General features: G+C 39.0%; 1 protein-coding gene across 1 annotated transcript; it reads right to left on the minus strand.

The window, feature by feature from the left end:
* Positions 1 to 17,937: 17,937 nt before the first annotated feature.
* Positions 17,938 to 109,556, minus strand: Blimp-1 (PR domain zinc finger protein 1). The gene is made up of 11 exons (XM_068227046.1): positions 108,966 to 109,556; positions 71,099 to 71,272; positions 41,353 to 41,472; positions 38,840 to 38,875; positions 29,013 to 29,138; positions 28,246 to 28,372; positions 26,911 to 27,154; positions 23,595 to 24,907; positions 22,341 to 22,569; positions 19,431 to 19,549; positions 17,938 to 18,068 (listed from the first exon to the last, which is right to left on the minus strand). Exons 1-11 carry the CDS (start codon positions 109,554 to 109,556, stop codon positions 17,938 to 17,940), a joined length of 3,210 nt encoding a protein of 1,069 aa, XP_068083147.1.
* Positions 109,557 to 144,179: the final 34,623 nt, after the last annotated feature.

Raw genomic sequence — 144,179 nt, forward strand, 5'->3', positions numbered from 1 at the left:
CAGCTGAACTAACCGAAGCTGAACTAGAAGGAGTCTACTATATGGAAATGGGTCTGGAAACACTTTATTTCCAAATTAGAATTCATTTTCTATAGCTCTATATAGTAAATTAATCATGGAAAACACACAGGAAAAGACGATATATGCATACCACATGAAACTCTTTCTTATATGAAATGTTCAAATGTTCTCTGTTAGCACTAAATCCCAGATGCGCTGTTGTATCCCTGGAGTACTGCATATGGTTTTTCAGCCTTCCACAATACAGACACGAAGACTGTCTGTATCCTCTACTGGGGTTCGATACATAGGAGCATTTAAATAAAAGTCTTGTGGGTTTAGGTCCGGAGAGCATGGAGGCCAGGAAATTGGTCCACCTCTACCTATCTGTTATTTAGAAGCCGGTGGACATTAATACTGAGATGAGGAGGAGCTCCATCATGCATGAAGTACATGTTTCGTTGCACTTGTAAAGACACATCTTCCAGCAGAACTGGTAGAGTGTTATAGAGGGAGTTGGCTATGGGGTTAGGGTTGCATAACTGTGAGCTGAGGCGGCATCATGCTGATAGTATAAAGATGGTGGGTTCGAATTACACCGTTGGCAGTTTCCCATTTTCACACCAGACAAATGCTGGGGCTGTACTTTAATTAAAACCACGGCCAGTCCTTCACAATCCTAGCCCTTTCCCATACTTGCATCACCGAAAACCTTTGATGAGTTGCTGCAATGCTAAACCACTAGCAAAAGAAAAAAAATGGGTAGAGTACTCTCTAAGAAAGCATGGTAAATCTGTCCATTGAACCTGAGTGGTAGAGCTTGAGGCCCTAACAGTCAGCAATAATGTCAGCTCAAACATTGACAGAAAATATTTGTTGATAATGTGCTTCAACAGTTGAATGAGGAGTCACATCAGCCCGTGTATGCTGATAGTAAAAATTTACTATATGATCACACTGAACACATTTGCACTAAAATCAGGTTTGATATATTGTTGAATAAACCACTTGCAGAAGTGCACTTCTTCAGAAAAATCGGCCACTGACAGTGCCTGAATGTGCTGTAAATGCAGATTTTCATGTAACATTCACCAGAGAGTCATGTGGTCAACATTACTTGTTGTGGCTAATTATCTGATCCTAACACTAGGATCGTTGTTTGCTACATAAACAATTGCTTTCTCCAGTTGCAGTTTCCTCATCCTTCCAGGTCTTCCCCAGTCATGAATGACAGACTTAAACATCCCACGCTCTCCAAGATGATGATCGATTGCTTCAAACTTCTTCCTGTTGAAGCACCTTCATTCTGGAAATCTCTCCCAATAAAACGCTGAGTGGCATGACCATTACGGCATGCTAATCCATGTATCAAATGGGTATCTGCCATTGTGTATACATTCATTTCATTGTACCAGAAACCAAGTCCATGATGAACACTAGTAAAGAAATACATGGTTGTCAAGTCCGTAATGAACACTAAACAGTTGATGTTACTAATAAGACAATGAAGTGAGCCACATCTCAACATTGGGGTAAATTTTCATTCATTGGGAAGGGTGTGAAGGAGTGGAACAGTTTACCAGGGGTAGTGTTTGATCCTTTTCCAAAATCTGTACAGATATTCAAGAAGAGAATAAACAGCAACAGAGAAAATAAATGAAGTGTTAGAGGGCATTCGACCGGTGCAGGTTATTGTAAATTTTAAAAAAATGTGTGTGAATAAATTAATTCCATCCCCTGGTCTAAGGAGTTTGGACAGCCAAAGTAGGGGACTGCCTGTAGGGGTGAAGTACAGTGGGGACTTCGAGGGCCCTGGGACCGCTACGGTAGCTGTGAAGGCCCTTCAGGAACTCTGAAAAGTGGTGGCAAAAGGGGCTCTGGTTAAGACGCAGCAGGTCGTTATGCTACTTAGGATCCAGAACGGGTAAAAAAAAAAAATAGTAAATAAATAAATGCAATGTAAATATTAATGTTATACCAGTTTTATAGTATCATTTGAAGCAATTCCACATACTGTATATCAGTTGACTATATTTGTAAGTAGTACAGGAGATATTATAATTAGAATTTTGTAAACAATATAAATTTATTAAGGATGAGCTGTGTGTTTAATAGAAAACATTGTTAGCGTAAATTGTATAATATTGTATTATAGGAAAAATTTTCTTCTCTTGTTAATTTAATATTTAGTGCTTGACAATAATGTATTTTAGTGTACCATTTGCCACCGAGGTAGACACCTCATTTGCAAATAAAGAGATTTTGATTTTGATTTTTTGAACATTACTTTCAGTCAAATGGACTACAAAACACTGGTGATGAACCTAAGAATTACTACTTAACCAGACAAATCCTAGAGACCATCGTATGCAATACGCCAGCGATACATCAGCGCATGTGTGATTCAATGTGACGGTGAGTTGATGCATGTACCAAAGCTAATGGAGGGTATTTCTCGAACATTTCACGTAAGAAAGAGTTTTGTGAGAAGTGCTAGTATGTTCTGTTCCTCTGTGTTTCCCATGATTAACCCTTACCACTCATCTGTCGGGGAGGCCCAACATTTCCGAATGGAAAATTCTAAATTCCCATGGAGGGAATTAGATATTTTTCACCAATAGAGCATGTCAAAAATATATCAGATGTAAGGCTTTTCAGGCATTTGCTCTATTAACTAGCATTTCATCCTAGGTCTGACACTAGACTCATCAGAGTAGGATGTGTCAGGCCCCCAGACCTAAGACGAAACGCTGGTTAATAGAGCAAACGCCTGAAAAGCCTTACATCTGATATATTTTTTGAGGCCCGACATTACGATATTCCCTTTCCGGTCCCACGTTGGGCGATGCCCGACATTATATTTTATCGCCCGCCGCTTGTCTCCTGTCTGTTAGCCGACGATATACATGATGCTATACTCTATTGCCATCTTTTCGTTCAGTGTGGAACTTTGTAAAATTTAGATACTATTTGACATTCGGTCAAAAATCTATTATTTAGATGGCAGTGTAGCCGTCAGCTCCAGTGATGAAACTTGCTAGTATCCACTGTTACCACTGGTAACAGTTTGAAAATATAAAAATCGAATATTCTTTAATAATAATATTTAATATTTTTGTTTCTTCACCTGGACATGTCACGAGAACTCTGTTGCATCAGATTGCCACCGTCAAAGCTGAGCGAGAGGCTGTTACCACTCCATGCAGTGGTTATGCTTTGAATCTCTTCTAACAGCTAGGTGAGTATTACTGCGCCTACGCTGAGCAAGGCCCCTTTCCCCTTGACACAGGGATGTATCCTACTACGTTCTCCAGTTGTGTTATCTCTGTGGAAAGTGGAAGCAAAACCTTATAACGTAAAAGCTGAGCTATTCTGTCCGTTCTTTCCACTGCGCTCAATAGTGCATTGTTATTATTGTGTTATTGTTTTCTATTATAATACGATGTGACTTCTCTTGTTAAAGTGTGATTTATTTTTAATTTATGTTAGGTAAGGATAGCCTATAAGGCTGCACAACGTGTTAAACATTATAATGAGTGCTGTCGCTTCCACTTCGAAAATAAGTGAATTGGTGGGCCCAGAATATTCAGGTATAATAGAAAGCTTAATGAACATGCCATTTCCGTTAAGAACTTTTGAAGAAAATTATAATTGAAAAATTTAAAAATGTAGTCGAAGAATCGAAAAGAACAGTACGATATTTTCATGACTCGTGATTCATAAATCCAGACTGGTTATGTGGTTGTGCGAAAATGAATAAATTGTACTGTTGGTCATGTATTCTATTTTCCTCAGGAAATAATGCTTGGAATAAAGACGGTGTGGACAATTTAGATAGTTTCAGAGTTTTAAAGAGACAGTGTCTCAAGCACACATCAACACTGTTGCTGATATGATTCAGTTCGGAAGGTCCAGAATAGAGTCATGTGAGTACAGCTTACAGAAAGAAAATTGGCGAGCATAATGAGCTGGCAAAATATAACAGATATATTGTCAGCACTTTAGTGTTTTCTTTCAAAGCAAGGATTACCTTTCAGGGGATATCGAGAAACTGAAGAATCTGATAACATTGGTAATTACAGGGAGTTACTAGCATTAATTGCTAAGAAAGATGACGTATTTTGGCACCACTTAGAAATATCTACAGTTTTCTCAGGACTTTAATCTGATATACAAAATGATATTATTGAAGCCATAGCTGCTTTTATGACAAGCGAAATTAAAGACGAGGTCAAGAAACCAAACTTTATTTCCATTATCTCTTTGGAGTGTTACAAGAATTTCAGTGTGGTAAAAAGTTAGTAGCAGTAGTGATATTAACAAGCTGGAGTTCTTTCAGTTAATTGATACTGACCAGTTTAATAATTTTGTGAAGAAGTTCCCGAACAGTGCCTATCAATCATTAGTGAAGACCTATGGACAAAATTTCAACTGCATGAAACTTAAAAGTGAACTGTCTGTCCTCTACATGAAGCCAGACCTCTACCAATATTGCACACCAGCGGTCTTAAAAAAGCGTATCCAGAAGCAACAAAATTGATTGACCTTATTCTCGTCATTCCAGCAACAAGCACTTCTGCTGAAAGAAGCTTCTCAGTTTCAAAAAAGGATACACACCTTCCAAAGAAATTCACAAGTACAGGACAGGCTCTCTGCACTTTCTTTGATTGCAATTGAGAAGAAATTTCTGAGTGACTTAATGAAGAGGCCTGATTTCTACGATGCTGTGATAGACATTTTAGATGCTACAACATGCCCCTGTATTGACCTGAAGTACAAATAGGAAATACTGAGGTAAGCCTTAAAGCTCTGTTAGAAATTAATTTTAAACTTTATGTTTATGAGTGCCATACGTTTTGCATGATGTAAACTGTTTTCAATTAGTGCATGATCGAGACTGCTAGTTTCTATGATGTTCAATATATAATGTGCCATTTCATCATTTTCAAATGATTATCAAGTCTTTCATTTTTATAAAATGACAACTGTACTGCTCACAAAAATTCTGAGATGCGAGCGACAATATACTCTCAGAAACACTTTTCAAAGCGTCATGCGTTGCCACTGGTCAGCTCTGTCCAGTCTACTCATGCATGCAAAGGCTCGAGCGACAGGAAACAAACATGGTCGTCATGTGCTCTCCTAGTTAATACTTTATTAACGGCAATACCATTTTACATAACAGTAGAGAAGAATAAACAAAACAAAACACAAAGTTCAATGGAGTATAAGTAGAAAAATATGTACAGATATATACGCAGGTTATATTACAAGTAATCACAGGAAAGTAATAGTCAAATTTGGAGATTATGTAAGTGATTTCTCAATTTTGACAATGAGCAGTTAAATATATCAATATCCAGTTTGTTTAGAGATCTTGACATTTGTTCAATTGGCCCATTGAATGCGTAGTTAGTTCTATGCCAATTTGTAGACAATGTATTCTTGAACCTTGTGCATCTGTCTGGTACATGTACGTTAAATTTTGCAAGGAGTTGTGGACAATTCACCAAGGAATGAAGCAATTTAAAAATGAAGAGTGTATCCAATAATTCACGGCGTTGTGACAGGCTATGCATATTTAAGGACTGTTGTAAGGATGTATAATCAACATTATCATATGAGAATCCTGCTCTAAATGAATATAAACGAAGAAATTTATGTTGTACTGAATCTAATCTATGGATAGAGGTCTGATGAGAAGGGTTCCAAACAGGTGTACAGTATTCTAGTATAGGGCATACCATAGACACATACAGCAATCGATAGGTAGCTAAGTTTGAAAATTCCTTAGAATATCTAGTAATGCAACCCAATCTTTGAAATGCTTTCTTACAAATATTTTCAATATGTTCATTAAACGATAGGTTATAACTGAATAAAACACCAAGGTCATTAACTTGTGAAACAGGAGTAAGAATATTGTTATTAATAAATTTGTACTGAAATTATATTTTCTTCTTGTTTTTAAAAAACGATATTGTTTTACATTCCTCACGATTAAGTTTCAACCCATTTTGAATGCAATACTTTTCCAGATGATGTAAATCTTCTTGAAGTTTTAAACAATCAATTGGACAATTAATTTGCATTAAAATTTTTGCATCGTCAGCAAACAAAAGCAATTCAGAATTTTTAAATATATTTTTAATGTCATTTATGTAGAGAGTAAAAAGTAAGGGTGCAAGGTGAGACCCTTGAGGAACTCCACTGGTAACAATAATAGGCGCAGAAAAATGATTCCTTATTTTAACAATCTGCAGGCGATTTTTAAGATATCATTCAAACCATGAGAGGAGAGGCCCATTAATTCCGTAGCCTGTTAGTTTTTGCAGCAAGATATCGTGGTCGACAGTGTCAAAAGCTTTTGAGAAGTCTGTATAAATGCAGTCCACTTGGGAGTGGTTCTCTATTGCATCCAAGAGGAACTGATAGAATAAAAGAAGATTGCTACAGGTTGACCGTCCTGAAAAGAATCCATGTTGCTCATCAATGATGATGTTTCTAAAGAGAGGTGTGATTTTGTCAAGAATTATTGAGTCAAAAATTTTGGAAATATCAGAAGAAATTATAACTGGTCTATATTGTTTTATGTCAGTTTTATCACCATTTTTGAAAACTGGACTAACAAATCCTTTCTTCCATTCCACTGGAAAAACGCCTTGGTTTAATGATAAGTTGAACAGATAAAAGAGTGCTTCACATAAATAGTCATACACAGTGCACTGTTCAATGTTGTATATGTCAGGTAATAATACAAAAACCCAGTATTTTTGCACCTATACTAATTCCTTGTAGTGTTGGCTACTGAATGCATGATTCAAAGCAGTGTATCGATTCATTCAAGTGTCCGAGTGAATCGATTCACAGGAACAGCAGGCACACGATTCAGCTTACCCCCAGCGGACAGTGCTGAGTGGCACACTTACGGCTCACTAGCAGGACACTGAACGTTGGTGGGGAGCCGAGCTTCCACTGCAGCGAGGCAGTGAATCATGGTACACCGAAAGAATCGTGCGCAAGCACAACTCAGTGAGACACAAGATACACACGGCTCCTTATCGGCACACTGGACACTATAGTTCAAAAACATTGAAGGTATTTATTAAACCACCTGTTCAATACTTTACGAAGTATTGAACAGGTGGTTTAATAAATTTAATAAATACCTTCATTGTTTTTGAACTATAAAAATTTTCAATACGGATCAATAACGAGGTTTATAACATGCAACACTGGACACTGGCGGAGAGCCGAGCTTCCGCTGCTGCGATACATACAGTGAGGCATAGCACACTGAAAGAATCGTACGCAGTCACAGATCAGTGAGACACAACACACTCACGGTTCATTATCAGTACACTGGACATTGGCGGGGAGCCGAACTTCCTCTGAAGCAATACATACAGAGCCATGGTACACTGAAAGAATTGTATGCTATAATAGACTCTCGAGCTCAGCTCATTTGAAAATAATAAAATAATACCCACTTGCATTCACTGTCCTCTGCTTACAGGGAGGTTTAAATAATAGATGGATTTATTTGCAGTGTTAAAAAGGAAGTCAAAACATAATTCTAAAGTAGCTGGTAAGTAGGTAGGCTATTAGGTTATACTATTTATTAGTTTAATGAATCTTAGTATTATAACTTAGTTGACATTTGACAATTAATTAAACTCAACACTAGCCTGCCCTATGACTATGAGTCTGCTCATGACCACTCAAAAGTACCTGTTTTATATTGGGAAGAACGGCTCAGTATTCTCTCAGTTCGTATGTCACATCATTGCACAAGACTTCAATCATATGTGGACAGTAAGTGAGCCAACTCGCGCAATAACTTAACCAACAGTATTTTGAATCAGAAAACCAGTGGGTTACTGTACATCTTGGGTAGCCTATACAAAATATGATGATTTCAAAAAATCCTCTGCTGATAGGAAAATACATATTTTTAAAATTGACTGAGCGAGGTGGACGTGCGGTTAGTATCGCGTAGCTATGCGCTTGCATTCGGGGGATGGTGGGTTCGAATCCCACCGTCAGCAGCCGTTAAGATGGTTTTCCATAGTTTCCCCATTTTCACACCAGGAAATGCTGGGACTGTACCTTAATTAAGGCCATGGCTGCTACCTTCCTAATCCCAGACCTTTCCCATCCTGTGTCGCCGGAAACCTTCGATGTATTAGAGTGTCTAGCATTTTTTTCTAAGAAAGGAGTTCATAGCATGAAGATCAGATGGCAGCAGCGAGCACTGAATGCTGTTGCTGCTGTCTTACCAGTACATACTACACAAATGCAGTAGAAGCGGTGACTCTAATGTAACATGAATCGGACCACTGTATCGATTCAGTAACGTAAACGAAATCAAATGAATCGATTCAGTAAAATGACTAAGGTTAAGTAGGTTCCCACCTTCCAATACTTATCAATTTCTATATAATAGTTTTATTAATTACATAATATAAACCAGTTTAATCTCTAGGACATGTTTCGTTCCGATTATGGAACATCTTCAGCTAAAAATTTTTTGACGAAATGGCAAGACAATTAAAACACATTGATAGTTATGATGATACAATAGCTATAAGATTTGACAAAATGGCACGAAAATTAAAACGCATATGATAGTTATGATGATAAAATAAAATGTTCATTCATGTTGGTTAAAAATTCAACAAGTCAGTGTCCAAGTGACGAAGTAAAATCGGCAATAAGGTTCTTCTTTATGATGGAGACGTGTACATTTTGTTATTCTTGAAGATAAATTAGAGATATACAAGATTTTCTTAACGTATAGTTATCGGGGGAACTCTTGATAAAACAACCGTAGTTGAAGTTGAGTTGCGGTTGGATTATTGGATTATTAAAATGAGTCTGAAACAAGAAAAGAATGAGTAAAATGGAGGATATTTTAAGGAGAAAACCTTGTAAAAATGTATGTTCGTGTGAACATAATGTACACGTACACAAAATGTACACATCTCCAACATAAAGAAGAACCTTATCACCGATTTTACTTCGTCACTTGGACACTGACTTGTTGAATTTTTAACCAATATGAATGAACATTTTATTTTATCATCATAACTATCATATGTGTTTTAATTTTCGTACCATTTTGTCAAATCTTTTAGCTATTGTATCATCATAACTATCAATGTGTTTTAATTGTCTTGCCATTTTGTCAAAAAAATTTTAGCTGAAGATGTTCCATAATCAGAACGAAACATGTCCTAGAGATTAAACTGGTTTATATTATGTAATTAATAAAACTATTATATAGAAATTGATAAGTATTAGAAGGTGGGAACCTACTTATAACTTAACCTTAGTTGTATTGAGCCAATACGGGATAAAATGTGAGATTTATAAGATGTCAGTAAAATGAATCGAATGTCCCATCACTAATTCCTTGTACTCTAATGAATATATCCAATAGCATTTGACAGTGCCAACAAGTGAACTGTCGATTTTCTGCTTGTGTACCGTAACTCAACATGTAGCTGATGCTGACGGCTGGCACAGTTATAAATCAGCAGATCCCGATTTCAAGAAATAGCCGTTTACAGCGGTTTCAGGCTACAAACCCACTACAAGGTATGAAACCAGACACTGAATTAAGAGTTTTTCAATTGTTTTTTAAACCGATAATTTGCTCAGTGAAATTACTAACTAAACCAATCGGTATGCAATAACGATAGTAATAATAATTTATCTTAAATCGCATATATTGCTTTTATTGCTCCAGTACAGCTTGCTGTAAATGTTTATAGCCTAAATACATCATTTAAGAGCAAGTGTTATCTGCAGAATTGTGGAAGAGTAATACAGGTAATGTAAGACAGAAATTCACATTTAAAATACGAGTAGTAGGGATGAAACAGAGAACTCTAATTCGAGGGGTAAGGGTTAATGTACTGTACTATGTAGAGTTGTATAAAATGTGTCCTAACATGGAATGGTAATAAACTGTTCCCGGATCCATGTCCAAATTTCTTCTTCTATGTGTGAGGAATGTCCCCCTGTGGGTGGGGGCGATAGAATAACACCCACGGTATCCCCTGCCTGTCGTAAGAGGCGACTAAAAGAGGTCCCAGGGGTTTTGAACTTTGGAGCATGGGTTGGCGACCACGGGGCCCTTAGCCTATCTGACCTCCCTTGGTCAACACTTGTTCTTTTCCGACCCTGACAGTATTACGTACGGAGACCTAGGGAGTCTTTCATTTTCATGCCCTTCGTGGCCCTTGTCTTCCTTTGGCCGATACCTTGTGTTGGACTCCTTCCGTTCTTTCTCTCTGATTAGTGTTATATAGAGGATGGTTGCCTAGTTGTACTTCCTCTTAGAAAACAATAATCACCACCACCACCACCACCACCTGTGAGGAATGTGTCCTGAAAGTTTGACTGTATCTTTCTGTTACATGCTGTACAGCCATCCAGCTGCATCTTTCTTAATCATGTTAAGCACACATTCTAGTTTCAAAAATTACAGTTTTCTGGCATATTTCTCTCATTCTTGTACAGAATCTCTTGTACGGTATCACTCTACATGTTGCTTCATGATGTTCAACAGGTCAGTTCTGGTTTTGGGAATATCTCTAGGTCTAGAAAGGGATGAAATAAATAAAATTAAGAAAGACACATCTCTTAAATTATTATAAACAATTTTATTTTTCTTCAAATAGTATTATGGCTTTCAGTCATGGAACTCTGTTTAAATGACAGAGAAGGTGGTGCCACCAGTTCATAAAATTAACAAAATAAATAATAACTACCATAGAAATGAAACATTATAAAATGAGTGTAAATAATGATGCCAATCTTGATCTACATTTTAAAAGTCTGACTGTAAAACTGATAAATATATGGTATTTATGTATATATATATATGTACTATTTAATTTCTCAGAAATTTAATACCATTGCTGTGTAAATTTAATTACAAATGAAGCACACTGTTTATATTTAATTATTATTTTTTCATCTTATATGACTAAAATATTCACACTTTATATACATATGTAATATTGAGCAAACTGATCAACATTACCATTTATGAGGATCATCTTTTATTATATTTTGCAAGAAATACTATGGATGGTAAGAATTGGCAACAACATCATAGAAATATTATCAAATAGTAGGACAAAATTCCTCACTCTCTCTTGTTCTATCACTGCCAGACTTCTAAAATGTAACAAAAGTGCAGCAATACTTTACTTCTTGTAATGATGGTTTATGTACAAAATGCCCATTTCAAAATAAACACAACACAAAGGAGTCAACAAATAATGTTCATGATATACGATTATATTTTGAAATGGGCAGAAATATATGAATTACTATAAACTAAAATAAATAACTGGGTGATGTGCGATTTACTCTGGATGATGACATATCTTAATTCATATGAAATTATATACAGTCGTAGATGTATAGAAATGATATTAGGTACAGCGTTTCTTTAACAAAAGGGATAATCCTTTCTTGGTTCTTTTGCTCATCTCTCTCCTCTATCATGAACTTTGAATGTTTTTTTAGCTCATGTATCATTAGTTCAGGAGTTTATCACTGAAATGACAAAACGTAGCACTCAAAGGCACAAGTATATCATGCATATAATCAGCCAGATCATCAAAATGAGTGAATGGGCATGTTTCTAATTATTGTTTTCATGTTTGGACAGGTTCTGCTGTATTGGGAAGAAAATATGTTGTTATAAATGCATTGTTCCATATGCAACATTCATTTACTTTTCACCCCTATAGAGGGAATTTAGTAAATCTAATTTTAGAGCAATTCATCTTTAAGAAAGTATGGTATTAAACTTTATAGAACTACATTCTGTATAACTGTCATGCAGCTATATGTAACAATCATGTCATGCATTAATTCTGTACTATTACTTCTGAAAGAAAAAATAAACAAAATATGTAGTTCTAGTAATAATATCAGATAATAATGATATTTTAATATTACATTTCTATAAAACAGGGCCATAAATTTCTGAACTTCATTTTATAATTTTTGTCCCTTAAAAACATTTACAATTGAGATCATGTTTTCTTACTTGTAGGAACATGTATCCTGAATTTCTTTATATTATACGTTTTAGTTTTGTCATAAAAAATTGTGTACATGGTACATACTAAAATTAGGCTCATCATCTTTACAAACTGCCTTTCCTATCTAGCAATCCATTCTTTAACTTAAATGGATTAAGAATATAATAAATAAATCAAAACCTTTAAACGGTGGGTAGAGTCCTTAAAATATTTATATACCGTACTACAGTATATCAGGTCAATCCATGTAATTTTTACAATTGTTGGGAAGCAATATTTGATCTATTTATGGTCTGCAACTTAGTTATAGTTCAAAACCATGAAAAATTACTGCTTTCTCTTATAAATTCAAAATGATTTTTCTTCACTCATACTCTTGAAAGATATTGGAGGTTTCATTTACAGTATGTTAAATAGTCACTAATTAATTGTACAGGAATTCACAATGTTGAAAGATATTTCATAAGAATTTTGAAGAGTTTGTATATATTTCAGGGAAGGAAAAAGAACCAAGTCGTACATTTCATAACGTTTCCTGTTTTCTTTTAGTTACAAAATTATGACACTCTGATCTAGACTCCCACCATTTAAAGATCAATGTCCATAGCTACATTTAAAAAATAAAATGTACCAGGATGTCAATAAGAAGTTAAATTAAAATAAATAAAACTGATATATAACTGACAATAAATAAATAACATTCACATACACACATGATCAGACAACATACGGTATATTACTTAGGAATAAGATATATTTGTGGAACTTTATGCAATGGCAGACTGACAAACTCTAGGGAATTTTGATTACACAGTGCAAGTTCATATAAAATATTATGAAATGTATAAGGTTACACACATTTTTGTACAAAACAGCAGTTTACCCAAAATGTGCAGAAATCTTTTCCAAACAGCCACTAACTGGAGGGAGAAATCATGATTGGTAAATTATTAAATATAAATGAACAGTAACATTAAAGTTTTACTCTGCACTGGTTTTACCTTATTATGAATGCTGCTCCATTACTGTATCAATAATGTAAATTCTAAAATACTGACCTATGATCAACAAAGAAGAACTACTAATTTCACACAATACAAACCCAAACGACTAACATGTCAAGAACTACTTGTTCTAAACTATTCACAAGAATTCTACACTCTGTTAGTTGATAGTAGATTCTGTATGTTAAATTTTGTAGGTAATGAGCTAAAACTTGGCTTCTATATTACTGAAACTGAAAAAAGACAGTCTTCATGCTCTTAGAATGATATGTCAGTTCTAATTTAAGAACTGGAATTGCAAAGTATTTCCATCCTCAATGACTGCAGATTGACTAATCAGTTTACTTAATTTCTCCTGACCAACTAAATTGTTTTTCTTAAAAAAAGGAAAAATACAATAAAAGTGATATAAAATTCCTGTAACTATCTGAATTTTATGATGTGTAAAATGTATGGATGTTTGATTACAAGCAGTTTCTCCTTATGGTGTTGTTACAAAGAGAGGTGAAGAATATGTGAAGTATTGCAGAGTGAACGGTGTAATTCATCTTCCTTCAGGACCTCTAATAAGCACTTGACATTCTATGAAATGTAAAGAGAACTGATAGTTGAATATTGTCTTCTGATTATGTAAGCATCTGAAAAATTGCTGCTTTCTCAGGTTTAGAATTTCCAGAGTATGGAACATTCTGAAAACAGTTTATAATAATATTTTGGTTTGAGCTGATCTTCAGATGAAACAGAAATAATATGTTAAATGAATAAGAAAAGAAGCTACTTTAAAAAGTACTGTAGGCCCTACTGTACTACAGAAGAGAAGTTCTGCAATTATAAATGAAATGCATTCTTTCTAATTCTGTGCTAAAACAAGGCCCTCATATAATTTATGCATGCTATCATTTCTTACCACTATCAGCCATGTTCTGTTAATTCCTGTAAGTGGGCAAATATATCTCAGAAAGTCACTTTTTATGAAGTTCTGATCTGAGGCAGTTTGGTATTGTTTACGTCATCATTTCAAAAATGTGAGTTGACCAAGTGATATGTTAGTCTGTGGATGATAAATAGAATTCAAAATTGGTACTACGAATCTTGAAAATTTGATTTGTTGTTTGACAATTTTATTCAGTGACAGGATAGGAGAATTTGTTTACACCCTTCAATCTAAAGACTCAATTTAGCTGCTGTCAAATGCAGTCAGACTAAGGGGATGGTATATGGTATATACACATACACAAGTTACAACATCTAAATGAAACATCTAGCCTATAGAGAAGATATTGATCTGAATATGGTGGAATACTTTAACGCTATGCAGCCTGAATCATGACATTAATATCGTGATCAAGAAGGCTGATATGATGATTGATGATTAAAACAGATAACAAGAGATTTTGGCGGTGTATGAATGTAAATCTGCCAGAATAATATTTGTAGGATATTACATACTGTACTCTTAAATGTTTACTATCAGGTTCTGTTTCCTATGTTTCTTGTAATAATTTATTTAAATATTTATATATTTCTCTCCTATACCTCTTGCTTTTCTTCACATCTCAAACCTCTTTAATAATACAGTAATTACTTTTAGGTATGATACTGGTATTAAAAACTATCTAATTTCATACTGTCATGCGTTGGACACATTGAACACTGGTATCAGAAACTATATACCATGTGTAATAATTTTAGATGAGATACAGGTATTGGAATTACATCTGTTAGCCAAAGTGATTTTTAAAACTTTACAAGCAACACAAAGATGTGGAGTAGTAGTAAGATTCCTTTGCTTAACAATCTGAAATTGTAAGAAATTTTTTCAGTAAGCGTATGAAGTAAGCATAGTGTTGCCATGGGAAGAAAACAGGTTTTGTGATGTGGGTACCCAAATAAATAAAAACATTCTTACTACACCCAATGATGATATGTGTAGAAGATTAATAAGACATTCAACCCTGCTGCATATAAAAAATATGCCAGGACTGACACAATTTCTAGCCAAAATTTGACCTCCCATTGTCCTCTACTCAAAAGCACCAACATGCATCAAGAGCAGAAGTCGTTCCTCCACAGGAACTTTAGTTTAATAAAGAATTTAAGCCGAGTTTCCCTACACATTTCGCTACTTGCAATACACCATCCATTTGAGAACCATACCCTCCTACGTATCGTATTTAAGTTATTGTGTAAATGCTATTTTTCTTTTTATAATTTTAGTGATCCTATTATTACCCTTCCAAGAATGAGTAAGTTATATGTGTTTACTATCTGAATGTCACAATTATTTTGTTATTGGCTCTTATGAGATCTTCTAAGTAAGAGTTTTAATTTAAACTTCTCAGGTATCCATTTGAAGGTAAAGAAAATTATCTCCAGGTAACTGGCTACTAATGTATTTCTTTGCAATGCTAAGTAAAAATAGTTACTAAAAAATATGAAAAGGCTTCATAATTCTATTAAGCAACTGCTGTACTGAAAAGGTGACTGATGATAAACAGTACTGTGCCATTACTACCATTACATAAAAGTCCTTCAGATTGGAAACCTTCATTTATTTTTTCCAAGTTACTTATTCTTTGCATTGGTATCATTGTAGAAAACAATGAAGTGGTATAATAAAGAAGTCACCAGAAGAATATTACTTAAATAAATATTCAAATAAATAATAAATATATCTTCTATGCCTTAGAGAAACAAAAGCAATCTTGGCTACCAGAAATTTAATTTACAGTTTCAAAAGCACTCAACACATCCATCTGAATAAAAGAGTACCTTAATGATGTTGGCATGGAAGGAGAAAATAAAATCTTGCTTTACATAAAATCTCCATGACTGCTGTCACGTCTTGTATATTCAATCTGGGGTTTTTTTTTTTACACTGATGAAAATAGCCCACCATCCATGGCTTTTATAAGAATCTACATTGTTTGCTGTACAGCTAATTGTTTATGATCTGTGTTTTATGCTTTGCTATATAGTATCAGTTGAAGGTAAACTTTTATTCAAATAAATATTCATGTTCTTCTTATACCGTAACACTATTTCTCTACTATTTCTGTACAAACCAAACTTATAACTGAATTAATGCTGTTGGTAATCAATCTTGCATTGTATGGACATTTGTATTTCCTCAATCTGAACTGGTGTTCGGTGGGCTCTTGTCCTAATGCTGATTTTAAATGTAAAGAATTTCTTTATAAAAGAAAAAAGAAAAAGAAAACAAAGTTTACATTATGACTCATAAATCCAAATTCCACATACTGATACTAACTGATTACACACACTTGGTCCATTTACACACTTGAAACACTTAATCACAACTAGGTAGTACATAATACTTGATTCTTCAACTTGGCTTCCCCCATTAAGTTAAAAGAAAAGGACACTGATTCACAATAAATATCGACAGTGCAACAGTTAACATTATATTCCACATGGGAAATGAGAATATTAGTATCAATACTATGTTGTGAGCATAATTTCTTATGTGATAAGTGAAACCTCATAGCACAGATAGTTGCTTTCAGAAAGAAGAAATTTCACATCTAGTTGATAATACAGTAAACAAAACCCAGTAATTCTAATGCTTTTCATCAAGTATCTCATTTCAGAAAAGCATCAAGAGATAGATCTCTTTTTGTAGTGTGTTACTAGGGATTGTTTGAAATATTGTAGGACTGTTAAATTATGCTGGCAGTCTCTGCACATGTCTTAAAAATGATGTGTGCTATATCAGGTCACTTTTAGCACACAGGAGTATGTATTTTATTCTAATGACAATCATAGTTATCAAAAAATGAATATTATCAGTCATGAGTATTCATAAAAAAGAACTTTCAATGAAAACATCACAATAGTCAAAAACTTGGCAATATTCAAAGACATTACCAAAAGCTTCTAGCTAGCACTGAAAGTCACAGTCGGTGACCTAAAAACCTGAACTCTACGCTACCATAATTATATAAACATAGCACAAATTCTTTCAAAAATGGAAAGGCATTCCTTACATGATTTATGTACTAGAAGTATTCTGAGGGCATTCTGTAGTAAATAGGAGCCATTTAAAAAAAGAGCTCTTGTTACAGTAAATACAAGATTTTTGCAAGTAGTATATAAAGTTCTGTAAAACTCTGATATACTGTTCAAGAATGAAATTCTTCTTTTTATACAATTATGGTAACAAACATTTGTACAAGCACTAATATAAAATAACTTCTAGGCCCAAATTCGTTTATTCACTTATCGGACACCATCTTGACTTCTTTCTAGAATCTATTTAGAGAGGTTTCACTCTGAATCTTATGTAAACATTTAAATGACAAACGACAACCAGCCAATTAGACATCTTGTGAGAATGTGCGTTCCATATCGTACAAGGAAAGGTAATATATAAATATGTATGTTTACAATCATTATGTACAGTATAGGGATGTGGTGGGGGGATGCAGACTGGAGCAACACTTTAGCACAAAGGTGGTTTTTAAGGGTGGCAAAAGGAGAAAATGGTCACATTAAAATTTACAATATTTGACTTTTCAAAGTTTTTCTGAAAACTTCTCCTTTCCCAAACTTAAAAAGTAGAAGAACCAATCAGATTTTCTAAGTTCAGCTTGATATCCCTTACCAGAGAAACTGTGTTCTTCACTGTTCTTCTCAACATCTAATAGGAGTAAGAACATGTTAACGATACTCTGTTCCAAAAGGTAGCCAATTACAAAATAAATTAAAAGTTCCTCTGCGAAGGCTATCTTAATGAAACACAAAGAAAGGAAAGAAAGACAACATAAGTTCAATGTCTCTATCACTGAAGTTGAATTTCACTTTCCCACCAGTCAATTCGATTTTGATGTTTTCGATCACTGTAATTATGTACACTCAATGATGTGAGGCTGTGAAGACTCTATGACACTCGGACGGGGTGGATCAGGATGCGAGGTCTGTTGGGTGTCGAACGAATCCCTTGAATCCACATCTGGCATCTCTTTCTCCATACATCCTATGTAAAAAAAAAAAAAAGATTGAATTTAGACTTAGTGAAGTGGAATAAGATATATAAAATAAACATGTATTTATTACAAACTACAGTAAAACCTTGAAAAGATTCTGCCCAAGGGACCACAAGAATACCAAATATTAAATAGCACCATGTATTAAATGAGGAGAAGTTAAGCAATATAATTTTGTTATCTGCCTGTTTTTCATTGTAAAGGAGACTACTGTACATACTCACATATCATTTTGATGGAAATATTATAGTTAATAAAATACAGTGCACTATATCTGAGATACAGTATTAAGTAATTTAAAAGACCTTGCAGTTTTTTTATTATCACAAATAATCTTCTATATAAAGAACACAGTTTAAAGGCAATCTTAGGACTGTCCACGTAAACCAGTAAAGGATGTGATGAAAAAGGTTCTTCTCTCTTCTCCACGATTTCTACATTGGTATGTAACAACTTATTTCCAGGAAATCTTAAATTGACCTCTCCTAGCCTCTACAGCACTAGTCCATTAGGGCTAAGATTGGGAAGATAGTGATCATGACTTATATTAAGGAATACTGAGAGGGACTGATAACAATCCTAAATGCAGATCAATGATGACTGATTGACTTAATGAGTGTTTTCTGACTGTCACTCATTTTCAGGAATATTAAAATATAAATCATGTATCAAACAATTTCACTCTTCCTGTTTCAGACTGAACTGAAGTGCTCCAATAAGAATAGGGGCATATACTTTTTTTTCTTTGAATTGAAGTCTGTATGGCCACCAGTGATTGCTGATACTGACTAATTTTATAACAGCGATAACAGCATCTTTCACTACAAGGCTTCTGATAGTCAGCAGTAAGCTTTGCCTCCTAACGTATTGTAATAGTATAATGCAAATAAGGCCTTCAAGGTTGACAGCAAAAGATTTAATAATAAAAAAGAAGTAATGATTGCACTGTCATGCTGTTATATAAAAAAAATATCCTGTTCTCCATTGCCAGACTACTGATTAAATTTGAGGGTACTTGTTGCAACAAAGTATGTTATTCATATCCATTTCACTGTCTGTTTTTATTTGTGTTCTCTTCTGAAGGAGTAATATGTAATTTTTAAAAAATATATACAAATTAATAGTAACTGTCCACTTTAAATCTACTGCCCCAGGCATCTGCCTAGGCCTAAACATGCTGCTGCCTCTCTGTACAGCTAGAGAATATAATATCATCTAAAAAAAATCACACAATGAATAGAACAGGGAAAGAGGATATGAACACCTTCTTGAAATGTAAACCTCTTTTGCTAACCAGGTACTGTAGCAAATTCATAATTTCTCCACTAAAACACATGAAACATGATACATACCCATGCTTACATCTGAGCCATTATAATCATAATAGCCAGGTGGAGAACCAGCTGCTGCAGCAAGAGCCAGCTCTTCTTCAATGTTGTTGGGCCGACAGCTGGTGGTTTTCCAATGGGTTCTAGAAATACAAAAATAACTGATCAAAATTGGCAGGTTACAAGGTATATCAACATTTAACATTAACATTTAAAATCAAAGTATGCTATTGCATCAAATCTACAATACAAGAAGATACATTTAAGTAAAGGAAGAATATCCTCTCATATGAAAACACAGGAGTTGGGCATCGGTTAAGGGTGTGCAACTGTGAGCTTGCATTTCAGAGATAGAAGGTTCAAGTCTCACCGTCGGCAGCTCTGAAGATGGTTTTCTGTGGTTTCCCATTTTCACACCAGGTTGTACCCTTTCTTATCCCATTGTCACTATAAGACCTATCTGCATCGGTGCGACATAAAGCAACTTGTAAAAAAGAAATCTTGTATGAAATATCATACAATATTTCTGATTTCAAGAATAGCTCAAATTCTAAGAACATCAGAGCTGTAATATCTTTGACATTATAGTTTCAAATCCTACTGATTATTGTTAGAATTTTTCCACACTTTCACCAGACAAATATTGGAGCTGTAACTTATTTAAAAACCCAAGACAACGTTCTCAAACCTAGCCTTAAATAAATAAAATTACATCTACAAAAGTTGGACTGTGGAGAGAACAGACAGTGTGAGATTGATTCCTTCACTTCTCCAACAAATTGCTGTAACTGTATTTATTCCTTACAGCCTACATTTGGTGTGCTTAGTGCAGGTAAAGAAGAAATTAGGAATGCAGTTTGTGGAGAAACCATAAATATTCATAGTCTGTTTTTGTCTTGTCCATTCTTTTCATAATCCCAGTTTAGTAAAGACACTACACTAACACATAGTATAAGACGATGACCATTGTGGGAATTGTACTTACATTTAGGTGGTTCTGTTATGTGATACCATAATCAGATCAAGATTGAAATGGTATGGGCATGCAATGAGAATGGATTCTAGCTCAGTATCCAAGTCAAACAAGATATGGAACATAGAGGAGTAGATTGGAACTAAGTACAAGAAGAAAAATGGTACCCTGAATCGACTAAAGTGGCGAGCGCTCATACACCGCACCTGGGAAACTGGAGACGGTTAACTGATGATGATGATGATGATGATGATTTAGGTGGTCAAAAAGTTATCAAATATATCTTGGTAGTTCTTATATTTGAATAACTGCTGTCTCCTAGAGATTATCATGGCTATCTTCTATATAATATCTGACCTTGTCTAAAGAATTTTCATTTTTGTAATGGCTGAAGTAGGATAAATTCATCCCAATGAATACAAATGATAGGTTTTATAATACAAAACTGTCATGGAAACTGACATTATGTCCAACTGATCTATATCAACTGCATGACACTCATTGCTACTGATAGGCCTCCTGATGAATTAATGTACGATAAAGTTAAACATGGAAATTACAATAATATGAATTCCCTGTTTTTTCTGGGGTCATTGGAGCCATTCTGGCTCATTCTGGGTTTTGGCTGTGAGATTAGGGGCAAATGCCTTTCTTGACAACCCATAGTTTTGCAAATAAAAAAATTTTAACTTTGGATCTGCCAGAATTTGAATCTCAGGTGTCCAGGTGAAAAAACCAGCATTTGAGTTGCAGCAGTAATAACACTTTCATGGAAATTAATTAAATACTGAAAAGCTGTGGAAGACCTGAAAATTGCATTCTTTGTATGATCTTTCTTTCGTATTATGAATTCACATTAAGGCTAATTTGATTGATTTAAAACTCATAAGAAGATTGTGCAAGCTTTATCATAAAATACCTGCTGGCAGATCTATAATATGTACAAAAATTAGTCTCCAGTGATGAGAATTGAGGGCTACTGAAAAGAATTAGCAATCCATAAAGGAGGAAGGCAAGGCTGCAGTTTGTCCCCTCTCCTTTTCAATATTTATATAGAACTGGAAGGAAATCAAAGAGGAGTATTGAAAGTCCAAGGAGAGGAAATAAGAATCCTGAGATTTGTCAATGATGTTGTTATTTTACGAGTCTGAAGAAAATCTGGAGAAATTGCTGAATGGTATGGGCACAGTCTTAGAGAAGGAGTATAAGATGAAAATAAACAATCTAAAACAAAATTAACAGAGTGCAGTCGAATGTAGTGGGGTGATGCAGGAAATATTACATAAGGAAGTGAAGTCTTAGAGGAAGTAGATGAATCTTGTTACTTAAGTCGTAGAAAAACTAATGATGGCAGAAGTAAGGATAACAATAAAATGCAGACTAGCACAAGCAAGGGAGGCACTTTAAACACTGATATAGGAATCAGAGAGATGTTTTTGAAGACTTTTTTTCCTGGAGTGTAGTATTGTATGGAAGTGAAATATGAACAATAACACTCACAAAGGAAGAGAACGGAAGCTTTTAGAATGTGGATTTGCAGAAGGCTGAGATGGATAGATTGAATCACAAATGAAGAGATATTGAAATGAACTGGTGTGAGGAGAATGATTTGGCTAAGTTTGTGATAGGCCATTAAGACACCCAGGGCTTGTTCAGTTAGTTTTTGAGGGAAGTGTAGGTGGTAAGAACAGTAGAGGTAGACCAAGGCATGAATATGACAAATAGCTTAGAGTAGAAGTAGGATGTAGCAGTTACATAGAAATGAAACAGCACAAGATAGGGTGGGCTGCATCAAACCAGTTTATGGACTGGTGATCCAAGCAACAAACAACCTGCTTGCAATGACAGCTGAAACTGCTCGGAATCTATGAATTCTGAAATTACCGAGTTTTGGGTTATTATTGCTGGATATTGAATATTATACTCCATGAAAATATTCTACAAATTGTAACGAATCTTACCTGAGTCCACTGGCACTGATATATTTTTTATTACATCCTTGGCAGGTGTAGGGGCGCTCGTTAGTATGTAGTCGTTTGTGAAGCTTGAGATGCACAAACTGAGTGAATTTGGCCGGGCACAGGTCGCAAGCATACGGCTTTTGTCCTGAGTGGAGCCGGAGATGGGTCTTCAAGTTTGAAGTGGAGCTAAACCTCTTTTTACAGATGTCACACTGATGAGGTTTCTCCCCTATAACAGACAAGAGCAATTCATCAAATATTGTTTTTACCTTGTAAATTACTGTTGAGTATGTTGAAACTTATATATAGTAAATAAAATACAGTAAAGTTAATGCATTGTTAGGGACATCATTAAAAGTATTGTATATCCTGTTTTTATCAATATAAACATTAGGATTAATAAACCTGTCAACAAGGCATCAACTCAAGTTCTGGTGAACTATTGGAGTATATGGCATTATTCTGCTGAAATGACTGACATCTGGACTACAGATAATTTCATATCTTGTCAGTTATATTGCACATAACTTTCAAGCCATGCAGTAGTTTAACAGGTTGCAACATCAATAAAGATCATTGAAACAAAGCTTTCTCAAATTTGCAACTGTATATGTCTAAATATGAATTTAAAGTGCCAGTATTATTTAAATTAAATTTAGTTTAATTGCTTCAAATTAAGTCTTCTTACAACTAAGAGAATTTTTTCCAAGTAGCCTATTGGTATGCTTAGTCCATAATTAGTACCAGGTAAAATGACATTAACACACTGAACAATGGCATATTTGTAACGTTAACTGCTGTATGCTGAGCATTTTAACCATATTTTGAGGCTTTATAACAACTTATTTTGAGTTAAATGAATTATTTTTGTATCTGAAACTATAATGAACAGTCTCAGCACTGATTGGTTCTTTTATTTTCAATATTGGAATATGAAAGGATGCCAATATATTGATCAAGTTTTCGTGCTTTTTTTTTTCATTTATTTCAAATTATGTATGTATTTTATTTTTATTTTAAAAACAAGCATTCATATTCTATCTGGCAAGGGCCAGTTGTCTCATCTAGCAGCAGTATAAATAACTACAGTGTTGCCATTCATGTTCACCAGAAGAGACACGAATGTACTTCTAGCATAAGATGATTTATTACTTAAGAAAACCATATATGGGAGTAAATATAAGGGCATGATCAATGCTTGGGCACTATGTTCAATGTGTTAAGAAATGAAAGTAAGATAGGTAAGTTCCATACCTGTATGGACTAGATGGTGTTTCTGAAGATGTGCCAGCTGAGTAAAACTCTTAGTGCAGACATTGCACTTGAAGGGTCGCTCGCCAGAGTGTGTACGAAGATGTACCTTAAGGTTGGACAACTGCCCGAAAGTCTTGCAGCATACGTTACACTCGTAATGCATCTTGCCATCCTTCTTCTTAAGTGGGTATGGCAGAGAGCGGTATCCACGAGATGTTTGACTGTTAGGGCTCACTGGACTGCTGCTACGTGCACAGGAGCCTCCATCAGGGGACATTGAGCCTGGTGGTGAGCAACGACGAGGAGACAACTGCTGCAGCGGAGGCAACGGTGTCAGGAGGTGGTGGCTCGAGTGGAGACCAAGACCTCCATTTTGTAGTCCCAGCATCTGAGACTGATGCATGCCTGGAGGACAGTTTCGATCCAACATGTGGCTCGACGAGAGAGGAGGGGAGTATGAAGATGTTGGAGGAGGAGGAGGTTGATGGTGCAACATTCCGCCATTTTGCGGAGAGTATAAGTTATAAGGGTATGTGGAGTGGTTACTGAAGATGGGTGATGATGGTAAGAGCCCATTAGGAGCACCATTGTTAAGGTAGGTTACTTCTGGGTGAGGAATGGGGGAATGATGCTGGCTCTGATATAACATTGGTTGAGGAGAGGGAGAACGTGGGGAATGTACGGTGCGGGGGGTAAGTGCCGTCGGATGGACTAGGTGAGGATGAACTGGAGATAGTGGAGGAGGTTGAGCATGCATTGGAATAGGTTGTGAAGCAGGTAAATGTGTTGTACTAGAGCTGTCAGGACTACACGGTAGTGCACCATAACGATGAGACTTTTTGTAGGAATAAGCCATTTCAGTAGGAGATGATGGTGGTGGAGTGGCCTGGTTTTGATTCTGTGGTTCTTTGTTATTGTTAGTATCAGTACGGTTGCGAAGAAGGATGTTCTCTAGAATACTGGTGGTAGGTGGACTATGCCTGCTGATGCCATTTCTGACATCTTCTTCATAGAACGGTTTTGGGGGTGTTGGTACGATGGGTGTGAGAGGGGGTGGGGGGGAATCAATCACGATGACAGTGGTACTGTTGGGAGGGGTGGATACTTGGCGCGGGGACATTGGAGGAAGAGCTAGTGGCGTAGACTGAGTGGGAGCTGACTCCTTCTCTTCCTCTGCTGGGGTTTCGGGAGCATCATTCTTATTCTTATAGTGGTATGCTTTAGTGATCTTGATTTTCACCTTGCGATACTCATTTTTCTGTACATCTGGTGGCTCCACAACAACAGCTGCTTCATTTTCAGGAGTCTTTTTACTAAAAAAAAAGAAAACAAAAACAAAATAAGATATGTCAATTTAATACCTTTTAACAATAATTTTGAAACAGAGAATATATACTACATACATTACTGCTATTACAGTATTCCCCCAGTTATTTGGGCTAATGAAGGGGAGAACATGTATGAAAATCATGGATAATCCAATTCAGTGTTGAAGAAGTTTAAGTATTTCCTCACAAGACTGTATTTTTCTTGTACCCAAAATATTATTGTAAGCAGTCTTGATGACTCAAATATTCAAGCAATGTGTTGCAATGTACAGTAGTGTGTGTTGTCACTCACAGCCACAGCACAATCGCCGTTTTCATGTTCTTCTCCTTTCTCATATGACTTTTCTTTTACCTAGATGATTTGTAGTCGCATGTACAATGTCTTAATCAATCATGTGTTGGAAACTGGATTCACAAGAGTCTATGTTCACCCATTCCTAGACATTGCCCCCCTCAATATTTTCAAATCATCCTATATTGGAGATGTTGACCATTATGCCTGTCTTGTTCATACCTTCTTCTGTGCAGCCTAACAGGTCATTCCCCATATCCAGCAATATTTTGTGCCATGACCTCATCAATGTTTGTGTTTTGACATACTCCCAAGCATTAAATAAATGGCGCTCAACCAGTAGCAACTGGCTCTAAAGGGCAGAGGGGCATGTGCCCTTCCAACTAAGTACGTATTATTGTATGGTTCTGAAAGATAATGTACTCAGTTTCAGCACTAGGTGCAGCAATGTTTTCATCTGACATGTGGTTCGCTTGCTGGCCGGTCGAGCTGAGCCTCTGCCCTTCTCTGCAGACTCTTTCTTGGATAAGTTTGGTATGTACCTGCATAGAACCTATTATTTCTTAACATGCACAGAACGGGAGATTTGGGCATTGGCAAAGCCAGCGATACGAATAAAAATACACGAAGTATTATTGAGCCGACTCCAACATTTGTTTCCAATGTAAGTGTTGAAAATCTGTTGCCTGAGAAGCGTGTTATGCTGGCTAATGAAATTAGTCTATATCATATTGCATTATATTTTAGTGTGGTGTAGTTAAAATTAAATCTGTCGTATACAGTGTGCGGATATATAGTATTCCAATGAAAAGATACATACAGAATATTACAGGTGTACTTGTACCTGTTGGTGATGTACATAACATTCGTAGTTCTACTAAAACACTTCACTCGGTGAATAATATTCTAAATGAACCATTTTTGCAACTGTCCCTAACTGAAAAGAGAGAGATAAAGCCACTTGGTCGAGCAGCATCTCATTTAAAACTAGAACAAGTAAAGCAATATAAAGGGCATGGATATCAGTGCAGACCCCAGCAAAGGGTTTTTGCATTTGTTTTCTTGTGTGTGTTTACTAAATTGTGAACTTGTGAAAAAGTAGCTCCCCTCTGCCAGTCCCACTCAGTAACCGCTACTGCACTCAACACAATTAAAGAAAAAAACGCCTCTTCATTATCATTGTTTCCCATTAGCATTCTCAGGAGACCTGTTTGACAATATCATTTAAGGGACTTCATTCCATGGGCTAGATTATGGAAGTCACATTAGGGGGAAAATATTTAGTCATGTTCAATCCCCTTCTCTTGAAGATGGTACTGAACATAAATTTCCTATGAAACCAGCCTGTGATGATTACCTGGACCATCCAAGGTCCTTTTTCATTATAATATGTCTACAATACATTTTTTCTTTATTTTGAAGTTGCACAAATAACCCACACATGAATAACTGGGAGTTTACTATATTATCATCATTCTTTCAAAATAAAATTACCTGTAGGGACTGTCGCACTGAAAACTGAAAAGATCAGAGATACAATGATGTACATGGGTATGACCTATTAGCTGAAAGGAAGTTATAATTCTCAGCTTTCACTCCTATTTGTTAATGGCAATATCCATACATGATTTAATCATTGATAACAACTAGACCTCATGTACATAAAGAATACATTTTATATTAATATGCTGCTCACCTGAAGTCAAGAACATAGTTGTTGTCACTGTCCGAATCACTACTGTCCTCAGGGGGAGTAAAGCCATCATCATGATAGCTATGGTAACCCTCATCTGATCGAACAGAGCCATCCGTAGGAGTCAGTTGTGTTGATCGTTGATCATAGCTGTGATGGTGGTTCGAGTCCTTACTCGGAGACTCGTTAGGTGAGGTTGTTGACACTGCCATCACCTCAGGAACAACAGACTGTTGAACTTGTTGCCCTAAGAAGAAACAATCATTGTTTAGTTGCGTACTTGGATTTCTAAGTGGATATCAGTATTGCAAGGTATTAATGCAGAGCATTTGCTGGAAAATGCAACCCACTTTGCAGCTCTTGCCAGCATAAATGGCCAGCGAGATTTAATAACAGCCATCTATTTTGGAACTTTCTTTACAAGCACACCAAACATGTATGAGTTTAAAAAAATCAAATATTTCTTTATTTTCATCAAAGTTCATCAATTTTCTGGCTAGGAATCTTCTTCTTCTTTTGTCATCAACTTGCAGGTTCATTGGCAGCAGGTCGCCACATCTCTCTGCTTTCAGCCTTCCTTTTGAGAGCATTATAAATCAGGAAGCCAGTGTATTCCATTATCTGCTTGATGTACTGCTGTCTTGGCTTGCCTCTGGTGTTCATACCCTCAACTTATCCCTTAATAACTTTTTTTTTGCTATTTTGCTTTTACGTCGCACCGGCACAGATAGGTCTTACGGCAATGATGGGATAGGAAAGGCCTAGGAATGGGAAGGAAGTGGCCGTGGAAAGGTACAGCCCCAGCATTTTCCTGGTGCAAAAATGGAAAACCACGAAAAACAATCTTCAGAGCTACTGACAGTGGGATTCAAACCCACTATCTCCCAGATGCAAGCTCACAGCTGCGCGCCCCTAACCGCACGGCCAACTCGCCCGGTAATAATTGTTTTAATGAGACCATCCTGCCTTAACAGATGTCCTTTCCAAATGGTTCTTCTGATTTGGATGAGTTTCTAAAGACATGATGATACTTCCTCTATTCTCCACAGTATCTGATCATCCAAAGGCACGGTGATACTTCCCCTATTCTCCACAGTACTTCAACATTCAATACATTGTCCACCCAGGAATTCCATAATATTCAAGTTCTTTACATTTTCTCTTATGCTTACATCATACATGAGACTGGTGCACAATTATTGCTATATATTATCAAGGTTTAGTTGAACTTTATAGGAATCACCTCCCTTGCTTTCCACAAACAGGTAACTTTTGCTGTTATCTACAGTGGGTTACACTTTCCAGGGATTGTCCTAAATAATGTAAAGTGAGACTTACGTATTCTCTGCAGCATGAGTTCGCCTGTCAGAGGATAGTTGAGCCTTTCAGCAAATTCTCGACAGTACCACACCAAGAGTTCTTGGTTGGGTAGGATTGGCTTGATGGTATAGAAGTAGATGTTCATCTAGGATTAAGAAATACATAACGTAAGTAATTTTGCGAAAGAATTATTTGATGATTTCAACAAGAAGTATGAAAATTAGAATATGAAAAGAAAGATCTCAGCTGTTTACTGTTCAACTTTCGAACGGATTAACTGAATAATCTTAAAAGTACACTGGCCACTATTTTGTTTCTGTTAAGAAGCAGTGTATCTCAGTTTTAATACAACCTGGAATTATTTCTGGCTATGTACACTGGCTATTTTGTTTCTGTTAAGAAGCAGTGTATCTCAGTTTTAATAGAACCTGGAATTATTTCTGGCTATGTATCAGAAAGAGATGAAATTGAATGATTTTTAAGGGTAGCTTTACCATATCACTGACCGAAGAATGAATCGTGTTTCTATAATTCATCTTTATATATTACTCAATAGATAATGTCCTCCTTAAGAGTAGACTACGCAATCTTTCTATACTTAATATATACTGTAAGACTTTTGATAAATAAAGAGTCGCAGGTGTAATAATTCAGGTAAAGAAGGTACAGTAACTGTGTAAAACTATTTTCCTGTTAGTTCCTGGAAATCTCTAATTGCATGTCTGTGTCATATTGATCTAACTGTCCCATTCTCATGAATTGTTCATTGAGATTTTGATATTTACCTTGTACTGGCAGGCAATAAGATTCTGTGACTCAGATGAATAGGCAGGATTAACGTAACGCATCCAGTTGGATTTGCTTGTATCGTAGCCGTCCATGTAGTAGAACAGTTCATTGTCTTTGTACACCTGAAGAGAGAGGAAAGTTTGACTTTAAACAACTATACAAGATACAAATAGCTCCTAATAGCAATATCCATGATGAAATATGATTCAAAACAAATCATATGAAGAAAAATTTCACAAATGAAATGAAATGAAATGTCGTATGGCTTTCAGTGCCGGGACATGCCAGGATGGGTTCGGCTCGCCAGGTGCAGGTCTTTCTATTTGACTCCCGTGGGCGACCTGCGCGTCATGATGAGGATGAAATGATGATGAAGACAACACATACACCCAGCCCCCGTGCCATCGGAATTAACCAATTAAGGTTAAAATCCCCGACCAGGCCGGGAATCGAACCCGGTACCCTCTGAACATAAGGCCAGTACGCTGACCGTTCAGCCAATGAGTCAGACAATTTCACAAAGAATATTTGCAATTGATCAATCTGAACTAATACATGGAGGTTTAAAAAGAAGTTACCTAAAATGGTAGAGAGCTTGATGGAGCTTGTTTTGTGTTAAAGAAGTTTTCATATCAGTACTTCTCATAACATATCAGCTTTTATCCTCCTCGACAATCACACGAAATATCACAATGTCTTTTAGCTCTGACTGGCCCAATTTATAACACTGTAGCAATTTCGATAGAAATGTTAATTGTACTGTAGGGTTGTTTTGGAAAATACATTTCTTGATAAAATATCAGCCTTTGGGTGTGGCGAGCCCATCGCAACAATAGCCTATATGGATAAGGCAGATATGGTGCCTCGGAAAACGTTAGGGCATCCCCTACTAAAAGTGATGCGCAGCTCTGCGGGTGCTGGGGGAACTGTGAGAAGTGGGCAACCAGCACCAAACTACATCAAGATTGTGACAGTAAATGTCCTGACACTGACGGGGAAAGACAGAAGAACTGGATGACTTCATGAAAGGAAAAGATATAGCCATACTTGGACTGTGTGAGACCAAGAAGAGGGGTACATGAGAGATTCCTATGAAGGAAGGATACAGGCTGTATTATAGCAGAGGACCTGAAGCAAAAAATGGAGTGGCCATCATACTTAGAAAGGAAATCCAAGAATATGTGGAATATACAAACTGAATCAGTGATAGGTTTGAGAATGATATGAAAGATCTATTTCAGTTGAATGACCCACAAATGGGTTGCACAGATGAATATCTACAGGACTTTTGAGAGGAAGTGGAGAGACAGATAGAATATAAGGAAGTGCTATTGATGGGAGATCTAAATGCACAAGTTGGAATGGAAAGACAAGGAAAGGAAGACGTTGTAGGGCCCTTTGGATATGGAAATGTAAATCCAGAAGGCAAGTCGTTGGTGGATTTTTGCATGAGGAACCAAATGATTGTTGGAAACACCTAGTTTAGGAAGAAGAACAGTCAGAAGATTGCAAGGTATGGTCGGGGAGACAGACGAACAAAGACCATGATTGATTATATAATCATGGAGAAAGAACACTGGAAGAACCTTTTAGATGTTACAGCCATGCCTGAAGAAGCCTTTGGTGGAGAAAGAAAATGGCATGGAAAGCATGGGAAACATCTAAGACTAGAAGAAAATATGTGGAGGCAAATAATTTGACCAAGAAAGTAGTGGATGAAGAAAAGAGGAAAAGCTGGCCCTTATTCACACAGAAATTGAGAGATAATATCCAGGTCAGGAAAAAATTACTGTATGGTATCTTAAGAAACAAAAAGAGAGATCAAGTAAGCACCAGATTTGTGAAGGATGAAGGCGGCATAATATTAACAAAGCCAGAAGAAATAAGAATCAGATGGAGAGAAGTTGCTGAACATGAGAACTAACGACAGCGATTCAATGGACAACTAGGAAAGGCAATTAGTTGATGAAGAAATGGATAAAGAAATTACAATGAATGAAATTGAAAAGGCAAAAAGAAAGATGAAGAATGGAAAAACACCTGGAATAGATGAAATTTTAGTGGAGATGATAAAGGCAGCTGGAGCTGTAGGCCTGCAGTAGACATAACGAGTTCTCAGGATTGTCTGGGAGAATAAGGAGGTCCCTGAGGATTAGCAAAAAGGAATAATCATCCCAATTTTAAAGAAAGGTGATAAGAAAGTATTGAAGAATTACGGGAGAATTACTCTGATATCCCATGTTGCTAAGATAATGGAGAGGATACTGGAAAGTAGTATAATGTTGAGGGTTGAAAACAGATACAGGAACATCAGTTTGGTTTCAGAAGTGGAAGGTCAACAATAGAGCCCATTTTCATTATGAGACAATTAATGGAAAAGCAATGGGAGTATGGGAATGATATGGTGGTGACATTCACTGACATTGAAAAGGCATATGACAGTGTCCCAAGGACTAAATTTTGGGACAGTCTGGTGCAAAAAGGAATTGGACAGGGATTAATAAAAATGATCATGGCAGTGTACAAGGAATGTTGTAGTTGCGTACAAACACAAGTTGGCACGACAAGTTGGTTCAAAATAACTAGTGGGCTGAGAGAGGGAAGTGTTCTATCACCAATCCTGTCTACAATAGTAATGGATGTCATCATGAGAACAGCAAAAGCAACATATGGAGGAAGAGAAATGAACATCATGTTATTTGCAGATGATATTGTGATTTGGGAGAAGAGGACATGAAGGTTCAAAAACAGTTGGATGTAGTAAATGGGATGATTGAAAATAAGTGTAAAAAAGAGTAAAACTCTTGTTATAACCAGAGGGGAGAAAGTAGGGAAAGGTCAGATTAGACTTGCAGACAAGCCCCTGGAAGTAGTGGAAACGTTTAAATACCTGGGGAGTGAATTAATGGAGAATGCTCGACTGGATGCTGAGATTAGTAAGAGGATTCAAGCTGAAAGCTTTTTCTATCGTAGTGTATGAAACATGTTACGGGACAAAGATGTGCCAATGGAAGCAAAGGAAACTATGTGCAAGATGTATTACGTATCCATAACAACTTACGGAGAAGAAACTTGGCCAATGGCAGAGAAGGATGAGAGTCAAATACAGGCAGCCGAAATGAAGTTCTTGGGGAGTATGATACAGAACAGTAGAAGAGACAAAATAAGGAATGAGAAAATCCGGGAAGAAATTGGAGTGGAAAAAATGAATGATAGAATAGAGAAGAGTCGACTAAGATGGTTTGGGCACATAAAACGAATGAGTGATGAAAGAATGCCAAGAAAGGTGATAGAAATGCAAATACAAGGAAGGAGGGGCCGTGGACGACCACGATTGAGATGGAAGGACACAACCCAACGCAGTATTATAGAAAGAAACCTGGACTGGGACACAGTGTTGGAGGAGGAGTGGTGGAAAGATTGAAGAAAGAGGAGAGGAACCATATTTGCCCCTACCCGGCTACAGCTGGATAAAGGGAAATGATGATGATGAGAAAATGAAGTATTTAACAATAATTACAACATATTAATATTCAAAATAAAATAAAGAATTAATTCAATGAATACCTGCATTAACATTACTGTATGTAAATAAAATAAATAAATTAATAATAATAATAATAATAATAATAATAATAATAATAATAATAATAATAATAATAATAATAATAATAATACTAATTCAGTTCATATCCCTTTAACCTTAGAGTTTCTTCTATTTGTCAAGTACAAATAAATAGACTTGAAATATTAACAGTAACTTACTTTAGTAAAAATGATTTTCAAGAGACTGAGATTAAAAAAATACATCAGGTTGTTGAATTGCTATCTTTCTTCCAAAATGGATGAACATTTTGTTACAAATATACCATGTTTGTACAATGAGAAAACTTGACATACACAGCAATGAATGTATATTATTAACTTATAATATCTAAAACATGCTTATTTGTTAGTTAACAAAGTATATTTTCTCAATGTAAGAACAAGAAAGATTTTTAAAAAACACAAGATGTGATGAGGACGTTATTTGTAATGAATAATTTTAGTCATATTTATATCTTTTTATTTTAAAGAAAAACACACTTCTATTCTGGAACATGGCGAAGATTACCTCTTAAAATGATTCTGTCAGCTATTAAGGAAGTTTGACTTGGGTACACTAGGTGTAAACAACCTTTTACAAAGCAAATTTACCAAGATTTTAATTTTATTAATGTATGGAAGAAGTTATAATTTCTTGGTAAATTCTGATTAGTGGGAGACCACAATACTTACAGAATTCCACTCTATTTTCCTGTTCTTAATATACAGATTGTACTAAGTTTATCAAATTTTGGTGACTGTATATGTACTTGAGACGGTGTACAGCTAAAAACTTCCGAACTGGGAAAATCCTATGACACTTTCAGCCCATTAAGGTTCTCGGTCTGCCACGATGACTGTTGCCCATTCAGATGGCCTGCAGATCAAGTGCCTCATGGCAGCATGAGAACATCCTCAGCCATACTGCTTGACTTTCATGACCAGGTATGGTGCCTGTCATATCCAAAAGCTATTCATTTGGTCTCAGAAGGCTGACTGAACAATTCTGGATGAAGCAAGGAATAAACACCGGGTTGTCCGCCTCCGTAGCGTAACGGTTAGTGTTATTAGCTGCCGTCCTCGGGGGCCCGGGTTCGATTCACGGTACTGTCAGAATAGCAGGAGGGCTGGTATGTGGTTGAAATGGCACACGCAGCTCACCCATTTGGGGATGTGCCTGAAAAGAGCTGTACGACCTTGGGATGAGGACACGAATGTACTTAATTTACTTTACTTTACTTTAATACCGGGTCCTCCAAGTATGAGGCAGGTACGCTACCTCTGCATAAAAAGGCTGGTCACTAACTGGGAAACAGACGACTTAAACATTTTACGAAACTACATTATCCTATTTTAAGTACTGGCAATTATTTTGAGACCATGGTTGTAACATTCATTAGGCTGATTAAATATTGTTTCATACTCTCATATCAAAGAATATTTGTTATGCTGAGATAAGCTGGGAATCAAACATAAGGTCATTAAGATATCAGAAGAATGGAAACCTTGATATTACGAAAGTACAGCAGTAGTTACAGTAGTACAAACAGATTGGTTAAAACATAACTTCTAGCATATCCTGGGTATATAGGAATGACACTTATACAGTGCTTAACTGGTATACAGAGTGTCTCAAACCTTTTGGGTCAAATTTGAAACAGGTGCTAGTGGGTCCACGACCGATTATATTGAGATAGGGAACCAATCGTCGGGAATGCATATTTATTGTATTACGGACTTACACAGAGTACATCGCATAACAACAACGTAGTTCATAGTCATTGTTCAAAGTGACGATCGCCAGTCTCAATGCATGAATGGCAACGGCGCATGAAGTTCTGCCGCACTCTCTCAAAGATCCTTGGTGTCTGTTGTATCAGGAGACAGGCAGCTTGGAACCACCGTTTCTACGGGGATTTTATACACCAACGACTTGACGTAACCCCAGAGGAAAACGTCCAGAGGTATGAGATCCGGCGATCGTGCTGGCCATGGGACAGATCCTCCCTTTCCAATCCAACGATGAGGGTACGTGTTGTTCAGGTGCTCGCGGACATTAACATCGAAGTGGGTTGGTGCAAAGTCGTGTTGAAACCACATCCTTTCGCGGACAACAAGGGGTAGAGCATCTCGCAGGAACACCAGGTAACATGGACCAGTCAAACGGGGAGGCAACAAATAAGGTCCTATTAGGTGATCTTGGATAATGCCCGCCCATACGTTGACAGAGAATCGTTGCTGGTGGCCACCGATGTGGGTGGCGTGGGGATTGTCCTCATTCCAGACATGGCTGTTGCGGCTGTTGAAAACACCATCACGGGTGAATGAGGCCTCATCCGTGAACAATACAAACTGTACATAGTTCGACACTACAGCACTGCGGTGGATAATCCATTGACAGAAGTGAACGCAGAGCTCAAAATTTACCGGTCCCGGTGCTCGCACACGTTCTTTATGATAGGGGTATAATACCTGTTCCGCCAGTACTCTCCACACTGCCTCCTTCGAAGAGTGCGTTTCACAGGCAAGTTGACGGGTGCTTATTGCTGGGTGGCCGGCCACACGATCCAATAACATCTCCTCAAAGTCCGGTGTTCGGACATGTCTTTAGCGGGAACCTTGGTTGGCTCTCTGTGGTGTGAACGACCCCGTATCTCGTAAGCTGGTATCCACGGAGATAAACTTCTTCCAATTAGAATGACGCCAGTTGGGAACGCGTTCTCTGTACATTCGTGCTGCTTTACGGACACTACATCCTGCCGCAGCGAACACTAAATGCATGTCTGCCAACTCTCGTGACGAGTAACGTTCCATCTTTGACTACGCGTCATGCACTGTACACTGTAACATGCCTTACCATGGACATATCACAAGCTGCCTGATGCAATGGACAACTGACACCAGAGGTAGTGGTAAGCGTGCGGCACAGGTTAATGCGCCGGTGCGATGCATGCATGTGTTCTGTTCAATGTGAACACAGCGAGATAGTGTTTTGTTCCTGGCCGTATCCGACCACAGATATTACTGCACAATGTCATTCGTATTTCTCGCATGAACTCGGACATGACAGCTAAAGCCGATGTTTGTTTTGAAGAGACGGTGACAAGTATTGCACTGAATATCTGTTCGGTAGACTCATTTGTTCAGTGAAGCTGAGCATCTTTTCGAGTCTGGTCCTTTCAAACACTTATTGACCAGATTGCTTGAGCAGGAGATTCTGAATAAGTCTTGACTTCGAAATACTGAGCGAGACCCATATCTTGAAAATGAGTTTTAACGAGTCTACACCTCGTTTTGCACTGTTCTACTACACAACGAGATGGTCCACAAATGCAAACACAGTTGACTCTGTCATTGGGTGGGACAGACACTGATGAACGAGATTTGTTTTAATGTTCCTTCGATTGTTTAAGTGACAGCCTTGTCGTAGTTCCATTCGGTGTTTCTTGGAAGGGCTGACTAAGCCACGCCGGGGAACTCCCAGCCAGGCAGAAGACATGCCGCGGTCTCTCCTCTATTGCTTTCTTCGTCTGGTTTCCAAGCCGAGTCGCGAAGATTCTAGTACCGGTACTCCATTATCAGGATATAGAGAGAGTCGCAGTATTGTCGTGTACTGAGCAGAATACTGCGTTTGCCGCCTTGGAGTGCTGAGCGGAGTACTAAGTATGTACTGCATTGGAGTACGTTGTGTGTTCTACTGCGGACTGCAGACCGACGTCGAGTCTGAGTGCGGAACAGTTGGTGTGAGTAGAGTAGGAGTTATGTTAATTTTTAAGGACAGAAATTTCATGCTCTAATAATACCTTTAATATGTACGCAATTATGCACTGAGAAGTTCTATAATACACACATTAATATGCCTATATAAAAATACTAAGACATCATATTGACATAAAATAAACATTTAAAGGATTTTTATAACATAATCTCTCTGTGAATAAACATGTTATGGAAACCATATGAATTATTTAACTTATTGTTCTAGAACTGGTTTCTGCAATCAACTTGGAACCCATAATCGGCGACTTTAGTGCATTACTGCATATGATGATGACTGATTATGATGACCTAATAAAATCTAAAAGGTAGAAATGATTTTAGCATAGTAATGAAAGTATTCGCTAACTATAGACTAAATTAGGAGATCCAACTTGTAACTCATGACTCCTGATTATATGTCGTTGTTCACCTAAACAGGGTGAGTACACTGTAAACTTTACTCGTAAACAATCTCACACAACGTGATACCGCTCAAAATAATTTACGATAAGAATCTTGATTATCTGTCTCTCAGTCATCCGATATACAGATTATCTGTAGCCAAAACATTGAGCACAGTTTGTATGGAGACATATAAACGTGTGCTATACAACTCTTTCCTGCTTTCATCAAACACTTCAACACGAAGTTATGATTTAGGTCACTTTGGAATACCATGTACACTTTTTACATCGCATCCTCTTGATCAGTGACACAATTCTCTTACCTCGGTAGCGTCATATCGCAGGATGGCAGTGTAGATGTAGATGGCAGCTACAGACCTCACAAAGCCGCAGAAGTCTTTCAGCGTTTGCAACCCATCTGGTCTACTTCAACGGTCGATATGAAGATGAAACACGATTATGAAATACTCGTCATACCAGCCACGATCTACACCATGGAAACATGGTTAAAATTACGGCGCAGGCAACACGGAAGGTCAACGTGTTCCACCTACGTTACTTACGCAAAATTTTAAGTGTCATTTGGCACGACTGTGTCACCAATGAGGACCTTTTGAGGTGGTCTGGCTCCAGAAAATTGCAAGATATTGTGAAATAATGTCGAATGCGTCTAGCCGGTCATAATTTTCGCTTACCAGAGAGCCGATACTCGAAGAATGCTACGTAATGGGAGCCACCAGGGGGCAGGAGGAAGCCGGATAGACCACACAAAACATGGGGTCAAACGTTCAAAGATAATTAATATCAGAAGGGACGATATATAGAACGCCGCTTCCAATATCACCCATTAGCAAAAGTCTACTGCTCTAAGCGCTTCCTGCGGACAGAACCAATAATGATGATAATCACCCTCTTGAGCAAATTTTCCTTATAGTACTATCGTATCATAGGGGGTGAACGGATGTAAGAAGGAGCTAATGTTTTACAGGTTGAGCCCATAGCTGTTACTATGTGTTCTACCGAAAGGACCCAGAAGCTATGCTCAGCAGTCCATCGTAGTTAACTTCCAGTGTCAGTTTTTTCAATTAATTGTTCATTGTGCTTCGTCTATTCAAATAGATAATCGATATTGGTCTGTCTGTCTGTCTGTCTGTCTGTCTGTCTGTCTGTCTGTCTGTCTGTCTGTCTGTCTGTCTGTCTGTCTGTCTGTCTGTCTGTCTGTCTGTCTGTCTGTTTGGTCATCAGCCCACAGGCTGGTCGGATCCTCAAATAGCGCCACCAAAGGGTATACAGTTATAGGAAAACCACACAAACCAATGGCAGCACCAAGATGAGGCGTACTAGGCAAGATGAGGAGTGAGGAAGTGTGTCATTGCTTTCCTCACTGGACCAGAAGGTGCCATTGCAGCACGACTGACCCAATGAGAAACACCTTTCATAACACTCAGACACACTGGTTGTGCTCTAATGCCATTACTCAGCACAACCCATACCCCAACAGCTTCCGTATTGTCACAGCCATGGATGAGACTGGAACTGGGGTGGAAGCTACCATTTACTCTGGTCTGTGCCAAGAGACGGATCGGTATAATAATTTATTGCAGCCAATGGCCATACACACGATAATACACAATGATTAGGTTACATAGGTAATTAAGTTCCGTAGGTAACAATGTACACATTGTCAGGTACTCACTAGCACTCATAGTGGGGAACGACTTCCGTTCCGTTTGTGGGACCTCTTATAAAACTCCTTTGGAGCTCCTTTAGGTTAAATCCTCTCTTGGGTCACGTACTGTTACACATAGCGGGGGTAGGCCCATTGGTTGTTCTATTTGTGGGAGTGCATTTAAGCGGTCGTTTTTCTTAGGGACACACGGATCGATATGAGACTATGTTTATGAAATTATATTTGACAGAGGGGGATCTTCGCCATTATACATGTTCAAGATAACAACTTACCATTACTGCTAAAGAAAGCTACTGCTAAAGAGATACTATCCTCATCACATCACAAACACATTGCATTAGCGTATTCTATAACTTACTGCTTATATTAGTGAATTTTTATATACCTTTGGCCATTCTTCTGCTTCTTCTTTGATTTGCACCTGAGGATTTGTTAGAAGGTTGACATGAAAAGAAGGCAGAAACAGAACCAATAAGAATAAGTAGCCCAAAACACCAGTTCAGTGACATGTTAAATTCAATAAGAAACCCAGCCAAGAGGTAAATTTATATCAAAGAACCAGAAGCATATGGTTGTACCAAAATCAAGAAACCATTTGTTAATTACTAACTTAGGATTTTTCATATTACCTAGGCAAATTAGAACGTAAATTTCCCAATTGTGTTACTCTGGAACAATGGTTCACGGTTCACTGTAGATATTAAATACATCCACCGGATTATGCATCTTTATGGAGTGAATATGGTATTTGTCTAATGAGTGTGGAAGTGATGCCATACATTTGCAGGTGATCTATCGACTAGGTATTACGCAACGCGAAGTATTCGTCCATCAATAAGAGACCAATTCCTCCAAAATATTGATGAACTAATATAGGAGGAAAACATTTCATACTGATGCAATTGCAGGTACACCTTAATGAAACACTTTCAAACTATAAATGCGGTTAAGTTCTGTTGCAATGGCCGATGTAGCTGAAGTACGAGGAGCGAATTGTCTTCCTTTATTAAAGGGTCATGAAGTACCAAAGATTACTAAACGAGAAATTGTACCACGAATGTGTCAGTATCAGTGGTATTTTAATAAGCCTTACAAAAATGTGTACAATATTCACATACAAGAACAAGTTTTGCGAATACAAGGAGGAAGTTAATATTAAAAAAAGCAAATGAGAACAGAATTGCAGGAAGAGTTAAGCACACAACAGCAAACCTCAAGCAGTTTATGTGGTATATGGTACAGTAGGCTATACTGTAAAAATAATGTTTGTACAGCAGCTGAGAAGAAGGAAGGAAGGAAGAGAAATAACACAAGAAGAACGAAGTACGATAGAAACACCCAGAGAACAAGAACAATTCGTTATTTATCTTAATCATTGAGAATATGGGAATATTAAAATACCGGTACCGTTATTTAACGCATTTTATTTTGCTGTTAGCCGGAATTTTGTCACGTGCCAAAAGCCAACAATCCGGAGTTGTCTCATTTAAACACCATCAAATGCCATGGACCTCAGCAAGAAGCGAACCACTATTTTTGGAACAGAAGGCCAACGACTAACCGATTGCGCCACAGAGTCTATAACAAAGAAGTAAACCTCAATGGTATAGGTATCAGTTGTGAATAAAAATCTCAGCTATTTTCTAATGTGTGTTTCCGAACAGTCACTTATTTTCAGTTTTTCCTATGCTTGGTAATGTTACTATTATGTTATAATTATTTTATAATGTCTACTACAGTGCTATATGAAATAGTTTGATTGAAATACCTGCTATCCGCAAGTAAAATGTATCTATTTATTAATGCCGGAAAATTTTACTTGTGAAATTTTGCAGTAATTGCATATAATTCAAAATTCTTTCATTGCCAATATGTTTCATTATTAACTAACCTAGAAAGCAAATTAAGCATAAAAATATTTGTTGATTGTCTACCTCTTGCCTGGTGTAACATGCAGTTTATTTAAAAGCTTCATTTTCTGAAATGCCTTCTCCTCTTTTGAAATAACAGTGTAGTGATTAGAAATACTGTCCAGATAGCATTTTGTGCTAAAAGATAACAGTATAAAAACATATTCAGTTAGCTAAATGTGATATAAGACTGTTAGTTAGATCTTTTTCCAAAACACAATAACAGAAAAACACATATTTGAGCAATATTCTCAAAGAAAAAAGAAATAGGAGAAAATATTTTTCTTCTCGTAAAATTAGTAAATTGTATGTAAATTCAATAAAGAACTGAAGTATATGACTGATTGCTTCAATATAGTCTAACGAAAGTAACAAGTTAGCTTTGAATGAGTGAATCATTACAAACTGAATCATCTAAGATGAAAGAAGGGATTCCAGTAACTGCAGTTATATGTCATACTATGTACAAGTATCATTTGAGAGTGTACTAAGAGATCTTTGAAATTAGGAACAGAATGATTCAAACTTTATTATTTTCCTGAAAGGACCAGCTTGGAAGCATCTTTTGACATCAATCAGGAATGTAAACAAGTCATGAGATTAAGACAAATAAAAATAAAAATCCATCTAATTATAATACGTGTGTCCCTGATTGTGTTACAGCATGTGCAATAGCAAGCTCGATTGTTGATATCGTGATTTATATATGATTTTGCTTATAATAAGTGAGAAATTCTATTACACTAAACACAGACAGAGAATAAGGACATGAAACAGGAAGTATGTCTCATTTCCAAATCCAAAGCCCCCTTGAATCAGGATAGAAGCTGAATCTCAGGAAAGAGTTTTAAGAGGCCTTGAGAAAGGATATAAACAAGTGTAAAGTAAACTTTACTATTTCAAAAATGTATATATGTACAGTTATGGGCTTGTGTTATTTACAATTAGTTTGCTTTCAATAGATATTTAAACATTCTTTAGTACTCACCCTCCAGAAGTACTTGCGATTCGCTGTTTTAGGAACAGCGTCTTTGGCATAAACTTCTCCAACCAGGGGTCCAAACCGAGTACCGGTGGGGATATAACCAGTACTCCAAACGCCTTGTACCTATAACCAGAATAAGTGTAATTATTCAATTGATAACGTACAAAAATGCAGATCATCAATTTCCCTTTTAAAAAATATTCACCACTGTCAGAAATCATTCATACCTTATCTCAGAACCCGAATGCCTCTTTAGTAAAGAGTAGAATAGTAATGACTTAAGATTTTAACTCTAAAAATTGCTTTAAAAATGTCCTTAAAAGTGCAAACGTGATTTAAAATAGCTTGTCAAAGGCTGACTGTGTATTAGGGTAGGCTAGGAAAAGTTTTACCTTTTCCATCAGTTATTCACTTAAGAATACATGTTGAATAAATTAAAAGCTTTTGAAGTTTATGAAGGATATGACTAACTACAGCGATGTTTAAAAGGTTTACTAAACATATATTTGCAAACCGATTATGGAGCAAATGACCACGAAGAGAAAGGCGCAAATAATCCCTTCTCATGTATAACGCTATTATACTTCTTCCTCCTACCCTCAATCAACATATTAAAATATAATTTTATGTGCTAAAACTGTTCACACGGAGTCCACATCAACCCAATAATTCCCTTCTGAGTTAAATTAAATCAATAGAAATGTACTGATATGGTAAGTAATTTGGCTAATGAAGTTCAGCATGTACGTCACCTCGGATCGTCATTTTAGTGGCCATATCATGGACGTCTACACTCTGAACAGTACGAGTTCTCGTCACTATGTGGATGGTCTTGCGATTTATAAGAATTGACAGGAACTGAATGTGTTCGTAAATTTGTAATAAGTAGGTTTATGACTGAAAGGAAGTGGCCAGGGTCTTCATGATTAGGCACTATTCTGCTATTTGCTATGATTCGAAGTGGGAAGCCACGAAATGAGCACATTAAGAATGGCTAAGGGAAGCCAGACCTGTTACCCTCGGCCTTCAGCCTAGTATTTCAATACTCTGTACCGTAGCAGGGTACCTACTGCACGAATGTACTAGACCGAAAGCCAACCCCTAAACAATGATGGCGAGCAAACCACAAAATCTTCCCCGAAAATAAAACAGGTAAATTATTTGGAACAGTATTGCCAGACACTCGAGAACTACATTTCAATGGGCGTAATTTCTATTTCGAGAGGCATGCATTAACAATTTGGATATTTTATGAAAATTATTGTCTGTTATGTTGAATTTTTTACCAAGAGGCGTTATCAAGTTGCAATAAACGAACTGCAATTTCAAACAAAATTAAGCTGTCGGAATTAGAACGTAACATATTTAGTGAAATCATTCTCTACAACAATAAACGCATGGGAGTCCCTCGATCCGATGTACCTCCAGTAATATCATTTCGTGAGTGACGTGTGAACCACTCGGACGTTCGGTCGCTGTATGCTAACCGGTTATCGAATACACCTTAAAATCTGGAGGTCTAGTTTAAAATTCCTCGGGCATATCTTTATAAATCAAAGCCAAAAAGCAAAGTCATCTCCGTACAGGCCATGAAGGCCCTTGGAGGGGTGGAAGGTAAAGGCTTCCACTATCCGTAATCTCGGCACTTGAGAGGATAGAGTGGTTAGCTCTACGCCCGGCCGCCTTTGCCCCCAGGAGTTAACCTGGTGCTCATTGTTGGTGTAAGCTGAGTGAACCTCAGGGCCATGTGCATCTCCGGAAGTCGGAATCTCGTTTCTTAAATTTTATGATTTCCAGACGGGGATTCGAACCCACGTCCTTCCGGGCGAACCGAACACCCCTTTACCGCCTCAGGCAGGCAGCCTCTGGCATCTCTTTATAGTAAAGTTTAATTTAAAGTATTTCAGCGTGTGGGAAGTTGTTATACGTTTTTCCTTGTTTAGTTCAGTATTTCAAATCAAAAGAAACATCGTGTGGACGTTGTGGAAATGATCGTAGGCAGGTGTGCATGCCAGGCGGAAAATTCATCCTTCTCTTATGATATGGGTTAAGGGACTCTGTTAATCCGGTTACTATATCATTTAAAACATCAATCACTTCCACTGCTACCGCCATTATTGTGTTACTTGAAAATACTTATTCCTGTTGCAGAGTTTGTACCTCCACTGATGTTTAGAACTGATCAATTTGCTGTTGTCATTGCTAGTAATGATGATTTTATGATGATGATGATAATAATAGTAATAAATTAATTGGATGGAACCAGAAAGGCTCGCCAACACGATTCTCACTTCCCAGGATAACAGAAAAACGCAAGTCCCATGGATGAAATAAGTCCATCGGAATCTAGAAAAGTGTGAAATCGGGCAGGAGACGTACGAAACAGAGAAGTCTTCTGAAGAAAGGTTGCGCAGGTGAAGGATCTGTTCGACGAGAAAACGCGAAAGAACAGAGTACTCTCGGCAGAAGAACGAGCGCGAATAAGGCAACAGATGATGGAGTCCTGGTGAAAGAGGAAAGATATAGAGAAAGCTTGAAAAAATGGTGGAAGTTGCGTACTCGCAACCCATAGTTGTGGTGGTGACGGGTCTACTTAACTCGACTGAGGGAGTCTTTCGATTTTTGCTCTTCCGCAATATTATTTATTTTTTATTATACAATCTTCCTGCAACAGCTCCAGGTTCCCCAAGGACAACGAGTACCCTAACAACAATCATGGATACAGATAGATACAGTTAAGAGTAGGAAAAAGAGTGGGGCACATTAAACATTTATCTGAGGGCCGCAAGCGTGGTTCTTGAAGAACGTGATGGACTTTTTGAGAGTAGTAATGGCGATGTTATAGATGAAATCTCTATTCAGCCCAACGGTATTGCAGAAGTTGACAAAAAGTTTAGGTATAGTTCCTCGAGCACCTAACATCAAGCCAATTACAGAGATGGGTGAGAGCTTGTACTTTTGCTTATAGAAGTCTACTACCGTTTCTTCATAAATTCTTCTTTTTTCCAGCATCGATCTCTTCTGGCTGGTTTTCGTTGGTCTCAAATCGAATTGTTGGATCAGTGATGAAACCTTTAGAATAGGATGGCTTAAAAGCAATAATGCCAATGCGTCGGTTGCTTCCTGTGTTGAAGAGACCTCTCAAAGCGTTAGCTATCATTGATATGGCTACATTACGGCGTGAGTTGCGTAGTAAATCACCATGTGGACAGGCTCCCAGGACATGTGAGTTTCGAACTCTGTGTGGCAACTGTTAATTTTTATTCGTAGGGAAGTGATTTATATTGTTTAGCTGACAGAATATAGTCCCATTGCATTTGCTATCATAACATTTTTACAGAGGACATTGGTATAAGCTTTTCAATTACCTTATCTAACCTTTACCTCCAAGTATAAATTTGTAATATTATCTTCTTACAGCGGTCGTTAAAAAATCTAAAGTGTTATATAAATCATTCAGGAGTTGCTTCCGTTTGTAAGGCCTCGAAGATGTTCTCTTTGGAAAAGAGGGAAACATGAGTTGTTAAAGATAAACATTTCTGCCGAAAGCATCTAATGTTCATGGGGCTCGTCCTTTTTCACTAGACCATCCACAAGACCTGTATGATATATGGAAAATAAAATAATCCATACGATTGAAATAACTTCAAAATCGCTTCATTTCTCTACGGCTTGTGCCGAGAATAATAGAATTCGGCCCCCACTTTATGAATGTAAGTTTCGTGGAAGTGTGAACACAGCGAGAAAATGCCTTCTAACGATGTGGAAGTACAACTGGGCAACCATCCTCTGTTAACACTAATCAGAAGAGAAGGAAGATGAGGACTCACATTTCGAAGAATAAAGGTATCGGCAAAAGAAAAGGGAAAGGCCATAGAGAGCGTGAGAATGAAAGACTCCCTAGGCCTCGCAACCTAATACCGTCGGGTCAGCAAAGAACAAGAGTTGACCAAGGGAGGTTAAATAGGAAAGACGAAAGCGAGGAGTCTGGCTGAAGTAAGTGAAAACAGTGTCAGACTCAGCCAGGGGGCCCTTGACTCCCTGAGTGATCTGTCAGTTACCATTTACGACAGGCAGGGCTGTTTTCTATCACCCCTACCCACCCACTCTAACGACAGAGAAATTTGTGATGGGTTCGTGATTTCATGGAGGGTGGCGTTTAATTTGGGGCTTAAATCAACTTCACATACAGCCTTAGCGCGTTAAGGAAGTTAGCTATGGGGATTAGAATATACCTCTAAACAGGCGTTAAAATCAAGACTTTCCAGTCAGCAACTGAGATGAGACACGGACAAGGGGAAGTGTAGCTAGGTTCCCGGGGGCAGACGTGCTCTACCTGCCCCCGTCTTAAGGTAGCCGACGCGTCTTCCTTCAGCTCTATCGATCGTAAGCAGCTGTTGCGATTGCGTCTCACTTCCGCAAAAGGTCACTCAAAAGACATCATTCTTCGCTCCTAACCCTAGGGCTATAGTAATCTCTTCCTTACCCATGTGTTGAAGACAAGGTTTGAATGATCTCCCCAGCGTAAATTTAAAAGTGGATAGTTTTGGTAAGCGCATTTCATGTATGATTTCATTCCATTGGTCAGGCTTGAAATGTATTTGGGCCACACTGGTTTGCATAAGTAAAAGTGTACTGCGAGCTGTTTCGGAACAATCGCAAAACTGGCAACAGTATTTGCGTGTTTTGATTTCATTCATATAATTAACATCAATAGCATTAAAATAACATAAATCTGATACACAGTTGGCTAAAGCTAAAGTAAACAGCAAAGAGGTTCGTTCTCACCCGGCGTTTTTGTTTTCTTTACCACTGTGGTCGGGTTTAATGCCGTTATTATACTACGCGAATGCTTGTGGCATTATTATTATTATTATTATTATTATTATTATTATTATTATTATTATTATTATTATTTCTTTCTTAATCTGTATACCCTCCAGGGTTGGTTTTTCCCTCGGACTCAGCGAGGGATCCCACCTCTACCGCCTCAAGAGCAGTGTCCTGGAGCTTCAGACTCTGGGTCGGGGGATACAACTGGGAGGATGACCAGTATCTCGCCGAGGCGGCCTCACTCGCTATGCTGAACAGGGGGCCTTGGTGGGGGATGGAAAGATTGGAAGGGATAGACAAGGAAGAGGGCAGGAAGCGGCCGTGGCCTTAAGTTAGGTACCATCCCGGTATTTGCCTGGAGGAGAAGTGGGAAACCACGGAAAACCACTTCCAGGATGGCTGAGGTATGAATCGAACCCACCTATACTCAGTTGACCTCCCGAGGCTGAGTGGACTCCGTTCCAGCCCTCATACCACTTTTCAAATTTCGTGGCAGAGCCGGGGGGTGGCACCTACCGAATATACTTTTCGAAGACACAGATAGGCCTGTATTATGGAATAAAAGTACTATAATTGTTATACTGAAAGGTGCAATGTACGAGGGAATTGTATCAGTATTTTGAGCGAAGATTTTCATGGGAACGATTGAGTAAAAATTAAAAATCTTTCTCGTCGACGATTGCCATAACTAGTTGTGGTTCTAACCTAGAAGAACACAAGTCATTCAATAATATGGACAGAGCGATACCAGTGAGTGATATTTCTCAACAGCTCACTGTAACTAAAAAGAACTAGGTAGAGATAGAAGAAAACTGGGATAGATCAAAAGGAAAGAAGCATAATTTCTTCTGGGTGATATCTGACAAAGGATTAGTGTGAGTAAGGTGATGAGCTGTTCGACTGAACAGTATGTTCCTAATTGTCAGTTGAGAGATGACGTGGAATGACATTAGTAGACGAATAAGCTTGATTGGAGTTGTTAAAGGTAGGAAAGATCATAATACGATAAAGTTGGAATTCAAGAGCACAAATAGGCCTGCGGCAATTTTTCATTTATAACAAAATGAATTACAAAATGGAATCATTTTCCAAATGATTAGCCTCACAGTGGGAGAGGGAAAGAAAGGCCATCTGTCTGAGGATGAAGTTGACAGTAATAATAATAATAATAATAATAATAATAATAATAATAATAATAATAATAATAATGTTACTGGTTTAACTCACTAACTACTTTACGGTTTTTGGGGATGTTGGAGTTCAGTCCCGGAGTTCTCTTTTACGTACTGGTAAATCTACAGATATATTTCAACAACAAATAATATAGGCTCAGAAGGCCAGCGTTTTGACCGTCTGAGCCACTCAGCCCAGCAGACAAAGCCGAACTAGAAGGGTAAAGGGATTATTATTATTATTATTAGGCGTATTATTATTATTATTATTATTATTATTATTATTATTAAAAATAAACAATCGTGATGTCTGAAAGTTCCAGTACACCTAGAATTTGAGTCTTGACACCAAGTTATATCATAACGTTTGAAATGTTGTTCTGGTGAGTTTTAAATGGAACTATGTATAAAGAAAATGACCCTTATCGAACCGTCCTGTAGGAATGTATGTTTAATTACTCCTACAGTATAGTGTATTTAAGGTACATTTTACTCTGTACTTTCGTATAGGAAAATGAACACAACGAACATTGTTCTGATGGACTGCATATCCATATGTGGCTTGGAAGCGTGACAAGTCTTGAGGAAAATAATTGATAAGAAGAGTATTGTGACATACGAGTTATTGTTTCCTCACCAACGATACAGTGCGTACAGTGCAGGAAGAACTATGTGCGCCGCAGACCTGACTTTCGCAACGTGGCACCACACATCAATAGTTCCGTCTGGATGTGCGACAGAGAAACGTGAACTATGGTGAAACTGAAGAGGTCATGCTTCAAATAATTTCACACGCCTCGTTATGTAAGGTGGAATTATTGGGAAATATTTATAATGAAAGAACCGATTTACAAATGAATATTGCCTAGAATATTTCAATAATTCCTCCACCTTTAAAAGAAATATTTTGAATTAAACAAAATTCAAGTTTTAAGAACTGAGTTAAAAACCTTCTTCAGCTTATCCCAGTTATTTCTGGGATCGCTGGAGCCACCTAGGCTCATTTTGGTTTTCACCGGGGGTTTAAGACCGGATGCCCTTCCCGGCGTCACGTGATTCTTAAGATTAAGTCTCGACCCAGAGTCGACCGGGATTCGAACATCAGCCTTCCAGGTGGGAAAACAGCAGCTAAGCCACTGAGCTAATCACACCCCCTTTTCAGAACTGAGTTATGATAATAAATCTAGTTCCCTTAACTAATTGATATTTTAAAGGTAAGGGAATAAAAATTGTGCGTCTTATATAATTAAGAAGTCAGCTTATGGAAGTATTCATGAATTTGGGAACAATTCCTGTATAACACGAATATGGATGAGATGTGAATGAGACTTTCTAAACTGGCGCGGTATACGTTAATGCTCGTTAATGTGGCAAATCTGCCTGTGAATATTTCTTGATGGCCACAGTGTTTCTGCATCTGCATCTGTCTCTTAGCATCGACCAGATAAAACTGTAGCTTCCACTGAGTCTCAGTCTCATGTATGACGGTGACAGTATGGAAGCAGAGGTGGTGCTGAGCAAAAACATGCATGTGAGCGTAGTGAAACGTGCTAATCCTAGAGCATGCCATGATGGATATATCACTTTCTGCTTCAATGAGGAAAGAAATGGCAAACTATCTCACTCCTCAACATGCCTTGTACTCGTCATTATGGTGTTAACATCGGTTTTTGCGGATTCTCAATAACAGTATAATCTTTGGTGGTAATATTTAAAGATCCAACCAGCCTTCACACTTCCAAGCGAGTGGCTGTGAGGTTCGAGTCACGTAGCTGTCAGATTAAATTCGGGAGATATTTGGTTCGAAAAACCTGCCCCGCCTCCGCTTTGTCCAACACAAATCTCACATGGAGTGACCGGGATTTGAACAACGGTATCCAGCGGTGAGAGGCCGGCACGCTACCGCCTGAGCCACGAAGGCTTACTTGCTTCTAAACTCGTTTATTTTATTGTTATCACGATAAGTGAATTGGAGGTGCATGTATCCATTGCGTAACGCATAATTTACTCAGTTTTAAGCAAGTACAAATATTAACCCTGCAGAAATCTCCATAGATTTCGTGCAAAGTTCGGTACTGGTACACTTTTGACACCTTAAATATGTAAGTGGCACAAGTTATTTCGTGAAGGTCGAGCAGTAACTTCTAACCTACAAATAAGTGTCAGTGTTTCGTACTACTGTGAACTCTAACGCCAGACCGTACACTGCTTATGCTGCCGCTACTGTTGCTACTACGAAATCCAAATTGGAAGAAATGCGCTCGACAACTTTGGATCACTCTCATTATAGTTCAAATTTGTCGCTATTTATCTAACATGTCAAGCTCCAAACCCCATCTGGGTCGAATAATCTGGGTGTAAGACAATGCGAGCAGCAAGAGAAAGAGACACATTGCGTATTCTATAACGTATTAGAAAAATAGATTAGAAATACACTCTGTCTGCTGGTAAGGAAAAGCAAGAATAGCAGGAATTAATGTTTTCTTCCCGATATGTGACATCTCTTTTCTGTCATCAACTTCTCTATTACGGGCGAAATAGTATTTGCTGCGGCAACTTGTAAACTTCTGAACAGTACGTCTTATTTGAAAGGAACCTCATATGGGTGAAGAAATAATTCCGTGTGTCTGAATCCCAAAGTTTTTATTATGTGTGTGCAGCCAACACGATTGTTTTTGTTTTTTGGATTTTAAAACCTATGCTGTAAAAGATATATAGTGATTAGCCACGGTTGACTTTTTTTTTTGCTAGGGGCTTTACGTCGCACCGACACAGATAGGTCTTATGGCGACGATGGGATAGGAAAGGCCTAGGAGTTGGAAGGAAGCGGCCGTGGCCTTAATTAAGGTACAGCCCCAGCATTTGCCTGGTGTGAAAATGGGAAACCACGGAAAACCATCTTCAGGGCTGCCGATAGTGGGATTCGAACCTACTATCTCCCGGATGCAAGCTAACAGCCGCGCGCCTCTACGCGCACGGCCAACTTGCCCGGTGGTAGACTTTTAAAGCCTGTGTGTATATTATGCATTTCAATACAATGGTAGGACCTCTGTTGTTCTGCAACATCAACTGAGAGAAAATGATAGGTCGGTAGAGGTGAGATGCTCCAAGCATTAAATGAGAGCCTGGCACCAGTAGACATGGGTCGACCCAATTACTGGGTTGATTTTAGAAGCGACCTTTACGCAACGTGTTGCAGTCAAGGATTGTCCTGCTGCAAATATTAAGCTCTGCTCGTCAGTGTAAATTTAGAGCAGTGGTACGTTCACTTCTCCCACTTCAGGAAACATATGAGCTCTCTTGTTTCATCTTGGTCGCACCAGTATTGTTGCCATGTCTACTGATTTTGGAGTAGACCATCCTTTTTAACCATCTACTGATCCAATGCTGAAAACCTTAAAAGGAGATAAATCTGGTTTTTTAAAGTTCTTATGGTATATTTAAAAAAATAACTTACCAGAAAGCAATGGGAACGGAAATCCAATAATACAGTATATTGCATTTATGGCTTTTCCATTTCCCTAAGTGGAAAACAGGGCGAAAACTACTAGTGAGTGATAATTGTTACGTAACAATGACATTGGGTTCGGCAGTAGCAGCACAAACACAGTATTAGATTTTTCGAATAATGCGGGAAGAAAACATATGGAGATTCAAAACAAATGATCCCTTCTCTTATCCAAGTTTATTTGGTGTTTTTTTGAGTTTATCCCAATCCAGTGTTGCAGTGAAGCGATTTTTTCTTTAGTCAACTTAACGAAAATAAAAAACAAGAAACACGCTATCAATAAAGACATTATGTGGGACTGAGGAACTTATGGTGAAATCCCAGCGTTATTCATATAACGTGACGAATTCGATACCGAAGGAGGCTAACAAAGATGACCTACTAGTCCTGCTGTTGGTGTTCAGTGCCATTACACGTTCGCAACCAGCATAATTTCTCTGCAAGGCGGATTGCCTAACGCCAAGGCAAAGTGAAGAAATGAGTTCTGAACGGTAAGATAACCGCGAACTTGATCAATACATTCCATCTAAAGTTATTTCGAGCCAATATATTAGAATTTGGTTCATAAAATTCGAGACTTCCCCTCTGTCCCATCTTTAATTTCTTCCATTCTTTCTGTGTGATTTCGTATTTTTTATTCATTCCATTTTGTTTCCATAAAAGTGATCAATAAGTGCAGAATATTTCTGTTTTATTTTCTGAAAATATGATTTCTAGATAGGACCAAATATTTCTTAAAATGCTTTTTATTATAATTTGCTTATCGTACCACCGATACAGATAGGTATTTTGGTGATGAGGTGATAGGGAAGAGCTAGGAGTGGGAACGAAGCGACCGTAGCCTTAATTAAGGTACAACCCCAACATTTGCCTGGTGTGAAAATGGGAAACCACAGACAGCCATCTTTAAGACTGCCGACAGTGGGGTTCGAATCCACTATCTCCCGAATGCAAGTTGATAGCTATGTGGTCAAAACCTCGCGGCTTCTTGCTCAGTAAAATATAGTGATATCACGGATAAATTTGGAACATGTAAATAAAATATACGCCGACTAAAGAACGAGATTTTTAAATGCATTTAATCATTTTATTAGGGGAAAATGAGGTTTGATATTGTTACGAAATTTTAAGCTAATGCACTTTGGGCTTAATATTAACTTGCATTGTTACCAACCAGTATTCATACAACAGTTTCCAAAAGGATGAATCCTTTCGTTCATCAACAATGAAACTAAATCTTTGAACATGAAAAAGCCAGACTCGGATAAATCTAATTTTAAACCATCATGAACCCTTCATTTGAGATATCAAAATATGCATATAGTTAAACATTCTACTTATGAAATCTACCTGGACAGTCCATAATTTTCTACCAACGGTGCTATACTACTTGGCTAAATATAGGATTCAACATATCGGAATGAATAATGTTCTGGTAGGAGCTCAGAGCATAATTTCTTCCTTATTTTTGAACTATGAAAGGGTTGGAAATTCGTAACTTCTTCATTCAGTGTCTCCAAAATTGCCTTAAAATGATCGGTCTCTATCTTGCGTCATCATTTGTATGATACATTTTTATAGCTTTTTAACGGTTCTCCTGTTTTGTACTCTTCTTAATATGTCAAAACTTGTAAAAATTATTTTTTTGTTCAGACTCTTCTATTATTTATTAGTTTGTCTTTCGGATGTATAATATTTCGTCGTTAAGGGCATAACGCTTTTATCTTCGTAGCTTTGTGGATTTCATTGCCAACACTTTTTAAAATTCAATTAATATTGTATCCTGTTTTATATAATCTTGTAAGTTTTGTCAATCGTGGCAATCTTGTAAATCAAGAAAGCAAGAAAGTAAAAAAAGAATAAATATTAACTTTTCTGGAACCTACATTATAATAATTGATTACATAGAATATTTTAAACAAATTTTATCGCAGTTTCTGAAGTTTCGGTCCGAAAAGGTAAGAAATATTTCCTTGTACATACTTCTTGTTTTCTTGTTCTACCGCGTTTCCCATACCTGTGGGTTCGTGGGTACGAACCATGTCGCACATTTGGATTTGTCCCTGTTTTACGGCATGATACCCTTCCTGACGCCGGTCCAATGTGGAGGGAAGTATTCACTATTGCGTATTTATGTGATGATTGGTAGTGTGATGTGTTGTCTGAATATGAAGGGGAGAGTTTCGAGACAAGCACAAACACCCAGTCAACCGAAATAAGCAAAAGAAAAGTTCGGGTGATCATCGGAGTTTTCCACCTCCGTTTTACCAAACGATTTACACATCTTTTGTCAATGGATAATAAAATTAGTACAGGCCTAGTAAATTGAAAAAATGAACATAATAAACAATCTTTAGGGGTTATTTTTACAATTTCGCCACAAATGCATATGGTCCTTGATTTATTGTAGAATGAGTACAGAAAGGTACATTTCCACACTGGAAGGAAGAGCTGTCAACTAGCAATAAAAAGAATAAACAAATGAATAACGAAGTAAGTAGTCTATTTTACATCACGACTTTACTAATTGTCACATCTCAAAGGAAAAGAAGTAATTCATGACAAGACATGAGTTTCAGTACTTGCTTGGTATGGCTTATATTCACAGTAATAGTATGGGTGATTATCAAGAACCAGTCTCGGTAAAAAGACTCGATCAAAAAGAAGAACGCCGATTATGATGATCAGGATTGTTGTTGAAAGGGGCCTAACATCTAGGTCATCGTCCCAAGAAAGCCGAGTGCAGGAGCTCAAGATGATAAAGCACGTGCCTTCTGAACCCAGGCTGGCGGGTTCAATTTCATCTCAGTTCGGTGGTGGATGAAAGTTCCTAAATATGACAACCTCGTGCACGTAGATTCAGCAGCAGGATAAAGAACTCCTGCGGGATAAAATTTGCGGCATTTTGGCGTCTCCAAAAAACGTAGAAGTAGTGGGAAGTAAAACTAATAACAGTATTATTTCAAAGGAGAAGATATTTTGCGCCATGATGTTGTTTTATGATGCCGACTTAATTAATAGTACAGAGCCACCATGGACGCTGTTATTATAAAAAAATATAAAACAAACCCCATATGAATTTTGTTAGTTTAAAATACATTCCGTTATTATATTCACATCGATTTGTTAAGGTTTCAGTCAGACAATGTCTTCACGGCATCGCATGGCTACCAAATGAAAACGTTGCATGCTATCCTCTTCCCGGTATTCACGTATAAGTGTGACAACTGGACGACGAAAAAGGTAAAAGGAGGGTTAATATTTATATCTATGGTGCTGAAGATGTTTGATACGGAAACCATGGATCGCAAAAATGTACTGTTCTTTTTCTAAGACAGTACTCATAGTCAGCGGTGTTCCTTTACAAAAACTGCACATTTTCTTGAAAGCGATGAATTTTCAACCCGATGTTTACTGGAACATATATGCTGCTCAAATTAATGACTATTTCCGATCCACACTAATAAATAATAATATTTGTATTAGTTTAACGTCCTTCTAATTACTTTTACAGTTTACGCAGACACCGAGATACCAGAATTTTGTCCTACAGTAGTTTAAGTACCAGTAAATCCACTGAAACGAGTCTGGAGTATGTAAGCACCTTCAGTTAACACCGGGCTGAGTTGGGATTGAACCTGCAACTTGGGCTCATAAGGTCAGTGGTTTGCCATCTGAACCACTCAACTCAACATTTCTGGAACATCTTGTATCTGAAATGATTATTAGTGTGTCCAGCATTATAAATATTTGGGTCACTGTGCACAACAGGTCAAGGGGGAAACTTCAGCAATCACCAGAAATATTGGAACTACATTCATACGTAAAGCTTAGGCTATCTGTATACGCCCTCGTTTATGCCTAAAATAATGCAATATTCTTGGAACTGATCAAGTGACTTTTGCACACAAATTAGGAATTAGTGTTAGAAATGCTGCATCAAACTTTAAGCACATTGTTTAACTATTAGTTTATTTCAAAGCAAGAACGGGCTGGAAAAAATCTTAAACACAGGAAATATCGTGCATGGTGTAAATTTATCGGAAATAATTTTGTCATTCACTGCGCGATATTGAGATTTATAACTATAGTGACCAAAGAATTGCCTCAAAGAACTAAGTTATATATTAAGAAATAAGAGAATATGTATTGTTCTGTGCGATAACTGTCAGATCACATATTAAATCAGAACAGTTAAATATACATTTATTTCCTATATTAACATATTTTATTAATGCTATCACGTGCTTTTGATATACTGGTTACACTAAGACATAAGTTCCCATGCTTTCTTATACCAATGAAAAAAAAAAGTGTCTGCTTTTGATGGTTCAGCTCATCTTCATAAAGTCCATCAAAATACAGGAATATCATCATTCATTCTACGGTACTCTACTAGACATGTGCACAGTACACGGAAATGAAAAGGGAAGATCAGGTAACGTCAACTAGAAATTAAAAATATGACTGAATTAAGGAAGAAATGAAATTTGAACCTGATATTAGATGAATAAAGTGTGCTGTATCGAGGACGAAGGTTTCATTTCTTAATATAGGGATGAAAGGAGTGAAAGCTATTTTTATTAGGTTGGTTTAACCGATGAAATAATACACTAAGTTAAAGCGACTATAAATAGGCTACACTTACCTTACTCAAGCGACAAGCCCACGTACAAGGACAAGCTAAAATTGTAGTAGAGAATATCCCTTTCAATCAGCAAGTTAATTGAACCAAGAATAGCCAAACAAAGATCAGTGGACAAATACTAAGTTGTTCTCTTTAGTTGCTTTTGCAGAACTTCGTTGAGAGTAGAAAATATTTAAACAACTAGAACTTTTAGTAGGGCATCTTCATGAACTATCTACAGATAGTTTAAAAACTTACGCACATGGCCACCTATGGCCATCCCTAACCCACATAATATGAAATATTCACTAAAGATTCAGAAGAAAATAATCAAATTAGGCACACCTCATAGTATAATTAATTCATCTAGTTTCTACAAACAACTTTCCAGTACATGACAATGAAAATCTACTTCAGAAATTAGTCCTGCATTTCAGAACGGAGCAATTTAATTCGTGGAATTTTTAGCTGTGGAATGCTTTCTATTGTTATTATAGTATAGCGGTAGTTTCCGGAGGCTATAGGTGCAACGTAAATTGTTGTTGTCATTGTTGACATTTAACTGCAGGTAAGAGAAACAATTAAATTTGTACTTACGTGTTCGGCGTCAAATTAAAATATTTTTCTGTTCTGGTGGGACGTCATTCTTGACCACACCCACCAACAAGTGTGAAACAAGCAGACATGATCACATGCCGGTTGTAATAACTATTATTCCTACAATCATCGACACCGATACACTGTTGTATGTTGCATCTACAAGAATTCCCCTCTGCGTTTTGTCTGCTGTGGTAGGGATAATCACGTGACGGCGGCATGACGTCACGCGGGCGTTGCAAAGTGCAGGCAGGGCAGGGAGCCTATGACGTAGCTACACGGTCAAGTTCAAAGCAACTGCATCTCTCGGGCTATGCAGCTGGCCCGTTTTAGTGGGCTTTGCCAACATGGCGATCCGTCGGCGTCTCGGAGAAGGGATGTAGGGGAAAAGAGGGAGAGAGGGGGGACAAGGCCATTTCGTAGATACGGCATTCCGGGAAAAAGGAGTGAATGATCAAATGGTTATGCAGTTATGTTTGGGAGATTATGTTATTCTTCACGTCCATGCAGATTATTTACTGGGATTAAGGAAAGATTGCAACCGATGGAAAGATCCCGAAGTGTTTCTAATTCTAACGAAGTAATAAAGAATGTGAGATTCAATTCCGGGTCATGAAATGTTTCCGAGATTATCCCGACATATTCACTTCATACGAATTCTGGAATAGTAAGTTATTTCAAACAATGTGATGAAACGTACAAATATATGAACACAGACACTACAATTCTTATTCTTCTTGTTATTCTTCTTTCTCTTATTTCCGGTCTTTTCCCCAATTTATTAGGGTCGTCATTTGTTGAGTTTGGCTCAGTTTTACGGTCAGATACTTTTTCTGGCACTAAGCCTATGTGGATGGTTGCATTCACTTCTGCGACGGTTGGTAGTGTGATGTATTGTATATAAAAGAAGAGAAGTATATTAGGTTCCCGAGTCAGATAAATTAATTATATACAATTAAACTCCCAACTCGTCCGAGAATCGTACCCAGGACCCTATGAACAGAAGACCAGTAAGTTTATTTTTCAGCTAAGGACCCGGAAAATACAGATACTACAATGCCAACCTTTATTAGACGGATTTAAACTCGCACACGAAGTTTATGAAGATGATGATCACAAATTTTGTACTTTCTAAATTAAATTATAGCAATAATATCGAAAATTGAATGGGCGTGATAGACGAGTGGCGTTGACACTGGCTTCTCAATAAGACGGCCTCGGTTGGAATTCTGCAAACAAGTGGCACAAGTCACAAACAAGTTAGTTTGGAAAGTAAGGTGAGTAGCTGGATTTCCTGCACATTTTCATAAAAATGTGGAATTCGGGCCCAGTACTGGAGTTTATAGGGATGAATAAAATTATTTATCAAAATGTATTCAGTACTTATATTTATTAAAGGAGGACATTTCTTAAATAAAATGGGACTGTACATGAAGACGCCAAGGTATAAAACGATCCAGTCAGTAAAGAGAAAGGAAAATGTTCTGAGACGTTATTCTTGAAGAGACCCAAGTGTGAAACAAGTAAAAATGATCACTTGACGAATCAATAATGTCCCGTATTAATAATATGGGAGATTTAGGTATTATGAGCTGGCGATCATGTATTTGCTGGGATGTGGTCATGTGGTCGTGTAGATCGATAATTTTATTTTATTTTTATTATTTCAGCCGAAAAAGGAAACGAACTTGGTTTGCTTGAAATAAGATTAGATTGTTAAGATATAACTTAAGAATTCTGAAGGACTAGCAACCAATAAACAAGTCCTCTGTGGAATGTATGCGTGATTTTAAAATGAAAAGTCACGTCCCCGTGGTTCAGATTCCGCGCAAAACTGGAGGTCTCATGGCTATGATCACGATATCAACAGTCACGTAAAACTAAAGAATGCTTGCTTGTTTGAAGCTGACTTTTCCGTCCTCCCAATAGTTTAAAAAGTAGTTACATGGGACTTTGTAAGAACATTAATGCAGTATTCGGGAGACAGTAAGTTCGAACTCCACTGTCGGCATCCCTGAAAATGGTTTTCCGTGGTTTCCCATTTTCACACCAGGAAAATGCTGGGACTGTACCTTAATTAAGGCCACGGCCGATTCCTTCCCACTCCTAGCCCTTTCCAGTCCTATCGTCGCCATAAGACCTATCTGTGTCGGTGCGACGTAAAGCAACTAGCAAGAAAGAACATTAATGTAGTTTTATTGTACGGAATCGTCTAATGCAGGCTGAAAATAATTAAATCAAGAGAGAATTGTGAGTACTTTCGTTACCTTCCATTATACAGGGTGACAGACAGGATGAAATTAGGTTTGGATATTAGGTTTTCTATACGGCTAAAATTACAATGCATTCTTTGAAACAGAACCTATCCAATAAATGCCACGAACTGGGTAGCATTTAGTTAACGGTATTACCGTATTTAGGGTAAATACAGAGGTCCTTTGTACCTATAAGTTTTAACAGATAAGTTAGCCTGTATTAAGATAGATTTTTTGCCGATATCTGTAAAGCATGCAGACGGCCTTAGTGCAGTTGATAAACACTACATAAAGCAGGCAGTGAAATGCATAAACACCAGCTATGTATTACTGATACTGTATTTGACATCCGCTTTGTTTTATTTCGTTCGTATGATCATTCGTTCTTTTTTCAGTTGAAGGAATAAAATATGACAATTGGTGTTTACTGATTATTAATTTTAATGTATCATTTAAAAAACAAACAAAACCTGTTGTGTTTGTTCGTTAATTATAATGATTATTATTATCATTATCACCGTCATTTATATTTATAACTAGAAATAACAAGCCCTCTGTGGAATACATGTGGAGATGTGTGTCTGATAGTGCACATTGTATAAAAAACGCTGGACATGACAATATAACTGTTTAGGAGACCACAACAGACGTGTGTTAGGGGAAGGGGGATTCGGGTCGTGCCACCCAACTATTTATAGACTTCACATCTGCAATTTCAACTCCGAATACAAACAAGATACCGGCCAACCGACCAGTCTAGTTCAACGCTTTACGGCACCTGCCTGTCCTCATAAAACCGAGAGATGGATAAGTCAAATCCTCTGCAGCCTTCCCTTGTTTATCATGATTTCCCATTTCAAACAAAGCTAAGCCATCTTGATTACAGGCTATGGAAGCTTCTGGAAGAGATGAAGGTCAAAAGTAGCCTTTAGCATCTCTTATTTTAGAGAAATGAGTCTCTGAGTACTCAAAGGATTCACCAGTATTATCTTCCACAAAAAGTTTCAAGAGACCTTATTCTTGTGCCATATAGGAAGAAGTATATCGGAAGATATCGCTAGAGGATTGTATAAAATAATACGTTCCTTCAAAGGAGGACCTTACCATATGTTGTTGTGTCATTGCTCGACTGTCTCAGAAGCATGAAAAAACCTTCTTCTAATTCAAGCAACAAATTGATATAAATCTGACAGAAATGTTCATTTTGATGAAGCAATGGAAAATTTCCATTCTTCTGAGACTAATGGCAAAAAGAGTGCAATTTCACTAGACAAAAGAGTAACTGAATGGGTGGGTATATTTCTAGAAAACAGAACTCAGAGAATTAGAGTAGGTGAATCTTTTTCTGACTCTGTAATAATTAAAGAAGTGGAATCAGAGATAAGACTGTTTTCAGATGATGTTATTCTGTATACAGTAATAAATAATAAATGTTAAAAGATTGTGAGCAACTGCAAAATGACTTCGATAGTGTTGTGAGATGGACAGCAGGCAATGGTATGATGATAAACGGGGTAAAGTAAACTCGTGTCCTCATCCCGAGGTAGTGCAGCTCTTTTCAGGCACACCCCCATTGGAGGTGAGCTGCATGTACCATTTCAACCACATACCAGCCCTCCTGCCATTCGTAAATTGCTGGCAGCACCGGGAATCGAACCCGGGCCCCCAAGGACGGCAGCTAATAACACTAACCGTTACGCTACGGAGGCGGACATAAACGGGGTTAAAAGTCAGGTTGTGAGTTTCACAAATACGAAAAGTCCTCGCAGTTTTAATTACTGCGTTGATGGGGTGAAAGTTCCTTTTGGGGATCATTGTGAGTACCTAGGTGTTAATATAAGGAAAGATCTTCATTCGGGTAATCACATAAATATGATTGTAAATAGAGGGTACAGATCGCTGCACGTGGTTTTAAGGGTATTTCGGTGGTAGTAGTAAGGATGTAAAGGAGAGGAGGGCATATAAGTCTCTGGTAAGACTCCAACTAGAGTATGGTTCTAGTGTATGGAACCCTAACCAGGATTACTTGATTCAAGAACTGGAAAAAATCCAAAGAAAAGCGGCTCGATTTGTTCTGGGTGACTTCCGACAAAGGAGCAGCGTTACAAAAATGTTGCAAAGTTTGGGCTGGGAAGATGTGGGAGAAAGGAAACGAGCTGCTGAACTAGGTGGTATGTTCCGAGCTGTCAGGGGTGAAATGGCGTGGAATGACATCAGAAGACGAATAAGTTTGAGTGGTGTCTTTAAAAGTAGGGAAGATCACAACATGAAGATAAAGCTGGAATTCAAGAGGACAAATTGGGGCAAATATTTGTTTTTAGAAAGGGGAGTTAGGGATTGGAATAATTTATCAAGGGAGATGTTCAATAAATTTCCAATTTCTTTGCACTCATTTAAGAAAAGGCTAGGAAAACAACAGATAGGGAATCTGCCACCTGGGCGACTGCCCTAAACGCAGATCAGTAGTGACTGATTGACTGATTGATTGAGTTACTTCACAACAAAAATATAAGAAAGGAATTATATTCCTCGTTTTACCTTGTTTTCAATTCATCAGCATTGTTAAACTGTAAACACATAACAAAAACTGTTAGGAGAATGCTCGCACAAACAGATTTTCCTGTCGATTATCACCTTCAAATACTACCGGACAGAGACAGGACAGAAACTGCCAAGTTGGGCTCAGAAGCCCAGTGCTATACCGTCCGAGCTACTCAGCCCGGCGAATTTACTATTGACTCGCACTTTAATATAACAACAAGAACAACAAAAACACAATAAAATGAAAAATATAATGTTTCATCATCTTGTGAAAATCTGTGTTTACGGCTGGACAGCAGTCAGACTTATGAATCACAAGACCTGAGTCGTACTTCCTCTTAAAGCAGTAATCACCACCACCACCACCGGACCTGATTCTTCTCAGTCTTGGATTTTTACCACTAGTTGGTAGGTGGATAAAATGAACTTTTACGGCCGTAAGCCTTTCCGGACGCCAACCCTATACAGAGGGATGCATTCACTACTGAGTGTTTCTATGGTGATTGGTACTGTGTAGAGATGAGAAGAATGCAAGAATGAGGAATGTGGCCTGCAAGCACGAACTTCCTGTTCAGCCCAGACAGATCGGCTCTTATCTGCTCGTGTCTGCTACACGAAAACATTGACTCACATATTTCAGTTCGCTGGATTACAACTGACAAGAGCGAAGAGATGCCAGTAGAAGATAATATAAAGTCGCCTGGATAGTAGCGGGGTTGCTATGGTAACCATTGCGTCACTGGCTCTGTTGGTGAAAACCCCTTCGCCCCGTTCTTCACCGGGCAAGTGCATTCTTCTAATCTCCCAACAGTAGTGCGACGTGTTTTTGTATGTAAATGAAGATACATAGTAAGACGAGCACAAACACCCAGCCTCAGAGCTAGAGGAATTAAACCACGATTGCGGTTAAAAACACCCGACCAAGCCGGGAATAGAACATAAGGTGATCTGAAGACAAGGATACTACCCTGACCATTCAGGTAAGGAACAGGTCTAGCACAAGCCTTGAGTGATGGTCCAAATACATGTTAGTATCATAACCCACTGCAATATATTTCATAAACGACATTTATTTTAAGCACAAGTACCAAACAAAAAATAATCCTTTCCTTTAGAACTTACTTCCATTTAATTCAAAACGATGCTTTAAATAAAAGAGGATAACTTGGAGAAGTCCTTCAAGCAATGAAAGTTTTGTGCTCGATAGCTAAATACCAATTGCCATATGCCTTAGGGCCTAATCTTCTCCTTCATTAAAAGATAAAATAAAGTTTCCTTACGCTGCAGTAAATAGGTACTCTGTTTCTTGTTAAGAACAAAACTCCAGACCCTATGGTGGTACAGTCCTGCTGGGCCTTCACTTACAAAGCCTGCAGATTACAATGTGACGCACGGTCAGCGTGACGAATCCTCTCAGCCATTATTCTTGGTTTTCTTGACCGGGACCGTTATTTCACCGTCTGATTGCTTCTCAGTTGCTCCCATATAGGTTGTATGGACCTCGAATCGGTTCTTAGATCCAGGTAAGTCGAACCCAGAGCCTGCGGGTAAGAGGCAGGCTCACTACTCCTAAACCGCGGGATCGCTGTATGTGAAGATCAGACGACCGAAATTAAACATTTTCCCGGAAGAATTTAATTTTAATAGTTTATACTTATTCTTGCTTTCTTGTTTGTAAGCTGCGAAATTCGACGCCTGTGAAAGTGAATAATATTGTAATATTGTTTTTTCAGTCGACCAAAATGTAATGATGATAATGCAATTTTCCGTTGTTTGTATTATGTCCCACTAATTATTTTTGAGAGAGGATGAGCCTAAGTTGGCGGTTTCAGTCTCGTGGTATTTAAGAGCGCTCAAATACTGTACATCAGCCTCGAGTCTGTAGATTTACACCGCCACGAAGCAGAACTGTGTGACAAAATTCGGGCATCTCGGTGTCTACAAAAGCAATAAAAGTAGTCAGTGGGACATGAAACCAGTAACATTATTATTAATATTACTATTATCGTTAGAAAAACTGGGGACATCAGTGTGTGACTAAAACCGGACATTTCAGAGTGCAAAACACAACAGAATAAAACAGAAGTTTCCATTGCAATTATTTTCCTCTTTTAATTCAGCTTGTTGCTTATTCTTTCCTTCTCTTTTAACACAGGGGGATATTTTTGGAATCAAGCAGGAAAAATCCGCAAACCGGAAAATCTGGACGCGGAATATGGGAGCTTGCAGTAAAATATAAGTTATTTACTGAATAAATTCCACGTATCTTCTTAGACATTCATGACCTGGAGGCCCGACTTCCGCTTAGGGAAAGTTGCAGCTACTGACCTGAGATGGGCTATTTTCCAACCTTATCCCATATTTAGAGCTGTAAATATACCAGAACAAGTCATCACCATACAAATTTCTCACAAGAAGTTAGGCCAGTACACCGATCTAAAAACACAACGAAATGACCTTCATCATCATCATCATCGTCGTCTCTTCTTCTTTTGATGCTGTTGATTTTTCACCATATTCTGGTATGGTCGTGGGTGCGATCTGTATGCCACATATGAAACTGTCCCAATTTTACGGCCGGATGCCCTTCCTGACGCCAAGCCTGCGCAAGAGGATGTACTACAGTATATTCATTATTACGTGTTTCTGTGGTGGTTGGTAGTGTGGTATGTTGTTTGTGAGAACGACTGTGTGTATGAAAATTTACACAAAATTCCAGTCCCCGTACAAGAGGAATTAAGTAGATGTTCCTGTCGGAGATTTAAACAGAACGCTATGAACTAATGGCCGTAGTGCTGACCATTCAGCCAAGAAACCTGACATCACAATTCTTTTATATAAATATTATGTTTACTGCTAATATCTGAAGTTAACTGATGTACTAATGTAAAACCTTTCCTTCGTTTTCAGGCAGAACAATTACATAATATATTCCATAGGAAGTGCATGGCATACTGTACCGTATTTAATTTATTCCATAGAAATACAATGCTTTTTATTTCTCATTTACGAATTAATGAATATGATAATTAAAGGTAAATAAATGACAACATAAATGAATAATTATATAGTGCGGACGACTGCACTGTCATGCAACACAGACACAGACAGAGAAAGCAAGGGGCGATGACAATTACTCTGTTTAATATACTTTATCACAAGTTCCACTCTTTAAATACGAAATAAAAGTTAGTTCTTATTCACACACAATACTGTTATCATCATGAACAGCTTTTGATAATTATAAGGGTCTCATTGTGTGTAGTGTCTGAGGACATGATTGTCAGACAGCTGCGGTTTATTTAACTCTCGACAGGTTGTGTTACCTGTCATCCATATACAGTTTATTCTCTTATGTTGCACTGTGTTAGTTGCGAGCCTGTCCACGATAGGAAACAGTCACTTCCCACGTTTCTGGTACTCACTTCATAAACATTTGTAAGAGTATCTAAATTGAGAGGTGTGGTCCGAGGGAGCGAAAGAATATTCTCAAGTTGAAATACATCCCCTTTTATCGTTGGCTTCCACACATCTTCTTTCTCTACCCTTCTGACTTGAGACATTCTTGAACAAAGTTAGTACTGTATGCATTAAAAAATTCTCGGTTGCTACCTCAGACTGTGCGTCATTTAAATTTAAATTTGTATGTTCTATCTTGCACATAACTTGAACTATAGTTGACATGGCCATTGGACTATCAGCTGGCATCAAAGTGAGCGAAAAGTTTTTGAAGCATGGTCCTAACCATCCTCTAACCTTGCAGACGTGCTCCCTCAAAACAAGCGTTGCTGCCAAATATATCTCTTCCTCCACAACCACGTTTTATCCTAGTATCTAAAGCAGTACGTTCGTGTTTTATTTCTCTTTAGCGCTTTTACGGTTTAATGTCGTTGTGTCTAAGTTATTTGTAGAAGCCCACTGTTTCTTAATGCGTCTATAAACGTATGCCTTTCTGCGGAGGTGAGCAGCCAAGGGCTAGCTTGTAGAAAACCTGCTACTATGTAGAAGCACAGGCACACGCCGTTTAATGGCTTTCAGGGGTGTTAAGAGGCAAAATAAAGTGTTCCGCTACAACTCAAAGGCTGCAGGATGGGGATCTGATCGCAAATGCTTATTCGTCTGTCTTGTGTGGTGGTCGCTGTGCCCTCATCTCACGTATGTGTTCTAGGATACGAACTCTCAAGCTAAGGATTAAATAAAGCAAGATACTTACCACTACACGTACTAACGGACACCACAATGACACAGATTACAGACAGAATTCGCAGCCGCCATGAATACAGGAGATCTCTCTACCGCCAAGATTAAGTGAAAAAAAAAAACAGTGGGAGATGTCATTTTAAGCAATACATAAGAAATTATTCCGGTGGTTGGTACAAGGGATCAGAATATATATTTGAGAGGAAAAACTCCCTCATGTTGAAGTGTCTCGAAAGGAATTATTTTCTTATCTCCTTGCTAAGCACGTAAACATGCATGAGATAAAATATGCCTTATGTCCTTCAACATCATCATAATCAGCGGTAGAGTGTCGGCCTCCGGATCCCAAGATAGCGGGTTCAAACCCGGCAGAGGTAGTCGGATTTTTGAAGGGCGGATAAAAGTCCATTCGACACTCCATGTCGTACGATGTCGGCATGTAAAAGATCTCTGGTGACACATTTGGTGTTTACCCGACAAAATTCATTAAATCTCAGCCGTAGACGCCCAAGAGAGTTTCAGTTTACTCGGTCTGCCACCTAGTGGGGGCCTAGAGTAAAACGGAACGTCGAGATTGACGAGCAGACAGCCAGATGGCGTCAAATTGAAATGTCTGCACACGGTAGCTGATGCCATAAGATTATTATTATTATTATTATTATTATTATTATTATTATTATTATTATTATTATTATTATCATAATCTCTAGATATGTCCGGCTCCGTGACTAACTGTGTATTCTACTGGCCTATCGGATTCGATTCCCGCCCGGGTCGTAGATTTTAACCTTCACTGTTTAATTCCTCTGGCTCGATGTGTGGATGAATGTGCCGTCTTCAAGATTAGGTGTCATCCTAAGAAGGGTCCCATCCTCACTGATGCGCAAGTGATCCATAAGTCATCTCGAAGGATCTGCACCAGCACTCCGTATGCTATACACTATTATTATTATTATTATTATTATTATTATTATTATTATTATTTATAGAGATAGCTCTTGCGTAAAATATCATCATCAGCTCGTACTAGCAGTGCTACAATACCATCCAAGTTTGCTTGGATAATAAAATATGGCACAGCCTTAACAGTACCGGTATTAAAAAAAAACATGAGATATACGTCTTGAAACTTAGGACTTTGAGGTATCACTCACAAGCTCTTAAGCACGATTGGCTTGGGAAAAGAGGATATGTATTAATTTAAAAAAATCGTTTTTCCATGAGGCTTAAGTTCATCTCTACTCCTGAAACAAATGCATCACCAAGCCAGCCTATTCAGCAATCCTTGTGTCAATGACCACCTCAGCAAAGCAAAGTAACCGTTGTGGAGGGGAATTCGTAACGCCGACAGAAAAGGGATGCAGGTTAATTTCCGAGGCCAAACGCAACCAGACATATATCTAACCACCCTACCCCAGGAAACTGATGCTCAAGTCACTCTCCCGAAGATACTGAATATAACTTCTTCTTCTTCTTCTTCTTCTTCTTCTTCCCTTTCTTCTTCTTCTTCTTCAAACCGGGGTTGGTGAGTGTGCAAATTCTTTCGCACCGTACAGAAGCCAGTCTATTTACATCCCCGTATCCCTTTCCGGCCTTGATTTCGTCCATAAACTCTTGTCTTGATCTTCCCCTCTAATTACGGCCTTCTATTCTTTCCTCGAGTAACGTGGTCAACCAGCTTGGAAGTCGCAGCAGATGACCAACCATACCATTTCTTCTTTCTGCACATATGTTCAACAATATCCTCCTTTCACGTACTCGCGAGAGTTCCTTTTTATCTGTCTTTCTCTTGTCCAAGATATATTCACCGCCGGGCTGAGTGGCTCAGACGGTTGAGGCGCTGGCCTTCTGACCTCAACACGGCAGGTTCGATCCTGGCTTAGTCCGGTGGTATTTGGAGGTACTCAAATACGTCAGCCTCGTGTCGGTAGATTTACTGGCACGTAAAAGAACTCCTGCGGGACTAAATACCGGCACCTCGGCGTCTCCGAAAACCGTAAAAGAGTAGTTAGTGGGACGTAAAGCAAATAATATTATTAGATATATTCACCATTATCCTCCAGCACTACACCTCAAAAGTCTCAATTTTTTCCTGTAAATATTTTGATATTAGGGTCCAGGTTCTCTGAGACTTAATTTCCTAAGCTCCAGATGAAATATTTTACAAATGTTTTCTTCGTTCTAAGAGATATTTTTGGATGCTAATAAGCTTCTTTTCCTTTTTAATGCCTCCTTGGCTTGAGATGTTCGACATTTAATGTCGAGTCCACTTCTACCACCTGATCTTATCCAGCTCGCCAGTTGCCTGAAAGGTCACTATTTTCAGGACCTTCAAGCCACTCCTCAACGTTCTGTTTCCCATTTCATTACTTTGGTCTTCTTTTCTAAAGGACACATTTTTCTTTAAAAACAAAATTCACATGGTGAAGTGTGTCTTGTAGTTCATTATTACTCCCGATCAGGACAATATCGTCTGCAAAACAAACTGTTTGATAACACTAACAACTTACCCTTACTCCATTTGTGCAGGATTCGATGAACGCCTTCACTGCATACTCAGTGCCCTGGTTAAACAGCAGTGGAGATAGGCCACACCTATGTCTAATGCCTGTGTATAACTTCACCTGTAAATCTTCCTGTCCTATAAGAGTTTTCTGGTTGCTGTAAAGCTGAACGATTATTCTCCTGTGACTAAATTCTATCTCGAAATCTCTGAGTATTTTGAACATTTTGTTCTAGTCCACTTTGTCAAACGCTATTCCAATGTCAGTAAATACTATATTAAATATATTGAACATCAACTGGTCAGGTATACTACGAAATGCGCTTATTAGAGAGGGGACCCGAAACGCACGTACGAAGACAGATTATCTCGTTGTTAAATTAAAATTATTTTTTCAGCTTAGGCTATGCATGTATTCTTGGGATTTATGGGGCCACTCTGCTCATTTTGGATTCTGTCAAGGAGTTTAAGACCGGTTGCTGTTCCTGACGCCAAGTAATTTATCAGGCGAAAATTTCACTCCAGGATTTACAGTGAATCGAACATCAGTCGGATGGGTAGAAATCCAGGGGCTAAGCCAGTGTGCTTCGTAAGTAGAGAATTTAAAAAAATCAATCAATCAATCAATCAATCAATCAATCAATCAATCAATCAATCAATCGATCAATCAATCAATCAATCAATCAATCAATCAATCAGTGTTGCTACTACACCTCCCGCAGTTATACGCCTATGAAGTAATACCATGAAAGAGTTCACTAAACTAACATCAATTGTTCGTTCCGTGCTCCAAGGTTTACGGACAGGGAGCACATGGACTCCTCTCGGACGGATAATATTGTTTTCACAGCAGAAACCCCTGGGATGTCGGCAACTTACCGAACAGGAGCGTGTTGCAGACTACAATATATACAAGAAGGCAGGCGGTCGCTTCACTGCATGCATTATGTAAGACGCAGTGAGAATTTAAGAGTTCCAAGACAATTCCAGGACGATACTAGAGAGATTGGGTTCACTTAAACGAGCTATGGGAAAACTATGAATTTACTTTAACACTTTCTTCGAACGATTACAGCGCTAGAGTTGAATTATTTATTACATGATTTTCAAAACAATAGCATTATTTTGGAAAAAATCTCTGATAACGTTTTTTTACAAGGAATGAATGAAATACTTTTCACCGTGACATATATTACATCGAATGTTAATTATGATTGTCATCTGAATTTCACGTTTAACGTTCTAGGAACAAGCAGATGTCAACGACGCACTCCGGCTCAGATATGTCGCTTGATCATGTTTAAAAATGAGAATTCCGTGTCGCTGGCTTCCTACATCTGGAATATATTAAGACCTTTACCAATTAGAACGGATTTAAAACAAATAACGACGACGATGATGATGATGGTTATTATTATTATTATTATTATTATTATTATTATTATTATTATTATTATTATTATTATTATTATTATTATTATTTTCTTAATGTACCAGAATCAACTGACAGGGAACTGTGATATTTAAACATCCTCAAAGGCCATCTATTTCAGCCAGGATTGAGTCCCTTATCTTGTAAAGAGAAGGAATATGGCTAACGTTTGTACGTAGTCACTAAAACTGATACCTGAGCAGAATTTTCTCTGCAAGATTACTCCTGAATTTTATACCGACACTGTGCATTCATTGAATAACTGAATGCAAATTACCAGATAATCACAGAGAGAGAGGCTAGAGCTATATTATTTCTATCACGTGTGGAAGTTTTTGCCTTTGTATCCCTTAACCTATAAATCTCCCTGTCCTATGAGAGTTTTCTGGTTGCTGTAAAGCTGAACGATTATTATCCTGTGACTAAATTCTATCCCGAAATCTCTGAATATTTTGAACATTTTGTTCTAGTCCACTTTGTCAAACGCTATTCCAATATCAGTAAATACTATACTGAATACATTGAACATCAAATGGAAATTGGAAATTAGTAGTACATAGCCATTGCCATGTAGTCTATAATGCCAATTCTCTACCCTTCTCATCGTCTAAAAGCGTACACCCATTTTCTGATGCATAGGAAATTTCACTGCAGAGCACTGATTCATTGGTGTAAATCTCAACGTAACTGTCGGATGTTACACCACAGAGAATTAATTTATGAAGGTTTCATCGCTCAAAGTTGTATCTACAGTGCAGTACGGAGAATGGTTTACACCCTGTCGCTTTGATTATGTCTGTGAATTATGACGTTCCTCTTGTATAGTGCGGGTCGTTTGTAGCTTTCTTTATTGCGATCGAACCTTCTTTCACGGTGTCGTTTAGATTTTCTGCTAAGTTCTTTTTTTTCCTGTGTATTGATCATCTATCCGTGATCTTACCTGTTGTGTATTGTCGGTCACATTTTTCTATATATTTAGACGATAGCGCTTCTAAACTCAGTGTGTTGGGAGTATTAACTGTTACTGCACACCAGGGTAAAACTTGGTAGGCGGGTCCACGTGACGAGGGGCAGATAATGTTGCATTCGCAGCAGCTGAGTTCTGCCAATTATAAATTGTATAACACCACCTCTCCTAATCTACCTGCCAACATTCAGGTGTTGAGAATTTTTTCATCAACGGGACTCGAACCGGCTAACCATGCTATCAGACCAAGCAGGCTTGACACTCAACGATCATGACCACGGGCCGATATTGTCACGCCCAAAACACTGTGGCCGTGTAAACGACTCAGCCTACCCCATTTCATTTTTATCTAGCATTAATGCCACACATGGAATGGTCAAATGCACTCCATCAATAACGCTTTTAATTGAGGAGTAACTATTCAAAAGATGCTATTTCCACTTCCAAAAAATTATTTCGTCCACATGCATTACAGTAGTTGAATATTATCGATTGTCATCAGCAATTCAGACCAGGAAGATGAAATTCCTTGTGCCAACCCCGATCATGGGTACGATCCATTGGTCTTTTATTTTACGTTTCTTGTGCTTTTTGCACAACTTTATTAACGTAGAAACAGCACCTGAACAAACACTCCTTATTTGTCCAGACAGAAAAATATTGTGAGCTAGCACTGTAATAGCTGCTGCAGGATTTGAAGTATTCCAAAATTTTAGCTCTTCCCTAAAATGAGTCGCAGAAACTCACCAAGAGCGGTGGATTCTGAACCAAGGCTCTTCGAATATTGTGGCCGATTGTTCTTATCGTTTGGACCAGTATAACATTTCCATATATATATATTATGCCAGAATTAATCTCACAGATGCTACTGTGAGTGGGAGTAATATGGCAAGCTTGCTCCAAATTGTATTTATGAATCTTTTACTAGAGATGCTCAGACTTTTAGTTTGGAGAATGTAGAAAAATGACACGAAACATTTTTCATCGTACACTCGCGGGAAAAACTGTGGTTACAGAATACCATACGCTTGTTAATTGTAAATTTTTTCAGAACTAATATTTTTTATTTATAATATTTGTGAGAGAAGGAAAGAATGAGAAGGTTGATACTCACATCACTAAGGGCTTGACTGGGTTTGAGCACTAAATTTCGTGGCAGAGAACTTTCCGCCCGATTAGCACAACCTGGCTCAGTGGGAAGGTCGGGTACGATGTACACCGCATGCTGCTCGAACTCGTCCTCGCGCATGGAACTGAGGTCCCATGCGGGTCCCGATCCCACGCCCTCCTGAAAGCATAAGAAAATATTACGTGTTTAGTTCATATGGTTTTTGTTTGGAATATATTTCTCCAAATACTTTACAAAAGTATTTATATTCTCTTCAAACTCTCGTTCTCAAAATGAGGGAAGAATTTATGAGTAGGAATAGGTTAAAGTTCAATTTTATTTAGCAGGTTCGTAGCCTACACGACGACTGTGGAAATGGTAGAAGTTTTAAATGGTCAACCCCTCTTATTTATGCAAACCTGACAGACATGTGGTGCGGGCTACGAGATTACACACACTTACATCGGCTTACAGTCTAACCAGTACTGCATTTACATTCCTTCTCTATAACCAATCCTAGAGGAGAAAGGAGAATTTTGGTTAAAAGGAAGTCACAGAGAAAGATAGGATTGCAGAAAAATATGAGGTTGAAGAAAACGAGGATGGTTTGCTGCTACTTTCCAAAATACCTGTTTCGTTACTTTAGTTGCCTAAAGGCTTCTCATTTTCAGATTTAGAGAGAGAGAGAATCATAAGAAAAATTGCTTGAGGAACTGATAGAACAAATAAAGTGAAAGCTTATAAAAAAAAGAATGATCTGCACCCTAGACGTATGTATTCTGGCAAATCGGTTCTATTTTAAAGGAAAAGCGGAAGGTTTTTCACGAAGTTTTCTTGACATTAATTTAACAAGTTCTTTTCTCAGCTATTGGTTCATATCATTATAGTTTCAGCATCAAATGTGAGAAATAAGCGGAATAAGAATAATTTGGCAAATACAGACAGAGCGTACGCTAGCTATTTTACCCACCACCAGATGTTTCTTAAAGTATCACAGGTGGCACTATAATACGGTTAAAATAACTAATAATAGTAATGTTATAGATTTCACGTCCCACTAACTACCTTTGATGATTTCGGAGGCGCCTAGGTGCCGGAATGTCGTCATGCGGGAGTGATTTTCCTTAACTGAAGGAAGGACACTTGGTTATCAAAACCAAACCACATGGCGCAATAGCCCCGAAGGGCGATGGCCTACCAAGCGAACGATGCTCAGCCGGAAGGCCTGCAAATTACGAGGTGTCGTGTGGTCAGTACGGCGGATCTTCTCTGCCATTATTATTGGCTTTCTAGACCGGGGCCGCCAGATCACCGTCAGATAGCTCCTCAATTGTAATCACGTAGGCTGAGTGGACCTAGAACCAACCCTCAGATGCAGGTAAAAACCCTGACCTGGCCGGGAATCGAACTCGGGGGCCTCCGGCTAAGAGGCAGGCACGCTACCCCTACACCGCGGGGCCGGCACAGTTGGTTATCATCAGAAATAAAATATGTTCCTCCATTCTATTCAATTCCATCCCAACCATTAATTTATGTTTTTATGATACTTTATATTAACTTTGTACCTCAAAATAACTGAAAAATAATAAAAAAAATATCTGATGTTACTCAATGTGCACTGTATAAACAATGAGTTAAGAATCGGTCAGATAATGAGCGTCAGGCTCTCTGGAAGGGGCGTAGTCACGAATTTCTTTCCACCTGGACGATAAATTTAAAAATAATTTAAAATGAATTTACGGCACTCTAAGTTGAAAGTGTCCGTGAAACATTTTGGCAATCTACTGTATATAAGAATATTTCATAAATGGAATACCTAAAGAAACATCCTATCGAAGTACAGAGAAGTTAAAAATCAATGATTTTCAATCAATTTACATTCTCTTTAATAAAGAATTTCATTATTCTTTTCGCAAGTTCAGAAAAAAATACTGCCATAATCTTGAGATATCAATAACAGAATGACTGAGGAATACTGTGGTGTTTTAAATTTTTACATTTTAACACAAAAAAATTGCCGAGGAACAAAAAATATATTCACACAGCAATATTTATTATCCTAAAACTGTTAGTGGTTCTGAATTAAAGCTAGTATTCCTTTCCAGTCGTCTACGAGGGACGTCATGAGGCCTTTTCAAAACTATACACAACAAGGGAGAAGAAGGTAATAATACGAGATTAATTATAAAAAGTTTTTTTGTTTGTAATATATTACGATGGATTTTAAAAATTGTCCAGAAGTCGTTATTTTGCCCCACTAGAGTTCTTTAACTTGCCATGCAGACAATTCACTCGGATTATTATTATTATTATTATTATTATTATTATTATTATTATATTTTTTGCGATTTGCTTTACGTCGCACCGACATAGATAGGTATTCTGGCGACGAATTATTAATATTCTTCTTCTTATTAATATTATTACTATTATGATTATCAGTGAGAAGAGAAAAGTGCCGTTCAGGTCTGAGCAACAATGAAACACCCTACGCCTTGACTACTGGGGGAGGATATATTGCAAATAAGATATAAAATGAGTCAGTATGGCACAAGTGTTTGGAAGCAGTACTATTCATTTCGGGGCCCGAAGTCGAAATATGCGTCTCACCTAATGTAGTTCTGTGGAAAGACAATGTTATTGAAAGTGCATTTTAATAAGTACGTGGGAAGGTGGAATACGAATAGTCTGCATCATATTATCCAGAGTGCACAACGCCATACCTATTAGTCAAGATTTAATCAGCCGGAAAATGATAAAAAGTTTTGATAATGCACTAACATGATGCAAAGTAAACAGCCAACAGAATGGTAGTAGTGTTTTTGCTGTCTCGTGTAGGCTGACATTTTGCAAGAGCTAGCATTCCCGGCCGGTTGTGCTTAGTACTAGAGTTGAATCCCTGGCTAAACATACCAACCCACTAGCTCAGCAGTCTGGACTATATATAGTGGTGTAATTAGTATCGAAAGAGAATAAAGCGCAGAACAAATATAGTCTATCTATACACACAGGAATATTAACACCCTCTGGTTTCGCTTAGCCTCTAAAAATAACTTGATACTATCGGAGAAATTGGTTAATACAAAGTACACATTTCCAAAAATGAGCTTTCTCCAGTAAATACAAATTAAATTATAACCTATTTGTCATTATCAAATTCTAAGAAGTGATGATGATAATAATAGCGTGTGGCATCTGGAGAAGAAATGTCAAAAGACATGAATATGTTTCTTGTTAAATAGATTTAATACTAAGATTCATAAACTGACAAGTCATGGGATTTCAAAATATAGAATTTGAGAATTAATGATAAAAAGTACATTTATCCTAAACCTTGGAAGAGGAAAGTCCACGTGTAGGATATATATAGAGAAAAAAGGTAAATACCTGTGTTGATAATTATTATTATTATTATTCGCATTTACATTTACATTCTTTCAGATACTACTGAACTCAGCTAAGATCGAACGTGCTATCCTGGAAGCGGAAGATTCGTTAACAGATTACTAGTGATAGCAGGAGGTGAATAATAATAATAATAATAATAATAATAATAATAATAATAATAATAATCGCAAAGCATTAGGCCTTTCAAGGCTTTAAGACAAAGAATATTCGTTAAACCTATCTGATTTGTAGTGAAATGGCGTATGGCTTTTAGTGCCGGGAGTGTCCGAGGACAAGTTCGGCTCGCCAGATGCAGGTCTTTTGATTTGACTCCCGTAGGCGACCTGCGCGTCATGATGGGGATGAAATAATGATGAAGACGACACATACACCCAGCCCCCCATGTCACGGAAATGAACCAATTATCGTTAAAATTCCCGACCCTGCCGGAAATCGAACCCGGGACCCCTGTAACCAAAGGCCAGCACGCTAACCATTTGGCCATGGATCTGTAGTGAGGACACCACTGTCAACTGAAGTATACTGTCACTTAGTGATACTGAAATAAATACATCGATAGGTCTAAATAAGTAAATAAATATATATAACCTGTAGTTTATTACAGAGCTAGACATCTATAAAATGTACTTTTGTTCATCAGCGTACGAATGCATGCGACAAGTTATGCAGTATCTGATAATAATCAGCTTTACAAGTCTTTTCGCGCAAACTGCGCAGATTGCACATGCACATCAGCATAAATAAAGCACCATAACTCAGAGAATAAACAGAGTAGGCTATATGAGAGCAATCGAGTATATTTTGTCAGTGAAAAGAGAAGCCTGAAATATTTTAAATACGTTGTCACAAGATATAACTTTGTAAGAAGTAAACAGAATCGTAAAGTGGATTGATTTCAGCGATTGCTCAGTAAGTTACTGGGTATCATAAATTGGAAAGAAGGAACTTACCACCACATAAAACTAAGACATCTTTCGCTCTATTGACTGAAAATTTTGGTTTCTGTTTCTGTTACCTTATCACTGTAGTAATGTTCGTGTATATTCCTTAAAATTACTAAACACGTTCCTGTTTCCTTAAAGTTTCATGGGGCTGATATACGACATAGAAAGAGATATAAAAGTTGGCTTATGTTCTGTGTATCATTCCAAGACAAATAAAAATGCAAGACCACTCATATTACGTCTCCAAGTGGCATACAGGCTTCACTGAAAATGTATTGTTTAAAAATTACTTGTGCACCGATTGTGAAGGTAAATTAAAATATGAGGGTATCGATCCGCTGTCCGATCCGTAATGTCAGGTGGTAGTAAACGAGTGAGTGTAGCTGTAACCTTGAACTCGGGACATGATGGTTCGAACCTCATTGTCAAACCAAGCAAATGGTGTATGCTGGGACTGCACCTCAATCAAAACCACGGCTGTTTCTTTTTTTCAGTCCTAGCCAAATCCTATCAAAAATCAGTCACGTGACGTTTAACCACTAGAAAAAATCGAGCGAGTTGCTGCGCAGTTTAGTTCACGTATCTGTCAGCTTGCATTAAGGGGATAGTGGGTTCGAACCCCACTGTCGGCAGTCCTGATGATAGTTTTCTGTGGTTTCCCATTTTCACACCAAGCAAGTTAATTCCGACCACGGCCGCTTCCTTCCCACTCCTGGCCCTTTTATATCCCATCGTCGTCATAAGACCTAGATGTGACGGTGCGACGTAAAGCAAATTGAAAAAATTAAAAATATCAAGTTGGGTTGAGAGCAAACTTCTATACGGTAGAACTGAAGAAAGTGGAAGAAACCATTAAGAAGCTTTCAAATCTCTTGAAATAACGTTGATTAAAAGAAGTGGGCACAGAATTGATTGTCCAAGAATCGGGTGGCTAAAATTGTTCCTCATATTAATAATAATGATCATAATAATAATAATAATAATAATAATAATAATAATAATAATAATAATAATAATAATAAATCATCTCAGACCTGTTTTCTATTACAAAAAAATAGTATCGTAAGGCATTCCACATGGGACACTTGAGGACAACGTTTCAGTGGATAACATGAGCGTTTATTGAACATTACTGGAATGAAGGAAGCAAGGAAATTGGAGATCCTGAAGGAACTAATTTTGCATCTATTTTGATGAATAAAAAATTTCCATATTTCGTGAGCAAGAATCGAATACGAGACATACTAGTTATAGCTCTCAGTAGCTGTTACGTTTTTTAATTTGTACGGTAATTTCGGGGCCTCAGATGATTGTGAAAATATTTCTTCTGTTTACCTGAGTCAAGCTCCTCCAAGTAATATTTTCCAACCAAGCTCCCTTGGTCAATTCCCGTTCTATTTTCTTTGTTTGTGTGTTTGTTTGTTTTGAATTATTTGTGTTTGTTTGTTGCCTTCCTTCATTCCTTTTTCCTTATTTATTTATTAATGAATTTATTTAGGTACCAAATATATTGAGTCATTATTCCTACCGCCGACAGAAGAACCAACGTCAATAATTTATTAAAAAATACCACTCAGTAACGAAAAAAGATCACAGCAACACAAACTATCAGCAAAAAGGTTAAAAAGTTTGATTTTAAAAAAGCAAAATGATTACACAGTAATTTTAAACATTTAAAAGCCAGTTAATCTAATCTGAAAAGCCCTGGGAATGTCCATATTCATAGCCTGGCCAGGATAGCGGGATTACACTTTACACAAATTCATTTTTTAAAATGTTACTTACACTATTCTAGAACACCCTCTTCGCACGTAGACTGCGCTAAATTTACAGGCATAGGGAATCAGACCTCCCCTTCTCGTTTATTGTTGTGAGTGGCTTATGACCTCGTTGTTTTATCCTTGAACTAACAATCGTTGTCTAGCCGTCTATGCAATGAAGATACCTTGAGTAATGCCTCGTTAGGAAAGTTTCACAAAAGAAATGGAGAGCCAATTTTTTCCTGAGGCCGGCAACAATTTAAATATATTTGGTGCTGACTGATGTTTATAGTAAGTCGAGAATAAGGATGAGCTCAACCCGTGAACGAGTTAGTGCGCTACTGTACGCGAGTCAAGAACATTAAATCCTCCCGTTACGGGCTCGTTACGATCTCTGCACTTAACCCTCACCTTGACTGTCGAACACAATGTCAAGCGCGACAGGACAGGAACAACCCAGCACTTTCACTGAGTGAACTATGCGACCTTGCAGCACATACTACAAGGCCTCTGCTCGAACTCTTTCATACGAGTCTCAACATCTAGATGGAAATCACTGGGGTAAGTGACATTTAATCGCTGAATATAGAGAAACACTAACTTACTGCCAAATGTGATGACAGATAAAGAAGACGCGTTTGCAAGAAACGAGGAAACTGCTTGTTTTACTCTGTGCCTCGTCCATGTACTGTAGTTTGAACTCAATTTTAAAGTGTTAGATACTTGGACGTGGAGCTAAGTGGCTAGACTAATGCGCTCCAAAGTTCATCATCATCATCATCATGTGCGGCTCCATGGCTAAGTGGTTAGCGTGCTGGTTCTTGATCCAAGGGTCTAGAGTTCGATTCCTGGTCGGATCGGGGAACTGAATCTTCATTGGTTAGTTCCGACTGCTCGGGGACTGGGAGTGTGCGTCGTCTTCAAAATTAGAATTCATCACAAGTAAGGCCCCATTATCACAGACGCGCAGGTCGCCTACAGGAGTCAACTAGAAAGACCAGAAATGGGCCATCATCATCATCGTCATCATCATCACGTCATTAGGTGGCTCGACCCATGAAATCACATGCACTTATGACTAGTATGAGGAAGTTTTAGCGGAGTGATTTCTTCCTCTGCTTCTCACCACGGCGACCATGGTTCGAATCCCGGCCAATGTACAGTAAGTGAGATTTTAAATGAACAGTATCGTTTTAGTAGTTTAGACTCCATGCAGAGATCTGAGACGGTTGGATTCGAAGTAGAGTGGATAGACCGTCGCCCCCAAACTTATTATTATTATTATTATTATTATTATTATTATTATTATTACAGGACGATACACATTTTAAAGGTATTTATACTGAAGTTCATTTGATAAGGCCAATGGAAAATAGTGGTTCGTTTAATTATATTTCAGTTTATGTTCTGAACATGAAAACCTACAACGTGTTTTCTAGTCATTGACCGGGTCAGGGATGAAATATATAGGTTATTAGTACGATGGGGTCGCCACTCCCAAAGTGATTTATTAATGCCTGATAGATGCTATGAAATGGGAATGGAGAGTGTTGATGGAATGAAAGCTGACAGGGAAAACCGCAGTACCCGGAGGAAATCCTGTCCCACTTCCGCTTTGTCCAGCACAAATATCACATGGAGTGACCGGGATTTGAACCACGGTATCCAGCAGTGAGAGGCCGACATGCTGCCGTCTGAGTCAGGGAGGCTCTTCAGTTTATTTTCTACAGAATTAAAGTCATTGGGAAGAGCTCCTATTCAAGTGATGTTTGAAATGGTTTGTTGACCGAAATGTTTGCATAGCCCCAAATAAAGGTCGCTGATTCTCATATACATTGCTTCATTAGCATCACAGAAAAGACCGTGTCTTAATTACACCTCAGTACAATAAATGAGGTGGAATAGTAAGAGTTTCTTGAGAGGACTTATCGGGCAAAATTACTATTTTAACTCTATTCGAGTATTTAATGAAATAATTATTATCTTGTACGAGTTCTAAAAGGTCCATTTCCAGCAAGCAGACTGCAGTTAAACTAGATACAGACCACACGGTTGGTTAACAGTGGGAGACAATTCAATTACAAGGGACTAAGTGCTTAACAAAGCAACTCGTAATGCTGTTTGTAAGCGCGAGAAGGCGTTAGGGAGTAGCCTTCTAACAGAACTGACTAACGATAGGTTATACTAAACGAAGTTACATTTAGCGATGCAGATGAAGGAATGGTCGCTTCACACTGGGTCATCTGTAACTTACTTAATTTTGGTAGATTCTTGGTTATCAGCCTCTACACTGTGCAGTATTTTACTGTTGTAGTAATCATAATACTATTTCTCATTTACATTTAGTGTAATAATAATAATAATAATAATAATAATAATAATACTAATAATAATAATAATAATAATAACAATTTACGGCAGCATCTTATTATTTCTTTGTGGACGCAGCATTTTTTCATCTGTCCCTTGACAGAGGCCAGAGAAAAGTGTAGTTTCCACTGAAGTCACCGTCTCATTTATGGCTGCGACGGGATGGAAGCTGCTGAGGAAAGGGTGGTGCTGAGGAATTATAATCGGAGCATTAATACTTTAAAAAAAGTAGGGCATCTCGATGGTATGAAAGGTGCTACTCATAGGGTCGGTCGTGCTGCAAGGACACTTTATGGTCCAGTGAGGAAAGCAATAGCAAAGTACTTCTAGCGTGCTTTTGTACGCTTCATTATGGCGCTCTTTTTCAGTTTCCTTATAAACTCATTACTCTTCGTGGTGCTTTGGTTTCTTAGGATCGAACCAGCCTCCAGGCTAAAGACTTAACAGGCAGACAAAGGTATATGGCTTCGTCTACCATTTGCAGACATTTGGATTAGACTTCATGTAATTATATTATTTTGCTTTCTTTATTCGTCTCTTTGAAAGTACACAGGCAGTAGGCCCAAAAACAGTACTGTATGCGCACTTTTTAGTGATAGATTTTTGTACTCGTTGGAGAAGTAAGAAGGTTTCCGTCAATACTGCCAACTGAATGGAAATGAAATCTGAATTGAATCGATAATATGATCGATCGATATGAATTTTCTAAACCTTTATTATTTTAAGCAAACAACTGTGTCATACACACAATATATAATACTATATAACATTTCCCGTTGCGAAACGTGTTCCTAGCATGAATTCTATAGTTCGGCTTTGCTGTGTAAACAGCAACAGTACGAGTACCTAAAGTGTACGCCAGATGTCGCGCAGCGATGATAAGCGATTCTTAGTTTGTGTTTCAAAGGTTGCCAATACGAATCTCGACGATAACCGAAGTCGATCGATTCAGCACTAGGGTGTAAATCTATCGCTAAAAAGTGCGCATATAGTACGTAGCGTACATTCGTGACATACCAGTACTCATAACACATATGAAAGTGCAAATAAATAACCGAGCTCGATAGCTGCAGTCGCTGAAGTGCGGCCAGTATCCAGTATTCGGGAGATCGTGGGTTCGAGCCCCACTGTCGGCAGCCCTGAAGATGGTTCTCCGTGGTTTCCCATTTTCACACCAGACAAATGCTGGGGCTGTACCTTAATTAAGGCCACGGCCGCTTCCTTCCCATTCCTAGGCCTCTCCTATCCCATCGTCGCCATAAGACCTATCTGTGTCGGTGCGACGTAAAGCAAAAAAAATAGTAGTAGCAAATAAATACACATTCAAAACAAAAAACTAAGAAGGAGAAGAATTTAACAGAAATATGAATAAAATAACGATCTGAAGTACGTGCCGGATTTTTCTAGAATGTAAATACCCTGCACACGAATCAAAGCACAGATAAAACTAAGATAACAGTTTAATCAAGTTAGTATTAAATGCCTTAACGAAACACAGCCAATGAAAAACAAGGAAATACACAGTTCAATAAAATTACGGGAACATGTCTTTGAACGTATGCTATGCTCCACAAAACTATACCTCATACCCAGGTGTATTACCAACTAAACCTTTAATCTTTACCGTTTAAGTATACAAAAGAACATTGAAGGATTCGCGTTCATTTTCAGAACACAAATGGAAATGTCCAAACAGGGGCGAAAACAAAGTGGTAACACTCCTCCAGAGTGGATTTTTATCACAGTTGGAGATCTTCAGTATGGTGTATGTCCTCCACGAGCATTTATCACAGCTTGTCCCCATGCTCGGTATAAGTCGACTGAGGTCCCATTCTTCAATGAGAGCCTGTTCGAGTTCTTGGCGAGTCCGGGGTGGAACAGAACGCACACGAACACTTATACCAAGCCTATCCCACACATGCGCGATGGGATTAAGGTCGGGACTCACTGCCGGCCATTCCATCTCTTCAATGTCCAGTTCTCGCAAGACAGCTCTGGAGATGCGCGCTACTGTACATGAGCCCTGGCATTGTCGTGCATGAGTACGAATTCAGGGCCAACACCGTATGCACCAACCAACCCATCAATACTGATACCACCCCAGAACATTACAGAACCTTGTCCGAAGCGGTCGCACCCTCCTGGACAGCATTTGGGATGTTCTGCTCACCACGGCGTCTCGATATACGTCGACGTCCAACACGCTGTGTCACAGGAAATCTGGACTCGTCTGTGAACAACTGGCGAAGTTGCCAGTTGACGTGGGTACGGGCAAACAGAAGGCGAGCTGCCTGATGTTACTGCGGTTAACGGGGCACTCGAACGGGACGTCCGGGTCGTAAGAACACTTCTATTAACCTGTTCCTTACTGTCTGGCCAGACACTGTGACTCCAGTGACCGCCCTGAGGTCTTGTTGCAGTTCTCTGGCAGTTGCTGAACGCCGCCGCAACGCACAGATGGTCAGATATCGGTCATCCTGCAGGGTTGTCATGCGTCCACGACCTTGTCCAACCCTCCTTGTGAACTGGGCTGTCTCAATGTAGCGATTCCACAAGCGTCCCATTATTTCCACACGACGAAAAGTCCATCCTTCCCGGATCAAAGTGACGGCCCTTGCGACTTGAATCTCGTTAAGATGTCTCATGGGATGTGCTGGTTTACGTACAACGTGCTCAAATGACCGCAGTAGTCTATGTACCTCACAGCGACACACAGACGCATCGCTATTCACTTCGTTTTGAGGGGTCACCTGTCAGTTTAATGCATGGCTACGCCTACAGATAGAGTATAACTTCGATTTGATATACCCTGAGTAGCTAAGGTCTCAAGGTATGCTGTACGATCATGCGAACCCCATCTATCAAATTAACGTTCGAATACCAGACGTTACAAAACATGTTCTAGTTTTTTTGAACTGTATAGCACTTGAATTTATAAAATAAAAACAGAGACCTTTAGTTGTTTATTAATCACAGTGTGTGATAAACCACTCATCTACCCATTTAGACGCTCCGTTTTACTCAGTAGTTAGGAGAGAAACTGAATCTACTGGGCGGTTTATTGCTGAGTTATAGGTTATTTTCTCCGGTTACCACCGATTGTGCCGCCAGAGATCTTTTACATACGTTGCGTGACTGCAGTGCCCAATGGACTTACCTACGACTTTTAAAAAGTTGACCATATCTGACGGATTTGAAATTGCGATCTTGGTATAGCCTACGGACTTCAACACTCTAACATTCTCTTTCTGTCTGTGTGTGTGTGTGTGTGTGTGTGTGTGAGAGAGAGAGAGAGAGAGAGAGAGAGAGAGATAGAATCAGATATAAGTTCGAATGCTGGTTAGACTCTCAAAACAAACTGTCACGATACAGCCAAAATTGAAGGCAGTTCTAATGAAGGATACTTACTATGTCAGGGTGAACAGTTCTTATCACTTGAATTCCTTCCCTTTTTGTAAACATCACTGTATTACAATGGAATAGACTAAATCAGTGTAAAATGTATACAATAATTAAGATACATAGAAGCCAATAATAGCCGAATCCTTGGCTGAATGGTCAGCGTAGTGGCCTTTACGGTTCATAGGGCCGCGGGTTCGATTGCCAGCCGGGCCAGGGATTTTAGCCGCATGTAGTTAATTCCTCTAGCTCGGAGGCTGAGCCTTTGTGATCTTGTAAATACATTTACATTACCAGCCACCTAACCATTATAGTAACACGCAATGATGAATACATTCCTCTACATAGGTCTGACGCCAGGAAGAGCATCCAGTCATAAAACAGGGCCTAATGCACATTATTGCCCGAATCCCAGGTAATTTGAAAAATTCAGTAACTATAATAATAATAATAATAATAATAATAATAATAATAATAATAATAATAATAATAATAATAATAATAATAATCATAGTAATACCTCCTTGCATGTTACATTTCTTCAACCACTGTCGATCTGATGAGAAGCCAGAGTCATGCAACCCATTCTAAGCTAAGGGAAGATACTCGAATAGTAACGCGAAATACTGCAAGTACATCAGTGTTCTGTTTTATCAGCAAGACTTCAAATCTGAGAAAATGCCAGACAAGATGGTCCAGTAGTTTCTCACTGCAGTGAGGTGGCATTATCATTCATCCCACGCCGAGTCTCCGTCCATCAGGTACACAATCTAACCTCTATTGGTTAGTTTAGGTCGACATGGACGTTTGTCTTTTCCTCTTGACGTGCAAGTGTTGAGTAGTCACGACCGGACTGGGGAACTAAAATCTCTGGTATCTTCGGTCTGAATACTAACAACCCGCTGACAGTTAAATAAAACTATAGGTCAGCGTCGTATGGCTCGTTAGGATCGTATTTGTTATTTCATGTAAGATTTGAACATTGTGGTTAACAGACCCGTGTAATTAATGCTTGATAATGTCATGATGATGATATTAGCTGTTTTGCACGGCGAAACATCGAAGTAATCGGCCCAGGTAAACTAATTAACCTTTTTGGGACACATATTCTTATTGCTTTATATTGTTGAGACATTTCTGCATGGTAGAAAAGTTTTAAAAAAGCAGTTTGTCATAGAATTTAAATTTAGCGTTACACGCCTAATTTACATACTTGTGTAGTTTGATTGGTTGTAAATTAATTCAGAGCGGATTTATTAACCTAATTTTCTTTTTGCTATTTTGCTTCACGTCGCACCGACACATACAGGTCTTATGGCGACGATGGGACAGGAAAAGCTTAGGAATGGGAAGGAAGCGGCCATGGCCTTAATTAAGGTACAGCCCCAGTACTTGCCTGGTGTGAAAATGGGAAACCACGGAAAACCATCTTCAGGATTGCCGACAGTGGGGTTCGAACCCACTATATTCAGGATGCCAGCTCACAGCTGCTCACTATCAACCTAAAAATTCAATATTCATATACATGCCAAGCTTCCAAAATTTGATTGTGAAGCCCGTCTGACAACCGTGTTGCTGCGATGTCTGTGCTGGAATTCATTTTAATTTATTATCCTTCTCCCAGTTACTTGCAGTTGGTACGACAGGTAGATTAAGCCCAGTTTTACGGCCGGATGCCCTATATGACGTGGACTTCAAGTGAGCGATGCATTCACTAATGCGTGTGTCTGTCGTGGTTGGTAGTTAATTTGTTGCATATAAATGAATTGAAGTTGTGTATTAACACAAACACCTACCCAGAGTCAAAGGAATTAACCAGACGTGGTCAACCCGGCCGGGAATCGAATTCGGGACCCTCTGAACCAAAGTCTGCTACGCTGCAGTCTGTGATGGTACGGAATATTCGTACTGGAAATGATCGAAGCCTATATGTTAGGGACCAGCTTTACACTCGTCGAGTGAAAAGTCACAGGAAACCACTTTTAGAATGATTGAGAATGAAATTTTAACCTTCTCCTCTGCTCAGTTGTGTTCCTGTACCCTGTTCCAGACTCTGACATCTGTGTTACACGTGAGGCAGAGCTGCTAATCGAACTCGAAGCAGTCAGACGTGAAGATGCTGTGATAACATCAAAAAAGTTCAATTCAAGGGCTCGATTTTACTGATATTCTGAAAGGCTCTCCTTTTGACGCGGATGAATGTTTATCACTTTAAGGTATTTAAGCGAATGATTCGGTCTTTCATTAATAATCAATTTTGTAGTATATAAAGTGATAGACTGAGAAAGCTATCGTGAAATGCAGATGTTGGTAGTGAAAGGCTGGGCAACATGTTTATGCGAGTGATATTTCGCTGCAACACTGTGGGACAGTTCAAGGTTTGGCGCTATTTATCAGAACTACATTTCGATTGTTTGCAGTTATAAGTTAAAAGGCCATCTTCAGGGCTGCCGACAGTGGGGTTCGAACACACTATCTTCCGGATGACAGCTCACATCTGCTCGCTATTAACCTAAAAAAAAATTCAATGTTCATATATATGCCAAGCTTCCAAAATTTGATTGTGAAGCCTGTCTGACAACCGTGTTGCTGTGAAGCCTGTCTGACAACTATGCTCCACTAACCAACATAATCGTTGCTAAACAGTACTTAAAGATGAGGCCATTTCCATCAAATGTGTCTTTATTTCGGTTTGAGGTATAGGGTCTATATATATTTATGGGATTTTACCTCAGTTTTCATTTTTTTAAATTTTTTTTAAAGGAATCGTATTTCTTCGTAAACAATACTTCAGTACTGTAATTAACGTTTCTTAATTTTCAGAAGTACTGGTATAAGATTATTTTCAAATTCCTTGAATATGTTATCTTACTACATTGGCGAGGCAATATTACTCCTTCATCTTCATTAATACTTAAAGAAGTGCCAATACATTTGTAATGCCGACAGCGTATATGACATATGTAGAACACAGTTTTCTTCCTGGTCTTTTCCCAGCTTCTTTGGGTCGGCAACAATTTTGGTCCAGTTTGACGGACGGTTGCCCTTCCTGACGTCAAACTTAAGTGGAGGGAAGTAGGCCTATTCACTACTGAGTGTTTACCGAGCGAGTTGCCCGCGTGGTTAGCGTCGCATAGCTGTGAGCTTGCAATCGGGGGATGTTATGTTCGAATCCCACTGTCGACAGCCATGAAGATGGTTTCCTGTGGTTTCCCATTTTCACACCAGGCAAATGCTGGGGCTGTATCTTAAGTAAGGCCACGGGCGCTACCTTCCAAATCCTAGCCCTTTCCCATCCTTGCACTGCAGGAAACCTCCGATGTGGTAGAGCGACGTTAAAAACCGTAGCCTGTATATATTGCGTGTTTCTGTGATGTTTGACGCTGTGATATGTTGTGTGTAATTGAAGACGTGTGTTCACCCTTAACCGAAGGCCATTGCAGAACGCTATCTGTTTATAATACCCACTGCCTTATTCCAGTCATTCGACCGGGTCTGGGATGGAATGAATGAAGCCCCCAACTAGTGGCGAGGGTAGGAATTGTGCCGGCTGCCGAAACCTGTCACACTCCTCTTGGGCGGTGATTAATGAAATGAAATGATATTGGAGAGTTTTGCTGGAATGAAAGATTACAAGGAAAACTGGAGTACTCGGAGAAAAGCGTGTCTCGTCTCCACTTTGTCCAGCACAAATCTTACATGGAATGACCGGGATTTGAACCACGGAATCCAGCGGTGAAAGGCCGATATAAGATCAATTTAGAACAAAACTTACTATGTGATAAGGGCAAAATTATAGTTAAATTTCCTTCTTACGAAATATACGAAATTAATATGAAAAAAAGAATGCCTTTGAAACCATAGTTCATACTAGGCCTGAGGGTATCCCTGATCAAACAAGCGCTCTCTTGTCTAGCCTCGTCTCATTATTTTCTGAAATGTTAATGTAAGTATATGTTGGCTGAGGAATTAGAAGTCTGGAGATAATGTTCCAGGCGAACGAAGGCGAGGACGGCAGGGATATGGAAGCAGCTATATGACTGCGGGGGTGAAGGATGGAGGGGTAAGTTTTATCACCGCAGCTTTCAACCGCCACCCCCAGTGTTCCCGGCTGAAACTCATTGCACGCTCTTACAGTAGCTCGCTTAACCTACACTTTCCTAGTGCAATTCGCTTCGAGAGGGAATGCGAGAAGTCACAAAACAGCAGCTTAAAGGCCAACTTAGTAACAATGGAAATGTAGGCCACACGTGTGACCTTCCAGCAACCTCTGTTGTGAGTTAGGGTAGAGGGTGAGATGGTCATTCTGTTAGCACAGAATGAGGTCAATAGTGACATCCAACTATAAAATATATTCGATGCTTAATGGTATTTTTATAGCTGAAAGTTCAACTTTGTTGACAAGAAGCCAATTTAGAAGTGGTGTATAGACCCCTTTTAATAATATCATTGTTGTTTTTTTCTCTCTCAAGAGTTAGTTCTTATGGACTAAATATATGACGGCGATGTTTGAGAGAAAAGCCCAAATTTCCGGTTGGAGGAAAGACATGTTCAGTGTTCAAATAAATGTTCCTATTGTAGGTTAGTGTTGTTTATTTACCACAAATCTGAGCAGAAATATGAAAGGTCTAGAGCACGGCCTCTCAGGGTGCATGCGCCTGGTGCATGCACTGTGCACGGTGCATAAGACGACTTCACTTGGTTGACCAGAGTGCAGATCCCTCACTCCTCGATTTGGAGCAATAGCGCTGTCTCTCTCTTTCCCCACGCCTGTCTCGCTCGCTACCCCCCGTCTCCCTCTTCCTCACTTGCTCCGTAACGCTCCAAATGCGAGCCGAGTTGAGCCGAGCTTAGCCGAATAGCCCAGAGACGAAGCGTTGGTCCGAGTCGAGCCGAGTGGAACCGATGCACAGTGAACGGAGCTCTTGCACCTCGATTTGCACGCGTGGGATTTTGAGCGTTTGAGAGGCCCTGGTCTAGAGGTAGAAATGACGATCCCCATATAGGCTACACTTAAAATTAAATTAACATCTACCAAGCTCGATAGCTGCAGTCGCTTAAGTGCGGCCAGTATCCAGTATTCGGGAGATATTGCGTTCGAACCCCACTGTCGGCAGCCCTGAAAATGGTTCTGGCGTGGTTTACCATTTTCATACCAGACAAATGCTGGGGCTGTACCTTAATTAAGGCCACGGCCGCTTCCTTCCCAGTCCTAGCACTTTCCTGTCCCACTGTCGCCATAAGACCTATCTGTGTCGGCGCGATGTAAAGCCAATAGCAAAAAAAATAAAAAATAAAAAAAATAACATCTTATATTCAAATCTGCGGTGGAATTTCTTATTTACCTAAATTACTTCCAATATTATGACCTAAAATGTTTAGGAAGTCTCCCATAGATCGGCGTGCTTTATTTCTAAAAGTGATCGCTCCCAGGAATTTAAAAAAGTGAAATGTATCTCTGCATGCAAGTGAATTTCATAAAGAAGACAAAATTCAACCAGAACTGTGTCCTATTTTGTAGTTTCTCTTTAGAACGTGATTCTGGTAGGAAATATTGGGGGCAAATTCCCTACTTGAAATAAGTCTGAAAGGAAAATATATTTTAAAAATGTACAATCAAATAACACATTTTGTACATTTCAATTACTCTCAATCATTGTTTCGTTACAACACTTACAAATGTATCAAAAGGAAATCATTGAAAGTACTGATATTATTATTATTATTATTATTATTTGCAAATGATCAAGAAAATAGAAAATTAGTGTAAACTACCCATAACCACCATTTGGAAACTGAATGTTTGTGATGACGTAGGTTAGAAAGATGTGAGGAAAAAGTTCTGTATTTGTCGTGCCAAACTATGTATCAGAAGTACATTCTGATGCTAAGGAAAAATGTTTGAGGTAACTGTGCAATGCACCTTGTACTTAAGTGGATGCCAACGGCCGTAGCCGTGTTGAAACACCGGATCCCGTGAGATCTCCGAAGTTAAGCAACATTGGGCGTGGTCATGAGTTGGATGAGTTGCCACGCGCTGTTGGTGGGGGGTAAGGGAATGGAGGAGCGGAAAGGAACTGGCCACCCTACCGCACGTAAACTCCGGCTCAGGAACACCTCTGCGGAGGTTCGGACCTGCCTTCGGGCAGAATACACCCTTACCTACCTACTTCAGTGGATAAAGGTGTAGGTCCGTCCTTAAATGTGCTGGCTTACAATTTTACTTAATAAAATTCCTGGTCATAAGTCACGGAGCCGTAAGCGAAGTGTAGAATTCGAACTAAGAAAATGGAGTAAGCCATAATAAATAATTTCGTGTGGCTATTATATCAGCGTGGTCCATCCTTCGTAAAGCAGATCCTCTGATGGGGGTAGGAGGCATCTGCCGTGTAAAGAAAAATGCGTGCTGTTCTGGTGGAAAGTTGTCCCCGAACCAAGGGAAGTAATCATTCACTATTTAAGTTACCGCACATGGACAGAACCCATGGTCCGCGAAGCCAGGACGCTGACCAGTCAGCCAGGGAACCAGAAAAAAGACAAATCTAATGAAATTCTATCGTATGAAATCGTATTCTCTCATAGAACCCATCTGCTCCCTTTGCAATTTCTTTCCAGCAGTCAGCAGTATCCTTCCCTGGCGGAAGATATAACATTCATGATACTTGCTTCTGGTTCTACGTTCAATAGAACATAAAATTCATGCGATTTATTATTACAATATATTTATTATAATATGTACAAAATTCAAACTGCATTGATAATAACAAAGGGATATGAAAGAGGAGACTCCATCCAGATAGGAGTGAGGCAGGATTACATCTGTACCAGCTCCTTTTGATGTTTATATAGAATATGTGATGAAGAAAATCAAATAAATTGGGATGAAAGAGTTACAGTTCACGAAGAAGAAATCAAAACTCTGAGATTTAGCCGTGACATTGTTAAACCGAGTCTGTAGAAGATCTGGAAAATCTGCTGAATGGTATGGACGCAGTCTTAGCTGAGTAGTTCAAGATAAATCCGAAACAAAAGTAAGGGAATTGATTATTTTGCTATTGTAGGAGCACGGGGATGAGTGGCTCAGACGGTTGACGCGCTGGTCTTCTAACCCCAACTTGGCAGGTTCGATCCTGGCTCAGTCCGGTGGTATTTGAACTAAGAAAATGGAGTAAGCCATAATAAATAATTTCGTGTGGCTATTATATCAGCGTGGTCCAGGAATTTAAAAAAGTGAAATGTATCTCTGCATGTCATGTAAAACTACAAACTCGTCTCTTTGAGCTGCTGTGACTTTTGAGTGCCAGAATCTCCTGCGGAACTAAATTCCGGCACCTCGGCGTCTCGGAAAAACCGTAAAAGTAGTTAGTGGGACGTAAAGCAAATAACATTATTATTATTATTATTATTATTATTATTATTATTATTATTATTATTGTTGTTGTTGTAGGAGCACTGAAATCGGTTAAGATCACTAAGAACACAGCCCTTTGAGAAGATGATGCTGCGTTGGTGTGTTGACTCCTTAATATAAGGGACCTACCTTCAGAGGTGTCCTGTTTCGACAGAAGGGATCTAACAAAGACGAAAAATGAAATGGAATCAAATGAAGTTAGATAATGCCGGAAATATCTGATTAGGAAAATGAAGTCTAACAAAAATGGGGATATTATTATCTGGGTAGCAGAATAACAAATGATGACAAGAGTAAGGAATAATAATAATAATAATAATAATAATAATAATAATAATAATATGTATTCATTGTCCCTTCAGTTGCTCGCGCAGGGGAGAAGAGGGATTGACACCCGAGTGACATAGTCACTGCGTTATCACAAGACGGCCGCAGTTCATATCCCGGTCAATGCATAGGAGAATTTTGAAATTTAAAGTCACGTCTCATTGGTCCGGATTCTACGTAAACCGAGGCCCTTTGGTTATGATCATGATGGCAGAACTGTCATGTAAAACTACAAACTCGTCTCTTTGAGCTGCTGTGACTTTTGAGTGCCAGAATCTCGTCCTTATTTGCTAGTAGGCCTACATCTAATAGTAAACGTAGATCTCTCACTTTAAAGCATTCTGATGGAGTAGCTCTGTCGAAACACTGACAACATAATAACTCCGACGCTAACCCATACCGGGCGAGGTCAGCGCTTGCGTATGCGACCATACACTGTTGCCTAAGAAGGAATTAAAAGGAAGTGGGAAGCCATCCTGTTCAATATGTGTCCAGGAGCTGTCAATACAGATGTGGACGTCTACCTTGTGGCCCACTGAGAGCTTATGCAACACTCTTGACATTGTTACTTAGAGGTCAAATGTATGAAGCCTTTATTATTTCGCAATACAGTAGTTGATGGGGTGTTCTTACTTATAAATCGTAATCAGTAAAGCGATAAGCTTTTGTGTATTGCTTTATTAAAATGAAGGGGGACTAGCGCTGTGGGCGTGGTGTGTTATCCAGACGCGGTCGATATCTAGGCTAGACGTTGCCACTACTGACCCACTTTCGGTAGCTCGCTGTCTCGCTTGCACGCTGATCGATATGGGATGCACTTGGGGAAGCTTCAGGCCTATACCAACGGCTCCTTTCGTAACCTGGGCGCGTTCGTTTCCTGGCAACGGGTGCGCACACGTCACAGAAAGAACAACCCTGCCCTACCATACACCAGTATCGAGTTAAATGGAATGGCAAATAAATAATAAAACTGATTGCAATCGTCTCCAATGTCACAGCGTCACAACACGGAGCGCGGGGGCCTGCCTTGTTCGCACTAGCTGAACTCAATTTAACGTGACATTCTATGTGCGTGCTGAGGACATTGAAGTAATCAGTACCTGTAGGTTATGTTCTATTTGAAAGCAGTTTGACACGCCAAAACAGAAACATGTACGGCTTCTTGGCTGAATGATCAGTGTAGTCACCTTCGGTTCAGAGGGGTCCTAGTTCGATTCCTAGCCGGGTCGGAGATTTTAATCTTAAATGGCTAATTCCGTAGCTCAATGACTCGGTGCTTGTACGGTCCCCAATATCCCTGCAACCCAAGTGTACGCCAGTCTCCTCCACTACAATAACACTCAGTTTCCCATACACGGCAGATACCCTCGTTGGAGGCTCTGCTTTATAATGACTGCACTAGGCTGGCGAAAGTCACACAATATTATTTATTTATTTATTTATTTATTTATTTATTTATTTATTTATTTATTTATTTATTTATTTATTTATTTATCCGTTTACCGTCCAGGGTTGGCTTTTCCTTCGGACTCGGCGAAGGATCTCACCTCTACCGCCTCAAGGGCAGTGTCCTGGAGCGTGAGACCTTGGGGTTGGAGGATGCAACTGGGAAGGACAAGTACCTGACCCAGGTGGCCTCATCTGCTATGCTAAACAGGTGCCTCGTAGGGGGATGGGAATATTGGAAGGAATAGACAAGGAAAAGGGAAGGAAGCGGTCGTGGCCTTAAGTTAGGTACCATCCCGCTTTGCATGGAGGACAATAGGGAAACCACAGAAAACCACTTCGAGGTTGGCTGAGGTGGGAATCGAACTTACCTCTACAAACCTCCCGAGGCTGAGTGTACCACTTTCCAGCCCTCGTACCACTTTTCAAATTTCGTGGCAGAGCCGGGAATCGAACCCGAGTCTCCGGGGGTAGCACTTATCCCACTAACCACTACACCACAGAGGCGGACATTATTATTATTATTATTATTATTATTATTATTATTATTATTATTATTATTATTATTATTATTATTATTATTATTATCCTGTGCTGCAAATCAAAATCAATAGCAAGCTTGTTGCTTTACGTGACTGTTGATATCGTGATCACTGATCGTAGTTCAAGCACTGCATCTCCAAATTTATGCGTATTATAAACCACGGAGACTTTTCTTAAGACTCACGTGCAATCGCCGACATTCAAACTTCAGCCTCTTCACGATAAACCCATCATGATTCCACTTCAATATCAAATCATCCCTATTAAAACCCATGCTGGAAATCAGGACCAGGATATGAACCACGAACTTCCTAGTATGGCATTCTCGACAAAACAAAACACAGCCATCTCCGTTTCGTGGAACATGTGTTGTCGTGCTCGGCCACGAAAGTTAGTCGTCCATGTCTGACCAATTGTGAGACCATTGTGAGTAGGTGGTTTATGGGCGAGATCGATAAGAGTTGCGTCAGTAGCGAAGCTGTTGCCTTTAAACACTCGAGTCTCATTCGCTCTTTAACAGAGCTTCATTCTTTTCCAATATCCGTACAGTATTACAACATGATTTAGGAAGGATATGATTTTGCCCTACTATCTCACTCTTGACGTGAATTATCAACAAGGTTAATGTAAGATTCATCCAAGGTAGATAATGTGCACACATACAATATTCTAAAAATACCCGACATTAGTTCCGTCTTTCCCTCCTAACGTTTCAATGTCACACTATTTCAGATCGATTTTCGACGACGATGGATAGGAAAGGGCTAGAAATAGGAAGGAAGGAAGGAAGGAAGGAAGGAAGGACTTCGAACTTATTTCTACGAGGCTTCCCAACTTCAGATTTTTATTAGTGACTAACAAGTTGTCAATCTTGTACTAATTATATAATTAAACGTGGACATTTAGCATAAATATTTTAACTTGTTATAGATAATTTTAATTATGAGGGTCAATTTTATGTGTTTTAACTTTAATGTGTATCTTTGTATAATGACCCTATTTGGCTGATGATGACGTCCATGGGTGTTGAAACCGGTACCATTTAATAAATAATGATGTAATTTTTATCAACACATCTTGTGTTGAAAATGTGGATCTTGTAAAATTTAACTTATTGTGTTGTAATGATTTCTAATGCTAAATACGCCACACCCACCCAGCATCCAAGCCACTGAAATTAACCAATTAAGGATAAAATCCCCGACCCGGCCGGGAATCGAACCCGGGGCCCTCTGAACCGAAGGCCAGCACGCTGTCCATTCAGCCAACGAGTCGGACGTCTTAATTAAGGTACAGCCCCAGAATTTGCCTGGTGATAAAATGGGAAACGACCGATCATCATATTCAGGGCTGCCGATCGTGGGGTTCAAACCCACCCGGAGGGCAAGCTCACAGCTATGCAGTCTGTACCACGCAGCCAACTCGCTCAGTGAGAGTAGAGTATATGTAAGATCTTATGGATCTCGATTTCTTGCTTCTACATCAGAATTTTAAATTACAGAATCAAATCATAACATCGTGTAATCGTCCTGTACTGCGCTGGGCTGAGCAGTTCATACGGGACAAAATTTCGGCACCTCGGCATTTTCGAAGAAACCGTAGAGGCTATGCAGGCCCCAGGAGGAGAGAAAGATGTAGGCTTCCATTTCCGCAACTTTACCGCTAAGTGAGATATAATGGTTAGCTCTATGCCGAACCGCTTTTTTTCTCAAGAATTAACCCGGTACTATTTTTTCTTTCTGTAGGCTAAGGAACCCCCATTACCATGAGCTTCTCCAGAAGTTTTTTTTTTTTTTACATTTTCTGACTTCATAACACGTCTCTCTGGGTGTAATGGATACGCCTTCACGAATTCGGCTATGCAGCCCTCAACTTGTGTGATAATAATAATAATAATAATAATAATAATAATAATAATAATAATAATAATAATAATAATAATAATAATAATAAAATTATTTGTTTGACAAATTTTCAGTTGCTATAGATTTTAAGAGATGCCAGTGTGGCAGGCTTTTATTTCAAACACACTTTCAGCTTACTAGGTCGTTCCTAATACATATGTAATAGTACAGAGCAAAAGTGACCAGGTACCCAAAACCTTCAGATTTTGTGTCCGATGTTCCTCTATTTGGGGTACAGTCGTCTAGGCTATTTTTGCTCTGTTGGTAAGAGGAGGTACAAGTATGGCACGACTGGCAGCAGAACTGTAGAGTGCGCACAAGTCGCCCACTGTGGATCGTTCGAATTGAATGCATAAGTTCCATGACTGTATCTTACCTGAAACAGACTTCCAGCTTATTAAGTCTTACTGAGTACTTACAGTACCTGTCGAAGAGATATAAGTTCAGATCAAAAACAGTCAACCATTGGGAATAAAATCTAGAACCTTTGGATTTCCATATCGGTCTTTTGTCTCGCACGAGTTCTGCATCATGCCAAGAGCTAACGACACGGATTTGTTAAATGCTGCAGAATTCAGGCGGAACTGAACTTGCCTCTTGAGAATAAAGAGGACACAACATGTAGTAAATAAAACACTGAAATTCAGGAGTGAGATATTTTACTCAAATTCCATGCTATGCAGCGTACAATGAAACCACTCAGCTATCAGGCTCTCATACTGGACCTGCCGTAATGCATTATATTGTAGCATGACTTCTAGTGTTGTACCACCTCGTTTGATATTACACAAGTGTTACAAGGTGCAAGATCGTATGGTACTGTATGGTTTCGGATAGCGCCATATCGTATAGATCAATATGAGATATCCTGTTTTAGCTATTTATGCAGTACCGTATCATGCCATGCAATATAGAGTTACTGGCTTATAGGGCAAGGACATTGGATTGTGTCCAGAAATTTGATTCCGTACCTTTTTATCAGCATATGTCACGCAGGCTTGATATTTATTTATTTATTTATTTATTTATTTATTTATTTATTTATTTATTTATTTATTTATTTATTTATAACTGTTACGCCACTGGTGCAGCAGCTAGTTATTAAATGGAAAAGAATCGGCACTGAGCAGTCTTAAAATATAGGCTACATTAAAACGATATCAAATGATCATTAATTCCGTTTCAGCAAGCGTCCTCTGTCACAAAATTAAACTGAGTGTTTGTGGTTTAGTGATCAATCAATCAGGCAATCGTGCCCTTAAACTAGCTTCCAGTTTTACATGATTTTGAGCATATTGGAATTTTGTTCCACACGAATTCCTTGGTGTGCCAATAAATCTACGGAAACGAGGCAGGCCACAGACGTATTCTCAGCACTTTCAAGTGCGACTGGTCTGAGCTAGGACCGAACCCGTGAACTTAGGCTTAGAAGGCCAGAGGGCTCTTAGTGGCAAGCTATCAAAAGGGGGCTTTAAGTTTCTTTATTTCTTCCAGAAGTAACCTCAATCCTATCTCCGTAAGGAGTTGGGAAGAGGATGCTCTTTTTTTTTTAAATAACAATTTGGCATTTGGTCCGTAAGACCATGCTGCCAGCTCTGTACATTTAGAAAACAGGAAGGTAAAAGAGCAAATCTTTACAACATGGGACCGTTCATGGCATTGTGGCTAATTGGTGATAGAAAGCCACGGTACAGGAACTTTGGTTTGATGAGAACAGTTTAACTACAGAACAAACATATCACAATGTTAAATTGGCTTCATTTAAAAACTTGGCTATTGCTCGATATATACGGATGTCATAGCTGTTGATCAACGACGAAACGGAAGTGGGAAGTGGAACTTTGAGTTGTATAAGCGTTTGATATAAATTGGTTACTTATAGTTTGTATCTAGTGCATTCTAAAATCGTATGGTTGAGGTCTGCTTCTTGATTGGGGTCAGAGGGACAATGTGGGGAGTCTATGACGTTGAGTCTGAACAGATGACTGGGATAAGATGCATGTCCAAGTCGCATTCTGATAATTGATGTGATATGGCGGCGAGTTAGAGATAGTAGATGGAACCATGGTTTCTGTGGTATGTGTCAAGGATGCTCTTGGATTGCGTCTTTGGTAACGCGGCTGTTCGGGAAAATGCTAGGTATCAATTTCACCGGGCGAGTTGGCCGTGCGTGTAGAGGCGCGCGGCTGTGAGCTTGCATCCGGGGGATAGTAGGTTCGAATCCCACTATCGGCAGCCCTGAAAATGGTTTTCCGTGGTTTCCCATTTTCACACCAGGCAAATGCTGGGGCTGTACCTTAATTAAGGCCACGGCCGCTTCCTTCCAACTCCTAGCCTTTCCGATCCCATCGTCGCCATAAGACCTATCTGTGTCGGTGCGACGTAAAGCCCCTAGCAAAAAAAAGGTATCAATTTTGAGACTGTAAAGCGACCAGCATTTCAGTTCCTTGATTTTAGTACAGATAACTTCACTGCGCTGTCACACCCCATTGGTGTTCCAGGTGTTTATTTCGTATGGTTGGCATCATCCATTACCGACATTTCTAAATAGTAAGAAAACAGCCCGTCAGCTGTTCCTGCTCTGAATATAACGAGGGAGCTGAGAGAGCGCAACAGGTTCGTAAGCAGCTCTTTGATTGCTAGAAGCAACGATATGGTGGTCCACAATAATACAGTGCACAATTCTGGACTGACGCGTCACGCGGTGCTCTGACGGGTTTCTGATTTTAAAAGAGACTTCCTTACTTTGGGTGAGTTCATTGAAATTTATGATGGGTGAAAAGACTACGAAACTTAAAACGAGCGGTTACAAGCAGTTGTCATGTTTGTGATTTGCATCTCACTATACTCATCCCAAATAAATTCTGGAGTAGTAGCACATATCAACTCGTGTAACATTTATTCCAATCCTAATCTTATCCAGGTGTATACAGGCACGGGTCCAGCCAGGTTGAGTGGTTCTGATGGCGGGGCTCTGGACTTCTCAGCTCAAGTGAGCGGTTTGATCCCTGCTCAGTCCAGTCGTATTTGAAGGTGCTCAAATAGGCTAACCTCGTGTCGGTAAATTTATCGGCTCGTAAAAGAACTCCTGAAGAAAAAAATTCTGGCACCTCAGTCGTCTCCGAATACCGCAAATGTAGGTGGGACGTAGAACTGATAACATTGTTGTTATTGTTATTATTATTATTATTATTATTATTATTATTATTATTATTATTATTATTATTATTATCTATAAATAACAGAACTAACTTTACACATATACAGTAATGCTTGGTTGGTGACCACAATTCCTCTGCTAAAGCAGAAAGAATCGTATTTTCGAGCATAATACTGAAAGTCGACCTGGTAGAAGGTGCGTTAGTCATGGTTACATTTATTTTATGTGGCGTCAGTACTATTAATAATGACACGGTCCACTGCGCAGGGTTAGAGAACACGCCTCATACTCTCATATCGTCTTCCCTTCTGGTTGATAATATCGCACTTGCTGTTTTCCCTGAAAAAATGGAGACAGCATTCTAGGGAGTCTAAGTAATGTGTGACCCCTGTAAAGGAATGAAAACTAAGCTAAGAGATGTTCGTCCCATGTGAAGTGTCACATGAAATGACATATTTTCAAGTTAATAATAATTTCGTGTGGCTATTACGAACCAGGTGCAGCCCTTGTAAGGCAGACCCTCCGATATGGGTGGACCACATCTGCCGTGTATGGGGAAACTCCGCGTTTATATAGCGGTGGAGGACAGTGTTGGGCGTGGTGTTTTAGTGTGCCGCCGGAAGTCGTCTCGAGCAACTCCTGTGATATATTTTATTGCCCGGTTCAGCGTAGATCTGTAACACTAGGCGCTTTCATCAACAGTCTGCCCGCAAATTGCAGTACTAAAACATATTTTATAAAACCATTATTCACTATTACGCTTAAAATGCATATGTTATGAGTGTTTCTAAGGATTGACAGAGTCTCTAGCGTCATCAGTTGCAGGGCTGGATGCGTAATTGCTGTCTTGGTAAGAGTGTTAGTACAATAACGGTAGTGAATTGGTTTTGTTATCTTCTTGATCACCTCTCGAATCGCCTCCTTGTGTTTTGCCACGTAGGAGAGACTCGCATCAGTAAGTTGTTGTAAAGTTATTTACTCATTTGGCTATTTACAGTAAAGGTTGGTAGATTATTTAGTCATCAGACTTGTCATTTAGGATATAAGAAGTTCCATAACCATAGACTATATTTTATTACGGTTAGCGAGGTGCTTTGGACATGTGACAGTATTGATGTAATATCAACTGCGCAAGCGCAACTGCACCACATTATGCAGTTTTCATTTATTTGTTTATTTTGTGCCATACAATGCTGCTAGAAAGCTGTATGGTCTACTCGTAACCCTTTATCGTTAATATATGAGTATCCTGTTTAAACATGTTGCGAGAAGCGATTTTCCCATCCCAGCCGATAACAGCATAACTTGAGCTTCCGTCTACTCGTAGCCAAATCGTTCTATGTCAGACTGAAGAAGATATAGGGCCTATTTGATGTTACCTACGGTACATCTTCTAGGAAACCAAACGCGGGGCAATATTAACCCGGTTTCAGTGTTTCAGAACTACGATAGGACAAAAGCAACGTTAACATCAATGGAGACCCCAGGATAAATTACTGACAGTTATTATAGGAAACCGATGATGAAACACTGTTATCCTTACATCTCAGGATTGATATGTTTCCTGTACTCAATGGGAACATTTACGAGGTTTGTCCGGAAAATACGTATAAAAGTTGAATAATAACTTTATTTGACAATTATTCAGGTATTACAATATGGTCTCCTTCAAAGTACTCTCCCTGAGACAAGATGCACTTCTGCCATCGCCGTTTCCACTGTTGATAACATTGTTGAAAGTCTTCAGTTGTGATGCTGTTCAGCTGCCGTGTCGTTTCTCCCTTGATGGCTTCCACATCACCCAAGTGCCGCCCCCGAAGCACCAATTTGCATTTCGGGAACAGGAAGAAGTCACAAGGGGCTAAATCGGGTGAATACGGCGGGTGGTCTGTCACGGTGATTGAGCTTCGGGCCAAAAACTCACGCACAACGAGCGACGTGTGAGCGGGCGCATTGTCGTGATGAAGGATCCACCTGCCCCCTTGTGCCAAATCCGGTCGAACTCGGGCCACACGAGCTCTCAGACTTGATGTTGATGCGCTGTTCCTCAATCAGAGAGAGCTCCATACCGACGGCAGGTGAAAACGGGTAACTTTCAACAAGCAGCCGCACACTGCTACTGACACGCAGAGCTCTCCGACTCGAACTGAGCGTTGAGAAGATTGGCGACAACAGCAGTGCCACCTGGCGGCGCCTCCACGATACGTGATACGTCATCCCGACGGATTTATACGTATTTTCCGGACAAACCTCGTACTTTTGTCGTAAACACTGTTCGGATTCTATTCATCAAAGGCACTATTGAGTTTTCGATAACAAAGCTACAGTAGATATGAAACAGCCTAAAATACGTTCTGACCGAGAATGGGACTTTTAAGACATTTTTTGCTCGAGCAACTGTTGTATCTGTGGATACTTGGTGGATGTGAATATTGTATTCAATATGCGTAATTTTGAATGTTTAAGACTCGGAAGGGATTCTTAATTTCAGTCAAACTTAACTAAGTACTTATTTAGTGTGACGCTATCTGATATGGAAATATACTTTTGCCCTTTGCAGTCCAGCAATATGTTATCTACTATTAATTCCGTTTTAACAGAACCGATGGGCAAGATTTCAAGCAGGTCAGATCGATTCTCTTCAGTCGACACATCGAAGGTGTGTACGGTGAACTTGAGGATCTTAAGAACATGCGCAATGGCGGTTTGCTTCTTAAGACGATTAAGTGCGACTACTTTGGCGAAATCCCTTTCAAAGTGGAAGAGCACAAAACCTTGAATCTGATTCGTGGAGCTATTCTCCGCCGTGATCTACTTCTGAACACTGCCAGTGGATCAGTGGACTTTAGAACATGGCTTTCGGTTTTCAACCGCAAAGACCTCTTTTGTACACTGTTGCCGGCAGCGTACTCTTCACTCCCATCCTGAGGAAATGCCGCTCTTTCCGTAGTTGACACTTACCGACTTCTTGGTCCGACTCGTTGGCTGAATGGTCAGCGTACTGGCCTTCGGTTCAGAGGGTCCCGGGTTCGATTCCCGGCCGGGCCGGGGATTTTAACCTTCATTGGTTAATTCCAATGGCCCAGGGGCTGGGTGTTTGTGCTGTCCCCAACATCCCTGCAACTCACACACCACACATAACACTATCCTCCACCACAATAACACGCAGTTACCTACACATGGCAGATGCCGCCCACCCTCATCGGAGGGTCTGCCTTACAAGGGCTGCACTCGGTTAGAAATAGCCACACGAAAAAAAAACGACTTCTTGGGCTCCTTTTCGATAGCAAATTCTCGTGGGAGCCACATGTGCAGCAGTTAAAAGTGCAATGCACCCAGAAGTTGAATATCTTGAAGTTTCTTAGCAGCACTAATTGGGTGCTCCTACGATTTTATAGGGCACACATATTATTCAGGTCAGTCTACGGCAGTGCAGCATATGGATCAGCAAGGCAATATGGGATGGCTGAGGCAATGAGCACTAGGACTATCTTCCTCCAATCACCCGCAATAGCATGTACCCCATAGCGTGTACAGTCCACTACATATAGAGAAAAAACAATTAATAATAATATGTCCTTCTGGCATTTGGCTGTGCGGGGACCTATGTTGTCAGGCGGACACTACTGCAAGGGTACATGACACTTCCACCCGCCGATCTCTGGGTGGTCACAAGCGGGCTTTCGGGCGTAATCTCACACGTAAGAGGCCTATCTCCGAGAAGCATGCACATCGAGAATTTTGAATCGGTCTAAAACTAACCCTCAAAGAGCAATAACAAATAAAGAGGGGACCATGGCCGCATGACCCTTTTAGTCACCTTCTACGACAGGCGGGGATTACCTTCAATATATTCAGCCTCTCCCATCCATAGGGGGTCCAACACATTATACCAAACCGCAATCCATGTCCGCGCCTAGGTCGCCCCTTTTAGTCGCCTCTTACGACAGGCAGGGGATAACGTGGGTGTATTCTTCGTCTGCGTCCCGCACCCACAGGGGGTAGCAAGCAGCAAGAGTCTCTCTTCTCGCCAAACACACCAGAATATGGTCTACGCCAAATATTAGTGGTGATGGGGGGAGTGCAAGTGAATCACCGACTGGCTGCTAACTTCAGAGGTGGTAGTGGTTTTAATTTGTCCTTCACTGTGTAAGATGCACCTCCGACACTTGTTGGATGTGAATCACTTGTGAATACCCATGTGTAATGTGGTACGGCATAAACGAGAGTACTTACCCTGGATGAAGACACATTTCAGTTCAAATCTCAACAAGAAATATGAATGCTTCTGCTGCGCAGTCCACAGGGGTTCTGAATTATGACAATGAAGTAATCTTGCTTGCTTACTCGTTTATTTCTTGTGTATTTTCTATCCATTTGTTCTGCCTCGTTATCTGTGAGGCAGGTGATTAGAACTCATGCTGGGAAGTAACAAGCTCTACAATTCCTTCTATTTCTTGTTCCCTTCATACTCAATGTAAAAACCTTTGGTCAGGCCTTTAACCTTCAGTTCTCTGCAATCATTCCTTTTTTATACACGCCACTGTAGAGAAACAAAATCAGGACAACGGACATACCTTCAACCTAATTGTTTATTTCACCTCCTCTTAAGGATAGCCATGATTAAAATTTGGTATTTAGAAGATATGTATCACTTTTTTTAAAACTAATTGCCATTAATTTCATGAGAATACTATCAAGATTTCAATTCAATCAGTCACATTTCCTGATTAATTTAAATCATTTATTAAATTATGCCACAAAGTTCACTGCATTGATATTTTGCTATGTTTTACACATCCATGCAACATTATTTGCATTTGACTTTTAGGTGCAATGATTGTTATTGCCATTTTGGCTTATTACATGTTGATATATATATATATTGTACCGAAACGCCCGTACTTTAATTCAGCGGAGAGCATGGGTTGACGCCAGGGCGTGGACGGTCCATGGTACGAAAATCAGAAAGAGAAGGGTAGTAGAGTAAGTTCCTATTAAGTTGAACCTTTTGTTTATTCATGTTAGACAAATTATATCACCTTTTGCAGAAGAGCAGTAGGGGTTTAGAAAGTCTAGGCAGAGGTAGGGAGTGACGCTGTCCCTCGGCGTCGGCGTCGTCAATGTCCCACGTTGTCGAACTCCTTCCCTCTCACCACGGAACTCCTCTCAGCACCATGGCACCACGTTATACCACGGCGGTTGACGGCCCTTGAAGTTCTGTTGAGACTCGAACTCGGGAGTCTGATGTCTGGTGATGTCAGTGTGCAGCGTGGAATAATTAATTTAAACTTTATTCCACTGAGATTCCAAGGAGGGAGTAAAGAAGTGTGTAGACTTCGCACAGAACGTCTTTCAGACGGGTGTTATAACGAGTTACGTTAGAAATACTTTGACGGAGAATATCGTAGTGGCATAATTACATGTGTGTGTTTTGGCTATATATATGTATATATACAAGATTTTTTACACGATAGGGACACTCCACATAACCCTCTACTGCATGAATGACATTTCATTTGCATTTGGTGAAGTGGTGTGGTTTGCCATAGTGGAGTATATAGGCTATACGATTTTTCGCTGTTTTACGCTGAGCTTTTAACATTCAAAGACCGATCATTACTGCTTACTGGTCATGGGTATATCTTGCAAAGCGCAAGTATACTTGTAATGCCGTTGATATTGACGCCAAACGTACTCCTAAAGCTTTTGGTAACTAGATGATGAGGACCCACGAAAAATAAACAGTACGCGTGAATGTTGACGGGGTGGTAGGAATACCTTTGGTTGTAGGGATGTGTTGTCGTCTGTTATGTAAAGACACGAAAACAAGGCATGACTGGTATATGTGCTTGACTGACTGTATAGCTGAAGGTGTATCGTAAAATTACTTCTGTCCATAATCTGTATCTCACATACGTAGGTGAAAGGTGATATGTTGCCTTATGGCAACAATATGCAGTAAAGGGTGAAAAGTACGCCCTTTCATGAAACTGAAACCGGGATCCATAGAATGGTCAGTTTTCTGTATACTGATGGACGTATGTACGAAATTTCAACCTCAGATAAAAGGAACTGTGATTCAAGGAATTTCTCGAAAAGAAGCAGGATGTCCGTCAGGGGAGGGTATAAAATTCCCCTTTAATTAAATTACCCCCTCCCTCAGAAAAATTTTTAATTTTAATTCTTTTTGTTTGAATTTTGTAGTTATAACAAGAATGATAAACATTAGAAAGTTATTCCAATCAGCTGGGAAGTTTATGAGAGACTGTCCCTTCCTTAAAAAGGGCCAGACAAGGAGCGATTTGTCCTACCTTTTTCTACCAGGACTATGTGTTGACTGAACAAATTTGTCGGTTTGTACACACCTTAAGTGAATATTATCCTATTGGCTATCTAACGGAAAGACACCCCCTCCAAGTAGAGGTGTGGTGTAAGCTCGAGCTACTTAGAGTAGTGACAAGGGAGGAGAGCTTCAAGTAATTTACCTTTTTGCCAGGGTTTCAGATGGACTTGCCAGAGTGAAACATGAACAAGAGGCTGCAGATGCGGATTGCCACTGCTGCGTTGTTTCCTTGCTCAACGTCTGGCAGTCATTTGATTTATTGCTGAGCTTTTTATGAAAATATGCACAGTAAAAATTATGCATTTCAGTAATAAATATATAAGTGTTCTACATTTTCCCCATTATTTTATAATGAAAGGATCTCCCCCAGACAATTTTAGTGGTGGGGGAACCTTTGAGATAACATCGTCGGTGGGGAGGAAATCCCCCTCTTCCCGTCGCGATTTCGCACTCTGACGAGAAGTATAACTAAATTAAAGGGAGAAATAAACATCTTCATGCAACGTTAACGTTACAGTCTAGAGCCTTACGTGTGTGGGATATTCTTCTTCTTTTCTTGAGACATCTCATCTATTCTGATCCACTTTCTTCTAGCCCTTGCATTTACAGACTTCTACATTAAACTAGCTCACCATAACTCTATACTGATAGGCTGGACTAAAATGTACTGGATAGGGCACCAGGTGTACATCACACTTCATTACGCATACTATCCACTATTATTAAAATATAAATAATAATGTCTAACACTTAGTCTCACACATGCAGCTCATCTGATTACAATTTCTCATTCAGTCCCCGAAAACTACCTACTTATCAGTTTTGGAAATTTAACACGTGAATTCTCCAGTAAAACTTTCAGAAGTTACGGTATTTTAGGAAATCCTCGCCAAGAGGCCATAACGATCCTTCATAGAATCCAAGCCGTCTCCCGCGCGGAAGTCAAGAACTCCTAGAAGCCTCAGTGTACACGATGCAAGTTCCCAATGGAGATGAATCCATAAAGAAGGGGTGATATCTCTTCATAATTACACTCTAAATCTCCTACCAACGCAGTTCAGGATATATTCCAAAAGTACATTTTCTGAGAACAAGCGAAAATGAAGTAGGGCACTGGGTCATATCCATTTATTGCTGCTTCTATAAAAGTTGCTTCCTGGGAGACACATTTTACAACAGCAATGAGATCCCTTTGGAATACCTCCAGCTTCCACCAAATGAATAAGCAATGAGTCTGCTTCAATATATTGTTTACATCATTGCAATTTTCTTCGTAAAATTGTCGAGATGTCATATTATTATTGTATAATCCAGCTTCCTGAATGAATGGTCACCGCACTGGCCTTAGGATCAAACTTCGATTCCCGACCGAGCCGGAGATTTGAAGTCGATGGTTACTTCCTACATCTGGGGAAGTATTGGTGATTGTCCCAACACATTCCTTTTCATATCCACGCAACTCACTACTAACATCCCTTAACATAGGGTTAGCGTCAAGGCATCAGGCTGTAAAACCGAGCCAGATCTACTTGTGCTACAAACTTCGCCAGTGCAGACTACTACTACTACTACTACTACTATCATCATCATCATCATCTTTTTTGCTTAACGTCGCACCGACACAGATATATCTTATGGCGACGATGGGATTGGAAAGGTCTAGGAAGTGGAAGGAAGCGGTCGTGGCCTTAATTAAGGTACAGCCCCGGCATTTGCCTGGTGTGAAAATGGGAAACCACGGAAAACCATCTTCAGGGCTGCCGACAGTGGGGCTCGAACCCACTATCTCCCGATTACTGGATACTGGCCGCACTTAAGCGACTGCAGCTATTGAGCTCGGTATCATCATCATCATCATCATCACCATCATCATCCGTAATGTCGTCTCTATTATGGAAAGGCAGTAGATATGCCACTCGGCTGTCGCGCTGTTGCCCATGGTTAATGAACTAGGAAGTGAATACAGTAATCCGCACTACGAACCACAGTATATCAACAGTCACGTAAAACTACGAACTTGGTTGCTCAGGTAAGACGGTTTGGTCATGAACATCACTGGCCTGAAACAGTCGTAGAGCATAATTGAAATTAACTATAAGGCCGGACACTTTGACAGTGGCACAAGGATTTCTCGGACAGACTAAAGTAAAGCAAGATCTTATAAAAATAACATCTTTCAAGAAAAAGTGTGTAGAAATCAGATCATACGACATGAATGTTAGTTCTGAAAGCGAAAGGAAACGACCTTGTTGTGTTTATGTTCCTAGGAACTAACTTTTCAATGTTTTGTAGGGTTGTATTATCGACCGAGAGGTCGACGACCCCCTTGCGTATTCACAAGCTACGTTAGAGTGCTGATATGTAGGCTTGCGGATAAAAGTATCACATTGCGGCTGCTCTCAGTCGACTGAGGTAACTATAGGCCAGTAAGGTTATCTTAAGTTAGTTAAGAAGGAATAAATTGGATTCTGTTGCAAATAATAATAACAATAATAATAATAATTTCAGTGCTTCATCCGTTGTTGTTCCTTATTTTTCCACCAATACTCATTCATCTGCTAATTATGCCTCCTGTTCCACTCTTCGGACCAATTTGAGCCTGTTTTCTTTCCCTCCTGACCTTGGAATCCTTCCTATTTTAACACTTTGTTTCTAAAGATCCCTCTTTCTGTTGCTTCTTCCCTTATGTTGTTTATTTTCAAATCTTTCTTGACTTCATGAATCGAGGTTGTTGTTGACTTCCTCTTCCAAAGATATTTGAAGATCTGTTTGGTTACACTGTAGCCATCCATTCGGTATAAATGTAAAAAAAACCGCTCGTCTCTTCCGCATTGTATCTGTTATGTTATGTTTTCATTGTTATTATTATTATTATTATTATTATTATTATTATTATTATTATTATTATTACTACTATTCATCGTTAGTTTCACTAAAGACCGAGAGTTCTCAACTGTTTGTCTTCTAGCGGACCCGCCAGGTTTTCATTCTATTTCTATTTTTATGTCTATTTCTGAGTTTCTATACTTTAAAAGATCCTTATCGATTTCCACCAATCGAGGAATCGTTTTGAGACTTCTGAAGTATGATAACAAACGACTGCAGATTCTTTCAGATCGCAATCTGAAAAGGTGAGCGTAAAAAGGTATCCTTCTTTCTCGGATTAAGCTTAATATCTTTTTGGTCTGGCTGTATATTTCTAAGTTGCCCCGAAGAATGTAAACACCATCTTTGAGGTTGAAACTAAGAATTTTTCGGACAATCCTCCTTTCCTTAACTGCCAGTTTTTCAAACAGGCTATGTGTTCAGCTACTTATAATGCTTCAGGTCTTATTACAATCGGATAATGTCAAATTTTTGTATTTCGAGAGACGGACTTTTTGTTATATATGTTCTGAGTGAATCGGAAGGCTGTTTCAAATTTATTGACACGTCTTGAGACGGCGAACTTCTCAGAATTATTGAATTCAACCCATTCACCAAGGTACTTGAATCTTTCCACTTTCAAGATTCTCCCGTGGGTAGTCAGAAGATAAGGCGGAACATGCATTATTATTATTATTATTATTATTATTATTATTATTATTATTATTATTATTATTATTATTATTTACGACTGGGTATGTCATCACGCTGATATGACTGGGCAGCAATCATCTTGGCAGTCCAAAGGCCTCAATGGACTGTTTATCTAGATTTGTTCTTCATTATTACCATCATCATCATTATTACCATTACCATCAGCAATTTCTCTTGATGGACACTGGCTCTTATCGAAGTAACTTTTACCTTTCCGAAATTTCTGTGCGGCTATCGACCGCGCTACTTACTTTATCAGGACGACTATGGACGTTCACTAACTTACTGGGGATCTTTAACCTATAGCTACCGATATACTCTTTCTTTACAACTATTTCGACTGACATTATGAAATTCAAATGCAAATTTACAAGGAAAAGTACACGACTCGTTCCAAGAATGTTTTATTTCGTCTTATGATTAGCGCTGGCGAATGGGGACGTCTGTTTAGGTAGCCAAACAAGTCATAAGTCACAATCCAGAAAGAAATTGCACTGTATTGTTGGAGTGAAGTAGATGGCAGGTAGTGTAACTAGACTTGTGTAATGTGTACAGTGTGCTTTGAAGGCTGCAGGCCCACTAGGGGGACTGGACAGCTGTCAAGTTCAGGGCTGTCAAAGCATTTCAAACCTGACGCTGTCAAACATTGCGTGCTACACCTCAAGTCAAACAAGAACATTTTACGAGCCGCTCCTTCAATGAATCAAAACTAGCGTAACAGATATCAGGATCGCAGATCACCACACCTTCAGAGGCAGAGGTGTAACACGGTAAATACAGGCTAATAATAATAATAATAATAATAATAATAATAATAATAATAATAATAATAATAATAATAATAATAATAATAATAATAATAATAGACTAACTAAACGAATCTTCAAGTACCTTTGGGAAAAGAAATCAACTACCACCTGGATTCAAGAAGTCAAGAAAGACCTGGAAAGGAACAACATACGAGAAGAAGAATTATTGGAAAGAAAGATTTTTAGGAAGAAAGTCTTACAAATGGAAGGATTCCAAGGGAGGAAGGAAAATAAAACAGGCACAAAGTGGATTGAAGACAGGAAAAAGAAACACAGTGAAACAATGAAAGAATACTGGAAGAAAAGGAAAGAACAACTAAGGTGGAACAATTGAAATTGTAACGTGGTCCTTAGAAGGCCGGAACGCAAGAATAATAATAATAATAATAATAATAATAATAATAATAATAATAATAATAATAATAATAATAATAATAAATTGGTCTGCGACCTTTAGCTTTGCCCACACTTTCCACATCGTCTATATCTACTTCACTAAAATGTATCTTCATCTTATTCTGTATGATCTCTACCACCTTACAAATAATGTCCACCTTGCTTTCCTTGCTCATCTTCTTGCACACCATATACAAATAACGATTTTTTTTCATCCTCTCCTGGCTGCACACTTCTGCTTGCTTCTTCAACACCTCCTCTTCTAGATATTTTACTTTCCCTCTTAACACCTCTATTTCTTTCTCATTACTACACGTTCTGTTCAACGATTCTTCTGTCTTAACTGATATCCATTTCTTTATATTCCCTATCTCCTTTGTCTGCTCTTTCATGATATCCTTCATTTCTTTCACCTGGTCCCAAGGGCAGGTTTCCTGTATGATTTCTCTCACTAACACCTTCAGTGCTGCCAAATCTTCCAAGCTGAAGTTGCCACTAGAATTCGGGCCGGTGACAAGAAGCACAGCTAACACTGCTGCTACCAGAACCGCCTCACCCATCTTTGCCATCTCTTCTTTCTTTAACAAACCATTCTTGGACTCTTTCCTCTGCTTCCACTGCCACCTCCCAATCGCGGCCCGGTACTGTTCCACTCCCACCATATTTCTCGGCACGCACTACAGCACGCGTCCGTACTCACCGATTGCTAAAGCTAGACTGATAATGTATGTGTATATATATAGGGTGGAGAAAATAAAACTGGGCCGGAAAATATTTAAAAGTAGCGCGGAACTGACCCTTGTCAATGAACAGAAGAACTGCGCGCGCACGTCTCCCGCATGCTCTGTTCCGACTACGTCGCTGTGTCATTACGTGCGAGTGAGGACTTTTGGATCCTCATTTCAGCCTGGGTCAGCCTGTCAGAATATGTGAATGCACACAACACGCGCCATTATGCATCAGAAAATCCTCGAAAAGCCATTGCATAATCTCAACATTGATGTGTGGTGCGCAATGCCTGGTGTCTGCATCGTAACACGATTCTTTCGTCAAACTGTTAATCTTTATCGGTAGGTCCAGACACTGTTTAATCCATAAGTGCATCAACTCACAGAAGACGAACGACTGTATGGATACTTTCAACAAGTAGGAGCAAAAATACACACCGCCTCACGAGTGCATGAGGTATTTGGTAAGGGGAGGGCAATCAGTAGAGACAGTACATTCCACTGGCCACTTCGATCGCCTGATCTCTTCCTACGATTTTTATCTGAAGGTTAAATTGAAGAGTCAGGTGCACTGCAATAATCCTCACACATTGGTAGAGCTACAGCAGAACACTGAAAACGCTATTGTTGCTATCCCTCAGGTAGGGCTGCTACGCGTCTTAGTTTTATAAATCGAACACAGCACAGCATCGAAGTCAATAGTGGTCATTTCCAACATCTTCTGTGATGTGAATTAACATGGGTCAGTCCCGCGTTAGTCCTATTGTAAATAATTCCGGTCCAGCCTTATTTTGCCCATCCTATATATATATTCTGATTTCATTTCGGATCCCTGACAAGCACTTTCCTTGGAATGTTGCAGGTTTCTAAAACCCATGTATCCCACATATCTATACAGGGTGAAGCGAAATTCGCGCACTCGGGCGTCGCAGCGCGACTCCTCACATGCCAGCAATAAAAAAAAAAGTCTCACAAAAGTTCGTCCTGAGAGTATATCCGGCGGAAAAAGAACGTTGAAGAGTGGCAATCTGGCAACACTGTAACCACATGTAGGGTAACTACCTCTGTCAGCACATATTACTCGTGCTGTACAGTTGGTGCGGTAGATACAGTTTTGGGTTAGCATGCAGGAGGTGGAGGGGTGGATTCTAGGTTGAGGCGCATTTTTTTATTTGCTAATTTCCATCGGACATTACATACTGTAATACAGTAAGACATTCTTAGGTCACATGTATCCTACATATTGCAGAATTACATTTACAGAATTTAGTAACGCTGAACACGTTGTAACGAATCTAGTAGATAAAGTGGTGCGTGTAATTCACGTCCACGAAGTGGAATGAGCGTCTTTCAAAGATGACCAATGAAGGATCGTAGTATGCAAGTGCAAATGGTCTCTAGAAGACCCACTGCAATCGCTGTTGACGATACCATACCACTTGGACTACATTCATCATCATCATCATCATCATCATCATCATCATCATCATCTGTTTACTCTCCAGGTTCGGTTTTTCCCTCGGACGTAGCGAGGGATCCCACCTCTACCGCCGTAAGGGCAGTGTGCTGGAGCTTCAGACTCTTGGTCGGGGGATACAACTGGGGAGTATGACCAGTACCTCGCCCAGGCGGCCTCACCTGCTATGCTGAACAGGGGCCTTGTGGAGGGATGGGGAAGATTGGAAGGGATAGGCAAGGAAGACAAGGAAGAGGGAAGGAAGCGGCCGTGGCCTTAAGTTAGGTACCATCCCGGCATTCGCCTGGAGGAGAAGTGGGAAACCACGGAAAACCACTTCGAGGATGGCTGAGGTGGAAATCGAACCCACCTCTACTCAGTTGACCTCCCGAGGCTGAGTGGGCCCCGTTCCAGCCCTCATACCACTTTTCAAATTTCGTGGCAGAGCCGGGAATCGAACCCGGGCCTCCGGGGGTGGCAGCTAATCACGCTAACCACTACACCACAGAGGCGGACAAAGAACTAGATATCACACTCATTTAAAGTGACCAAACTGAAGTGAGAAAGGGAAAAACGAACCAAGCACCCAATGTTGCCTAAATTTCTCTGAGTAATTTATAACTTTTTGGAAATCCGATCTTATCTAATGAACGACCAAAAACTGAACCTCGGTGCTGACCTTGGTAAGTGTGGTTTAACCTCGATTTTTCATGCTGGAATGTTGGGATAATTCTGTAGCTGAATTTCTGGTGTGTATTACAGTTACTGTATGTATACTATTTTAGAACCCACAGGTTATCAGACAGTTTGTACACATGCAAGTAGATACGACTTTGAACAAAAATTTTCTCAAAGCTATTAATATGGATTGACGAAAACAGGAATGAATGACAAGCGATTTTCTGAAGGTACAATAACAGTGAAATACTATATTCTTACGGAAGTACGCACGACAAACAATACAAACAGTGACATACGATGTAAGAATACTGGCGTTAAACGAAAGAAACCAAAGCAATAAAAAGAAATCATGCTAAGTGCAGGCAGCAGGCATTCGCAAAAACATTTCACAAATGTAAAAATCAAAGAGCAATGTTAAGCTGGGAAGCTGGTCAAGACAAGTACATGCTCAAATGAATGGGAATGTGGGTAGTGCTTATGACTTGCAATATATTTCGCATACACAGAAAAAGGAAACAAAAAAAGCTTTTGATTTTGATTCGAAGCTCGTCTTGATCACGTACAGAAATTAAATATGATTAACTAGCCTTTTTTCTTAGAAATGTAGGTACATAGAAATTTGTTAACAGGACAAGATCTGAACTGATTTTGCCTTAATATCAGTGTGACCACGTGACTATGACATGCTTCTTGAATGAATATATAATTGTTGATTTCTCCAGAAGTTTTACTACACCTTTCCCTAACTATAAAGAAGGGTGTGGTAATCAAGTGATATTATTACTGGCTTCCCATCAAGGCGGCAGTGATTCGATACCGGCCAATGCATATAGGATAATTGAAATGAATAACAAAGTCCATGTGGTTCGGATTCTACGTGAAACAAACGATCCCGTTGCTACGATACGATATTAACAGTCAAGTAAAACTGCAAGTTTGCTTTGCTAATATTACCATAGGTAAATATCAGTGCTGCCGCTTCGGCATTTTCTTTCCCACCAGATTCTCTTAAAATGGACCTAAAACAGTCTCGACGTTTTCCAATTTATATCCATTAGAAAATTATTTTAATCATAAACTTTACACGCGAATATTTACGAGTTATAACATGATCATTAAATAGTTAACTTTCACGTTACAAAATCAAATACTTCAGATTTTCGGTAAATATAAATCTTTCTCTCCATTTGATCTAAATTTAAGGTCCAAGACTGTGATGAGGAAAGACATACAAGGGAGTGAATAAGATACTTTGTATATGTGTGTAAATTTTGAAAAGAAACATTCTGCATTCCTGAAATTTTAGCGAGTCAAAATTATTTTGTAACTGGTTCACATGTTATCATACTTCCTCTTCAATCTCGTTTAAGAAATTTTATGGACTGAATTTGGTCATACAGTTTAGAAGATGATTTGAAGAACTGTTCCTTTAGGAACTGTAAGCTTATTTTCAATTTGAGTAACAGTTTTGTAGATCAAATTTAAAATGAAAATAAAAGATTTGCTTGATCACACTTTTCATTATGTCAATACAGAGGATGTAAGTGTTTGATATTAAATACCATATGAAGATCTGAGTAAAGCGATTTTTTAAATGACGGGAGTATCTCTGACGGATTTCCCATTTTCACACCATTAAAATGCCGAAATTCTATCTTAGTTAAGGTCATGATGGCTGCCTTTACATTCCTAGCAGTTTCCCATCCCAAAGTAGCCAAAAACCTTTTAATGTTAGTGCTACGTCAATGCGCTAAGAGGAAAAATAGAATCCTTCGCTAAAGGTAGGTAGGAATGATCGCCATTGGTCGGAGGATGTGTGCGGTTTCAACAGAGGTGGGATGTATATTCCTTTGTCAGGCAACGAATGTTCACCAAATCCGATTAGAAAATCACTTTATACGCTAAAGTGGGGTTGAATTACACCGTATTCAATGGACATTCACTCGTAAAGATAATTAGCATTTTAATCTATCTATCTATCTATCTATCTATCTATCTATCTATCTATCTATCTATCTATCTATCTATCTATCTATCTGGATTTAGCTACTAGGAGCACAACAGTTGTAATGGGGGTGTTCAAGAGAAATATAGGTGTGTAAATGGTGCGAAATGTGTATCTATCACACTTGACTTGCTCTACAGTGCTGACTTCCACTGCACATGACAATGTTTTCATCCACACTAAAGGCAATGAGGTACCTGTGGAATAAACCTTCTGCTTGAGCCAGGAACGAACCCAAGTCTCCAGCGTGCAAGATCGTTATACCGACTCCACCAGCAGTGCTCCATTCCGAGATAGAGGCCGGAATGGGAAGCATCGAGCAACTACGCAAGGAACAATGTTACATATTACTGAACAGTGTGGGAGTCCTCTCATCTAGTAACTTACAAGACAATCTATTTGTGTTGGAAGCTGGTATTGTATGCGTGAGCAGGTGAAACTTAGTTTGCATAAACTAATAATAATAATAATAATAATAATAATAATAATAATAATAATAATAATAATAATAATAATAATAATAATAATAATAATAATAATAATAATAATAATAATTTCGTGTGAATCTTTCTAGCCGAGTGCAGCCCATGTAAGGCAGAACCTCCGATGAGGGTGGGCGGCATCTGCCATATGTAGGGAATTGCGTGTTATTGTGGTGGAGAATAGTGTTACGTGTGGTGTTTGAGTTGCAGGGATGTTGGGGACAGCACAAACATCCAGCCCCCGGGCCAATGGAATTAACCAATAAAGGTTAAAATCCCCGACCCGGCCGGGAATCGCTCCCGGGACCCTCTGAAGCGAAGGCCAGTACGCTGACCATTCAGCCAACGAGTCGGATAGTTTTCATAAACTTAATTAGGCCTACACCTTTCTCAGCTGATATAGGAAGGAAAAAATCGTGTAGTTAAACGTTACTGTTGACGTAACTTTTTTTTTTCCAAGAGACCTTCATGAATTAACCGAGATTCGAAGTGTGGTCGCCTTGGAGAAGCCAGTGACGATAACACTCGGCTAACACGTTCCCAGTGGAGAACGGTGAACAAGGTGGAACTGTGCATTCGGGGTGGCGCGAACTAAATGCCGTGAATTGGCTTAGCCTTCACTGGGATGTATTATTCAATTTTACGGACTCGAACTTGGCGGTACTGATTGTTGCAGTACTGCTTAAAACAAGGATAATCAGACACTCACAATACTGAATTAAGGAGTAAAACGGATAATTGTGACACTCTGAAGAGAAAGTGAGTGCTGCGATACGAAAATGAAGGCCTTAAAAGTAAGGAAAATGATAAGACTCCGGGATCAGAAGAGGATAGTAACTGATTGAAAGAATGCTGACAGGAAAGGTGAATTACGCTTTCCGTAAGTGGGAACAGTGTCAGACTAAGATGCGACTTCATGCTCATCATGTCCGACTCACGATTTGCTATCTCCTGGGAGCTCGAACAAGACACTGAAAAGGAACATCATGTTCTCTAGGGTGGTTATTTGTGGATTTAATTTAAATAATAACAACAATAATAATAATAATAATAATAATAATAATAATAATAATAATAATAATAACCATGTGGACTCAACTAACGTGTGCAAGCTATCTGTATGTCAATTTCAACTTTCTGTTTTATTCTGTTTTACTCTATAAGATGGCAGAGAAACCGAAACTTTGTTGGACGAAGGTGAAAAAATGGTCGCGGTTTAAATTCCGGACAATTCATACTGATAGGATTTTCTAAATAAAATGTCCCTGCGGTTCGGATCCCACGTAGAACTTGAGGTCTCGTGGCTATTACTATAACAACAGTCACCTTAAACTGCAAGCGTGGATTTATTTTTAAAGAATTGGAGCACCTAACTACAGTAGCTGCAGCATACAGCCAACCGTCACACTTGTGTATACTACAGTATAGTCCTATTACAAAATAATTGATAGTATTTGATAAGTGAACACATTGAGTTATCCTGTAGGTTAATTCTGTAGCTAATAGCGAATGTATAGAATTCATAGGCGCGATGCAGCTGCATTGTGAGAGCGCTTGCACTGGCGCTGCCACGTGCCAGTTTTGGTGACCTAGTAACTTCCCGACCCTAGACAACCACCCCCTTCCGCCACCAAACCGCGCCCCTCCATCCATAGCAAGTGGTGTTCTCAGCAGTCTCTATACTCCATTTTCAATCTGTGTACGGCATAACTCGGTCCCATCTCTGAAATGAGGTATTTCCTTAAAATGAGGGGAAGTGCACGGAGGGAGAGAGGCTGGTTACCTAGTCGTCTCCTTCCACTCTCCCACAATGTACTGTAACCATGGCAACTGGTGAGAGGGGGCTGGTAGACAGGTGCTACAGCGGGCAAAATGTCTGGACGCTTCGATCATGTGTGGGTAGAACGATTCTGTGCTGCCGTACATTCTAGTACATGTATGTTATGTTGGGTATTCAGCCCGTAGGCTGGTTTAATCCTAAACAGCTCCGCCATCAGCTGTCATAGATGACCTGGGCGTCACTGAAGAGACATGCTATGGAAATGAGTGATGTAGTTTCTAGTTGAGCCAGAATTTGATATTGCATAACAGTCTGCCAAGTTCACTGAAATGCATGAAAAAGCAATTGCATTACTAGTATCCCTCATATCTCAGTGAGTTTCATATTGTTAAAGCCAGGGATGAGACTGAGACAGATCAAGGCAAGTAACAAATTTGAACTAGAAGATATAGTGCACTGTAAACACTTGGTCTCGCCAGCAAAGGCAGAAATACACACCAGGAAGAGAAGGTTGTATAATAGGTACAAAGACGTGTCCATGATAAGATTTCTTCCTTGTACAGTATTCACGTATCACGGTGGTCTAGCTTCCTGCAGGTCTGGTGTTGAGTTTTCCATCTCTGCGACACGTTTAGGACAGGTGACAGCGTTTTCAACACAATATATATTAATCCTTGAGATCTCAGCTGAGAGATTGATTTCGATTCACCCTCTCAATTACTACATATATTATTAGAAAACAAGTGTCAGGATTTCGTGTCAAAAGAGTTTTTGGAAGCCATAGTGTGGTTGGCAAAAAGAGAGATTATATCCTCTCTTCTTTTTAAACGGCAGTCTCATGATGCGTGAGGGGAAGGGAACATAAACTTCCTGTTCCAAAATTTGGTAAAGGTTATGACAGCAGGTATTCTGCTCGTTATCGTCTGCGATCCAGGTTCGCGTCACCTACTGAGTTCCGAACAATTTATTATTGCCACTTTTCCTTATGCGCTCGCGTGATCATGTGGCTGTTTACCAGAAATCTGAATAGAAACTATGGAATACATGAAAGTAGTTGTTATGAACACCGCTATAAGTTCTTCAATGACACGGATATATCAAACACACTCTCAACGCGGAGTAGACATGAAACGGAAATGACCACGTCTACATAGAGCCAGGATTGAAACTGTCAAGTTGGGTTTCAGAAGGCCAGCACTTCAACCGTCTGAGCCATTTAGTCAGGCACTAATGTAGATTAAGTTTAGTTTTCGGTCGAATGCCTTTCCTGACCCCAACCCTACGTAGAGGGATATATTAATTATTGTGGATTTATCTGGTGGCTGGTAGTGTGATATGCTTTGTATAATTGAAGATGTGTATTAACCCGATCACAAACACCCAGTCCCCGAGATAGATGAATTAACCTAGCGCTATTAAAATGTCTGGTCCGGCCGGAAACGTAACCCGCACCCCTATGAACCAAAGGCCACTACACTGACCATTCACCCAAGGAACCGGACATTTTTCTCTACTTAACACGTCTGCACTATAATGAACCAGCGACTAGCTGTGTGGTTTGGATCACGTAGCTACCAGCTTGCATTCGGGAGATAGTGGATTCGAACCCCACTGTCGACAGCCCTGAAGATGGTATCCCGTGGTTTCCCATGTTCACACCAGGCCAGTGCTGGGGCTGTACCACAATTAAGGCCACGGTCGCTTTCTTCCTACTCCTAGTCTTTCTCTATCCTATCGTCTCCATAAAATCTATCTGCGTCGGTACGACGTAAAGGAAATTGTAAAAAAAAGGGCACTATAACGCGCTCGACCCAACCTAATACTTGAAAACCTATGTGAAAAATAAGAATTCCCGAAGCAAAACAGAATTTTTAAAAATGAACCAGTTTAATGATTTTTTTGATGGTGGTTGTATCTCAGAAACTGCAGCTTACGTGTAGAGGACGATCAATTTCTGCATTCGGAAGTGTACATTTATTCACTATAGATTTCATCCGTAACTAGGAAGTCGAGCTACCCAGCGCACCTTGAACACATTTGCGTTCGGCAACCACATTTTATCAACAGCAGACGTAATAAAAATGCTTGGTGGTGAAACGGGCTCATTAAAGGGCAAAGTAATATTGAAAGAAAAACATCAAAGGTCAAATCTGGTGAGTTTTATCTTCATATCGCTGGGAGAATTAATTGAAGAAAATGTATTGTAGAAGCTCATTTTGAACTTGTTTTCCAACTAAGTCTGTGAGTTATTGGGTGGAAGATTAGCAACCAGGTATATATTATAGATGCTTTGTGCATCATACCATAAAGTATTGTACATGTAACCACTCAAAGCAGCTTATCTATTAAGACGGTTACTTCTTTAGAAATGATGATATAGAAAACAGAGATAAAAGATAGAACGCTATAACTAGTAAAAATAAAGGAGAAGATAAACTGTAGCCTACCATAAACTGACGGTGACTTCTCAAAAGATGACATTTCTACATCCCAGCTGTAAAGGTCAAAGTTTGATCCCTGGCAGTGGGACAGTTTTAAGAACTACGTCATATTTCCCAGATGCTTCCTGTACAACTATGTATGCCAAAATAAGAAGTTCATCTCATATCCGATTGAAAAATATATCTCACGGCTCTTCATATTGTACGCGTAGGAGTGTAAAAGTACTGTAATGATACGTCTACCGACTATTGGATAAAAGAAATATTGATAGTTTCCTTCCATCCTGCTCTCGAGACTTTATATTCGCTCCCTTAGTGGCAGAGGAAACGGATCCAGAGAGAACAGATGGCCTAATTATAATTAGGAAAGACATCATTAAACAAATTGTACAATTTGTGAAGTGAGACTTGCAGTAATTCTGTAATGTTTGGTATTTTTAATACCTTTCAGGACAATAGAATAATGAGCATTATATATAATATTCAGGTGATATATTAATAAATCACCCGTGTGATATTCAACATACCAAACCAAACCCCATGGCACTACAGTCCTTAAAGTGCCTTGGCCTACCAAGCGACCGCTGCTCAGCCCGAAGGCCTGCAGATTACGAGGTGTCGTGTGGTCAGCATGACGAATCCTCTCGGCCGTTATTCTTGACTTTCTAGACCAGGGCTATTCAGTATAGCTAGTGAAAAAATGTTTTTTATTAAACAAAAATATTCGCTATTCTGTGCCGCAATGAGGGAAATTGTAAACTAAAAAATATTTATCATTGGGATTTCTAGATGTTGGAAAGCTTACAAAAAATGAAATTAAAGTGTTTGTCGTTCATATGAACCTTTTACGAAACACGTTCGCTTAGTAGAATTATTTCTAGAAGAAGGCCCTCCAAGGCAGTAGCTGGGTATGATAGGGTCATTACTGCATCTCGATCAACTCATGAAGGAAGGCCATTTGGAATTCCTTTCGATAGCTTGCATGAGTCTACCCCAAACTTTCTGGAAGGCAGAGGTTTGTTCCAAAAACCAAATCATTTTTATTCGTCTCCTCTTGTCAATGGTTGTAACATCATGAACATACGGATTTTCAAGGTAATAATTCTCGTACAAACATAAGTGACTGTCTCTCTAATGAAAGACCATTACTACTCAGGCAAGGAAACCCTGGAAAGCACTTTTAGATTATGACACTGTTCTGCGTAGAATGTAAATCTATAAAGAAATAATGTTTCCGGATCATTAAACTAGTTTGGTGACGGTAAGCTAATGAGATTAGCTTCTCTGAACACTGGCGTCTTCTTGTGGAGGAATAACTCGTAACCTTGTGCATAAAACGCTTGGAGTTTGCTGTAAGGGACATGTAAGGTTTCCAGGTAGACCATACGCAGCTAAGTGGCTTCATTCCCTGTGCTACCACCTATAACACAAAACCACTCCATTTCAGAAGGATTACAAAACAACCCTTTGTTACATCACCTGTTGAAACTGACGTTACTTCCTGAAGCAAGAAACTGAAGAAAAGTGTTTTATTAATAACAGTAGTAAAAGAATCGGAGATCACACATTTCGTGTTCCCGGCTAAGGTTGGTAGCATTTCAGGGTGTTTCAAAGTGAAAAACGCGAAGTAGGCTTATGACATATTAAAAAATTCCTGCGGGACAAAATCTGACACAATGGCGTCTATTTGAGATTTGTATCAAAGAGGGACTTTCAACATAAAGCATCGATTATTAAAATTATTCATATAATTTATCCTGAATTATGATATCAGACACATCGAAGTTGGCAAACTGTGGTATGTGAGATACAGTCATGAAGCTTCATGCTACAGTTCTTTGGAGGTCTCCTCTCCCCAAGTGTTCTGACTGTCCCTTGTTAAACTAGAATTATGTCCCAAATTCATTTTACATGACCGTTGTCAGAAGTGACTAGGAAACTTGAATCACTTGAAATTCTCCTCTGTGAGTGAATCTATGAACTCCACGATGTCACCTATCTACTGTGAATGGAAATTAAAAGTTGTAGGTTTCCTCATTTTCATGAGTTTCGTTGCCGAGTTATAAATTATGAGAATGACCATCCAGGTCATGAGGAAGCTAATTTCTCCCTAACTTTCAGAAAGGTGTGGGATGCCACATTTTCTTGTCCAAGGGTTTCATATTAAATTTCGATTACCCTATTACCATATAAACGTAAAAGCAAATTATAACATTAATTTATACTTATACCAAGTTTACAGAGATGAATGATATATTATTATTATTATTATTATTATTATTATTATTATTATTATTATTATTTGGTGTGCTTAGCGTTCCTTCAGATGTTACTGGTTTTAGAAAAGCAACATACCTTGAAAATAAGTCCTACATCTTTCTAATCACAGAAGTCTGTCGTGTTTCCGACTCAGCTGATTTTATCCGGGTTCCGTCATCAACCTTGAGCATAAGTGGTGGGATCAAAAAGTGGGATCAAAAACAAATGTGTTACTCAACGGGTCATAATTCTACACATAAGAGTACCGTATATATAATATACACGGACATCAGATATCAGAGGGTCTTGAAATTCCTTGAAATTGTTTTAAATATCCGTTCAAACATCTCTGAATTCGGAAAAATATTGTTTCTGTAAACATAATGTACTTTTAAAATATTTCAATGAGGTCCCATTATTAGTAAAATAGTTTGACTTCAGAAATACATTATAGCATACATTTTTCTACCTATAGTAGATTATGGTTCGAGTTCGGTTGTTACCTTAACAATTTCAGTATTTGCCTGTAGGCTGGTTCTTGAGCTACCTTGATAACATTCTCGGAAGTGGTTTGCGCCATTGTGTACAGAGATTAAATATATAATTGTTTGGAAAATGTAGATTTGACGTCAGTCTGTCACAACTTCCTTGTCGAAGTCAGACTGTCTGTCCAAAGTGCTGTGTCAATATTGTAAGAACAGTCCTTGTCACTCACGAACTAATCAACTCATCAGTCATTCATCCAATTACAATCGATAACCCTTTACTGATGGACTGTCTTCTTTATCAATACAAATATATACAGAGCGAAACTCACACTCACTACTCAGAAGTTCTTAAGTAGAGTCAATCACGAATGTTGCAGAGATGGAGAACTGACGAAATCCATGAAAATGAAACCGTAGTCTTCCAATTATTAGCCAAAATGTTAAGGGTGTCTTTCCAAAGAGTACGCAGCTCGTGGCATTTATGATCGGTTCATCGTTGCGAATGTAAATAAATGCTGCAGGTGCTGTTAGAACAGGGTGTGGTTCGACAGCCGATGCCACCGACGCTGCGCGACCTGCCCCAATATGGATGCTATTGTCAAGGAGCGTACCGCAACAGCGCCGCGTGCGTGGTAGGTTGCGTACTAAACGATCAAGGCCTTGGCAGCTATTGCGCGCGTGCCGCCATATTCTCCGTGACTTTTTTCATTAATGCGTTTAAAGGTATCGTACAACCACGTTTAATAGAATCAATCGACTACGAGGATTGGACTACAACGTCACAAGCGAGGGAATCACGAATTGACCTTTCCCTAGCGAAGGGAGCTACATTAATTCTTATGATGTCAAGCTCCATACGATGCAGATTCGACTCATCGTAGAAAGCTTTGGCTTGCCACTGAGGTGATAACTTCGATCCTTCACCTTCCTAGTACGAAAAGATGAAGCGCCTGCTATGATATGCAACCTTACAGTCACAAGTGTCGCGCGGAACCTGTGATCTCAACGGATAGTGGACTAAAGCAAGAGATAGTAATAGGCCTAAGTGCAGTTTAAATACGAAAAAAAAGAAAAAGAAAAAAAAAACATTTGTACGGTAATAATTTCGTGTGGCTATTATTAGCCTGGTGCAGCCCTTGTAAGGAAGACCACCTGACAAGAGTGAACGGCGTATTCAGTGTATGGTAAACCGCGTGTTTGTGTAGTGGAAATTTTGTGTAGTGGAAATATGTGGTGTATGAGTTGCGGGAATGTTGGGGACAGCACGTTTAAGATTGAAATACCTCGTCTCAGCCGTGAATCGAACCTGGGACTCCGAGGACAGAAGGCCGAGGTAATCAGCCACGGGGCCGGACAATACATGCAAGTGAAAAATACGGAAAGCAAAATCGTGCAATTGTATGAATACTGCACCGTTTGTGTTTATCTCAGAAAAATAATAAACACCACAATAATATATATTTGAAATTATTGAAAGTACTGCACACGTTATAAATTGTATGCATAAGCTATGCAAGTTTGATGCCACATAAAAGTACTTTAATAAAATGAGTCGGAGACAGGCAGACTTTTGATGAATAGAAAAAGTTGGTCGTGTTGATGTTACTGACAATGTGGGCCTGAAAAAGGGGAGACAAAACTGAAAGCGAAATTAGATAAGTGAAGTGTGTAAAGCAATAAGCGGGATGAAACATGTCTAAATGTAGTCTTAACAATAAAGACGATTCACAGTATTGCAAAGGTGAAATATTTGACATAAGGATTTCACAAGTTTATTTCTCTATAAGGTTCAAATGTGCAATAGATATTTATGCAGGATTGGAATAAAGTGCGTGATCTGATACTGAGCCTTATGGGTGAGACTAACTTAAACCACATGATGACATTCATGAACATTTTCAAGATGATTTTCTGCGGTTTCCCATGTTCACACCAGGAATATGCTGGAGCTGTACCTTAATTAAGGCCACAAGGCTGCTTCCTTCACACTCCTAGCCTTTTTCTGTCCAATCGTCGCCATAAGACCTATCTGTGTTGGTACGACGTTAAAAGAAAAGAGAGAGAAACTCTAAATTTCCTCATTATGTGTGTTATTGTCAGCCCTCTGACCTTGAAAAATCGCAATTATCTTCATGTATTCGACGAGGGCCTTGGAATTATACAGAGAGAGGAAACGAATACAACAGAAAAGATAAATGAGGAGGAATAGAGGATATGAAATAGAAGATTCTAATTCACTTCTAATGACTTATAACAGATCAGTGTATCAACATGTTTTCTTAGTTGCTTTTATTTGCGCTCAGTTGAGCAATGTAAGGAAATGAAATATACACTACAAATTTGCCCGTGCAAGCATTTGATAAATGTTAAGTTTCTTTCTTTCAAGTCTGTTGATTTTAATCATAGTCTACTGTCATGGAGCTCTAGTTTATAACCCAGCTCTAGCATAAATTTGAGATAAGTTTGAATGTCTGGATGAAAGCCTTGTGATATAGGGATGACGTCTCTACCTCTTACTCGGAGTTTCTGGGTTACATTCTGATCCCTGAGAGAACAAACATAAAAGCTCTCCTATATGAATTACAATATTCCTGAACTAGGAAACAAGTAAGGGTGGTGAAAATCAAAGCGATGATTGTCGAACATAAACATCATCCATTTCTTTACTCTTTCAGGCTAAGTTCCTAAGTATGTGGCAATTCATCATCCTTCAGTATATATTTTGAATGTTTAGAAAGAATCAATTCGTTAAATAAATTTATGAATCAAATTAAGAATCTCTGTTAGTCACAATATGCTCAATGAATAGGTGATATTGCAATCTTTAGAGTATAGGATTGCTTTGGCCAATATACATAAGTCGATTACTAATAATGCTTCAAAATGGGGAGTTTATCCTTTAAGCCGGTAGAGCATTGTGCGGACACCTACCTGCTTCATGGTCATGCGTTGATGAGATTCGTCTGGAATTAAATCATCCAGATTATCATGGCTACTCAGTACGAAGGTCGGCTGGACCACTTCGTCGTCTGAAACAAGAGAAGACGTAGGTTATTAATTAATAATTAATAATTAATACTGAGGAAGAAGAACATAAAGAGCACCGTAAATGAAAAGACTTAATATTTACTAATGTACCCGGAGAAACTTAAGATCGCTAAGATTAAGTCAATGGTTTCGAACTCAGGCTGATACTGTTCTTTCACATTTCCTGTACGACCATCCTTGGTTAGCAATACGTATTCCTCTGCCAGTTTAAGGGTTGGAAATATGAGACATCAATTTATGAATTTACTAGTTTAGTAAATTGTGGTGTATAGAGCACTGAGTTATCCGTCACTTTACAAGACTCAGACAAGAAAGAAATGAGAACACAACAGCACTAATTTTAAGAATAGTTAAAGTTGGAATTCGAATTCATTTGCCTCCTTAATGGAATTTTAGCTACACAGGTTAGTTATAAAACTCATTTAACTATTACAGCACTTAAAGTTTTGTCACTAATCTTGAAAACATTTCTCCGTATGCCAGTGTTACAAACAGCCGATGTGATTAGTGTTTTATGTCTACGTAGTCATAAAATTTAAGAAACGAAGTTTCCACTTCCGGAAGTGCACATGGCCCTGAGGTTCACTCAGCCTAAACCAAAAATGAATACCAGGTTAATTCCTGGGGGCAAAGGCGGTCGGACGCAGGGCTAACCACTCTACCCCATCAATTGCCGAGGTTACGGATAGTGGAAGCCTTTACTTTCCACCCCTCCAAGGGCCTTCATGGCCTGTACGGAGATCACTGCTTTACTTTGTATCCAAGTAAAACGTTAATAATGCAGTTCACAAAAATATTCCAACACTTGTATATATTGTTATATATTGTTATATTGTTATAAAGTTTTCTAATAAAATCCTGAAAATCTGACTCTTTTCTTTCTTTTTCTAAGTCTCTGTGATTGTGGTTAATAACTGAAATCACCGAGCTCGATAGCTGTAATCGCTTAAGTGCGGCCAGTATCCAGTATTCGGGAGATAGCGGGTTCGAACCCCACTGTCGGAAGCACTGAAGATAGTTTTTCCGTGGTTTCCCCATTTCACACCAGGCAAATGCTGGGGTTGTACCCTAATTAAGGCCACGAACGCCTACTTCCCATTCCTAGCCCTTTCCTGTCCCATCGTCGCCATAAGACCTATCTGTGTCGGTGCGACGTAAAGCAACTTACAAAAAAAGAAAAAGAAACTGAAATCTGGATTAAGAAAGTTGCTTGAAGATTTACCTTAAGTGATGTAGGTTTAATCTAGAGGTTGACATTAAATTTCAGGTGGTATTTCAGTTCTGGTATACACCGTACTTGTTCCGTGTATTGTGTTGAGGGTAAAACGCGCGGGAAATGGGGAAATTACTGTCCGTTGGTGAAGAGCGACATTCAGCCATCGATCCGGCCCACACTCCAAACCTACGCTTCCGACATGCAGTTACCTCGTGACGTAAAAGGATTAACTAAATTTGGAGTCTTCTTCCTAACTAAACAGTTATTGATAGAAACATTGGCGGATGGTGCAAGATGGCGCGGCGCAATGTGATAAGCACCACAAAGACGTGAAGTACGAGTAAAGCACCTATAGTCTCTTGAAGATTATACTTTTAAATAATAGCTTTTATACGCACAGAAAGTATAAAAACCTTTACAAGTAGATTTACGTCGCACCGACACAGATAGGTCTTATGGCGACGATGGGATAGGAAAGGGCCAGGAGCGGGAAGGAAGCGTCCGTGGCCTTAATTAAGGTACATCACCGGCATTTTCCTGGTATGAAAATGGGAAACTACGGAAAACCATCTTCAGGGCTGCCGACAGTGGGGTTCGAACACACTATCTCATGAATACTTGATACTGGCCGCACTTAAGCGACTGCAGTTATCGAGCTCGGTAGGAAATTACATGTACATAAGTCATACCTAATACAAGTGTAAAAGTATGGGTAGATTCGGACATAAGTACATTCTAAAGGAGGGCCATTATAAATAAAGTTCCTATGTATTTTGAAGGTACCCTTTATCTGCTTTCACAAAATCTTTCAAGAATTTATCCAACTGATGTTGCTATTTGCAGACTTTAAATTGCTGGCTCAGCATCCATATAGCTGAGGTTCTAATCTAGGCCGATTTCGTGTTGGAATTTTCAACAGAAAAAATCACGTAGCATAAGGAAGGGCATCCGGCATTTAAACCTCGGCCAAAAGAAGGCTGTACCGAGCAAGTTTCCTAGATGGTCATGGTACGTACCATTAGGGAGACTGTCGGTTCAAACTCCACGTCGGCAGCCCTGAACATGGTTTACCGTAGTTTCCCACGAAACAATTATACCTCAGTTAAGGCAACGGTCACATCCTTCCCAGTCCTAGTAGTCTCCTCTCTCACTGCCGTTATAAAGCCTGTTTGAGTCGGTGCCTTGTCGAAAACAAGAGCAAAAATGAAATAAATTGGAGCATTTAACGTCTGAGGAAATACCTGCGGTAAGCTGAAGAATGATTTTCTTGTAAAGCCATGTGTTGGATAAGATGCTGGAACAAAATTTACGGGAAACCCACGATACGGGAGAAGCCCTGCCCTGCTAGCGTTCTCACCATCACGAATTTCAAATGGTGTTATCGATTTTTTTAAAGTTACAATTTTATTGCCTGCGTAAATTCATGTCTTCGTATTCCTTGTAGTTGTGCCGATCTTTTCAGCCACGCTCCATCTGAAGTTGAACTGCATGAACCAATTTCAAATCTCTGATAGTACCGGAAAATAAACCCGGACCTCCGGGAACGACAGATTTTGCTGGTAATCATTACACTATGAAAGGATGGGATTTAATCGCCTGTACAGTATAAAACTAGTATGGGGAAAGATGTAGTTCGGCTACTTGGCTGAATGGTCAGCTCATTGGCCTTCATTTTAGAAAGCCGTGGGTCCGATTTCCGGCAGGGATGAAGATTTCAACTGTGTGTAGCTAATTCTTCTGAATCGGCGACTGGGTATTTGTTCCATCTTAATACACATCTTCATATGCACACAATACACTACCGAGCACCACAGAAACACACAAGAGCGAATACATCCCTACACATAGACTTAGTGTCAGTAACGCATCCGGCTGTAAAGCTGGACCAAATTCACGTCAAGTCCCGACCCCAAGTAAAAGGCCAGGAGGAATAAGAAGAAGGGGATTATTTCATCATTTTATTCCGAATTAAATTTCTATCGAGTACAGAATCCATTGGAGCGCTCGCCAAACTCACCAAAATGAACAATGATTAAACGCTGTATGTTACTGATGGGTCAAGTCCCTTTGTTACACACATGTTAACGTCCGACTCGTTGGCTGAACGGTCAGCGTACTGGCCTTCGGTTCAGAGGGTCCCGGGTTCGATCCCTGCCGGGTCGGGGATTTTAACCTTCATTGGTTAATTCCAATAGCCCGGGGGGTGTTTGTGCTGTCCCCAACATCCCTGCAACTCACACACCACACATAACACTATCCTCCACCACAATTACACGCAGTTACCTACACATGGCAGATGCCGCCCACCCTCGTCGGAGGGTCTGCCTTACAAGGACTGCACTCGGCTAGAAATAACCATACGAAATTTTTTAAAAAATAAACACATGTTAACGTACTGCAGATTGTTTCCAGAATCAGACGATAATACTTCGTTATAAGAACCGGGCCACTTGCTTTCCGAGCCAGCCAGGCACACAGATACAACCATCGCGCTCCCTTCATGGGTCATTAGAATCCACGGTTATGTCGGCTTGTGGACCGTCACTATAAATATTTGTGTTACCAGTTAGCAGCTGTTGCTAGATATTCTACAAATGTTTGTCTCTCTAGTTTTCGAAAGTCTAGACTACACTGTACCACATTTGAAATGTAATCATCATTTGAACCAACGTAATGCCCAATGTATATTTGTCACGTATAAAGCTGTAATCCACACAGTCCAGGCTAATTGTCTGGCACTCAATAGTGCACGTTGTATTCTTTATGGCTGTTTGCCATCCAGTTAATGTGTCACCAGGCAAGATAATAATAATAATAATAATAATAATAATAATAATAATAATAATAATAATAATAATAATAATAATAATATCATCGTATAGCCTCAGCTACCGAAATGCAAGTATTTTGAAATTACACCACCGGATGATTTGAATGGCTATTAGTTATTTTTCATTTTTACTAACAGGTCGCGAAAGTACTCCCACAAGCGAAAATATATTAATTTTGCTATTCGGGAGGCCCAGGGTTCATACTCGACTTGAAGGCCCAGCCTCCTGAGCAGAGACGTTTGTGGTCCAGACCTAGTAAATGAACAGGAACGCCGGTAGGATCAGTCATTCTAATCAGCCAGGAAGAGTGGATCATAGAATAGACTGCTCGCCTTCTGACCTAAAGTCGGCGGGTTCGATCTTGGCTCAATTCAGTGGTATTTGAAGGTGCTCAAATACGTCAGCCTCGCATCGGTAGATTTACTAGCACGTAAAAGAACTTCTGCGGGGAGAAATTCCGGCATTACGGCGTCTCCGAAAACCGAAAAAGTAGTTAGTGGGACGTAAAGTCATTAACATTATTATTATTATTATTAATACCGTCAGCCTCGTGTTAGTAGGTTTACCAGTAAGTAAAATAACTCCTATGGGACAAAATTCAGGTACCTTGTTATCTCTGAAAACCGTAAAAGTGCCGTGGATAGTGAAACATAAAACCAGTAACATTATTATTATTATTATTATTATTATTATTATTATTATTATTATTATTATTATTATTATTATTATAGACGGTGGAAATGAAAGTGCCAGAGACCCTATATGGTTTTAATTTCAGCACCATAAAAGGTTAACGGTTATAGGTTTGAGGATCGTGCTAACAGCACACCTGAATGTTTCCCTTGGTTCGATCCACTGAAGCACGTGGTGTTAGGAAATTTCCTGGCCTCTGTGTAGCGTGCCAAGGTTGTGACGCAACTGTCTGCAGCGCAGCGGTCCGGAATAGCCACCGTCCTGGGACCAGGAAGTGCACTTACTGCTACAAGTATCAGCTGTTCTGCCCTGTGCCGCCCAAACTTTCTCTCCACCCGTTGTGCCCTTGGTGAGCTCACTTCGCGAGCTATTTTTGTATGCAGCACCGGAATCTCTCAAATTTAAAAGGAGACTATCTTTGTAACAAATTGCAATGCATTCACTCTGGGATATTTTTCCTTTTGCTAAGTAAGGATAACATGATGGCAATCATATGAATATTAGGGAAAAATGGACGCGCATGTATAGGTATTTTGAGACAGTAGCAGGTTCTAGGAAGGACATTCCAGGGATCATCAATAAACAAGGGGAGTGTGTAAGTGATGACTTACAGAAGACAGAAGTATTCAATCAGCAGTATCGTATGTAAATATAGTTGGACATACGAGTAATGTGTCCAGGTAGAGGAAATTATAGACAGTGGTGAAGTACTGAAATGTACCTATGACAACTAACAAGTAAGATAATTACAAAAGTTGAAAGCTAGAAAAGCAGATAAGTTTGATAAGATTTGCCGTGTCAGAAATATTTTATTACTACAGTATTTACGTCAAGGAGCTATATCAGATTAATGGATAGTTGCCATAGCAGCTCCAGTGTAAAAGAGAAAGGGTGATAAACAGGGTTAGGATATTTAGGGGCGCACATTTTTGTTAGGGTAAATTAAAGCTGTTCGGAAAGATATCACAGTGTGAAATTTTGTTTCTAGTTGTGAAAGGAGGCATTTTTCACGCATCCTTTTTCCTTTTGTTGGGACCTGTATCCCTTTTATCCCTCAACCATCCCCATAATCCCCCTTTTCCCCCTTTTTTCTTTTAATTCCAATGTATTCTATAAGATTTCTAATCAATATAAAATATTTAATTTTCAATTAACTTTTCCTCAGCTTGCTGTGTACGTGCGAATAGTAAGTCTACCTCTCAGTAAACATCGCACACCTGCAAAATCTCTTTCTCTCGCTTTAACTCTATGTAGCCTGCAATAATGCAATTTTAACCTTCTTTGATTAATTCCAATGGCTCGGAGGCTGAGTGTGTGTGTGCCGTTTTCAGCATTAGAAGTCATCACAGGTAGACAAGTAGGGCCCCATACTGCGTCAACTCGAAAGACCTGCACTCGGCCTCTTCGGAGGCCGCACGCCGTTAAAGTATTATATTATATTATATTATATTATATTATATTATATTATATTATATTATATTATATTATATTATATTATATTATATTATATTATATTATATTATATTTAGAAATGCTGTGGTATACAGTTTCCGGCACCTCAGCTTCTTTGAAAACTATAATAGTAGTTAGTAGGGTATAAAAACAGTAACAGTTTTGGAGGTTTTATTGAAGTCTGGGTGCGAAGTTCAATTGTGCAGTATCTAAAGAGGATTTTAATTTATACGCTGTCTATTTTGTATATAATCATATCATTACTGTTCGAGAAGAATTTCCTTCGTACCCGGGCAATATTTAAACAATATCGAATAAGATTTTCTGTGGCTAATACAAACCAAAACGCTTCTTAAACATCATCATTAGGCTTATTCTCTTGGTGCAGTCGTATTCTATGTTGATCTTATCATCTTGGCTGTATACAAGTCTGTGTGAGTGTTTTCTTTGTAAGCCCCCAAATCCCAGAGAATGGAACAGTATTCAGCTTGAGGGATTATGGAACGCTGGTAATGGAACTTCACATAGTCGGTTTCAAATCCCCACACGTGTAGAACAGCCACGATATCCTTTTTGTTAGCTCTACGGACCACTAGCCAATCTGTTACTAAGACTGAGACGCCATTTTCTTTTGACATTATCTACCATCTTAAAAGAAATATACAGCACCAGTTCATTCCGCTTAGTTATTCTCATTTTAATTAGTTAATTGAACAGTTTCTTTGTTATTATCGTGAATTCTTTCTTTCTTCCTTCCTTTCTTAATCCGTTTATCCTCCAGGGTTGGTTTTCCCTCAGACTCAGCGAGGAATCTCACCTCTACCAGTTTCCTGGAGCGTGAGACTTTGGGTCGGGGAGATACAACTGGCGAGGACGTCCAGTACCTCGCCCAGGCGACCTCGCCTGCTATGCTGAACAGGATCCTTGTGCGGGGGGAGGGATGGGAAGATTGGAAGGATTATACAAGGAAGAGGGAAGGAAGCGGTCGTGGCCTTAAGTTAGGTATCATCCCGGCATTGGCCTAGAGGAGAAGTGGGAAATCACAGAAAACCACTTCGAGGATGGCTGAGGTGGGAATCGAACCCCGCTCTACTCTGTTGACTTTCTGAGGCTAAGCGGACCCCGTTCTAATCCTCGTATCACTTTTCAAATTTCGTGGCAGCGCAGGGAATCGAACCCGGGCCTAATCATACTAACCACTACAACACAGGGGTGAACATAGCAAATTCTTCTGGCAGAATTTACAACCTGCCGGGCTGAGTGGCTCAGACGGTTGAGGCGCTGGCCTTCTGAACCCTACTTGGCAGGTTCGATCCTGGCTCAGACCGGTGGTATTTGAAGGTACTCAAATACGTCAGCCTTGTCGGTAGATTTACTGACACGTAAAAGAACTCCTACGGGACTAAATTCCAGCACCTCAGCATCTCCGAAAACCGTAAAAGTAGTTAGTGGGACGTAAAGCAAATAACATTAATTATTTAATTAATTTACAACCTGTTTTAAAGAAAACCAGCAAAAGTACTAAAACATACAACCCATACCTACTGTAAAACGAAACGTCTCACTATTATGTTTCTTCCATTTTCAGTGTGTGAAAATAGAAAAAATGAAGGCAGCAGCAGTTAATAATAATAATAATAATAATAATAATAATAATAATAATAATAATAATAATAATAATAATAATAATAATAATAATAATAATAATAATAATAATAATAATAATAATAATAATAATAATAATAATAATAATAATAATAATAATAATAATAATAACCGTATGGCCTCAGCTACAGTGTGCAGACATTTCAATTTAGCGCCATCTGGCTGTCTGCTCGTCAATGTTGACGTTTTGTTTTACTCTATGCCTACTAGATGGCAGACCGAGTAAACCGAAACTCTCTTGGGCGTCTGTGGCTGAGATTTAATTAATTTTGTCATACAAACACCAAATGTGAAACCGGAGATCTTTTACATGCCAACATCGTACGGCATGGAGTGTCGAATGAACTTTTTTCCGCCCTTCAAAAATCTGACTACCTCTGCCGGGTTTCAACCCGCTACCTTGGGATCCGGAGGCCGACACTCTACCACTGATCCACAGAGGCAGTTACAATAATAATAATAATAATAATAATAATAATAATAATAATAATAACAATAATAATAATGTTTATTTGTCCCAGTACGGTTTTCGGAGACGCTGGGAGAGGGAGACATTTTTTTTCCACTGGTATTCTTTTACGTTCCAGTAAATCTACCGACATGAAGCTGACGTTTTTGAACCTCTGATCAGCACCGGACTGGCTCGGGACTGAACACTCCAAGATGGATTGAGAAGGCCAGCGCTCTATTTCTGAGCTACTCAGCCCAGTCCAGTAATAAACACTTCAGGATTATCATTTCCCATACCAGGCATAGAATTTTAAATATTTGTTACTAGGGTTCAACACTGTGAACGGTTATTAACTACTCGTGACCTTGAAGTCAATTAGATTGTGCCGCGTAATGCGCTCCGCCTAACGTAGAGCTCAGATTCAGCATTTCAGCTCGGCCAGACTTTTGTACCTCCGAGAGAATCTTCCAATGGAGGAAGTCTATTCCGGTTTTCTTAGTCAACTGGATGAGACGACAACAAGTCTCCTGGAAAATGAGAGAGAGTTTCTCAATGTGTAACACCGCGGAGAATCGACCCTCAGTCTTCCCAGTTTTAGGATCATAACACCTTAGCTGTTGAGCCAGTGCAGCTCAAATTAACCGAACTGTTCATTTCGTAGTGGCTCTAGTTCCAATACTACTAACTCGTCGTGTCATCAGAAAGTTTAATTTGATGGTGTAATAAAAATAGATGGAATATGCACCAGGAAATGCATGCTAATAAAGGTGGTAGGGAATTTCCAGCCCGCTCTCAGCGTGGGGAGGGAAATATTGATCCGTTGCCTTGGAAACAGGCGCCAACCATACCCGACAATCAACAAGTAGTTACTGTAGAGATTGTATGAATGTGGTGGACGTCCCGAACACTACTGGCTTATCAATGAATTAATGGAGAGGAATAATCCGGAAATGGAAGCAAAATCACACTAATAATGACACTGTATTTACCAACAATAAAATACCACAGGAGAGGACATTTTCTATAGCCTATTCAAAAATAGTCTGGTTTCTTAGGTGAAGTTGTGCCTTTCAGTTCAGAGGGCCCATGGTTCGATTCCCGATGGGGCTGGCGATTTTAACTGTGTATGTGTAATTCCTCTGACTCGGGGACTAGGTATTCTTGTTCGTCTCAATACACATATTTTGATCTACACACAACACTAGCAACCACTACAGAAATACGGAATAGTGATTACATCCCTCCACGGTTTGCGTCAGGAACGGCACCCAACTTCAATAATAATAATAATAATAATAATAATAATAATAATAATAATAATAATAATAATAATAATAATAATAATAATAATAATAATAATAATAATAATAATAATAATGTTATTTGTTCTACGTCCCACTAACTACACTTTTACAGTTTTCGGAGACGCCGAGGTGCCGGAATTTAGTCCCTCAGGAGTTCTTTTACGTGCCAGTAAATCTACCGACACGAGGCTGACGTATTTGAGCACCTTCAAATACCACCGGACTGAACCGGGATCGAACCTGCCAAGTTGGGGCCAGAAGGCCAGCGCCTTAACCGTCTAGCCACTCAGCCCGGCACCCACCCAACTTCAAAAGTGGACCAAATCCACACAAAGTACCGACCCACCCCAATAAATTAAAAAAAAATAGAAGTAAAGGCCAGGAAGAACCTCAGAAATTTTTTCTATTTGCTTTACATCGCACCGACACAGACAGGTCTAATGGCGATGATAGGATAGAAAATGCCTAGGAGTGGGAAGGAAGTGGCCGTGGCCTTAATTAAGGTACAGCCCCAGCATTTGCCTGGTGTGAAAATGGGAAACCACGGAAAACGACCTAATACGTTGAAAGTCTGTTTCGATTACCTGACAATTCTTCCTTATAACATTTCAGATCACAAATCCTGATATAACGATGAAGTGGATATGGCAATTCTGCTTCCCAACTCTGGAGCGTTTGAGACTCGGAATATCAACACTATAGGAGACGTGAGAGAGGATGAACATCATGCAAGTCCAAGGTTTAAATCTCGAAGTTGACATCGGCCGCAGTCAATGTTTTTCCTTCCATAACTCCTAGACACTCAGTACACTAAAATGCAAAGCAATAGGAGGAACAACGATGATCAATTCACATTTAGCGAGACAAACTGATTATTTTTTGTTCATTAATAATAATAATAATAATAATAATAATAATAATAATAATAATAATAATAATAATAATAATAATAATAATAATAATAATAATAATAATAATAATAATAATAATAAATATTTTATTCTAAACGATGACGAGTTTCAAAACTGTGATATCTAGAAGACACTTCCTGAAAAGGTTTTGTCTCTCCTATCTGCAAATTACTGTTAGTTTTTGAAAGAGGCTTGTAAAACTAAAAATTATATTCTGTAACCAGTGATACTTTTTTTTTATGGACAGTTATTTAATGCACGTTATCTAAATAAAACGTTAATAATGCAGTTCACAAAAATATTCCAACACTCAATGATTGATTTATATAATGAATAACAACAGATACAAATCCTAAGAACAGATATAAATCGGTCTCTGCGAGTTCATTAACATATTAGTAAGGTGAAGTGACAGACATATTTTACATCTTCTCATCGTTACTAAATTCTTATTTTTCAATGTAAACGAAGAACTCAATTATTTTTTTTCATTTTCTAATTGAGACTGATGGAAAGCTATTCACTTCGTTTCTCGGGAGAGGCACGGGAAGCTGTGTAGATTCACTTTCGCTAACGTACATGGGAGGACGGAAGTTGGCAATAGATGGGGCTCATCACTGAAGCTACATTCAAGTGGGGCACTTGTTGAGCATCCCACAGGAGCAATGGATTTCGAACGGCAGTGCATGGGTGAAGCAAAATGAGGTACAAATAGACCTCCATTAAACACAGATGATCAAACTAAACCTTTTTTTAATATACCTATACAAAGAATAAACAAACTTACGTGTTGTTTTAAATGGAGAGCAGAATCTTTTTACCATTTGTTTTACGTCGCACCGACACAGAGAGGTCTTATGGCGACATTGGGATAGGAAAGGGCTAGCAGTGAGAAGGAAGTGGTATGGCCTTAATTGTGGTACAGTCCCATCATTTGCCTGGTGTGAAAATGGGGAAACCACGGAAAACCATCTTCAGGGCTGCCGACAGTGGGGTTCAAACCCACCATCTCCCGAATATTGGATACTGGCGGCATTTAAGCCACTGCAGCTATCAAGATCGGTAGCAGATTCTTTGTGAATGAGTTTGGTTAACCGTTACAGCACCGGCGCGTTTGATTACCTTCTGCAAACAACACTGCTCTAGTGAAGGCGTGTTATGCGCTATGCGGATCCTCCTACACCTGGTGAAGCCAAAATTGTCACAATGTGAGGATGCAAGTGTTAACTTTACACTATATTGTCAGCCCATTAATTTCTACCTGTTTACAACACGCCGTGGCAATCAGTGGTATCGCGTGCGGTAGGTCAAGAGCGGAGAGCAAGTGGATTGAGCGCGTGCAGCATCCGTAAATATCCACCGCCTATGCACCACGTGTACAAGGTGTGACCATACAATTGACTACTGTCATTAGTTCTACGTGAAAAGCAACCGAAATATTTACAAATTAATATTCACTTGGTTAAGCACGCCATAAACCCTTGGCAGAAATCCCATCCCACTTCGGGGTCGGTTATTGATACTGCCAATATTTAGTTGACATATGCAATACTAATTATCAACGAAAAATCTTGACCACAGGGGATTTCTTTTTTACGGACTCAGAATTATGGTGATGCGGTGATGGGAAGGAATTTACTATAGCCTTAATTAAGATTCAGCCACAGAATTTGCCTGGTGTGAAAATCGGAAAACAAGTAACTCCAAGTCTGCCGACAGTGGGGTTCGAATCCACTGTTTCCGGAATACAAGCTGACAACGGCGTTACCCAAACCACGCAGCCAGTCGCTCGGTTCCACAGGAGAACTATGGAAATTTACCTTAGGGTGGTGAGGAAATCAAATGCCTGTAAACAGGAAGATGATCTGTAGGAGATAGGCGATACATTTCATAAAGTGGTCAACAAATCAAAGCACATTTGAAAACTGCACCACTATATAGATAGAAAGAATATCTCATCACTTGAAAGATAGACAGATACCGGTAATGCCTTTATTTGTAGCGAAATTAGGACTCAAGATCCTCTTCTATAACACTTCTTCTTCTGCTTCTTTTCCTACCGCTTTTACCACACCTGTGGGGTCGCGGGTGCGAACTGTGGAGCACATGTGGATTTGACCATGTTTTACGGCTGGATGCCCTTCCTGACGCCAACCCTATATGGAGGGTGTAATCATTATTGCGTGTTTCTGTGGTGGTTAGTAGTGTAGTGTGTTGTGTGAATATGAAGAGGAGAGTGTTGGGACGGACACAAACTCCCAGTTCCCGAGGCAGAAGAATTAATCAGAAACGATTAAAATCCCAGACCCGGCCGGGAATCAAATCCGGCACCCTCTGAACCGAAGGCCAGTACGCTGGCCATTCAGCAAACGAGTCGGACCCTCTCTTCTAATACTGTACAATATAAATCTATACGTCTACATAATTAAAATCACAAGTGACACTACTACTACTACTACTACTAAGACTCATTTTAACCTGGTAACTAATGCCCATTAAATGAAGTACCTACCGTAAACTCATTTGTTCATTCATTACTTCAACAACAATATCCAACAAGTCAGTGGGATCCACTCAACCGTGCTCACGACAAGCCACCTCGAATTTGCATTAAAAGGTAATATCCCCATTTTTTTAATGGTAGACGATTCCATATGACCTGGACGCAGAGTTTGTAAAGAAAGGGTTATAAACAGTGTGGTCAGATCATGTATTGTGGTCATGATAGGACTAGAGGTAGTGTAAAAAAGAAAGCCCTAGATTAGGGGTGAATGAAGAACAAGTCGTTATATTGATCACTTTAAGTTCACTCCGTCTAAATCAAAAGCGAACTCCTTCAGTGCAGTAAACCATTAAGGACTATCATATTCATGTGGCGTATTCAACATTAGAAATCATCCTAGGTAGAGCCCTCATCTTCACAGTCATACAGGTCGCCTAATAGGCCGTCTACTAGAAAAAGACCTGCACCAGGCCTCTCCGGAGGCCATACGCCATTATTATATTCATATAGCAAGTTTTCAGGTGCATAAAATACCTCTGGTTTTGAGGACTATGTTATAGTGTCGTAAGTTTGCATTTTTATATAGACTTTTTGTTGTATCTGTTCCAGGTAATTTTATAAGCTCTTTGCAGTTTATCAGTTCTTTCTTTGCTTGCATCCTGATTTATCCTTGCTGTTTGAATCATTTCGCCTGGAGGCTTGAAATTATCTCCTTGGAAGATTTTTCCGAATTTTGCTTATTAATGGTTGATTTTCGAATCTTTAGTTCCTTCCCTATACCGCGTCTTTTCAAATGAAATTTGGAGTCCTGTTTTGGCCGCTGGTTCATTGTACGGTCATCTGCAAAAGCTAAGCAGTCAAGGTGAATTTTGTCTTGAACTCTGCAATATTATTTAATTCTACCGATCGAGTTGGAGGTGTGGTTAGGGTCGCGTAGCTGTGAGCTTGCATTCGGGAGATGGTGGGTTCGAATTCCACCGTCCGCAGCCCTGAAGATGGGTTTTCGTGGTTTCCCATTTTCACACCAGCCAATTAATTTAAGCCCTGAACATTCGAAACAACTGGTTAGTGGAAATAAACGATCCAGAAGAAATTGCTACTACCGAGGAAACCATTCAAGATAGAGCAACGTTATTAGAGGTTTAGTAAGCAAACGTGAATTTGCATAAAAATCTAAAAGAAAATGTAAAGGATGGAAAGATGAACGCAGAAAGGCACTCAGCATAGAATGAAGAGATACTGAGAGAGAAAAAAAAACAACACTGTAATAAGTAAGTTCAAGCGCACTTCTTGCTTGGGCATTATGAATCTAATAATAATAATAATAATAATAATAATAATAATAATAATAATAATAATAATAATAATAATAATAATAATAATAATAATAATAATAGCCCAATAAGTAAGCCTGATCGTTTTACGTGACTGTTGATATCTTGATATTATCCAGGGGACCTCCAGTTTTACGTTGAATCTAAACCACTGGGACATAACTCTTCATTTCGAAAAATGAAATCACATACACTAAAGGGAATTCGAACTTTGCGGCCACCTTGGTTAGAAGCCGATGAGTATTCCATTCAATTATTCCTGCTCGAAATAATAGTATTGGTTTCAAGTCCCACTAACTAATTTTACAGTTTTTGAAGACACCGAGGTTCCAGAATTATGTCCCTCAGCAGTTCTTTTACATACCAGTAAATCTACAGACAAGAAGCTGACGTATATGGGAATACCACTGGACTGAGCCAAAGTCGAACACGCTAACTTGCGCTTGAAAATAATAATAATAATAATAATAATAATAATAATAATAATAATAATAATAATAATAATAATAATAATAATAATAGTGATGATGAGGAGAAGGAGGAAGACGACGACGATTAGTATGTTGACTGCAAAAATGGCATACATCTTATCATCAAACAGAGCTATGTGTAGTATTGTTATTGCCATTTTATAAATAAACTCAACTTCGGATACTAGTTTAACATAACCCGATACTTCATGCGGTTATCAAGTATTCTTGGAAAACTTCCTTGTGATCACATTCTTCGTTTTTCCCCTCTCTAGAAGCCTGAAACTGTTTGCAGTCCTAGTAGGTGGTGCTGAAAGTTTAAATGCCAGTTGATGTGCGTAGATAGCAGCACGATCTAGTCTCTTCCTTTCGCCCTCTCTGGCCGCAAAATGCGTGCGCGAGAGCCAAGTGGACCAAGGTCAAGGGTTGTGCGGGCCTAGCCTTGGGCAAGAATAGCTGCTACTACAGCCAACACTAACTGACCTATAAACGCAAGCTTCCGCGTTGCAGCCAGTGGCGAGCTGCACGCTACATTTTGAGCCATATTTTGACGGAACGCTCATGTCGGCTAATGTATACTGGTGACTGCTTGCACCATATCGACTTCACTTTCTTGAAGATGAAATTTAGTTCGCAGATGAGTCATTGGACATGTATTGAGTTCAGACGTAATCTGATGTCTGTGGATAGGGGCGTGACAGCCGAGGACGGGCATCTTCACAGGCTTCTCTCCAAGGTGGACGCGGTTCGAATTGCAGCAACTGGACTTGTGATTTCTTCTTCTTGGTTCCTCAATCCGAAGATTTATGGGCAGAATTCACTCCTTTCCTCTGTTAGCTGTTTTATTCCAACATAGAATTTTGCATTCACATTATCAATGATCTTATTAATAAGCGGCAATCTGCTCGAATCCCAGCCACTGCATGTGGGATTTTTGAAATGAAAAATATGTTCGACGTTGTTCGGGTTGCATGTAGAACGGGAGGTCAAGGGACTATAATTACGATATCAACAGTCACGTAAAATTACAAGTCGAAAGATGAGCTGACAACATTTTAAAAACACATTTTAGATTTAAAAAATTCAGTTCTTGATAAACATATGTTCGTAATGTATTGCATACGCTTGTATCCTTGCATGAAATACCTTTTTGGTTAATTTCATCAATGAAAACAAAAGATAAGCAGTTTAAAAATATTTTCTTCAGGTACTTGAAATTTACAGGAAGAACTGATTATCTTTGAGGGGAAAATGAATTACCTCCATAACCACTACCAGATAGCCTATACAGTAGTTTGGGTTACGTGAGCGGTTCAATTACAGATTTATGAACAATTCTAATTGAATAGGCCTAAGTATAATGTTGATGTGCATATATATTCGTGTCTCCTTACACTATATTTCTTGACAGTTTACTTCTCAATTACAATTGTGGAGATATAAAGTATTTCTCCAGAAATGAAATATTTTACTCGCAAATAATTTTATTGGAAAGTTCAAAAATCTTATTTTTAGCTCTTATGCCCATAGGAATTTAATTATAGTTTAATTAATGAATCAATGTTACTGGTCCTGTAACTACTCATACGGTTTTTAGACAACGCCGAGGTGCCGGAATTTTGTTTCCACAGAAGTATTTTACGTGTCCGTAAATCTATCGACAGGGAACTGGCATTTTTGATGGGCACTTTCAAAGTACCACCGGACTTAGCCGGGATCGAACCCACCAACCTGGGCTCGAAAAGCCGGCGATCTAGTGTCTGAGCTACTCAGTCCGGCTAATTATAACCTATAACAGATCATTAATTACTTTTTTAGATTTTTATATAATTTTATTTACATACCGTATGGTATAAACGTCTGAGTTTACCGTTTGTACTGGATTAAGTGGCAGTCTTTAAATAAAGAAAGTTACCTGGACCGTTATGAAAATACCAGTGAACATTCTGACACACACCTGTCTAATTTTAATAGCTCTTAATGATAATCACTTTAGCCAAACGGAGCTAATCAACTACATTACTCAAGTGAAGACAGAAGTATATGAAAACATTTCCTGCTGGCTCTATAGCTCGTTAAGTTGGCTTTTGAAAGCAGCAGTAGTAGTAGTAGTAGTTGTTGTTTCTGTCCCTGTATTATAGTTGTAAGTGGTGGAGCTTCACTGTTGTGCACAGTTAAAATACCGCATGACCTATTTTAACAATTGTTTATAAAGGGCTTTTTTATGTGTGAATACATAAGTGAAGTAAAATTCCATCATTTTTTCACGTTCGAATAACTAGAGTGCATCTGCCCTAGATTAACGGACCGCCTCACTTTTCCCGCTTATCGATGAGCATAATAGTATAGAAGTGTCATATGAAAAAAAAAAGGACGTACTGAAGCAGTCATTCTTTTATTTCCCCGTGCAATACGAATTGAATGAACAAAATTCCGGGAGTAGTGAGGAGATTGGTTGCCGTCATGGAGAGAGTGTATCTAATCCAAGGTGCTTGCAATAATATTTGACGTGGATATATTTATCACCTACCATTCTCTCGAGAGTATGACTGATTTAAAGAGCCCATATAATTTTAACCTCTTCCCTATGATTTACAGCAGCAGTCACATCCTTGTAGACCTCTCACCAACTTTGAGATTAACAGTCTTCCGTTCTTCAGTATCTTCGTATTCAGAGTGATTCTGGATCGGGTTTCCTTTGCTTGTCCTCGGATATCTGGTTCAAGATCTTCGCCAGAGCAATAGTTTCTTCTGTAAATCAGTGGTGGAGTGTCAGCTTCCGTATCCCAAGACCGTACGATGGCAGCGATGGATGAATTTTTGAAGGGCGGAACAAAGGTCCATTCGGCACTCCATGTCGTACGATAACGACACGCAACAGACCTCTGCTGACACATATAATGTATACCCGACAAAATCAATGAATACTCAGCTATAGATCGCTTAAAAGAGTTCCGGTTTCTCTACCATCTGGTAGAGTGAAACGGAACATCGAAATTGACACGCAGGCAATCTAAAGGGCGTCAAATTAAACTGTCTGCAACACAGTAGCTGAGATCATACCTGTATTATTAGGCCTATTATTACTATTATTATTATTATTATTATTATTATTATTATTATTATTATTATTATTATTACGAAAACAAAGACTGCTAATAAACTTAAAGAGATCGATGTTCTAATCTGATACTTGTCTACCCCCCATAATAGCGAAATGAACTACTACTACTACTAAAATAAAAATAATAATAATTATTATTAGTATTATTATTTTATATTATCTTCCTTATTATTCGTATTATTCATGTCCTTTTATCAACTTGTTGGGGTCGGCACTTGAAGAGGATTTCCCCCAGTTTTACGGCCGGATGCCCTTTGTGACTCTAACCCTATGTGGAGGGATGTATTTACTATTGCGTGTTTCTGTAATGGCTGGCAGTGTGGTGAATTCTATGTAGATGAAGAAAAGTGTATTGAGACCATCATAATCGCCCAGTCCTCGAGCTAAGTAAATTGCCTGGTCCGGCCGGAAATCGAACTTGGAGCCGCCCAGATCAAAAGTTAGCACACTGATCGTTCAGCCAACGAACCGGAATTCTATCTTCCTTTAGCTTTCAAACTTAACACGACTTTCGATGTTGTGTTCATACGGTGCAGTACGTACAGTTTTGATGATTGTTGTTTAAAGGAGCCTAACGTCTAGGTCATCGGCCCACGAACAGTTTCAAGAGTAATTGGAACAATCAAATCAGGACTTCCCGTTGGAAAAAAACCCGACATGCATTGACCGAGATTCGAACTACAACTGCCTTGATTAGAAACTTGAAATATTTTAAAATTGAAACAGATCTGCTGTAGAATTCACTGGAATGAATACAGTAGAGTGGAGAAATACTTCCGATAATAGTCTTAATGAAGCACTAAGAAAACGGTATGAGTTCATCCTCTTCGGTCCGAAAACCTGCCGACGTGAAACAAAACATTCTTTCTTTTCTTTCTTTTTTCTTTTAATTTCTTTCGTCCAAATAACTTCGCTGTGGAACTGAAAATTATCTTTCACAAAAATATTAAAGATGGTGCCATGCGTTTACCCTAATATTCACACGAATTACAACATTTTTGACATTTGAAACAGCTGTGCAATGAATGCAACCACGAAGCAGGCAGGAGAAAAGTACCGACAAGTGGCACACGACCAAATTCAGTGTTTCTTAAGGCTTTTTGATAATATTGAATATTTCATTTTCTTCCAGTAATTCTGCTCTCGTGTGAGCTGCCATTTGGTGTAGATTAAAAAGGTCTCGGATGTTCACAAATATGCAGTTTTAATCGTTGTACACGAAGGAATATGACAGGGGCCCGCCTGCAAGAAACACAACTGGCCCCTCAAAGAAACTGTATACAACTTACCAGTAACACATATAAATGTAATTAGATCAGATACTTTAGTTCAATCTATATCCATATAATATGTACAAAGAACTTATTATAAGAGAACAAAAGTAATTAATTTATTAATATATTTTATTTTGAAGTTTTTTGTGGGAATTGAAATACAACGTAAATAAATATATGTTTCAATACTTTGTGTAAACATTTTTAAAACTTGATTGTAAAGAAACCGGGCGACGCGGTGTAGGCTACTTTTTGGGATGCAAAGGCACTGACGATGTCATGGATGACACATTCGATGAGTTCACAGAGTCTGTCTTGGGTCACAACATTTCGTAGAGAGTCCTTTAAAGTTTCAGTTTCTAAAATGATCTTTTTCGTAAGAAACAGCAACAGGAATAATTAGATCCAAAATTGTACATTTTGGAACCAATTTTCATGGTTTATTTAATGATGACTTGGCACAATAATTTGCAGGCAGGTACAACAATCCAACAATTACTCTACATACGCTCTGTAAAACCTTCTTTTTTCCCCGGACAATTCTACAAACACATCACGACGTCAACTTTCCCGCTTAGAGTGGCATTGGTAGAGCTTCCCATTCATTTATTTACTTTTCCTAGGGAAGTCTTCGGGCCCCTTGATCCCCGGGCCCACCTGCATTGCAGGCCTTGCAGGCCCTAACGTTA

Source organism: Anabrus simplex, chromosome 1 (assembly GCF_040414725.1).
Source record: "Anabrus simplex isolate iqAnaSimp1 chromosome 1, ASM4041472v1, whole genome shotgun sequence".
In the NCBI taxonomy this organism is placed as follows: domain Eukaryota; kingdom Metazoa; phylum Arthropoda; class Insecta; order Orthoptera; family Tettigoniidae; genus Anabrus; species Anabrus simplex.

What these genes read in the sequence shown, in the direction of transcription:
- Blimp-1 (XM_068227046.1), bottom strand. Translation starts at nt 109,556, where the DNA reads ATGGTGGGAGTGGAACAGTACCGGGCCGCGATTGGGAGGTGGCAGTGG. An exon ending in ACTCATGCTGCAGAGAATAC is followed by an intron (nt 27,155 to 28,245) that starts GTAAGTCTCACT and finishes GTTTCTTCTTAG; the next exon opens with GGCAACAAGTTCAACAGTCT. An exon ending in ATCAGTGCCAGTGGACTCAG is followed by an intron (nt 19,550 to 22,340) that starts GTAAGATTCGTT and finishes TTGTATTTCTAG; the next exon opens with AACCCATTGGAAAACCACCA.